At 34.6% G+C, this 142484-nt stretch overlaps 11 protein-coding genes and 1 non-coding gene across 34 annotated transcripts; 8 read left to right on the forward strand and 4 right to left on the reverse strand.

Annotated features, from left to right (window-relative positions):
• The first annotated feature begins 22872 nt into the window (after positions 1-22872).
• On the forward strand, positions 22873-45176 carry LOC100261752 (NAD-dependent protein deacetylase SRT1). Of its 2 annotated transcripts, none has more exons than XM_010646272.3 (14): positions 22873-23076; positions 29060-29089; positions 29224-29316; positions 30380-30499; positions 31078-31178; positions 31362-31470; positions 33423-33502; positions 34339-34417; positions 42217-42270; positions 42542-42638; positions 43383-43465; positions 44053-44120; positions 44369-44471; positions 44558-45176. In XM_010646272.3, the coding sequence occupies exons 1-14, from the start codon at positions 22978-22980 to the stop codon at positions 44573-44575; spliced, it is 1134 nt and encodes a 377-aa protein (XP_010644574.1). In that variant the 5' UTR covers positions 22873-22977; the 3' UTR covers positions 44576-45176. The 2 variants fall into 2 exon arrangements, with proteins under 2 accessions (XP_010644574.1, XP_002265837.1); XM_002265801.4 differs by having other exon boundaries at positions 44671-45176.
• A 6874-nt stretch (positions 45177-52050) lies between these two features.
• On the forward strand, positions 52051-53619 carry LOC100256650 (nuclear transcription factor Y subunit B-1). The gene is made up of 2 exons (XM_002265846.4): positions 52051-52135; positions 52874-53619. The coding sequence occupies exons 1-2, from the start codon at positions 52069-52071 to the stop codon at positions 53434-53436; spliced, it is 630 nt and encodes a 209-aa protein (XP_002265882.1). The 5' UTR covers positions 52051-52068; the 3' UTR covers positions 53437-53619.
• A 3723-nt stretch (positions 53620-57342) lies between these two features.
• LOC100251442 (uncharacterized) lies at positions 57343-58958 on the forward strand. The gene is made up of 2 exons (XM_002268446.4): positions 57343-57483; positions 58181-58958. The coding sequence occupies exons 1-2, from the start codon at positions 57417-57419 to the stop codon at positions 58759-58761; spliced, it is 648 nt and encodes a 215-aa protein (XP_002268482.1). The 5' UTR covers positions 57343-57416; the 3' UTR covers positions 58762-58958.
• A 5728-nt stretch (positions 58959-64686) lies between these two features.
• On the reverse strand, positions 64687-71796 carry LOC100251521 (nicotinamide/nicotinic acid mononucleotide adenylyltransferase). 15 transcript variants are annotated; one of them, XM_059735290.1, is made up of 12 exons: positions 71671-71793; positions 70734-71087; positions 69969-70073; positions 69182-69260; positions 68639-68715; positions 68286-68371; positions 67812-67895; positions 67167-67251; positions 66150-66229; positions 65402-65503; positions 65099-65157; positions 64687-64999 (listed from the first exon to the last, which is right to left on the reverse strand). In XM_059735290.1, the coding sequence occupies exons 3-12, from the start codon at positions 69982-69984 to the stop codon at positions 64897-64899; spliced, it is 771 nt and encodes a 256-aa protein (XP_059591273.1). In that variant the 5' UTR covers positions 69985-70073; positions 70734-71087; positions 71671-71793; the 3' UTR covers positions 64687-64896. The 15 variants fall into 15 exon arrangements, with proteins under 15 accessions (XP_059591273.1, XP_059591276.1, XP_059591274.1 ...); XM_059735293.1 differs by having other exon boundaries at positions 68639-68712; positions 70734-71062; positions 71671-71790; XM_059735291.1 differs by having other exon boundaries at positions 70734-71062; positions 71671-71789.
• A 5072-nt stretch (positions 71797-76868) lies between these two features.
• Positions 76869-89365, forward strand: LOC100241254 (uncharacterized). The gene is made up of 9 exons (XM_002265957.4): positions 76869-77190; positions 79149-82030; positions 84154-85558; positions 86663-87006; positions 87099-87290; positions 88030-88187; positions 88426-88517; positions 88601-88705; positions 89168-89365. The coding sequence occupies exons 1-8, from the start codon at positions 77007-77009 to the stop codon at positions 88633-88635; spliced, it is 5292 nt and encodes a 1763-aa protein (XP_002265993.1). The 5' UTR covers positions 76869-77006; the 3' UTR covers positions 88636-88705; positions 89168-89365.
• A 159-nt stretch (positions 89366-89524) lies between these two features.
• Positions 89525-92360, forward strand: LOC100241177 (probable L-type lectin-domain containing receptor kinase S.7). Its single transcript, XM_002268789.4, has one exon. The coding sequence runs from the start codon at positions 90058-90060 to the stop codon at positions 92095-92097; it is 2040 nt and encodes a 679-aa protein (XP_002268825.1). The 5' UTR covers positions 89525-90057; the 3' UTR covers positions 92098-92360.
• Positions 92361-93984: 1624 nt separating this feature from the next.
• On the reverse strand, positions 93985-94088 carry MIR156A (microRNA MIR156a). The gene has a single exon (NR_127732.1). It is a non-coding gene; the product is annotated as a microRNA MIR156a (primary transcript).
• Positions 94089-96547: 2459 nt separating this feature from the next.
• LOC100258377 (poly(A)-specific ribonuclease PARN) lies at positions 96548-103986 on the reverse strand. 3 transcript variants are annotated; one of them, XM_059735384.1, is made up of 8 exons: positions 103534-103986; positions 102905-103035; positions 101974-102302; positions 100205-100315; positions 99713-99839; positions 99360-99630; positions 98001-98881; positions 96548-97737 (listed from the first exon to the last, which is right to left on the reverse strand). In XM_059735384.1, the coding sequence occupies exons 1-7, from the start codon at positions 103905-103907 to the stop codon at positions 98020-98022; spliced, it is 2205 nt and encodes a 734-aa protein (XP_059591367.1). In that variant the 5' UTR covers positions 103908-103986; the 3' UTR covers positions 96548-97737; positions 98001-98019. The 3 variants fall into 3 exon arrangements, with proteins under 3 accessions (XP_059591367.1, XP_019073011.1, XP_010644585.1); XM_010646283.3 differs by lacking the exon at positions 96548-97737 and adding an exon at positions 97856-97914; XM_019217466.2 differs by lacking the exon at positions 96548-97737 and having other exon boundaries at positions 97821-98881.
• LOC100263521 (early nodulin-like protein 6) lies at positions 96821-97777 on the forward strand. The gene is made up of 2 exons (XM_002268990.3): positions 96821-97019; positions 97193-97777. Exons 1-2 carry the CDS (start codon positions 96821-96823, stop codon positions 97624-97626), a joined length of 633 nt encoding a protein of 210 aa, XP_002269026.1. The 3' UTR covers positions 97627-97777.
• Positions 103987-106382: 2396 nt separating the features above from the next.
• On the reverse strand, positions 106383-113192 carry LOC100253242 (uncharacterized). The gene is made up of 18 exons (XM_002266076.4): positions 112993-113192; positions 112422-112484; positions 112164-112318; positions 111822-111935; positions 111280-111345; positions 110435-110518; positions 110270-110356; positions 109886-109977; positions 109747-109807; positions 109425-109484; positions 108884-108944; positions 108350-108457; positions 108059-108177; positions 107886-107957; positions 107676-107761; positions 107267-107363; positions 107002-107140; positions 106383-106911 (listed from the first exon to the last, which is right to left on the reverse strand). The coding sequence occupies exons 1-17, from the start codon at positions 113111-113113 to the stop codon at positions 107009-107011; spliced, it is 1578 nt and encodes a 525-aa protein (XP_002266112.1). The 5' UTR covers positions 113114-113192; the 3' UTR covers positions 106383-106911; positions 107002-107008.
• Positions 113193-113266: 74 nt separating this feature from the next.
• LOC104877623 (uncharacterized) lies at positions 113267-116660 on the forward strand. 4 transcript variants are annotated; one of them, XM_019217074.2, is made up of 4 exons: positions 113298-113496; positions 114751-114818; positions 114958-115959; positions 116099-116660. In XM_019217074.2, exons 1-3 carry the CDS (start codon positions 113349-113351, stop codon positions 115927-115929), a joined length of 1188 nt encoding a protein of 395 aa, XP_019072619.1. In that variant the 5' UTR covers positions 113298-113348; the 3' UTR covers positions 115930-115959; positions 116099-116660. The 4 variants fall into 4 exon arrangements, with proteins under 4 accessions (XP_010644590.1, XP_019072619.1, XP_019072620.1 ...); XM_019217075.2 differs by adding an exon at positions 114465-114512 and having other exon boundaries at positions 113298-113448; positions 114958-116660; XM_010646288.3 differs by having other exon boundaries at positions 113267-113448; positions 114958-116660.
• A 2829-nt stretch (positions 116661-119489) lies between these two features.
• On the forward strand, positions 119490-138245 carry LOC100246297 (E3 ubiquitin-protein ligase UPL1). Of its 3 annotated transcripts, none has more exons than XR_009465242.1 (16): positions 119490-119894; positions 122764-122859; positions 122942-123148; positions 123255-131246; positions 131317-131634; positions 132379-132580; positions 132668-132957; positions 133057-133334; positions 133603-134734; positions 134830-134976; positions 135091-135171; positions 135292-135517; positions 135604-135743; positions 136751-136857; positions 136966-137133; positions 137794-138245. XR_009465242.1 is itself a non-coding variant. In XM_059735295.1 (15 exons), exons 1-15 carry the CDS (start codon positions 119862-119864, stop codon positions 137066-137068), a joined length of 11352 nt encoding a protein of 3783 aa, XP_059591278.1. In that variant the 5' UTR covers positions 119490-119861; the 3' UTR covers positions 137069-138245. The 3 variants fall into 3 exon arrangements, 1 of the variants encoding a protein (XP_059591278.1); XR_009465243.1 differs by having other exon boundaries at positions 119497-119894; positions 123258-131246; XM_059735295.1 differs by having other exon boundaries at positions 136966-138245.
• Positions 138246-142484: the final 4239 nt, after the last annotated feature.

Here is a 142484-nt window from a genome sequence, read left to right on the forward strand (position 1 = left end):
AATAGGAATGTCATCAATTGTGTAGAGACAATGAATAAGAGTTATGTGACAAGAATACCTAGATGTAAAGGTGTACCTACTACTAGACATACCCTTAGCATGTGTTATATGAGAAAATGAATGATAATTGAGGAAAGAAAAACCAACTTAAAAAAGTATACAATTAGAAGTGTCATGGACTTTATATTAAAATGTAACATAGAGTAAGATTTGATGAAATAGGTGATACTAGAATAGAATGGCCCTACGAGTGAAGACATGGGTACTTGAAAAATATTGGAAATTGAGAAAATAAAGGGCTAATTTAAATAGATAGCAATACCCAAGAGAGGGAGGGGGGGAGGGTCTGAATTGGAGTTAAAAAATTTCTTTTTAAACATAATAAATTAAGCACAAAAAACACAAATATAAAGAGATAAGGTAAGCAAACTCAGATTTATAGTGGTTCGACACTTCCTTGCCTACATCCACTCTCCTTAAGCTCCTAACCGAGTGAGGGTTCCACTTATATTTGAAGCTTCAACCAAGCTTTTAATCACTTTTTATACTTGGATTCTGACTCCAATGGGCTCTTACACAATCTCTTCAAGTTTCTACTCACTTGAAGGTTTTAACACACAATTAACAAGTTTGAATCTCTCAACCTAGCTCAACAATGGCTCAAATACAACTCAAGGCTAGGATGAATCACAAAGGTGCACTAAAGAATATCCAAATGAAGATTTAATGCACCAAGAAAAGAATGAGAGCTTTTATGGCAATAACAAGTAGGTAAACAAATAAATGCAAGTGTTCTCTTACTTATAAATAAAGTGGAGCTTTTAATTTATAGGTTTCTAACCTCAGGAGCCAAAAAACCAAAAAACAGCCTTGACCGATTGAGTTGGGGGTCGACCGTTTCACTAGTTGTTGGAGCATTAAATGCTTGGTAGGTGACCGTTACCTTAGATCAGGCCTTGATCGAACCTCGATCGGGAAGACAAGTCTCTCGACCGGGAAAGAAATACTACTGGAAGAAAGAGAATGTTTTTTGTAATGTTTTCAGAACCGAATCGATCATTGAACTGGAAAAGTTAACGATTTACAGTTCACTGGTCGGACCGGCGGTCGAACCGGTGACGTTATAAATATATAATTTATAAATTATTAAAATTTAAAATAATTATAAAAATAAAAATAATTAATAATTGCTATCTGAAAATATTTCATAAAAACAAAGTAAGATAGAAAATAATTTAAAAAAAATAAATACAAGTTTTTTTTTTAGTTTTTCACAAAATTTTAAAAATAAAAAATAATTATATATTTTTTTTGAAATTCTTTTAACATAAAAATAATTTTAAAAGCAAGTATATAAAAAAAATGGTAAAATCTGGGAGTTTTTGTGAATGCAAAGTGGAATTAAAACATTAATAAGGTAGAAGAAAATAAAAACCCTAAACTGCACCTCGAAATGGACTAAAAACTCCCAACTTCCAAAGTTGGGGTTTGACTAGCCTTAAAGTTTGCTGCTTCTTAAGGTAGCTGCAGTTGTCAGGGAAGGAGTTTGGATGCCTAAAAGATAGTATAAATTTCTACCTGAATCTTTCTCTTCCCTTTGCCGCTCCACCACCACTCATCTACCATCGTCAGTGTCGTCCATGGGAAACGTACTTGATCCAAAATCGAAGCCCTCCCACTCTCACCCTAAGGATGACAAATATCTTAGTTGCATCATTCCCAAACGCATAGCCGTCTTCGAATCCATCAAAGCTCAACAAATTGCTCATCGCCAATCCATTTCCAATGACTCCATCAAGTAATCTAGCTATTTCTATGTTTTATAAATACATATGTTTTTTATTTTCCAGTGGGAGAAGGGGAGCGCGGGGGGTGGAGGGTTCCAGCGGGGTCGCAGGGGTCTTGCTGACGGGGACGATGACAGTGGGAGGAAAAAAAAAGTTGAATTGGACCACCGATTTAGCCGATCCAATTCCGGTCCGACCACTTTTTGGTCCAATTGACCGGATCAGACCGGAACCGTGACCGACCGGCTGGTCTGGTTTTTAAAACCATGATTTTTTGTATCTCTTGACCAGACCTCGACCGGGAAGAAGTAACCTGTCGACTGGTACTCTAGTTGGTTGAGCAAATTGGCCAGTGCCTTGACCAGTTCACCATTTTTGGCCCTAAAACCTATCTTTTTCAAGTCTTTTTGCTTGTAACACTTAGGCAAGGTATTTAGGTAAAATTATATGTCAATTTTGAAATGTTTTGCCTAAGGTTCATTTGATAGAACTCGGATTTTGATGGAAATGTGACTTTAATGCATAAATCGAGTTTTCAAATATGTATGAAATGATATGAAAATCCTAAGTACACCCATGCATTCATCTTACATATGTTTTTTATGATTAAAATGTCTTTCAAGAGTCTTGATTTTGCATCCGTTAGATCTTTTTATGAATTTCCAAATTAACACCTAAAATTCTTGATAATTCAAACCATTTAGTAACTTAACCATGGTTTGTTATTATTAAAACATTATTAAGAGAACCATTGGGCTAACAATCTCCCTTTTTTTTATGATGACAAACCTTGGTTATTTAGGAGAATGAGAATCTTTCCCTCGAACCAATCATGGATCAACAATCAAAATTTAAGAACTTTAAACCAAGATTATCAAAACATATTAGAGAGAAATTGCAACAAGAAACAATGTAAGTCATCAAATATATAGGCATATCATATATCATAAGTCAAATGTATCAATGTCTAATGTGTACAATTCAAAAAAAAAAAAAATGCATGTGTGAGTCTCCTATATCTAGCCTTCTAGATCCTAAAATATCTCCTCATTTTGGCAACATAAAAAATGAAGAAAGAGGGTCCCCAATGAATCAAGGCTGAAGAGATGAAGATGGAAACACAAAACACAGATAGGTCATCATCTCCTCATGCTAACATTCCAAGTGATCCTCAATACGCTCAATCTCTACTAGAGATACTCAAACTACGAAATGAAGCCAACCTGATACTGATCCATACGATTTTCCATAGAGTAGAAACGTGTATCGCTAACCACAACAAACTTCTTCATGTGAGTGCCAAGAGAGCTTATTTGAGCAGATAAATCTATCCATGGAGCATAGTCAGAAGCGAGAAATGCCTGAGGAGGTGGTATCTCAGTATGGGTAGGCTCAGTGAATGCAGGTCCAGAGCAGGAAGGCTCAATGTATGACGGCTGAGTAGATAGACCCTTTATAAAAGTCGGCTCAATCATCGTCAACTCAGAGAATGTAGTCTCAAACTGAACACCCTTTGTATGGAGTGGAGGAATTTCAAGCTCGGGCCCTCTCTACTGATAGCCACTTTGAGGGTTTACTCTACCCTCTATCTCTCGAATCTCTGTCTCCTCCTCAACTCCAGGATGTGCCCGTCCCTGTCCTCGAGCCTGTGTTGGTGCTCTCTCTGCTTTTCTCATCCAAGAACCATTTGGGGCATTCTCAAATTTCATCCTCCCCATGGACTCATCATCATATGTATTATATGTACTGAGGGCCTCAAAATTCATCTCTCTACTAAGGTTAATGCCGACATCCTTGAATACTCTGGTAAGGAAGCGACTGTAGAGAAGTACACGAGTCATGCTCTCACAACATGCAATCATGTGCATCATCATCAAATATCCTAAATGGAATCTATAAGGAATGCCTCATAATAAGAGACCTTATCTCGATGTCCACCCCATGGTAAAAAAATAAAGCATAGCATATGGTGTAGTATTCTACTAATGACCATCAAGCTGTGTGTTGAGGGTTTGCCCATCCTGTAGGCGTTTGGAAGTCCACAAATCCTCTTAATAGCCTTTCTAGGCTCAAATCCCGGCATAGTGGGCACATCTTGGACTTGTGTACTTTGAGTCCAACTGGAGCAATATCAAAGATACGACAAATGATCTTTGGGTCCAAATGAATCTCAACTCTTCTTATAGTAGAAGTGATCATGCCACTCATGCCATAATTTGCCCTCGAGTAGTCGCACCAATGTCGAAAAAACAGGCTAAAAAATAGTAACCGTAGACAACCAACCCATTATCGTGAATAATCCTTCAAATCCAAAGTGCTAAAGTTAGGGGAACTTGATGTTTCTTCTGTGAACTACTCGTTTCTAAGCAAAATACTACTTGTACCCCTAGTAGTCCTCCACGGTACTAAACAAGGCGGAGTCAAACCGAGCCTTTTGGCGTGCCTCTAGATGAGATGGCTCAGCTAGGCGCTTGCCCTGTACCTTGGGGGTTGCAGGCTCTCACCTAGGGGCCATAGAAGATGGAGACAGAGCAAGATGAAAAGAAAGAACTGGTAGAGGCTCACACCTGAATGCCTGATGAACGGAAATGAAGAGGAATCTATGCTAGAGCTGACTATGACGTACCTAAGGAAGAGAAGACGACTCAAAACGGAAACCATAGCTTTCAAAGTCTTCAAAACTTTCCCAAAATCAGGTCAATCAGTCCAAAATGTGTCGGGTCTACTAGTGGTCAAATATAGCAAAGAACTATCATGCATCTATACATAGTTGAGTCAATGGATTTACCTTTCTCATCCTTATCAAGCTTGATGGATGAGCTCATTGGAGTCTTCATTGTTTTGGCTTCTTTTGTGTTGAACCTTTTGAGAAGATCTTTTATATATTTTACTTGACTGATGAAGGTTCCTTCCTTTAGTTGCTTGATTTGACGTCCAAGGAAGAAGTTGAGTTCCTATCATGTTCATTAATTCATTAAGCATGCACTTAGAAAATTCTTCACAAAGAGAGACATTAGTAGCTCAAAAAATAATATCATCAACATATATTTGAACTAAGAGCATGTCATTTTCTTTGGTCTTTATGAAAAGAGTTGTGTTAATTTTTCTCACTTTAAAACCCTTTTTCAAAATAAATTTACTCAATCTTTCATACCATGCTCTAGGTGTTTGTTTCAAACCATAAAATGACTTTTTAAGTTTAAAAACATGGTTAGGAAAGTTAAAGCTTTGAAAACCAGGTGGTTGTTCAACATGTACTTCTTCATTTATAAAGCCATTTAATAAAGCACTTTTCACATCCATTTGATATAAAATAAAGTCGTTAAAACATGCAAAGGCAAGTAGCATCCTAATGGCTTCCAACCTAGCTACGAGGGCAAAGGTTTCTTCATAATCTATTCCTTCTTCTTGATTAAAACCTTGGGCTATTAATCTTGCTTTATTTCTAACAATTATGTCATTTTCATCCATTTTATTTCTAAAGACCCATCTAGTTTTAATAACACTTTGATTTGAAGGTCTTGGCACTAATTCCCATACTTCACTTCTTTTAAATTGATTTAACTCTTCTTGCATAGCAATCATCCAATTTTCATCAACTAAAGCATCATTTATATTTTTAGGCTCAATTTGAGAGATAAAAGCAAGATTAATGCAAATATTTCTAAGAGATGATTTAGTTCATACCCCACTAGATGGATTACCTATAATTTGATCTTGTGGCTGGTTGATAACAAGCTTCCAATCTTTAGGAAGGTTTTGGCTTGATTCACCTTGCACTTGTTGAGGAGGAAGTAGTGCCAATGGTGATTCTTCTTTCTTAGGATCCTCTCTAATTTCTTCTTGTTGCCTTCTATATTCAATTTGCAATTTTCCTATGGATGTCTCCAAACCTAAAGCATCATCAAAACTCTCTCTTTCTTGGAGAGAATTGTTAGATTCATAAAAAATAAAATGGATGGACTCTTCTACAACCATGGTTGTTTTGTTGAAAACTCTAAAGGCTTTACTTGAAGTTGAGTAACCAAGGAAAATTCCAACATCCGATTTTGCATCAAAATTTTCAAGATTGTCTTTGGTGTTTAATATAAAACATTTCCGCCAAAAGACTTGAAATAGCTAATGTTGAGTTTCTTGTTTTTCCAAAGCTCATAGGGAGTTTTCTTAAGAATGAGCCTCAATAATATTCTTTTTAAAACATAACAAGAAGTATTGACCGCTTCGGTTTAAAAATATTTTGGTAAATTGTTTTCATTTAGCATGGTTCTAGCCATTTTTTGAAGATTTCTATTTTTCCTTTCAACTGCCCCATTTTGTTGAGGAGTGTTAGCCCAAGGGTTCTCCTAATCAGGTTTTGATGATAACAAACCATGGTTAAGTGACTAATTGTTTTAAATTGTTAAGAATCTCAGGCATAATCTCAAAAATTCATCAAGGACCAAACGAATATGGGATCGAGACCATTTGGAAGACTTGTGATCATAGAAAATGAATGTAAGATGATAGCATGAGTGCACTTAGGATGTTCATGCCTTTTCATGCATCTTAGAAAACTCGGTTTATTCTTTAAAACTTGATTTTCTTTAAAACCCAAGTTTTATCAAATATACCTTAGGCAAATTGATTCAAAATTAACATATTAACTCACCTAAAGACCTTGCCTAAGTATTGGAAAAGAAAGAAATAAAAAAGTATAGGTTTTCAGGGCCAAAAGGCTCATTCGGTCGAGGCTATGGCCAACCGGCTCAACCGGTTGGGGAACCGGTCGACCGGTTTCCCTTGTCCGATCGAGGTCCGATCGAGGGAGGCACAAAAACCTTCTCTCTCTCCCAGTAGCTTTGTCTCCCCGGTCGAGCCCCACCCTTGTCCGGTCGAGTTCCGGTCGAGGCAACGGTAACCTGCCATGCATTAAATGCTCTAACGGCTAGTGATCCGGTCGACCCTTTGCCCGTCCGATCGAGGCTACTTTTTGCTGTTTTTGTCTCCCGAGCTTAGAAACCTATAAATTGAGAGCTTTTCTTCATTTATGACTAAGAGAACAATTGCATTCAAAGCCTAACTACCTGTTCTTGATCTAAAAAGCTCTCATTTTCTTTCTTAGTACATTAAACCATCTCTTGCATATTCTTAGTGCACTTTTGCAATTCATCCTAGCTTTCTCTTATACTTGAGCCTTCCTTAAGCTAGGTTGAGAGTTTCATCCTTGTATAAACTGAGTGTAAAAGCCTTTAAGTGGTTCAAATCTTGAAGAGATTGTGTAAGAGCCCATTGGAGCCGGAATCCAAGTGTAAGACGATTGAAAGCTTAATTGAAGCTTCAAGTTAGTGGAACCCTCACTCGGTTAGGAGATTAAGGAGAGTGGACGTAGGCAAGGAGTGCCAAACCACTATAAACCTGAGTTTGAATTCTCTAACTTTATCTCTTTCCTTTATTTATTTTGTGCATATATTATTGTGTGAAATTTTTTTTTTTGAAAAACCCAATTCACCCTCCCTTTTGGGTATTTTCCTTAATTATTCATAACCTTTGTTTTATCAAGGAGTTCTAGGAGCCGAAAAATAGTGGCTAATACCATGCTCGTTGCAATAGTCTTCAAAATCAATATTTTCAAATTCTCTCCCATGATCACTTCTTATACAAGTAATCGTAAAACCCTTTTCATTTTGAACTTTATTGCAAAACTTTGAAAACTCATAAAAGACTTCATTCTTTTGACTTAAAAATAAAACCCAAGTGTATCTAGAGAAGTCATTCACAATAACATATGCATAAGATTTTCCTCCAAGGCTTGGTGTCCTAGAGGGACCAAATAAATCCATATGCAACAATTCAAGAGGCCTAGTTGTTGAAATGAAATTTTTGTTTTTGAAAGAGTTTTTTATTTGCTTTCCCATTTGACAAGCTTCACAAACTTTGTCTTTTTGAAAATTTATTTTGGGAAGGCTTCTAACAAGTTCATCTTTGTTGAGTTGGGAAATGAGGTCCATGTTAGCATGTCTCAACCTCCTATGCCACAACCAACTTTGATCATGCATGCTTGAAAATCATCTATCATGACCATCATATTTTGAAATATTTATAGTGTAAACATTATCACATCTATGACCCATGAAGATGGCTTTATCATTTTAAATATCCTTGATGATGCAATGAGATGCTTCAAAAATCACTTTAAAACCTTTGTCACAAAGTTGACTAATGCTTAAAAGGTTATGTTTTAAACCATCCACTAATAAAACACTTTCAATAAGAGAGGATGTGTCATTACCAATGTTGCCTTGGCCAATGATTCTTCCTTTTGCATTGTCTCCAAATGTGACATATCCTCTATTTCTCTTTGTAAGGAAAGCAAACTTGGATTCATCCCTAGTCATGTGTCTTGAGCATCCACTATCCAAGAACCACTTATCCTTCTTTGAACCCTACAAAATAAAATTCAAGTTGATTTAGGTACCAATATTTTTTTGGGTCCTTGAGGGTTAGTGACCTTGGAATTTTCAATTCAAACATTTTTACCTTTTGCATTTGAATTCTTTTGAGAACCATTTCTTAAGGGACATGTACTACTAATGTGTCATCCCATTTCCACAAAAGTTGCAAGTGGTAGAAGGACTTGTACTTGAGGGTTCTTTTACAAAGTAACTTTTGAGAACTATTTCTTAAGGGACATGTAGACCCCCTTTCAAGAGCCGGGGACTTTTAAGTTTTTTTTTTTAAAGGATTTTATAACATTGGGAGGGTGCCTTCTCATCACCAGCAGCTGGCAGCACCCTAGGCAAATGGGGGGACCCCTTCCCAACACAGGAGACAAGCTGGTGGAGGCAGCAAGTCAAGATGGCAGGCCATGTTGGTGGTCAGAGGTGCCATACTTGCTGAGTGGAGCAATAGTGGAGTCGGTAGTGGCTTGCTGTGGAAAATAGAAATAGGAGAGAAAAAGGATATACGAGGGGGGAGTCTGATATCTAGAGGGGGAGCCATAAGGGGAGCTTCTGGAGGACGGGTCTTCGGGAGAAAAGTTTGCCCGAGGAAGAAAGAGCGCAGGTATGGCTTCTATTCAGCTGGACTTTGTTGTTTTCACACCATTTTGTTATGATTCCTGGGATTGCTAGATTTTCTTTTATTTATGCTGCTGGCTGGATGGGAATACGTTGGATTTTGTTATGTTCTTGTGGGATTGGAGCTTGTTTGTGCTTGGTTTTTTAGCTTGTTCTTCAACCTATTTTTGGAGTCCTATTTTGGTATTCATGCCTTGATTCCCCTTTGAAATTTGATTGAGATCCATTTTCAATATATCCCTGCACCTAAGCGCGTTGATTCAAGGATGAAATGTGGCTTATGCGGATTTGTTTCCACTCATACACTCTATGCTCTGTTTTGGGCTATCCTCCCCTATTCCTATGCCTACTCCTGGAACACATCATTTTGCTCATCTCTGCCCATAGGCAGCATGTTTAGTAAGGTGGGACATCAAGGCAAAAATGAACGGTGGGTTGAGGAGAGTTCTCAGGGGGATGGTGACAATTATGGTTCTGGTGTTGGTGGGGAATCTGATGATAATTTCACATATATTCATTTTCTTACCATTCATTCTTCTCTCTACACCACCATGCACCTATCTCATTCATCTCATTCACTCATCAAACCCACACTTCCATAACTGCATCATCTCATCACTTAAACCTCCATACCTATTTCTCTCTCTATGCCTCCATATTCTTTCCCACCACCTTTTCTCTCACTAACCCATCCATCATACCCATTCTTTGCCCATACATGTCATCTTACCCATTTTCCCTACCACCTTTCTTTCTCTGAGCCACACCGGGTACCCATTTTCTTTAATGCCACCACTCAATGCATATCACCACCCCCCTTATGCCCACTTACCCATTTTCGTTCTTTGCTTGATTCCTACGTGCCTAAGGTTCCATGTATGTACACATTTTCAAGCCCTCATCCTCTCATCTTTCATGCTCATGCCCACTATACTTCATTCATCCCATGCATACCCACTTCATGCCACCGCATTTTCTCTCTCTACACCACATACCCGTTTTTCATTACCCACCCCACTCATTCATCCCTCTATACCATATGTTCTTCATACCCATCTTTCTCTTCAAGTCTATCAAACATACTCACCCCATGCACATCTTCTTCATACATATATCCCCATGCATGTTCATTCATCACCTCTCCTCATCACCTTTCCACCATACCCGTGTCTATACCCTTCATGCTCACCCAAAACCACTCATATCCATCTCATTCCATCTCTCCACGCTTATATGTCCTACCCAATATGTATAGCCATCCCTCACTTACCCATTTTCCCCTTCACCACATTTTCTCTCTCTACACCACATACCCTTCATGCACTGTTTTCTCTCTCTACACCATCACCATGCCACCAATCCCATGCATAGCCATCACCCACTCACTCGTTTCTCTCACTACCACTATCCTTCATTGCTCATCCCCACCAATAGCAACCCATACTCTCTCTAAATCCACCATTGAATCCTCTCATCTCACCACCCTCTATCATCCATTCCATCAATAACCCCCCCCCCCCCACACCCGCAAGACTCAAGAAGAAGGGTTGGGATTGATTCATGTTCATAAGGCGCATGGAAACAAGTGGGCGGAGTCGACAAAACTCTAGCCGGGAAGGACAAATAATGCAATAAAGAATCGTTGGGACAACCATACAAGGAATAAGTTGGGCTCCCATATAGCATCACATTCATTTACACAAGCCCAAGGCCCATGGATGTCCTTTGAAGGCCTTCTTCCCCTTAGGCCCATTCCTAAAGGCCCATTGTTTTGTTATCTCATTTTAAGTTGGCCCATGCCCATTCCAAACCCATGCTCACTTCAAGTTGATTTGTTCACCCACCTTAAGTTGGCCCATGCCCATTCCAAGCCCATGCTCACTTCAAGTTGATTTGTTCACCCACCTTAAGTTAGCCTATGCCCATTCCAAGTCCATACCCACCTCAAGTTAGCCCTTTTGTTTTCAATTTGCATGATTTATCTTCTTAAAAACATTAATTCCTCAATAAATTTTAATTCCAATTTTTGAAATTTTAATTCTCACACCAATTTAGTTAATCATTATTAATTAATTTATTTATTTATTCGTTCATTTTTTAAAAAGATTCAATCTTTAAATAATTTTTCAAAATTCCAATTCCTGAACTTAATTTTCGATTCCCAAAATTCTAATTTCCTTCAAATTTAATATCAAAAATTCCCATTCTTAAATTCAATTCCCAAGGCTCCAATTATCAGATAATCTTCGGGACTTCAATTTTTAAATAAATTTCAAAAATCCAGTTTTCACTCGAACAGTGTTAATTCCGCTTTGGTTTTCAAATAATCTTTTTTTTTTCTCTTAATTTTATATAAGCGTGAATGTCATTTTCATAATTTCAGAATAATGGAATTTGTGAGATTAATTCATGCAAGATTGATCGGGCTTTGGTGGGGGCCCCACATACATGATTTTATGATTGATCGCTTGATTGATTTATTTGCCATGCGTGATTGATTTGCTATGTTCCATGATATGCACATAATCATTTTGTGTTTATTCACTAACCTCATTCCATGATAGCGCGTTGTTGTTTGTTGCCCAGGTACGCATTCACTCATTCTGATCATTCACTATACATATTCTAATTATCATATGTGCATGATAGTTCCGGATATTCATTGATTTCCTAATTAATTGTCAGGATTGCTTCATTTTATTAATAGAGACCCATTTTAGGGGCTTAGAGGGGTGCTACGGTCTTTTCTGTACCTTCCTGATAAGTAACTTGACCCCCGAACCCAATCCGATTTTTCGCAAATCACATTTTCCAAATGAAGGAGTCACACTTAGGGTTTTTTTTTCTTATTTTGTTTACCCTTTAAAAATAAAACAAAAATAAGTGGCGACTCCAAGTCATTTTTCAAATAATCAATTTTTTGAATAAAAAATCGAGCTCGCCATCGAGTGGGAAACGCATGAGCCGAAATGCGGGGTCCACAATCCCATTTCCACAAAAGTTGCAAGTGGTAAAAGGACTTGTACTTGAGGGTTCTTTTACAAAGTAACTTTTAAAATACTTTTGATTTTTTGAAGATTTGAATCCTAGCCCTTGTTTGTCAAAAACACATTTTTGGCTAACTAAAATCATTTCAAAAGATTTTTGTCTACAAGAGAAAATTGAAAGAGAAAAGGTCAACCATTCATTTTTCTTTCTCAAAATCTCATTTTCTTTTTCAATATGGGTTTTAGAAATTTCAACAATTGAAAATTTTTCTTTCACTTTTTCAAGTTCTTGAATTTTCTTTTTGAGAGAATTATTTTTCAAACTAAGTTTTTCATATAATTCTTCAAAAACATCATGTATATCTTCATCACTAAAATTAGAGTTTACCTCATCAAGTTCATCTATTACCATGAAGCACATGTTTGCTATTTCTTTCTCATTTTCTTCTTCGGAGGATTCTTCACTTTCACTCCAAGTGGACATCCTTGCCTTCTTCATTCTTCTCTTGGCTTCACTTTTGTAGAGAGGATGATCATATTTAATGTGTTCCGGTTTTTTGCATTTGAAGCACACTAAATCTTTTTTTTCTTCCCATTTGTCTTTGTCACCATGAGATGAAGATTGCTTTTTAGAAAGGTCTCTTCTAGAGGTGAACTTTCTTCCTCTAAACTTTTCACCCCTCATGTATTTGTTGAGTTTTCTTGTGATGAGGGCTAAATCATCATCTTTTTCACTTGGTTTTTCTTCTTCAACATCTTCTTCTTTCTTAGTTGTAGCTTTGAGAGTTATGCTCTTCTTCTTTTTGTCTCCATCCTCTTATAGCTTTTTTGTCAAATTGATCTCATATGTCATTAATGACCCTAAGAGCTCCTCCATAGGTAACTTGGTCAAGTCTTTTGCTTCTTGAATTGCGGTGACCTTTGTATGCCACTTTGATGGGAATGACCTCAATATCTTCATCACCTTTTCGGATTCCTTGTAGGCCTTTCCCAATGCTTCAAGACCATTAACAATGTCAATGAACCTAGTAATCATCTCAACAATAGTCTCATTTTCTTTCATAACAAACAATTCATAGTTATGAACAAGTATATTTATTTTTTACTCTTTCACGTGATTTGTTCCTTCATGAGTTATTTCAAGCAATCTCCAAATTTCTTTAGCCAATTTACATTGACATGTGCTATTATATTCATTTCTATCCATAGCATATTGCAAAGTAAAAACAACCTTAGCATTTAATTGAAAATTTCTTCTATCAAGCTCATTCCATTCTTACTTGGTTTTTGGAACCAAGACTCCATCAAGTAGTTTTGTAGGAAAAGTTGGGTCATCTTCAATGACGTCCCATACGTCTAAATCGGTTGATTGTAAATACCAAGTCATTCTAGTTTTCCAATAGGAATAGTCGATTCCCGTAAAAAATGGAGCTCTATGTTTTGTAAAATTTTCAGTTTGAGATGAGCTTGATGGAATAGTCATTTCCTCTTAGACGATTAAGTCTTAAACAAGAGGCTTAACTCTGATACCAATTGAGAAAATAAAAGCTATGCTTAAATGAGAAAAACACCCAAGAGGGGGGTGAATTGGGTTTTTCAAATATTTTTTCAACACAACAAATTCAATCACAATATAATAAAAAAAAATAAAAAAATAGAGTTAGAGAATTCAGATTCGAATTTTATAGTGTTTCGACACTTTCTTGCCTACATCCACTCTCCTCAATCTCCTAACCGAGTGAAGGTTCCACTAGCTTGAAGTTTCAATTAAGCTTCCAATCTTTTACACTTGGATTTCGGCTCCAATGGGCTCTTACACAATCTCTTCAAGATTCAAACCTCTTAAAGGCTTTAACACTCAAGTTTTACAAGAAAGAATCCCTCAACCTAGGTCAAAGATAGCTCAAATACAAAACAAAGCTAGGATGACTCACAAGGGTGCACTAAAAGATATGCAAATGATGATTTAATGCACTAAGAAAGAAATGAGAGTTTTTGAGCCAAGAACAGGTAGGTAGACAATTGATTGCAAGTGTTCTCTATGTCATAAATGAAGTGGAGCTCTCAATTTATAGGTTTCTAAGCTCGAGAGCCAAGAAAAGCAAAAGGCAGCCTCGATCGGTCGAGCTGGGGGTCGACTGGTTCACTAGCCTTTGGAGCATTTAATGCTTTGGCAGGTTACCATTGCCTCGATTGAACCTCGACCAGAGGTTGACGTGAAAGAAGGAAACCTCAACCGGGAAGAGAAAGCTACTGGATGAGAGAGAGTGTTTTTGGTACTCCTCGATCAAACCTCGATCGAACAAGGGCAACCTTTCGATCGGTTCCCCAACTAGTTGAGTCGGTTGGCTAGAGCCTCGACCAGTTCAGCATTTTTGCCCCAAAAACCTATCTTTTTCAATTCCTTTCTTTTCTAACACTTAGGCAAGGTCTTTAGGTAAATTAATATGCCAATTTTGAAACATTTTGCCTAAGGTACATTTGATAAAACTCGGGTTTTAATGAAATTGAAATTTTAAAGAATAAACCGAGTTTTCAAATATGCATGAAAAGGTATGAAAAAACTAAGTGCACCCATGCATTCATCTTACATTCGTTTCCTATGATCAAAAGTCTCGATCTTGTATCCATTTGGTCATTTGATGAATTTCCAAATTTATACCTGAGATTCTTTACCATTCAAACCAATTAGTCACTTAACCATGGTTTGTTATCATCAAAACCTATTTAAGAGAACCCTTGGGCTAACATTACTTTTAGCTACTCCTTTTTATTGGAAGTTCCAAGAGCAAAGAATTCATGTTTGATATCAAAATTTTCATTAAAAGCATCAAAGTCAACATTAATTATCAATTCTTCGTATCATTACAATTTGACATTCTCTTCTATTATGAATTCTATGGCATATGGTTTTGAAGTGCTCAAAGGCACTAAAATTTTCTCTAAATAATGGAACAAAAGTAAACCTAGAGAAATCATGTACCATGACTAGGACATATCTTTTTCCTCTAATGTTTTGTGTTTTCATAAAGCCCATAAGGTCCATGTGCAACAACTCAAGTGGCTTGGGGGTTTGGATTTTAATTAAACTCTTATGAGACCCCATAACTTATTTTCCCTTCATACACTTTCCACAAATAGGATTATTAGGCTCGCTTAATTTGGAAACACCTCTAATTAGGTTTTTATATGCTACCCTGGTCAAATCCCTATAGTTAATATGTTATAACCTTCTATTCCACAACTTTATTGAATCTAAGTTCATATTTTTGCATATAAATGAACTAGAACTTGGATTAATCATATAATAATTATTTGAAGTCCTAAACCTAGTAAAAATGAATTTCCCATTTGCATTTATCATTTAACACATATTCTAGGAAAGTTTGACACCAAATTTGTTATCATAAATTTGATTAATACTAATTAGGTTTGTTATCACCAAATTTTAGACCTTTAACATAATGGAATTCATTAAGCCTAAGTGGGTAAACAAATAGATGATCTATTGACCAATCTTCCCTATTGTCCAAAATACTAAGCCTTTTTACGTAGGAACCCTAGTCAAGAAAAACCAGAGAAAGAGTCACTACAGCTTTTGTAGTACTTCGGGTATTGTCTTTAGGGATTGACTTATGGAATTTGTCAATACTAGGATAAATGAATCATTTTTATTTGAATCATAAAGTGAAAAATAATATGTGAATGTAGTGCAACTTATTAAAATAACTAAATTAATAACAAAAAAAAATTGATTTTTAATTCAATTGATTCAAGTTTGAGGCTTTCCACAATCTAACTTAAGGTATAGAAATAAAGAGAACAAAGGTTTCTCAAGTAAATTGATCTTAGGGTTTTGGGATCCTTGGTCGTTCACGATCAACTTGAGTTCTATAACTCAAAATTGCATCCGAAACCTAATTTTTTTCTTTTTTTAAAACAGATTCCTAAAACCATTAAATGAATAAGATTGATTATTGGATTAAGGTTTGACTTTTCAACTCTTCCTATTCCTTATAGCTTTGTTTTCGAGCAAATAACGATAGAGAAGACGAGGATAATTAATGATCAAGAGTTACCAAGAATCACTAGTATCAGATAATAACCTATCGTATCATTCCTTAAACTAACTCACAATGATAGGATAAAAAAAATGATAAATTATTACCTAACCAATAATTAATTTCATTGTTATAATAATTTACTTATTGTTCCTATAAGTTTCTTTTGAATAAAAAAAAAAACTAAAACAATATATTTAATAAAGAAGAAAAGAAAACAAACCAAAGTTCTCGTCTTCTTTCACCTCCAACTTGCACAATTTTCTTCTCTTGAACCTGATATAAATCTTCAAAATACAAGTTAAACTCATGGCTAGGGCCTTAGCATCGATTTAGGTCAAGTTGGGAGATTTGAGTATCCTTTGATGCACAAATCATATCGAATATGTGCCATTAGAACACATATTTTGGCTCCAATCATCTACCCTTAACATGTGCAACACTTCTATCTCCAAAATTCACATCACCCCCATTTGAAGTTCTCAAAGGTAGTGAAAAATAATTTATCGCTTGTCATATGTTTAGAATCATCACTATAAAAGTGCTAATCACTAGGTGTTTTATCCTTAAGTACTAGAATGTCACACTTTCTAACCCAGACTTGTTTAATTAAGTAAAATTTGAGTTCTAAGATGGTTGGATTCATTGACTAGCATATTCTCTTTCTTCTTCATCACTATATTTAACTAAAGTTTTTTTATTTAGTTTTTGGGGATTTGAGAAATGAGGTTGTGAAGGCAATGAAATTATTATTCTTGCTCTGTATTGGATTTGTGGATTCATTATCATTAGAGTCGAAGTCACTCCAAGTCACTTGCATTGTCTTTTTATTCTTTTTAGGAGTAAGGTAATTTGCAACAATGTGTTATTTTCCCTCACAATTATAACATTCAACTTGAGAGGTTTTTTTGAAATTTTTTTGGTGAGTTTTTATCTTTATTTTTCTTTCAAGAAGTTTTCTTCCCTTGACTCTTCTTTTGGATTTACTTTTTTTTTTTCAATTTATATATGTCTAAATTTTGTAACAAACACTAAAAATTTTAGGTTGAGTGAAATCAAACTCAATATTTTCTTTTGTGGCGTTTAGGGCTATCTCTTTAGTTTTCCTTGAGGATGAAAGAGTAATCTTGTAGGCTTGTAGGAAATTTACAAGCTCATCAACTCTCATTAAATCAATGTTCTTATATTCATCATTGGTAGTTAGTTTAGGCCTGAATCTCTTAGGAAGATATCTATTTTTCTACCTACCTTTGACTAAAGAATCTTTTCTCCTAAGTAAAAGCAAGAAGTTATAATGCCACTAAGTTCAATATAAAAATCAAAGGTCTCTTTTCATTCATTTTTATGTTTTCAAATTAGCAATTAACATTTGCAATTTTGATAACTTCAAAGAGGAAGTGCCTTCATGATTAACTACTAATGTGTCTCATGCTTTTTTAGCATATTTACACGTTGTAGTCTTGTGAAACTCATAAGGACTTACGTTATTAAAAATATAGTAAAAGGCTTTAGCATTGGCTTTACCACCCTCGTTATCTAATTTATTTTATTTTTGCTTAGGGTTCAATTCACAAGTTGGTCTACCATTCTTATCAGCAAATATGGGGGTAACCACCTGCATTCCATCGTGTTTCAAATTATTTTGCCTCACATTTTTGGGGAAAAATCCATCTAGACTTTTGAGTTAGAATAGTTATTTTCGTTAAAAAAAATGGTGGATAATTTATTGAAGTTTCCATTCTTTATTGTTCCATTGATCGAGACCTAAAAGCAAGAATTGGAAAATTTTAATTTTAAAATTTCACCTATTACGATACCACTTAAAAGTTTTTGTTTTAATTCATGAAACTGTTTATAGATGGATGAATAAATAGTTGAAGTGGGATATCCCCAATTAATAAATGGTATCTAATTTTAATTGATTCAATAAATACATCCCTAATGAGTAAAAAATGATCAATTTCACACATAAAATAATCAATCACATGGTGAATATAGGATTTAAACTAGAAAAACCACCTAATGAGTTTCTCATAACATTTGTAGTTGTAAAAAATCATGGATGGTCGATCAATTGCAAATAGTTCACTAAATCTAAAAGAAAACTTCACATTTAATTGATTTGAATGTGCCTACTCCTTAAGGTCTTATATTGATCAACACATATACTCTTTCTTCATGTTCTCGACATAGCACCTCACACTCTTTAGTGGAAATCTTAATCCCTTATTAAGGCTAGCGAATTGAACACCTTTTTTCATTGAAGATGTCTTTCAGGGTTGCTCTTGAAAGGTTGAGACTTGGAATATCAATGTTATAGGGATGACTAATCTCTTATGCGTCATATATACCAAAATAAACTTATATATCTATTGGGTGTATTGATATTCGTTAAGGCTTTAGGGTGTGCATTGAAGATCCTAAACATATTGGAACCAATTAAAAATCAAAACTATGGTCTCATAGCGTGTTAGAAACTATACATAGGATTTGAATGTTCTTAAATCCAAATCTTTTTCCGCAAATGATGTTTTTAAACTTCATAATCTTCCACCAAATGGTTCCTTATTCGATTCATGGTACTTGTGCACAATGATTACACACTTCTTGAGTGAGGGATATAGAAGCTAGTCTCTAAAAGACCAATTCTTGGAAAGATTAGAGTATAATCCTAAAATCCATGAGATTTATATAAACTCTTCCATGAGCTTAAGCAACTTTAGTCTAATTTAGGCAGGGGTAACTTAATGCAGTTCATTGGGTCCTAATTAATTAATTAGCCATATTGAGTTCTAATTAATTAACTAGCCCAATCTAGAAAAAAAAAACTCATAACAGTTAATCATTAAATCCTATGTCACTTTACAATTTTACCAAAATGTCCTTTACACATGAATGATTAGTTCTCCACAAAACCTCAAAATACATAATCATAAGTTCTATACAACCTTGCACTTTTATCAAAATGCTCTTATGTACACATGATTAAATCTCCAATTCCCTCAAACCTTTGTGCCAACAAAGACTACGAGCTTAAACAGGGACATTGAGACTCAAAAGAAATTATTGATCATAATCTATTTTTTTAAGTTGACTCAATATTTAGCTAAAGAGAGTTAATTGTACTTCAATATTCTATGTCGTTATATTGAAATAAAAATTGATCAAATATAACTTAATTAATTCTTCTAGTATGTGACTTACTATTGATGGTGAAAATATCGGTTTTTATGGATATATCGATAAATAGATTTTATTGATATATCAAGATATATAAGAAAATATCAATAGATATTTTAATAAAAAAAATCGATGAACAAAATTAATTAAAACTTCAAAAAATGATAGAAAAACAATAATATATACATTGTTTTAAGGAAGAAATATATATATAGGTGTGTGTGTTAAATTTATAACATTAGAAAATAATATATTAAATTTGAAAACAAATTAATATTAAAATAAAATGTATTTAATCTTTTTTATTTAAAACTATTAAAAAAATTTATTTATAAATTTATATTTAATTTATTATATAAAATACATAATAATAATATAAATAAGCTAGATTTCACGATAAATTTTTTTTCTGATAATAAGAAATGAAATAAAATTGCTATCGTAAAACTAATATGTCAATTGTTGTCACTTTCTTTGATCGAACTATTGGGCATTTTTTAATAGGAAAGAAGGTTGGGTATATAAAAAGAGAAATAAAAGCAATGGAGAGGGTCTTCGAATAGAGAAAAAAAAGTAAAAGTAGTGTAGTTTAGAAGCAGAATAGATTATTCATTGGGCTGAATTAGTTTATTTATTGGGTTGGGCTGGGCTGGGCTGTCCAAGAAGCAATCCATGCAGATACATATAATTTCAGTCCCCTAATGAACACAAGATATGATGTGAAAAAACCACCTAACGACCTATTAATTATAAAATAAAAGTTGATTTAAATAATCCATTAATTATAAGAAGATGGTAACCCATATCGGATTTTTCACTACGGTGGTGTTTGTTTTTTTACTTAATTCTAAATAGAACCTTAATACTTAATAATATTAAATATTAGGTTGTTTGTTTTTGTAGTATTTTATTTCTATTAAGTATTAAAAAGTAAAAAAAAAACCATTATGTTATTTTTTCTATTTAGAAAAAGCCATATATTCTGGCTTTTTCTATTTAGTAAAAAGTTTATAATAAGTCATGAAAAAGTAAAAAAACAAACAACCTAAATTCTAAAACTAAATGGTTTTTACCAAAAAGCCAAAAAAACAAACACCACCTACGAGAATCTTTGACTTTTATTAAAGTTGAGAGGTTTGAGAGATGGAGGCATAAACTCTAAAATGACTATATTCTTTCAGATTTTGTAGACTATCAATTTTTAATAAAATATATCTATTTATACTTGAAAATAGTAATTAATTATGGAGAGTTCAAATGGATTTTGAAAGCTAAAGGTAGCATTTGAATGCCCACAATTATTTGGATATTTGATTTTATGTTTTTCTAACATTTTCTCTAAAATTTTCAACGTAATCTCATGTGATAACCATTCTATTAGCTTTACCATTCTTAAATGCATAAATCTCAATTGGTCAAAAGTCAATTTTGAAGTAATCCAAAGTTCAACAAACAAAATATATGATTTAAAAGTACGTTATCTCTAATAATTCATAGTTTAATAAATAGACAAAATATTTTTTTAAAGATAATATTTGATTTTAAATATATATGAGATAATGTTTTATTCATATTAATATATATATATATATTTCCATGTTCATAATATTAATATCCAATTTATATCATAGGTCCCACAATTTCTTATATAATTTTATTTTCTTTTTCATTTTCATTTTTTGTCATATTTGTAATATTGACATTCAATTTATCTCATGGGTCCTATAATATTTTTCAATTTTTTTTTTCATAAAACTGTTTTTAGTTTCACTAATAAACTTTTTAAAAATATCAAATTGGTGTTTAACATTTTTTTAGCTTATTTAAAAAAAAAATTAGGGTTAGAGAACTATTTTTTAAAATAGTTTTTTGTTCTCAAAATAATAATAATAACAATAAAACATATTTAATAACAAGGACTCTTTCCTTTGTCAATTTAATGTTTTTAAAAAACATATTTTAATTATTTTATATTATTTTCACTTATTTTTTAAAAATTATTTAAAAAAAATAATTATACAAACATATAGAATGATTAAAATTAAAACATTAAACATAAAAATAATTTTTAAAACATATTTAATAATATTAAAAATAGGTTAAAAACATTTTAGGTTTTCAAACAAACTTTTGTTCAGTAGAACATCAAATAACAATTTTCAAAAATTATTTTTAAAAACTAGTTTTCGAAATAACTACTAAATTAACTCTTATCATCAAGCATGTGTTTGACTTTGATTTCTATTTTTTTTTTTTTTAAATAGAAAACAATCAAATGAAAATGTGTCTTTTGGGTATACTTGTTTTCTATTTAAAAATTAATAAATAATAATAACGAACTTAATATTAAAACCGTAAGAATTTTTAAAACAATTTAAAAAAATTGAAGTATTAAAAAAAATTAATCTCTCAAATTTTAAAATTAATTTTTTTAATAACATTAGGAAGTCTACACTTATATATATATAATTTTTATTTTTTATATAAAAATTATTACCATTTTTTCTATTTTTCAATAATAGTTGGTAAAATTTTGTTCACTTGATATGAGTCCAATCCAAGTAACACCAATGTTTGGAATAGTACATAGTTATATGGATGGGATAAAGGTGGTTGATGGGTCATATGGAGACCAATGTGATTGAGCTCATTCCATGTTTCTCAATTGGAGGCAAGAAAGAAATCAGTGGACCACTAGCCCGTTAGCCCTACCATCTCAAACCATTGTCACCGTGGCAATCATTTTAAAGCCCTATTAGTTTGAATTCTTTTCATGTTCAAACTTCAATCTACCCCATCATTATATCAGACCTTCCTAAACTTGTCAAAATAAGCAAAAATAAAATTAAATAAATAATAAATAATTATTTTTATAAATCATGAAGAAGATCCGTAAAATGATTCATATTGAGTGATTTTATAATTAATTAATGATTTTTTTATGTTAATTTCATTCACCTCTCTCGAGGTTTTAATTAAATAAATTTAGTTTTCATAAGTTTGAAATTTCATCGTATACCTCCCTTATTTTGAGGAAGTTGATAAAATTTCAAATCTATGAAATTAAATTTATTTAGTTGAATCCTTAGAAGAGGTAAATGAAATTAGCCATTTTTTTGGGTTTCTGAATTTGACGAAAAGTTAGAGAAAATTGAAAAATTCAAACTGAAGCCAAAATTTTAAATTTTAAAGAACATTATTAATATTATTATAAAAAATAGGACATAAATTCAAAATCTCATAAGTGTCTCAATTGTTATGAAAGAGACCAAAACAATGTGTAAAATATTTTATAATTTAATTGGAAAATTTTAATCATGCTAAGAAAATAAAATGATAAAAAAAAACAACAATCGGCCACGTGGCGCTTATGATTTAACATCAAATCTGAATAATCACATGCATTCTTGACGTGTGTAAATAGAGGCCATCAAAAAATTATTTTATTTGAAAATAGCATTTTCTTGGAAGTAATATTAATATATTTATTTATTTTTATAATATTAAGGGCATTTTTTAAACATTATATTTGATTGTAGAGGTGATTGAAAGAGTATGGTGTTATGCAAAATCAATTTATTTCAACTAAATCATTTATTAAAGTGTCCAAATCTCAAATATGTTGGATAATTAGATAGGTAATTTACATCATTACCCTCGGAGATTGGCAATATATGAGAGGAAAGGAAGGGAAAAGATGTCCACCCCAGTGGCCAAAAATGTAATTGCAGGTGAACTGGGAAAATTCTTTTCTAATATGCAGGGGAATAAAAGGTAGGCATTTTTTGGCTTTTGGGTTCACCCTCAAAAGAACAAAATACAAAAACTGGCTGTTCACCTTCTTTTGATCAACTTTTTAGAGAGAGAAAGAGAGAGTTTTTAGAGAGAGAAACAGCGTAATCACACCATGTCTCTGGGCTACGCAGAGAAGCTTTCATACATAGAAGATGTGGGCAAAGTTGGAATGTCAGAAATTTGTGACCCACTCCATGTTCTGCAGGAAAAAGTAAAAATTTTCTCTCCCATTCCCTCGTTTTCTCTCATATTTTCTTGCCTATCCCTCTACTTTGTCTTGTAAGTTGGTGTATTAGTTGAAAACCTTGATGATTGCTTTGAAACTGCAATACCCATTCGAGTTACTTAGGTTTTGTGCTTGAGAGTTGGAGAAAGTGTGGTGCAATTGTTCGCGGTGAGACCTAGTTTGTTTTGCTGTACTGTATTGTCATGTGGGATCTGATGTTTGGGTGCTGACATTCATACCTATTGTGGCTGAATTTCATTTGGCCTAAACAGGTGCAATGTATTAATTTTGTTGGTATTGAAGTTGAAAGGTTTGATCTTGATTGCTTGCAATGTATTCTTGTATTTTAGCTTGGCCATGACTCTGTTTTCCTCATAACTTGTTATTAGTTGATTGGTTTGATGTTGGCTCTGAAACTGCCACACACATTAAAGTTACTTAGATTTTGTGCTTGAGAATGGGATGATAACTGGTGCTATGGTTCACAGTGAGACCTAGGATGGTGTGTTGTACCATGTTGACATATTGGATCTGATCTTTGGGTTTGGAATTCATAGGCACTTTACTGAATTTCATTTGTTTAAAATTGGTGAATGTGTCAATTTTGTTAGTGCTAAAATGGAAAGTTTTGATTTTGATTCTTTAAATCTATCATATTTTCTTGCCTATGTCTCTGTTCTTTTAATTTTAAATTGATGATTTTTCTCACACATACCCATTAGAGTTTCTTAGGGTTTGTGTTTGAAAGTTGGAGAAAGTGTGGTACAGTTGTTCACTGGTTTGTTGTACCATTTTGTTTGTGGTATTTGATCTTTGGGTATTGGATTTTTACCCATTGTGTTTAATTTTATTGTTGTTGAAGTTGAATGTTGTGATCCAGGTTAATTGCTTAACTAGCTATTGTAGTTGAATTGTTTGCACCAGTCTTGATTGCCCACAGGCATAGTTCATGGGAATAATCAATGCCAATTTTCCTTTCTGGTTAATGAAATATATTGTAGGTGAAAGACTATTATGGAGTAAATATAATTTAGAAAATTGAATGTTGAACAACGGTTTGCCTTGGGTCTAGCTTGAATGGAATATCACACGAAAGCTTGGGGTTCATGAAGAACCCCTTAAAGTTTTTTTATATAGAAAAATCATTTTTTTTAATACAACTATCTTTTTTCTCTGGTTCATATCAATTTACGACAAATATGATGTACTGGATTTCTCCTATTATTTATGAATTTCTTTAATTTATCTTGATTTTTTCATCAAATGTTGTAAATCAAAATACATCCCCTCAAATTTCAGTTATACTCAAGTAAATCTCATATATTCTGTGTGCTGTGAATATTTCTTGATGTTCATAAATTATTAGGATTAATTTGCTACAAAAATAGACATTTTAATGTTTTCATCAGATGCATTTCATTGCTTAATGTCAAAATTCTTCTTGGATTCAATGGGTGATTCCTGATATTCTCTTGACTGATTCTAAACTTTTGAATTGTTCCAATGCTGGATAATTCTTATATTTTTTTCTATTGTCATAGATTCTCAGAAATATATTTTTTGATTAGCAAGCAAAAAATATGTACTTACAACAACTAGCAAAAGGGCACACCAAGTTACATAGTGCGTATACAAAAGGCATCAAATGGTAAAAAGCAAGAAAGAAATAAAAAACAACTCCCTCCCCTTACTTAGCAGCCAATCAATCAATAGTCTGTGATAGACATTGGCACCTCATGTGTGCATGTTCTAACCTAATCCAAAAAAGTGCACATAAAAGAGGTTTTGAGCACATAATTTGTTATTCCATATCTTCAAATGACTCTAATTTGCCTCATTCCAAATTGTCTAAAATAAGCACAATAGAGCAGCCCTCCCTGCTTTGTTTTGTCTCTTACCGATAAAGGACCTATGCCAACTTAAAGGAGTGACTCTTATTGAAGAATGCGTCATTTAAACTAATCCCAAACAAAGGAGAAAATCAGCTGTCATGTGATTCTTGCTTTACTGGAATGAAGAAGCATGTGATTAACTGGTTCTTCTTCATCTTTAAACATGTAACATCTATTCTTAATGTCTGTGCTCTCCTTTTTTGACAATCTAGAAAGAGAAAATATTAAAAGCGCCACAAGAACCAGCACATTGGAGTACACAGGACATATGCAATGGGTGCCAAGAGGCAAAGCAAAAAAGGGGGAAAACAAAAAAACTACTCCCTTCCTTGACAGAAACCCAACCATTCTACAAAATCAATTAAAGATAGAAAAAATCAATGGAAACCTATATTGAAGCTGATCGAGCCAATTTTGTCACTGACCGGAGATCCACTAGTGGGTATTGCACGTTTATTGGAGGCAATCTTGTCACATGGAGAAGGAAGAAACAATTAGTGGTGACCAGATCATCAATGGCTCAAGGTATCTATGAACTACTTTGAATAAGGATGATGCTCTTTGATTTGGGAATGAATTTGGAAGGTCGGATGAAGTTATATTGCAACAACATGTCAAACATAAGCATTACCCATAATCTTGTCCACTATGACTGACCTAAACATGTGGAAAAAGATTGACATTTCATCAAGGAAAAATTGGAGAACAGAGAGATTTTGATTCCCTATGTTGCTTCAAAGGGTCAACTTGCTGATTTTCTCATAGAAAGGTTGCTGAGTTCTACAATTAAGAATGTTCTAGGCAAGATGAGAATGAAAAATATTTTTGAGCAAGTTTGAGAAGTGTTGAAAATATGCAGGCTGATGTGTAGGCTGTAAATTCTCCTTGGTGGGTAGGCTAATTTGATAGTTTCCTTGAATAATTTCATAGAGCTGTAGGTATATCCCTATTGTAATCTCAATATCTATATGAATGAAATTCAAATTTCTCCATACTAACTTATCTATACTAGATCAATTCTTTTCTCATACATATGCAAATTATCTTTAGTTATTCAACCACAATAATATTACATTTGGTGCTTTATTTAATAAACACCCAACTAGACCTCTTAAACCACTCCACATATAGGCAGTAGTCTCATTTTAAATGATATTATTTTACTAATTAATAATAATAAATTACACTAAAGGTTTTCGATGCTTCAGTTAGTGTATACCACTTCGATTTGTTGTTCTCTCTCTCTCTCTCATTGTCTGTCTGTCTCTTTCTTTTTCTTTTAATTTTTACACAAATGGTTTTGTTGGTTTGCTAGATTAATGGGAAGATGCTTTAAAATCTAATGGCTATAAGGTAAGTAGAAGTAAGACGGGAATATGAGGTCTCAGGTTTGAGTCCTTAGATTATGCCATATAAATTTTTTGGGGAGAGGAATTATGTATATGTATTTGCCCTAGTCCTTGTGCGTTTTCATGTTATGTAAAAATAAAATATGGATTACGTGAAATTTAGCTTTAGTAGAGCTAGGAACATAATTGAGGGATCAATAAAGTCATTCCTAATGAGATACACAAATGAGGGGTCAATAAAAAATGGATGCACATGAGATACCCAAGATGGGAGAGCAAAAGAAGAGCAGTTTATTTATTCTCTCTTTTTTTGATCATCCATAAAGAGATGTAGATTGAGGTGGATCTTGCTCATAGAATAAGATGAGATATATTATGCTATGAGCCTATGTAGAACCTGACAGTACTGTTGGTCAATTGCATCTCGAGGTTCTTAGACTAGACTGACCTCCAATGGCAAGCTTACAATACTCATCCAACCTTAAGGGATGTGATGGTTTTCTTTTCCTCTTATTACTTGAAGGATATATATTGGTAGCTGCTAGAAGGATACAATAATTATATTCTATATTTGTTCTATCTCAAAGTAGAGTGGAATCCATACGAGCTATGCACATGACTTGAAGTTTGAGGAAACAACGTAAAACTTCTTGTTGTCTATTTTCAACAATAGTTGTTTTTCATAACAGGATGGACAGACTGGAGAAATGCATTAATGGTGACTAGGGAGCTGGGAGCATAGCCTTAACCCCTTTTTTAGGGCTTAAGATCAACTTAGAGAAGGGCAGTCTTTTCAGTATTAATATAAGCCAAGATCCGATATTTAGGTTGGCTTTGATGCTTGACTGTAAAGTTTCAAAAGGACACTGCACAAGTTTTACAAGACTTTTCCTCACAAACTCGCTTTGTGATGGGTAATGGGGAGAGAATTCATTTTTGGAAAGATTTGTGGTGGGGTGATCTACCATTGTATTCATAATTTTCAGGTCGCCATAGAGTTATCACAATGAAAATCTCATCATTTTAGTTGTCCTTGGGAACTCCTCTCCACTTTCTTGGAACCTTAACATCTGCTGAAATCTCACTAATAAAGAAATTGAAACCTTTGAAAGATTCATGTCCTCACTCACTTTTGTGTACTTGTCTCTTTCTGCCGCAGATTTAAGAGTTTGGTCTTTATCCTCTTCAGGTTTATTCTTAGTAATTTTTTTTTTCCCTCGCCTTATCCAATTTATTAAATCCATTCTTGTCCTTTCCGGCCAAATTTTTATGGAAATCAAAAGCCCCTTCAAAGGTTAAGGCCTTTGCCTGGTTAATGATGCACAAGAAGGTAAGTACCAATGATATGCTAATAAGTCTCTTAGTCTTTATTGGTGCATCTTATGCATGGGAAGTGGAGAATTGATCAACCATTTTTTTCTACATTGTTCGTTAACATTGGGGTTTTGGCACAAACTTTTTAGTTTGGTCAAGATGGATTGGATTCTACCCATGAGTATTTGTGATATGATGACTATCTCATTTAGTGGTTTGGGAAGTTCTATCAAAGCAAAGGCTTTTTGGCAAATTGCTTATCTCATTATACTTTGGATTGTGTGGCAAGAAAGAAATGCTAGCTTTGAGGAAAACTAGAAAATGGAAGAGATGTTGTGGAATCTACTTCACTTCTATTTCTCCTTATGGGCCTCTTGTACCGTCGCATTTAGAGACGTTCCACTCAATGTTATTCAACTCTGTTGGCTTTTGGTTTCTAGTTCAAAAGGGGTGGATAACATTGAGAGGAGTTGAGTCTGGTCTTGAGGAGATTTGTGTATGCCTTTGTGTATATTTCTCCTTCTATATTGGAGGTGTTTAGTCTTATTGTGATCAGTAATTTGTATTTTGTGAGGAGGACTTCTCATCCTTCTCTTGTACTTTTTATCATAATTGACATATCTTTTGTTTCTGATTAAAAAAAAAAAAAAGCATTAACAGTGTTGTGTGATCGTTGACAATTGAGTTGAAGGAAAAATTTTGAAATGTTTGTATGGCATGCCTTAGTTATGGCACAGAATACTACGTTGTTACAAAACAAACATCCAGTAAGATGAATGTCACTGAAATGAGGATGTGAAAATGGATGAATGTTAAGAAAAAAGATAGAATGGGAGATGAATGCATGGTTTTGAAGCTTGAGGTAGCGTTGGCTAAGGGTGGGATGGGAAAATGTTGTCTGAGATAGTTTAGTTATATTCATTCAAGATCATTGTTTGTATTACTATGGAAGAATGATTTGATTCAGGTTGAAGGCTCTAAAAGAGGTAAAAGCAAAAGTGGGTTATGGAATTGATGGAAACACACAATAGGTTATGATTTGATAGAAGGCATGGGATCTAAAAGGTGAAGAAAAGGATTTGCATACCAGTACAAAATTAGTTAGGATATTAAACTTCTACAATCATGTTCATCCATATTATTTAAAAGTTATATTGAGTATTAGTAAGTTCAATATGGTTAGCTTAAAAAAACAATTGAAGATCTATTCTCATAACTAGGGACATTGCTTTTTAGTAGGGAACGCTGCTAACTAGTATCTACTTTCATAATAGCTTTGCATTTTTGTTGACTAATTTACCTTTTTGGTTCTTCTTAAGGTTTCTTATGTTTGATAAATTGAGATTATGAGATTTCCCTTCTATTTGCTTGTTATGCTAACCTAATCTTGTTTTTCATTTTTTGCATTGATAGATTGAACGACTTGCTGTGATGCTACGGAAGGTTTGGGCTTAAATAACTAGCTGATGTGTCAGAGGGTGTATACATATATTTTTTTCTAAGATCTTTGATTCATTTTTTACTAATGTTCTCAAGTTTTTTTCCCCTTCTTTTTCTTCTGTATGTTTGTCATGCAGAGTAAGCACCTAGTGGTGTTCACAGGTGCTGGAATATCAACTTCTTGTGGTATACCTGATTTTCGAGGTCCAAAGGGTATTTGGACACTTCAGGTAAAAATTGTGAATTTTATTGGTTTTGGGGAATTTATTGAGTGCTTTTGTCTTTTCTATCCCATGTGTTTGATAATGATTGCTGCAATCCTCCCATATTTTCTATTTAATATGTCTAAGCTAGACCAGATAATGAGTGTCTAATAGTGCTTTCATTGTCTTTAAGATCTATAGTGGAATTTGGTACTCTCAATCATCCAATGACTCATTTTTTCTTGGACTAACGTCCATAATTATTGACTATCCAAATTAATTATGGGTGTTTGTAAACAACTTCAGAGAATTCTTTTGTGCAATGTGCCTCTTTTAAGCGTGTTGTCGACTTTTTACCTTGTCTAGACCGAGGTGACTAAGGTTAACCCTAATGAAATTGAGACAATTTTCCTGGAAATTACTGCGATAAAAAAGTAATAACACCTGCTTTCTTGGAGAATTTATTCAGATAATTCTTAAAAGGAAAGGAAAGGGCTCGCAGAAAAGGTGAAAAGTATATGTCAACTAGCAAAAACTTATGTCCTCTGGCTGTATATTATAACCTTCAATTTTTTAATTCATCCAAAATGCAATTGAAAATCGTTCTTTTCTGAAATGGCTTCAATCTGAAGCAACAAGGATGTAAACAGTTATGCTATTGCTCAGCATGAATCAGAGGTCTCTAAAATGATGATAAAAAATAAGTGTGATATAATTATGGACACTGACATGATATTTAGTGTCAGACAGAGTTTAAAATTTCCAATTTTTCTTTTGGAATGGTGGTCCTTGAAGTTGCTTCATTATATAATGAGGACAATATCAGTAGGCTTTGGTATCCAACAGACACAAGAGGGCTGGTCATCATGACCTCAAAGCAACTGTAATGTTAAGAAACTGCAAAAACACTGGCTGTTTAGTTGCTTGTCTACCCCTTTATGCAGTTAATTGAATGCAGCCTGATATTTTTATCAATTTTAAAGGTGTTAATGCAGAAGTTTGGCATCTTTGCATGGCTTCTATTGGAAACAAGAAAATTAAACACACCTGCATTAGATGGTTCTTTTGATTCAAATTTATTGAGTTGCAGCGTGAAGGCAAAGCCTTGCCACAAGCATCACTGCCATTTCATCGTGCAATGCCAAGCATGACTCATATGGCTTTGGTTGAACTAGAGAAAGCTGGTATCCTAAAGTTTGTCATTAGTCAGGTATATCTGCTTTATCTCATTCTATAGCAATATGCAATATGTTTTCTCCTTTTGAAAAACTTACACTTCAAGATGGTCAATGATTCTTTTTGAAGTTTCCTGTTTCTATATTGCTTGAAAGCCTGTCCTTTAGAAGGGATATTTTTGTTTTGATAATTCTACTAGTGTGATCAGTTGGGGATAGGGTATTTATGCTGGCGTGGTAGCTAAAATAAACCTGTGATAATGGGCTATCAGCAGCTTCATAATAATATTGCTTTTTGCTCAAATCAATTTATATAGTCAAAGTTCCAGTATCTTGCCACTGTTTGCTCAAGGTCCAGTTGGAAAATTTCAATAGTGCTGCAGATTTTAGTTTCTATCTAAACTAATTGAATTGAGTTTTAGCTGGGTTGGAAGCTGTTCACATTTCCTTTTGCAATCATTCTATCCCCTAAAAGTTGCAAAATGTCATTAGAAATTGCATTATGGGAATAAAAATATGTTTTTTTTTGCTTGCATTCCTTTAATTACGTCATCTTATAGATGCTTGAATTTCTGATTTGATTTCTTATTGGCCATTGCTTTTTAAATGCTAGAATATTGATGGCCTCCATCTTCGTTCTGGAATACCAAGGGATAAGCTTGCTGAATTGCATGGGAACTCCTTCATGGAAATTTGTTCTTCCTGTGGAATTGAGTATGATTTTAATCTTTATCTGCATCTGGTATTCTTGTATAGTGTCCTACCAATATTGTGCTTAAGTGGATATCTTGCTTTTATAGTGTGGTCACTTGTTAATATACATATTATTCTTCATTGAGTCAAGCTTTTGTCTTCCAGATTTCAAAGTTTAATATTTTATGCACTGAACTTGTGAAGGTACTTGCGGGATTTTGAGGTGGAAACTATTGGATTGAAGGAGACATCACGACGTTGTTCCAATGTAGACTGTGGAGCGAAACTCAGGGATACAGTTCTTGACTGGGAGGTACTAGTTTCTTGTTTTTCGTGGTTGCACTATAGTTGTGGTTCAGGAAGTAGCAGCTGAGGTTGGAAATCATTTTTTTTTTAATTATTGTATTTTATCTTATTTTATTTTTATCCCAAGTGGGCAAACCAATTAATGCTTTAACTCAAAGCAATTAATCAGAAGACCTTGTTATTTGACCGTAATCACTTGATAAGTACAAGACAAAAGTCAGAGAGAATTCTTGTGGAAAATGCCTAGAGAGATCAGTAACTTCCCTTCTTGCTTGATGGGACATGGGTGCCTTGAAATGAATGACCGGATGAGCTTGGTCTCTCCTTTGTGATTCTTTGTTGTTGTGTCTCATATATAAGCTGAGAAGTGGTTAAATTGTGTCCATCCCTGGTAAAGAGATTCATCACATGTGAATTTTTTAAGTTGAAGAAGACAACTTATTATTAAATGGTATGTGCAGTAAATATTTAGCAGTTTTAGTTCATAGAGTAGATTCCAGGTGCAATCTTTATCCGGCCAACCTTTAATAAATAGGAATGGCATTGGGGTGGGCATTTTGGGCAGCCAGCCCCAGCATACCCCTAATGGGATGGATTTGGGAGACAGAACAAGTGGGGAATGGGTTGGGTTTGGGTAATTTTTTAAAACCCAAAGCGGGTATGGTGCCTTATTTCCCCATCCTAGCCCATTCTGTATAAAGGTGTAATCTACTTTTATATCCTTTGTCATTCATACATATTTGTCATTACACAAATTCCCCAATTTTCCAAACCCTAAGTCTCCAACCTTTCCTACCTTCTCTTTTTCTCTCCTCACCATCTTCTTCTTCTTGTTGCTTTGCTCCTTCTGCCTCACTCCTGCTGCCAACATTGCCTACTGGGGGAAACCTGGTACTCCCCTTGGTCAGGGAGTCTCTGCAACTCATCTTCACCTATAAAAACCAAGGACCCAAAACCCTTCATCAACGAAACAGTCACTTGCTCAAGCCTCTTCTTCACCACTCAAAACTCTGAATCTGTGATATGTCTTCTTTGTTGGTTGATTTGGAAAATAAGAAAGAAAAGTTTTAATTTTTTTGTACAGATCTGTTCTTTTAAAGATCAATTCCAACTTTAACTTAGGTTTACAAATAGAAATTTTCTTTTTTGCATACTCATCAACCAAACAAACTGTTTGGGTATTGGCTGTTTTTTTTATTTTATTTTATTTTTCAATTCAAATAAAGGGTAATGCATCAAATCCTAAAATATTTTTTAATCTTGATACCATATCCATTTTTTCATTGCCCTCCTTTTTTTCTTGTTCACTGAAATAGAAATAGGTCAGGACAACGTGGGGAATGGGGATCTACTCTTCTCATGCAGGTGGGGATGGGGTTCATGAAGGTATCTTGATATGGGTTTGAGGTGGAACTGCATTTCTGCTCCTCTCCACTGGAGCAGGGAAAAGGGGATGTGGGGATAGGATCAGTCCCATACCCACCCTGTTGCTCCCTAGTAGTAATGATCTGAACACAGAAATGTCTTACTGAAGAATGTCTTTGATAAACTCTGGGTAGCTTTGAAACTTTTCTGGATTTTGTCAACTGTTTAGATGGGGATCAAATTGTTGCTAGTTGCTTAGGCACTGATTGTATACCTCCTGTTATACCTCCTCAGGTGCTTCTAGATAATATCATTATTGCCTAAAAGAAATACACTCTGGGTACTTCATTAACAGTACAATAATTGTTTTGTACTCATACAGGGTGCTGAGTCACAGTATTTGATCTATCTACAAAACCATTGTGGAACCCCTTAAAATAATTAACTTTGTGATCTGATCCACAGCATTCAATTATTAATCTGAAAAAACTAAGTGAAAAATTGGATGTTGGCTAATGGCTGGGCTGGAATGTTAATTTTATTGGAGCACATATTCCTGATACTCTCTCTCTCTCTCTCTCTCTCTCTGGACAGGATGCGTTGCCTCCAAAGGAGATGAATCCAGCAGAGAAGCACTGCAGAATGGCTGATGTTGTATTATGCCTTGGGACAAGGTAGTTGCATGGGCTATTTATTTAACACCATAGCATGTCTGTTGTTCCTTTAATGCAGTTTTCTTTTTTTTTTAAGACCTTATTTATCTGTCACTCTTTAAGTCGAGCCATGGAATTTTTAGCAATTACTTATTAATATAACCACCCATTATATTGATAATGATGCATGATTCATCCAATGGCATGGATAAAATCCTTTTCCTTGTGCTCATTTTCTGTTAAAAAACGAACTGGAGCTCATAGTTTGAAACTTAAAATATATTTTAGTCCAGTTCACTATTATCTGAATCATATTTTGGGAACCAGTTTTGCCCTTTAAGCTTGGCTCAAGTGACAAGGGGTTGGAGTGGGGATATGGGAGGTTCTAGGTATGAGTCATGTAAAGGACAAAAAAAAGTGATCAATGAATACACACACACACCGAGTAGGCTTGTTAATTAGTCTCAACATATAATAAATACATATTTTTCTTATTGGCATCCCTATATAGTTCTCCTTGGATGAAATGGTCCCAGAAAGCATGCACTTACCTCTCTAGTCAAGGCTTGAGAAAAAGTCTCAAGTCATAGCTTTCCAAGGGCAAGTTCTCTCTAGTTCTTATCTTAGAGGATAAAACCGCTTGTGAGGCTTAAGTGGTAAGTTGGAATTGACTAAAATAACCTGGCACAGCCAACTTGTTATTAGATATTATATGCTGTCTAGTCTTCTGTAAATAATTTATAGCACTTGGTTGCATGCCAAATTCATTTCTTTTGTTCTTTAGTCCTTTGATGCCACAAATATGAACCTTCTATGTTGTATTTCTCTCATTCAATGATGCTTATTACTTTATGCAGTTTGCAGATCACTCCTGCATGCAACCTCCCTCTAAAATCCCTCCGTGGTGGGGGGAAGATTGTAATTGTGAATCTTCAGGTATTTCTTCTGGTTCCAAGTGCATTAACAGCTTCTCTAGAGGAAAAAGGAAAAAATGAAAAAGAAGATGTATTTTCATCTACTTGTTTCCTTCAAAATGGAAGCTAGAACATGAATGTGTGGTTGGCAATGATTAACTTAAACCATGTTGTCTAATTACAGATGAATATTTCTGGTCAAGCCCCAATGGGGAAACAAAGCAAAGAAGAAAAAGGTTTTTCTATTAGAAGAAAAAAATATCTTATCCGTTCTTTTAAAAAATGATTAGGTATTGTTCAAGTAGTGTTAAAGTGAGCATTCTAGTTTTAGCTCATCTCCAAATTGCAATTATGCCAAGAATTGAAACTAGAATTTTTTTTCATGCTTCCTAGTTTTTCTAAAGCCACATCAATCCCTACTTAATATGTGATAAGAGCTATTAGAACTTGATAAGCTTGGCCAGTAAATTGGTGAACTGGTCACTTGAGCATTGGTCCACTTAATTAATTACATTGCCTAAGATCGGAACTTAGTTTGCATGATTTGTGCAACTAATTGCATTTTAGAGAATTGGACTAGCGTATATTGAATTGATGTGTTTGGGTCTTGATGGAGAGTCCACTGTAGTGAGTGAATGTCACTATTACCAATGTTTTAAAAATTGGACTAGATTGACCTGTTCAAATGGTTGAACTGTCGATTGGTCCATGGTTTAGTTTAGTTCATCATTTGGAAAGGACAATGTGTTAAACCAACATCCAGTTGTGTGACTTGGTGATCCAATCATTGAATTGGACCACCTGTCCGATTTTGTAAGAATGAGTATGTTTTTTAACCTAAAAAAATTATGATGCGGGAAATGAGGTAAGGGAGAGGTGGAAGATGGCAGCAAGGAAGTTTTTTTGGTGAGGAGGTTGGCAATGAAAAAGTAGAGGTGAGGCTATTGGATATGATGTGGATGAATGATGGCGGAACGACTATGTTGTGAAGGGATCTACTACCATGGTTCAATCGAAAGAGAGGGGAAAATTGAGAAGAAAAGAGAGAGTTGGTGGCGGCAACATGGAGATGACGGTGGCCATGGAGAAGAAAGAGAGAGGAAGAGTGGGGAAAGAAAGGTAATGATACTGGATGTGGGATTCCTACTATTTTTTTTTTTTTTCTCTTTTAGGTTTTTTAGGGTGTTTTGAAAAGGAAGGAGATGGACAACAGGGATTAAGTCTCTTAAACAGTATGACAAATTTATGGGAAAAAGTAAAATTGAAATTATCAAAATTCAAAAGTAAATATTTATATTTATATTTATACTTAATTTTAAGATAATAAATATAAAAATAATGTACATATAAAATTAATGGTTTTTAAGATAATAAATAATAAAATCCATAATTATTGAAGTGCAAATATATTTAAATAATAAAATTTTATTTCATGGTAACTATTAAAAGTTATATTTGTACTATTTAATAGAATTAGAAATGCAGAAAAGGAAAAAAAATGTCCTATATTAAATTGAATAAGGAAGGGAAACATGCTTCCTTTTATAGAAAAGTTACAACAAATCAAACTAAATCTACAAATGTACACCCAAATTTCTAGGAACAAAATAAATTTAAAATATACAACTTATACCTAAAAAGCAGCAACAAATTATCCCTAAAAAATAGGTAACAATCAGATAAGAAAAATTCTGATATGATTGAAATTCTCAACACTCCCCCTCAAGTTGGCTTGAAGATGTCATTCATGGCCAACTTGCTTACTAAATCATCAAATTGCTTCTTTGGCAATCCCTTAGTGAGTATATTTGCAACTTGTTCAACCGTAGGTATATAGGGCATGACAATCAGTCCATTTTCCAGTTTCTCTTGGATAAAATGTTTATCAACGTCGACATGTTTAGTTCTATCATGAAGTGTTGGATTATGTGCAATGGTAATGACAACTTTATTATCACAAAAGACCTTCATAGGTAAAGGGCTAGCAACCTTAAGTTCTTCAAGTAATTGTTTAATCCACAAAGCTTCACAAATGCCATGGGTTACGACTTTAAACTTAGCTTCAGCACTACTTCTAGCCACAACACTCTGCTTTTTACTCTACCAAGTCACAATTACACTTCCTGCCCAATCCGCATCAGTAAACACATCCACTTGGAGATGTCCTCGGTTCTCATATAGAAGTCCTTTTCCTGGAGTCCTCCTTAAGTACCTTAAAATTTTGTACACTGCATCAAAGTGTCCCTGATTCGACGAGTGCATGAATTGACTCACCATGCTTACCGCAAAAGCAATATCGGGACGGGTATGAGAGAGATAAATAAGTCTCCCAACTAGGCGTTGATATTTCTCTTTGTCAATCATCTCTACTGGACTTGCTGGTTGGAGTTTCAAATTCGGTTTTATAGGAGTTTCTGTAGCCTTACATCCAAGTAAACCCGTTTCATTTAATAAGTCAAGTATATATTTTCTTTGAGAAATGAAAATACCTTTCTTGGATCTAGCAAACTCCATACCAAGAAAGTATTTCAGGGGACCCAAATCTTTTATCTCAAATTTACGAGTTAAAACTTTCTTCAATCTCTCAAGTTCTAGACTGTCATCACCAGTTAGATAATGTCATCCACATAAACTATCAACACAACAATTTTTCCTTCTCTCGAGTGTTTATAAAACATTGTATGGTCAGCTTGACTTTGAATATATCCTTGAAGCTTGATTACTTTTCCAAATCTCTCAAACCAAGCCTTAGGAGATTGCTTAAGACTATACAAGGACTTCTTTAATCTACAAACTTTTTTTTTTCTAGCTTTTCTTCAAAACTTGGTGGTAAATCCATAAACACTTGTTTTTCCAAATTGTCATTTAAGAAAGCGTTTTTCACATCTAATTGGTGTAAAGGCCAAGTAAAATGTACTACAAGAGAAAGTAAAATCTGAATGGAATTGATCTTTGCAACAGGAGGTGCAAAGGTCTCTTGGTAGTCAATTCCATAGGTTTGTGTGAAACCTTTGGCTACTAACCTTGCTTTATATCTTTCAATGCTACCATTGGGCTTACACTTGATTGTGAAAACCCACTTGCATCCCACTATCTTCTTCTCCTCAGGTAAATCAACAATTTCCCATGTTCTATTTTTCAAAAGAGCATTCATTTCTTCTTGAATTGTTGATCTTCACTCCGAGTGTCCTAGTGCTTCCTGTATAGTTCTAGCAATGAATAAGTAAGAGATATTAAGTGAAAGATCTATATTTTTCTGAGAGTCCTTGATAAGACAGATATTTGGCAATGGGATATTTGGTACAATTCCTAACTCCTTTTCGGATTGCAATAGGGATATCAAGATAAAAAATAAGTAAAGAAGTGGAGTCCATAGGAAGATTACCTGGATTTTGAGAACTAGGAGATGATGATTGACCATGCTCAAGATTGACTTGATTATTCTCAGTATTAGAATTAAACTTGCGCCTAGTATAAACACGGAGCTTAGTGGACATAGGTTGTAGAATTTCTCCCCCTATTTGTGATGCAATTTTATTTGGCATGTCAAAATATTGTGTGAATGACCGAATACCTTGGCCTTGAGTTTTGTATATTATATATAGACTTTACAAGGATGTTATACATGGAAAGAAAATAAAAGCAAATAAATTCCCTCATGATTCTAGTCCTATACATGTAAACTATAATCTGTCAAATAATATATGCTAACTGTACAGAATAATAAATGGAGAAATAAGGAAACAATTGTAGGCTAAAATAAGGAAAGAAGTGTGGGTTAAAATAAGGAAAGAAGTGTGGACAGCAAAGCTGTCCTTTGACAGCCCCCCTCAAATTGATGCAGGTTGATCAACCTGCATCAATTTGCTACTTAGCAAGCAATGTCGATGACGAGGGAGAGCCTTGGTGAAGATATCAGCAATTTGTAAGTCAGTGGAAATATGTGGAAGAGTGATAACATGAGCTTCAAAGGCTTCACGGATAGAGTGACAGTCCACTGCAATATGCTTTGTACGCTCATGATAGATAGGATTGGCCGTGATCTGAATAGCACTTGTATTATCGGCATGTAAAGGTGTAGGATTGGTCTCAGAAAAATCTAACTCCGCAAGCAAACCTCGAAGCCAAATGATTTCAGAACAAGCAAGAGACATCGCCCGGTACTCAGATTCCGTAGATGACTTAGAGACTCTGTCTTGCTTCTTACTTTTCACAAACATCTTAAACTAAAACTCCCAACTAAGATAGTTTTTGCCATTGAAACGAACAATAGAATATTCTCCAGACATTATGAAGACAGAAATAGCCTAGGAAACAAAAAAAAAAAAAAAAAAAAAAATCGTCAAAGAGCCTAAATCTGATAACAAACCTCCAAATAATCGAAGATCTCCAAGAGCCTAGAAGCGAAGAAACCTAAAGAAAACTCCAAGATCACACCACAGATGTGTTGTCACAACCACCAGAAAAACAAAAAAAGGAACCAAAAGCTGGGTTAGAGTCCGAGAGCCCCTAGGGCTAAATCCGAGAGCCCCTAGGGCTAAATCTGAGAGCCCCTAGGACTAAATCCGAGCCCCTAGGGCTAAATCCGAGAGCCCTTAGGGCTAAATCCGAGAAAACCCAAAAAAAAACCTAGAAAGCGTGTAAACTCTAGGTTCAAAACACAAGCTCTGATACCATGTCAAAATATTGTGTGAATGACTGAATACCTTGGCCTTGAGTTTTGTATATTATATATAGACTTTACAAGGATGTTATACATGGAAAGAAAATAAAAGCAAATAAATTCCCTCATGATTCTAGTCCTATACATGTAAACTATAATCTGTCAAATAATATATGCTAACTGTACAGAATAATAAATGGAGAAATAAGGAAACAATTGTAGGCTAAAATAAGGAAAGAAGTGTGGGTTAAAATAAGGAAAGAAGTGTGGACAGCAAAGCTGTCCTTTGACATGGCATACATAAATCAATATTTCCCCTTTTTTCACTAATTAAAACATCTGTTTTTTGATTTATTTCAGGAAGAAAAATACCAGGTTTTGGTTGTTCTTGTTGCCAAAACTGATCTTCATTAGAGCTCTCCTCCTGAAGAGTGGTTTCATTATAAAAGGGAATATTTTCAATAAAGTTGACATCCATACTAACATGAATTTTCCCAGTGGTAGGATTAAAACACTTGTACCCTTTTTTATTAGGAGCATAACCTAGAAAAATACATTTTTCGATTCTTGGATCAAGTTTGGATCGAAGATGAGTTGGCACATGGACGAACACTATACAACCAAAAGTTTTTAAGGGTAAATATGAGGTGAGGCGTGTGTTTGGAAAAGTATTCTTAAGAGTTTGTAAAGGTGTTGCATAGTTTAAAACCCTTGTAGGCATTCTATTAATCAAATAACAACTTGTTAAAATTGCATCCTCCCAAAAGTGTGTAAGAACATTCATATGAAACATAAGAGCTCTACCTACTTCAAGTAAATGTTTGTTTTTATGTTCTGCAATTCCATTTTGTTGAGGAGTGTCCCTACAAGTTGATTGATGTAAAATACCTTTCTCTAGCAAAAAATCTCCTAAATAATCATTATAAAATTCTGTTCCATTGTCACTTTGAAGAATACTTATTTTGGTTTGAAATTGGTTTTCAACAACCATAGAATAAAAATCCTAAAAGAGTTTTGCAACCTCAGATTTAGAGTTCATTAGATAAAGCTTGCATAGGTGTGTGTAATCATCAATAAACGTCACAAACCATTTTTTCCCAGTTAAAGTAGTAATCCTAGAAGGACCCCAAACATCACTATGTATCAAATAAAAAGGCTTTGAGGCACAATATGGTTTCATTTTATAAGAATCGTGATGGCTTTTGGCCAAAAAATAAGTTTCACAATCAAAAGAAGTACAATCCAATCCTTTAAATAAACCTGGAAACAAATATTTTAAATAGAAAAAAACTAGGATGTCCTAATTTGTTATGCCATAGCATTATTTGATCAAGCACAGGGATTGAACGAACATTACCAATAAAACCCTAAGCTTGTTTATTCTCAAATTGGTTGTCATCAAAATAGTAAAGACTGTCGATCAATCTAGCACTGTCAATCATCATCCTCGAGTTCAAATCCTGGAATTCACAATGTCTATTATTATTTCTTATATCATTTTTTTATAATTTTTCTTAACATTTTCATTAGTTTTGATCAATTTTCGCCCCACCAATATTTTGTGTCAAAATATCCACTGATGTTTTCTAATACATCTTAATATATTTGTAAAATTGAGTTACCGATATATCTGTTAAAATCGATATTTTTATCCTTGCTTAGGAGTAGGTTAAGCCAATTTAGGGGTTTATGTTTTTTATCATTGATAGCTCTGACATTTTTTCTTTTTGAAATTTAAAATCTTGTGATTATAGTCTATGTTTCTTTATTTGAATCACAAATAGATTTAGTAACATCCACATGTCATTTGGACTTGATTTTGTTTATGATGAAGATATGATTCATAGGTCATTAAAAATTGGATTAGTAAGAATAATTTAATATTCCTAGCCAAAGAGATATGGGGATCCCGTGCTTCTCTTAGAACACATTTTTTTGCTTAGGAAGTTGTTTGGGGAAAGATCTTAACTGTCCATAGGTTGATGAAGAGGGGATAGTTTATGGTCAACAAATGTAGCCTTTGTAAAGATAGTGAAGAATCAATTGATCACATTCTAATTCATTGTGATAAGATAAGGGAGCTTTGGACCTTGTTGTTAGCAGTCTTCGATTTGATTTTGGGTGTTTGTGGCCTCAATGAGAAATCTTCTCCTAGAATGGAAACTTAAGGGGCTAGAGAAGAAGAAAAGAGCAGTGTGACACTTGGCTCCAGTTTGATTATTTTGGTGTATTTGGAAAGAGCACAACAAAAGGACTTTCAAAGATGAATAATTGTTAGATCAAAGATTGAAGGATTTTTTCATTTGGTTTCTTTTAGAGTGGTCCCATGATTCTTTGGAATTGGAGAACCCACTATTTTTTAGGATATCCCTGTCTTAAGTGGTGCTTGCTTTGGTTTATTCTATATATATTGCCTATATATGTAGGGTACGTCCCCTCCTTTTGGCGTTTCTTAATACATGCTTTTGTTGTCTATCAAAAAATAAAAAAATAGAAAAATCAGACCAGCAATCACGTTCTATCAAATATTAGGCTCTTATGTAGAAGACTAAAAATAAAAAATAAAAAATAAAAATAAAAAGAAGAAGAAAAAGAAAAGCAATCTTTACTATGATATGATGGGTATCTCTAGGATGGAAGGATTGGAGCCTCTGAAAATATTGGGGCCAAAAACTTCTTGCCTTACAACTCAGGCCATGGCAATTAGGATTTATACTCAATACTATTAAACACTCATATCGTTATTGGCTGTTCATCAATTCCATTCTAAATATCTATCTTCCTTTTCCTTTAGCATTCTCGTGCACTTTGTACTTGGGTTATGGCTCCTTTTTTCTGGGCACTTACTAATATATATATCTCCAATTTTCCTGTAAAAATATATGCGTGCATATACTATAATTTTGCTTTCTTGTATTTTTTAATAGGCATATGGTCTGTGCACTTAAGTTGTGCCTTTTCCAGCAGGGTGATTATTTATATAAGATTTTGTTCGCTTATCAATAAATGGTATTATATGGAACTAGGTGCAACTTTGCTTTGTCACTGGCTCTAATATTTCCCTCATTGATGTTGTAATACTTGTAATTCAGACATTTCACACTATTGTTACCTAGCATTCTGCAGTTGTGAATAACATTTTGTTGTTCAATGTACAGGAAACTCCAAAGGACAAGAAAGCAAGTTTGGTGATTCATGGGTTTGTAGATAAGGTATTTTACTTTATTACTGCAGCTGTTCCTGTAGTTTGTTGGTTGAAATAGTAAAATTAGAATTACTTTAGCACTTGCGGGAGAAGGTCTGAGGAAATCCCTTATCATGCTCTATGGTTATTTATATGTACTGTAGTTTATGAGTTAAAGAATTCTTTCATCAGCCAATATATCCATGATTTATACTGACATCTTTGCTGCTAGTCATCAAATGTATTCTAAAGTTTCTTGTCCTTTTGCTGCATGCATTTTTTAATTTGAACTGGAACAGGTAATTGCAGGTGTCATGGACCGACTTAATATGCGGATTCCTCCATTTGTTCGAATTGATCTTTTCCAAGTCATTCTAACTCATACCCTGAGTTCAGGTAACAGTTTTGTGGTCTTTTGCTAATCATCCTGATCTGGATAAGCACATATAAAGAGATGTATATAAATGCATAATATGCATGTGAAGTGGATGCTATCATCTTATCGATGGGCCCATGTTTTGGATTACTGAGTCCCTGACTCATTGTGACAGACATAAGCACTATGGAATTAATTTGTTGGACTGTACTTTTTGGGACTGCCCCAAATCTTGTATCTGCTGTTCAGCAAAGCTTATTCTTTGAGCTGTCTGGATTGATTAGCTTGTGCTCAATGTCTTTTTTAACAAGCACAAACTAGGTTTTATTTTATTTCATTATTTTATTTTTATGGCCAGAAAACTTCAATTGGTTTCTTGCATAAGGCATGAGAGTTTGATACTACATTACAAAAAAATTTATCTGATTCCCAGACCAACAGAGAATGACTTCCTGTATAGTTTTGAAATGTTGTTTTCTGAAAAATGTATGCTTGCTATGCATGCCTCACTAGTCTTGATAATAGCATACCACCACTCACATCATAGTTCACGCCTCTTCCAAAACCATGCTTATTTTCTGATTTTGTTTTCTGTTCAAGAAAATAGATGTTTTTTAATAACTAGGTCCTCTTTCTTATGTTTTGTGGTAGTCTAGTTCCACAATGCAATGTGACCACAAACTCAAGGGTTGATAGATTGCCTGCTGACAATGTGAAGCTTTTGTTTCTAGCTTTCTTACACCATCCATTCACTTGCTTTACAGATAAAAGATTTGTGAATTGGATCCTCAGAGTAGCAAGTGTACATGGACAGAAAGCTCCATTACCATTTATCAAATATGTTGAGGTGAATTTATTTTTAGAAATTCCTTATGCTTATTTCCCTTCAACATCCAAAGACCTTGGTATCTGTGAAAACCATGTTCTGTTTCATAAGTATGGCCTGGGGTCAACTCCGGTGACCAATTTTTGTAGTTCATTTGGATCCCATTCTGCAGGGTGGCATGCTTGTCACTACATGAAAAGGCAAGGTATTTTAGTAATTCCCTTGTTTTCATTTTTCACAGGTGTGCACTCCCTTATTGTGCAGTGCTGCACAGTAACTGGAACCGAATAAACTAAATATTAGAGGATGTGCCCCTTGCCCTTATTTATTACTGCTTACAGTGCAAAACATTTACAATTTGCAAGAGTGGAGTACTGTATGAAGGCATTCTCATAGATTTGGTTAATCCCATTAATTAAAACAATTAAAATGTTACTCGATTATTACCAGGCCTATTAATTGACCCTGCTGAGTCCATTTGGGGTGGCTCTGATATATGGTGTAAACAAGAGATTTTTAATACAGAATAATTGCATTGCTATGTAACCTTTTTCCTTCCCTCTCATTGGGGTCAATTTCTGGCTAACCCTTCTGCATTTGCTCCCCAGGTTTCCTTTTTAGATGGGCAAAATTATAAAGAAGCTGTCCTGCATAAGCAACCATTTCAGCTAAAGAGGTAGTTCCATTTCTATACCATGCTACAAACATGTAATGTTATCTTGCACCAAGATATGCAAAATTATTATTGTGGATCTCTATTTGGGTGGGAGGCAATCCATTTGGAGTAATAGTGTGAATTTGGACATTTTCCACCCACTTGTAAATTCTAAGCCGGGGAATCCGAATTTGAGTATGGATTTTGTTCAAAACCATTAGAAGTCTTGAATAGTGCTTCTCATCTCACATATTTTTGTTATATACCAGGAGAACAGTGAAAACCAAAATATTTGAAGTGCTTTTGAAACTCAACTTCAGTGATGGTTGTGGGTGTCTGTCCTCTCAAATTAAAGTCCCAATTGATTTCAAGGTGAGAAGCTAGAATGCCTTTTTGTCACGTCTTTGTCCATTCTTATTTTTTGGTCTATTCATCGGTTTTTTTCCTTTTGTACCAAGATGTTCAAGTGGGAATAGTGAAATAGCAGCTGTTTGTTCAAGAAAAATGCACCACAATAATGATGTTATGTTAGGGGAAAAGCCTGACAAAATTGTACCTCGACCCTGTCCAGGTTTCGACAGACTGTTTTAACTATGATAAAGATGCCATCCTCCAAAAGCTGAGAGATACAGCAACCGGGGATCCATGCTGTGGACGGCATGAAGTCATAGAGAAAAAGCCCATCCCAGATCCTAGAAGTGAAGCGACCGTTTATGCGATTGTAACCAATGTCTTGCAGTACAACAAGACTGCACCTGAAAGCAATGGTAGTGTGATGAAAGGTCGACTTGGGGGTTTGAATGGTATTGAAACATCTTGGAAGCGATCAAGAAGTGGTAAGAGGAAGCCTAGATCATAGAGATGGAACAACTTCTTTTGGTTGTGTATATATATGTTATTAGAATTTTCGGTTAGCTTATATATGTGTAGGGACTGGGTGAATTTTGTTAGATTGTACACCCAGTCTCCCTAGCTATGGATAGGAAAGATGGGAAGATTGTATTGCCATGAGTCTGTCTAAGACACGAGCTTATTTTTTGAACTTGTTCAATCTAAAATCTTGTGTTCTATCTCCCAGCATCTCTCTCTCTCAGGAGCTTCATGTTAGGTTGTTTAAATAAAAAATAAGATAATTTTTTTTATTTTAAATTTATATTACACTTTTATTTTATATTATTTTCTATATTTATCACATTAATCCTATTTTAAAAAATTACAAAAATTATATATATATCCTTTTAATTTTGTTTAATTTTTAATGTTTTTATTTTAAAACATTAAAAATATAATTTTATTTAAAAATAACTAAAATATCAAAACATTTAATATTTAATAAAACATAATTTTAAGTTCAAATTACTTTGATAAAATAAATTGTTAATATAAAATTTTTAATAATTTTAGTTATTTAAATAAGCTAATATATCAATAGAAATCTTTTAACTAACACCAAAAAAAATTGTCAGCATAATTTTTTTTAACGAAATTTAAGAAATTATATTTAAAATGAAATATTTTATATAAAATCATAGACTTTCAAATGAAATTTCAAAATGATTTAATATTTTATTTAAAATATAATAAAACATGTTTTTAAGAGAAGTGGTTTTTAATTTTGAATATAAAAATTTGATAAGTATTATTATAATTTTAAATTAGATTTTTTAACATAGATTTTTTTATTTTTTATTTGCTAAAATAAAAATTTGTTGAAATTAGTTATGCGACTTAATGGGGTGGGAGTTCGAGGGATTGACTGGCATCATCTAATAAGACAAGGTTAGAATATGTATAAATGCATTAGGAGTGGATTTGAGATTTATTTTATTTTTATTTTTATTTTTTAAAATAACTTGGATCAAATTCGAGGTGACGATACTTGAACATTCTCTTATTCTACTTAAAATAAAATAAAAATATTTTGATTTTTAAAAATTTTTCTTTTTTTTCAATAGATATAAAATAAATTTAATTTTCTTTTCTAAAATTTATTTATAAATTATTTTTATTTTAATATAATTGAAATATTTTTAAAAATAAAAGCAAAATTAAACGATGACTATAAATAATTTCTCATTATTAATGGGGTGAGAATAAGGGTGACCTGTCCATTAACATCCCTATTCTCATTACACCCTAATTTCTTTTATTTAAAAAAAAATTAAAATGGGTATACTCTCACCTACCTCTTCCCTTCTAAACTCAAACTTTAACGGTTTGTTTGGTTGTTATTTTTTAAAATTGTTTTTAGTATTTTTAAAAATAAAATTGCGTTTGAAAACTGAATTGTAAAAAACAAATTTTATCAATATTTGAACAAAAAAAATTAAAATTACCAATTCAAGGTTCATTGATCAAACTAACGATCGAATGACAGTTGAACTAGTGATGTAATAAATATATAATTTATATATTATATAAAACTAAAAATAATTATAAAAATTAAAAATATATAAAATTACAAATTTTAATAATATTTGATTTTTATATTTGGTATATTAAATTAAATGATAAAATTTAATATTTTATATTTTATTAAATAGAAATATGTAATATTTAAGAATGAAGATATATTTAAGATGAAAAAATTTATAATATTTAATTTTATCTTTTTGTATTTGTATTTTATTGTTTTAAAATTATTCTATTAATTAATTTATATTATTTTTTATAATTATTATTATAAAAATAAACAGGAATTTAAATATTTACATTTCTTTAAAGATTTTATATGATAAAAATTTGAAATAAAAACATTAATCTTAGATTCTTATTATATATATATATATATTTTAACAACGTTGTAATGCTCAATGGTTCAAAGAGTCCAGCCCTTATGCGTCCAACCCTAAAAAAGGCAATGTTTTACCTCTAATAAGTTCTATTCCCAGTCCCACATCAGAAGCACATGAATTCTATGTGCTCTATTAAGGGTCTCCAAAAAGCCCGCGGCCCGCTTTAGGTCCGGCCCAGCCCGACGGGCTAAAGCCTGGCCCAAGCCCGGCCCAAGCCTGTTTATGGGCGGGCCGGGCCACGGGCCTAAATTTAGGCCCGGCCCGTAGGCCCGCCCCTTTAAAAAAAACTACAAAAATAATATACTTTATTTATATATATATATATAACTAACTCAATTAATAAATATAAAAAAAATGTAGTTCAGTTGGTTATAACCTTGACGTTTAAACATGAGAGTCCCCTCTCCCTTTCCTTGGCTTTTTTGAAAGCCATTTTGGCTTATTTCAAAAAGCCCGTCGGCCCGTTAGCCCGCGGGCTCATAGGCCGGGCCGCGAGCCTAGCATTTTAGCATGGCTCGGCCTGGCCTGGCCCGTTGACTAGTCAACGGGCCCATAGGCCCGACCCGAGCTAGGCCGCGGGCCTCCTATTTACGGCCCAGCCCGACCCGCCCGTTGGAGACCCCTATGCTCTATAAATACCTTGTAACATGCCTTGCAAGCTAAACATGCCAACAAATTGGGCCTAGAGACATGACCTAAGTGAAAGTTTTATAAGCTTTTTTTTTATTTTATTGGACTGGGCTTAGTGGCTTGAACCAAATATGAGGTTATAATTAGTTTAAGTTTTAAAAGTATTGGGCATGGAATGGGCTTGATGGATAATGGGCCTCTTAATAACAAGTATTTGTAGAATAGAAAAAAAAAAGTTTGGTCGGTTTGTTAAAAATCGGATGATTTGTTAAAAATCAAATGGTTTGAACGGTTTAATGTTGGTTTGACCACGAAACGGTTCATTGAGATGGACCGAACTAGAAAGTTCACCGGTCAACGATTTGACCGATCGAACCGGTTGGTCTAATCCGATTTTTAAAACAATGGTTTTTATTCTTAAAAACAAAAAATATATATATGTGTGTGTGTGTGTGTGTTTGGTTGAGTTAATAAAAAATATTTTTTTAAAACAAACAAAACAAAAAACATGTTTGAAAGTTAGGTTTTTTTGTTTTGTTTTTATTTTAAATTTAATGTTTTCTTCATAACTCTTCTCTATTTATAGAAAAAGATATAAATAAAGAAAAATTCAACAAAAAATAATAATAAGAGGGTGATGGATTTGAATGGGAAATCAAATTACATTTTTAGTTTTTATTTTATTTTAAATTTTGATTATATATTTTTTATTTTAATTATAATAAATAAGAAGTTGAAATATTTTAATAATAAAGGGCTAAATATAATACTAAATGAGGATTAATGATAAGATAATCCATTTCAATAAATGGTTAAATTTTTTAATAATAAAAAAAAGAAATAAAAGGTTATAAGGATATATTTATTTGAAATTTTATTAACTATTTGCCTTTTTTTATCTCCTATTTTCTACTAAATTTTATCCCTCTAACATTGTTTCCAATTATTCTAATTTTTAAAATAAAAATAATAAATTTGTTTTAAACAAAAAATAATTTGATAATTAAATTAATCTATATATATAAAGCCTTTTCAACATGTTTATTTCTTTATTTTTTTTTAAATTATATCTTATTTGATTAACTTAATATTTTAAAGATAAAAAAATTATATCCATTTTTCAATTAATTTTTATAATTTTAAAAATTTTAAAATTGTATCCATTTTTAATATAAAAATTATTTTTTAATCATTTTTAATTTTCCTTTTTTCAAAAAACAATTAAAAAAAAAAACATTTTCAAACCCACCCTTTACCCTAATTTTCCATCTCACCTTCTTCTTCTTCTTAAGATGTTCCGTCTCTTTTTTCACGATATCTCTCTCTCGTTCCACATAATCCACACTTCTCTCTTCCTCTTTCATCTCAACACCTCCATTAAATTGTTAATTTATAAATAATAGAAAGTGAGGCGTGGTTATGTAATTTGATTAAAAACAAACTTAAAACCTAACCTCAAGTTTGAAATTTCAACCCAAGCTTAATTTGGTCATATTTTCGAGTAAGTTTTACAAGTTACTTGAGTTCACTATGTTAGAACATTAAGTCTTGTTTGTATATTGACAATTTTGTTCCTTTTAATCTTTGATTATAAAAGTCTTTTCAAATAGTGACTTGCCCTTGTGAAGATCAAGAGTTGTTGTTCGTCCAACCAGGAAGTCATAGGTATGTCTTAAAAGGTTTGGTTTGTGACAAGTTAGACTCTTATGAGGTATAAAGAGGATTGATAATTGTTTTGAACTTAAAATTTTTTTTATCAAGTTTTTTGGAAAAATAGGGGATGCTTAAGCGAGAAGCAACGCTCAAGCACTAGACCACTCAAGCGTTCCACACCACTTGAGTGCCTGAAGCACTTGAGCCACCTAAGTGAGCTCGAGATTTTTTCACACAAATCTGATTTATAAGTCTTCTAAAACCAAACATCTTTGAGATTTATTCTTATAAAACTCTTATTATAACCCCTCGAGGGTTAGAGATGATTAGAAAGAGATCATATAAATATTAGAGAGATTTCAAAAGAGTCTCCTAAAGAGAAAACCTAATGTGTTACACCATTTTCGATCTCTCGTTCAAGGATTCGATCTTTGAATCTTGGGTTAAAGACCTTCATCCCTTCAATGAGATTGAAGTGTATTCACTCAAGAAATTAGAGGTTGCTATGTCGTGGGCATGGATCAAGTTATAGGTATTGGGGAGTAAGTCTTTAGGGTAAAATGACCAAACAAATTTATGTAACTTGATCTCATATAGTGGATTTAGATAAGCATTATTATACCTCACAGTTTTTTATCTCCATAGTTAATGTGAAAGTTTGCCACATAAAAATCCTTGTGCCTAATTGTTCATATCTTTTGATTATTTTATTTGAATTTCCTACAATATAAAGCATTGATATACCTTGACTACTCAAGATAAATATTGGGTATCATGTTTAATCCTAATTTTTTAAAATACACTCATTCACACCCCACCCCCCCCCCCCCCCCCCCTCCTCTCGGTGTTACTCTACTAGACTTAGAGGCTTTTTCAAACTAAATAATTATCTTTTTATACTCATATACTTCATATTCATCACAACATCACTTACATGGTGAATTAATCAAATATATAGAACTAAGTGAGTTAAATATGTTACTAAACAATATAAAACTTTCAATTTTTTTTTAATTAATGTATCATATCTAAAATTATAGTCATACTACCTCAATATATGTATAAAAATATAATATTCTATGTGTAAGATTGAACATGAATTGAGCTCAAATTAGTTAAGCCTTAATTAAGCTCAACCCAATATTAAATTGGGTTATACTATGTCCATCATGAAACCCTAATTCAAGGTTTGGTAAATAATAGATTATAAACCATAATCTTGGTTTGGTAACTAGTCTATTGTCATTTACAATCAATTACAAGTTTGAATTTGTATCTATTATTTGAATTAGGCATACACATTCCAAAAGACCGACCCATGAAAAAATTTATTCAATGCTAGAATTCAAGTCTCTCTCTCTTAATTTTGTGATGCAAACATGGCTTTGAAAATTTGATAGATTTTTATTTGAAGATTTATTTTCCTTTTTGAATATTTCATCACTTACATTCATGATCCATTGAGTCTAAAAGTCACCAAAATTGAAAACAAAAAATTCATCAATAATTAAAATTGAATCATAAAAATTACTAAAAAATCATTATAACCTATTAGTGATTTTACAATCTAAATTAGGTAACCCTAACAATTTTTACATAAAATTTTCAAAAAATAAAAAATAAAAGTGAAAGAATCATTACATCCCATCCCCTATTAAACATGACAGCTAATAGTATCAGTCAAAACAAGTTTTCTGACTATAATGTTATAAATTGAGATTCGAATTGATAGGTCTCAATAATCTAAGTTTTAACATAGGCTTATGTTCTTTGAAGTTTGATCGAATTGATCAATTATGTACTTTTCGAAAATGTACAACAATAATTATTTGACATTTGTTTGTTAGCGATTATAATAAATTTAAGAACCTCCGATCCATGTGTATCCAAAAGTACCACAAAAATACTATAAAAGACTAGAAAATATATCATTTTGGATTTTGTAACCAGTTAAAAAAATTGTAACTCAATTTTAAAAGGTTTCATAACCATCATAATTTAAATTTTTCTAAATATTTTAACTTAATAAGAGTAGAACTTCAAAATGTTCAAAATTACTAGATAACTTACTTCCAAACTATTTTATTGTTTTTAATTTTTATAACTCAAACAAATCCTTAAAAAAGAAAAAGAAGAAATAAAATTGAAGAAATGACATCCCAAATTAAAACACTAAAAAATGATAAAATTTGATAAATGTTTCCTTTCAACTATTTCCTTTAATCTCCTTTTGCATTTCTCATTTACTTTTAGGATACCCTCTTCATTGAGAAAGTCACCAAAAATCACCACCACCAAGAAATTCATCAAATGGCCCAAAATCACACCAAGTCAAAAATGGTAAATAGGCCCTAACCCATTGGTGATTTTGTGATCGAAGTTGGGGATGGCACCCACAAATTTTATTTCAAAATTCAAATTTTTTTTAAAATTTAAAAATAGTGAGAAAAAAGTTATTTAATTAAAAGAGTTGTTAAGAATCCAAAATTTGAAATTCCTCCCTTTATACTTTTTTTTATCAAATATACCCTTATATTTTTTTTTATAAAAAATTATATGTAAATATTTAAAATGGAAAAAGACATTTTATGTCCAAAATAGATTATTTTTATTAAGTAAAAATACGGGAAGGATTACATCCACAAATTTAAGATTATCCTTTTAATTACTTGATTAAAAAAAAACAACACGGCTCACCGACTACGAAGCCTGCCACCTGCTAACACCTGTAGAAGTGAGCCCCACTCACCCAATAACCGGCCCCTTCTTTTACTGGCAATAGCCGGTTTCTGTGTTCAACACGTGTATCTCTCGTCTTTTATCATAAATTCACTGCATAGCAGTAGCTTCCAAAGGCAGAAAGTGAGGTGGGTTGTGCAGAGAAAGAAACAATGGAGCGTGATGATGATCAGTTTCATGGATATCGCAGAAAGATCCCAGAAAACTCATCCACCTCTGGTAAAATGTGTAGAAATGCTTCTCTTTTTCTCGGGGTTTCTGCGAGTTTTTTCTGTGTTGAAAATGGTGGATTAATTTTTTACATGCAATTCCTGATCTTTCTTCCGATCTCTGGTTTCAGTTTTCTGGACTATGATTTCATGTGTAGACTGTTATCTTTCATTTTTCCGTTGGTGATTCAAGTCTGTTTCCTCTCTGGCATGCAAGCCTGTCTTTTTCAGTACTGCTCTCTAATGGGAAAATGATCTTCACTCAAGCGGTTTTCGAAATCAATGCTTGTCCGATTTATACACTGAGCTTGTTTCTCAGATCTTTTTCACTGTTTTCCAATGTTTTAATCATCGGACGTGTCGAAGACAAACATATATGTTTTAGTTGTGCAGTTCATCTCTGTAATAGTTTCGGCGGGAGGAGTTTTTTCATTTCCAAGTATAAAAGAAGAATTTTGAGATTTTTTGTTTTTTTTTCAATTTTCTTTTGTGCCTTTTTCACATTTTCTCAGCGGTTCTTCTAAAAAAATTTTGAATTGAGAAAAAGCTAGGGAAGAGATTCGTCACGGGACAATTGAGGACAACCAGGACATGACCATAACACGTGGCCATGAATGACGTCTGCCCTCAACATTATGCCCTTTATTTTTGTTCTCCATTTTCGCATGGGGAGGGGTTCGTATAGTCTAGTCACGTAAGTGTAAGATGTGTACAAAACGTATCTTGAACCATATGCTTCTGGTTTCAGCTCTGAATCCTGGCGCCACCTCTTCTAATCCCATCGAAACCACCGCCGGCGTGGGTCAGAAGCAGCTGCCCATGGAGCAGTACATGCCCATAGCAAACCTGACGCGCGTCATGCGCCGTGTCCTACCTGCTCATGCTAAGATCTCCGACGATGCCAAGGAGACCGTCCAGGAATGTGTCTCCGAGTTCATCAGCTTCATAACTAGCGAGGCTAATGACAGGTGCCACCATGAGCTGCGGAAAACCATCACCGCTGAGGATGTCATCGCCGCCATGAGCAAACTGGGATTTGACGACTACATTGACCCTCTCACTCTCTACCTTCACCGCTATCGCGAGTCGGAAAACGAACGTGACCGTATGCCTCTGAGGCGTGGTAGGGAGTATGGTTCGCTGGGGGCCGCAGCAAATTATGGGCCACCGCCACCGCCATGGACGACATTGCACATTGGGAGCCAACAGGGGCTGTATGACGCTGCACCCATAGTTACACGCGACTACTTCAAGGAAGGGTCGAGTGCTGGCGGCAGCACCTCTTCTCGCCTTCCTCCTGAGTACAAGTAAACAGATCCGGCCATCTCCAGCATTTCTCAAGAGTTTCATGCCAAGTCCTTAGTAATGAAGAAGCGTACAGTGTTCTATCAACTACAATACTGTCTTTTACTTTCCAAATATTATACATGCATAATTTAAAATTTAAGTTTATCGTATTTATTTTGTTGCCCATATTTTTATATATGATTTTTTACCCACATTCATTTTATTATTTTTATGAGAAATTGTTTGCTACAATGTTAGGAATTTTATTCTGTCAGAGTCTATACTTGACCTCATGAATTTTCTTACCATAAACTAGTTGTAAATACCCAATCTCTGGATTCCAATTTTAATTTTTCTCTGCATAAGAAATTTTTATCTTTAAGGAAGAGATTTTATTCCAAAATATTTCTTCATTTCTTTTAGGTTATGTTTGGTTCTAAAAAAGTTTGGAAAAATATGCAAGGAAAAGTAGAAGAAAATAAAAAATATATTTAAAGTCCATAAATTATTTCGATATATTACTTCAAACATTTTTCATTTATTTAACTCTTCTATATAAGGATTAAATAATTTTAAAATATAATAAAAAATTAATAATTTTAATTATATTTGATTTTATTTCATATTTTTCATAGTAAAACCAAACATTAGAAAATAATTTTCCTTAACATTTTTTTCTTTTCCTAATACTTTTCGGAAACCAAACATAACCTTAATCTCTTTTATTCATGTATCAGAATAGAAAAACGTCCTCAATAAAATCATAGCAAGGATTATCTTGTTTTGGAAGTCTAGAACTTGGACTTTTGTTTGTCAGACAACTAGTATCTTAGTTTGCAATCTTGATCAAGAGTTTGAATCAAATTTGTGCATCATTTTGGGAAAGTGGTATACTTGTGTAAAGTCTCATGTTTAAAAAGTTGGAGAAATTAGAAATCTTGTCTATTAGATTAAAGAGGAAAATATTTGTTTCTTGGGATGTTTGTGAAAGGAAAAGGCCTATGGGGACACTTGGATGGTTCCATTCAAAGGCCTCAAGATGATATTGATAGAGTGAAAGTAGCACAATGGGATTCAAATGATGCAAAAATGATTTCTTCGAACATGAGTTCAATAGATGCTTTTATTATTCTTAATTTTCTATCTTTTCATTATTCTAAGGATATGTGGGATTATTTAAACAAAACTTTATCACCAAGAAAACTCTACTAGCCATTTTCAACTTGAATTAGAGTTATTTGGATAATGTCAAGGCAACTTAATTGTCTATACAAAATTATTGTTCTAGATTTATGAATCCATGAGTTGAACACAAAGAATTGATTTATGCTATTATTCCTCATGAGGGTTTATCAACTTTGCAAAAAGTGTATGAAGTTTCTCAAAGAAATTAGTTTCTAATGAAATTGAGATGTGAATTTGAACCTATTCATGCTCATATGATATTTAGAATTCCCCTTCCATCTTGGATGTATGTTTTGCTAAGCTTCTTCATGAAGAATAATGATATGTCACTTAAAGTGTCATTGAGCAAAATCATAATCAGGTGTCTAATCCTTTGGAGATAGCTTATGCAACTCAGGTTAAGTTAAAGGATATGAATAGAGTTCAATGTTATAGCTATGAAGAGTTCGGCATACCACTAAGCAATGTAAGAGCAAATTTTGTAACTACTATAAGAAGTTTGGACATGTACTTGCTTACTTCTAACATTGACCTCAAAATTGAACATCTTAAGCATTATATCTTGTCAACCCAACTCTAATATCATAACTTAGTTCCACTAGTCTCACTGTTGAGGTTGTGCAACAAATGGTACATTCAACACTCTCTACTCTCGGTATTTTAGGTAAACATGCTTCTTCATCTCTTTGTCACATTGACTCTGGTGCTTCCAACCATATGAGCTCTTGATTAACACCTCTTGTTAATGTGAAACCCTACTTGGGAAATCTAAGAATTCAAATTGCTAATGTCTTTCATGTACCACATTTGACTTCTAGCCTTAAATTTGTTGATCAATTAGTTGATGATATATATATTATAGTTTTTTTGGGTAAAGCCTCAAGTATTTAGCACCATCAATATTCCTACCTCTACTATTAAGGCTCTTCAACAACCATCTTGGCATGCTGCTATGAAAGATGATTTTCAAGCCTTACAGAGAAATATTACTTGGTCCTTGGTCACATTACCACATGGTAGAAAGTCCATAGGTTGCCAATGGGTCTTCAAAATAAAGGATAAACATGATGGAATAGTTAAACATTACAAGGCTAGGTTAGTGGCCAAAGGATATCACCAAATGGTTGGTTTCCATTTTATAGAAACCTTTAGCTCAATAGTTAAACCAACTATTATTCGAACAGTTCTAACTATTACTTTGTCTCCTACATTGTCTCCTACATGGTCCATATATCAATTGGACATTAATAATAATTTTCTCAATGGGGTACTTTATGAAAAGGTCTTTATGGATCAGCCTCCTGAATTCAAAGATCCAAAGTGTCCTCATGTTGTTCGTAAGTTACACAAGGTGTTTTATGGTCTTAAACAAGCACCATGTGTTTGGTTTGAGAAATTAACTATTGTCTTACATTCTTTTGGATTCATTTAAGCAAATTCTAACCAATTTTTATTCATTCGAGCTACATTTCATCATCTTACCTATGTTCTTGTTTATGTTGATGACATGTTGGTCACTAGAAGTGATCACTTGGTTCTGGATCAACATATTACCAACTTGAATTTTGAATTTGCTTTGAAGGACCTTGAACCCATCAACTATTTTTTGGGCATTCAGACAAAAGAAACCAGTGAAGGGCTACATCTATCTCAAACCAAGTATATCATCGATCTCCTATGCTGAGCTAAAATGCAATATGCTAAACCATTGACTACTCTTATGACAAGAAGCCCAAAACTTTCAGCATATGGTAATGATCCTGTTCAAGATCCACGACTTTATTGAAGTGTAGTTGGTGCACTACAATATGCAACCATAACTAGGTCGGAGATTGCCTATAGTGTTGTCAATTGATGCAAAACCCTATGGAAGTTCAGTGGACGGTAGTTAAGAGGATATCAAAGTGATACCTTGGGTTTTGGCCTGCACTTAAAGAAATCCAATAACTTGAATGTGATAGGCTTTTGTGATGCTGATTGTGCATCAAACTCTAATGATAGGAGATCAACTTCGACATATTGTGTCTACCTAGGTCCTAACTTGATTTCTTGGCACTCTAAGAAACAACAAACGATATCAAGATCTAGTATAGAGGTAGAGGTAGAGTATAGGAGTACTTTAGCCAATATAGTAGCAGAAGTCACATGGATTCTAACTTAAGGTGACTAGTGACTAAGTTGCAAACTCCAATAATTTGGAGTGATAATCTGAGTATAGTCCAACTTGCAACAAATCCAATCAAACATTCACGCACTAAACACATGGAGACAGACTTATACTTTGTGAGAGATGTTATTATTCTCTTAGTATATAAACTCCTATTCTTCCTAAAATTTCTTTCTTGTGATTCTTAAACACTATCCAACTTTTTTTTTTTTTTGTTTTTCATTTTACATTTCTGATAATTTATCTTCACTTTTCATGTCCACTCCAAAAGGTGAATGGAAATAGCAAAAACAAACAAATTCATCGTGACATAATCACACCAAATCACGTACGAAGAGCAAAAATAGTCATAAAACAACGCTCATATTGCAATCTACACTGAGGTGACACGCAAAAGTTTGATTTCAAAATTTCAAAATTACATCGCATAGCCTTTCCATCATCAAATCAGCCACCTGCTAACACCGGTAGAACTGAGTTCTACCACCCGAGAACGGACCCTTATATTACTGGCAATAGCCGGTTTCTAGGTTCAATACGTGGAGCCCCTCGCCTTTCCCATAAATTCACTGCAATGCAGTAGCTTCCAAAGGCAGTAGAGGAGTCAGTTTTAGAGCGAGAAAGTGAGGCGTGGTTTTCAGAGAAAGAAACAATGGAGACTGATGGTGATCAGTTTCATGTCTACCGCAGAAAGTTCCCACCAAACTCATCCAACTCTGGTAAAATGTGTAGAAATGCTTCTCTTTTTTCTTGGAATACTTTTGATGAGTTCTTTCTGTGTTGAAAATGGTCGATTTTTGATCTTTCTTCCGATCTCTGGTTTCATTTTTTTGGAGTTTGATTTCATGGGGGTTTTTCTGAATATGTTTGGCTGGTCATTTCATTTTTCTCTGGGTGATTCAAGTCCGTTTTCATTTGCATGCAACCCTTTTTTTTGCCCACTGTTTTCTCAAGAGAAAACGACAAATTCTCCCGGTTTTCAAAATTGCTTCTCCCCTAATTGTTTATCGATGTGTGGTTCAAGAGGCGTACAAAATTTTTCAGGGTTTATTATTCGTGGGAGAGAGGTTGAATATTTTCCAGTATTTTCTTTTCTTTTCTTTTCTTTTCTTTTCTTTCCTTCCCACGTTTCCTCAGCTACTTCTGAAATTTTTTGAAACGGAGGAAAATACTAATCATGAAGAGATTCATCACACGACTGGTGAAAAAACAATATGCGCGTGAGCATCAGCTTGAGCCTCTACATCTATCTGCTTGTATTTTTTTCTTTTTTTATTTTTGTTCTTATCTCCCATTTTTGCATGCGTAGATGTTCTGATTCTCACCTACGTGTAAGGCTCAAATATTCTACGTGGCACCCAATCACTAAAACACCCTCATGACGAAGTATGTTTAATCATATGCTTCTGGTTTCAGCTCTCACTTTGGGTTCCCGCTCCTCCAACCCCATCAACACCATGGCCGGCGAGGGCCAACAGCAGGGTCGGCGAGAGCAGGAGCATTATATGCCCATGGCACATTTGACACGCGTCATGCGTCGTGTCCTCCCTGCCCATGCTCAGATCTCCGACCAGGCAAAGGAAAGCATCCAGGAATGCGTTTGCGAGTTCATTAGCTTCATAACTAGTGAGGCTAATGACAGGAGCCACCATGAGCTGCGGAAAACCATCACCGGTGAGGACATCATAGCTGCCATGGGGAAGCTTGGGTTTGACGACTACATTGAGCCCCTCACTCTGTACCTACATCGCTACCGCCAGGCAGAGAATGAGCGTGACGGCCGTCTGCCTCTTGGGGGTGCCATGGACTATGGTTCCCTTGGTGCCACACTGAGTTATGGGCCACCACTCCCGCCGCCGCCGCCCCAGACTTTGAACATGGGGAACCAAGAGGGGTTGCAAGATGCTGCTGCTATAGTTACTCATAACTACTTCGAGGAAGAGGCGGGTGGTGCCGGCGGTAGCACCTCTTCTAGGTACCCTCGCGAAGACAAGTAATGTTGGGTTTGATTGTTCCAAGTGTGTGGCTTTTCAGGCTTTGAGAGACGAAAAATGAAGGAGGGTTTTTTTTTTTCTTTTTCTTTTTCTTTTTTCTGGGTTGGGCTCTGTACTTCTTCTTCATCTCAGTTTGTTTCTCATTTGCATTTCATAATAATGACTGGTTTCAGATAAGCATGAAGACTTCTATTCTCTAATTCTATCTGTAACTTTCTCAACACTAGGAACCAATTTGGCAGATTGTGATTCAAAAGCAGATTTTACTTGTAGGAGGAAAAAACTTTTTAAAAAAGAAAAGAAAAAAAGAAAAAGAAAAAAAAAGTTTATAACATTGTTCATTAATTATTTTCTGAAAATAATTTTTAATAACAAAATGGAATAGAGCACAGAGAATAAGAAAAAGTTCGTTATACCATTTTTATAAAAATAAATAAAAATGAAAATACCAAGAAATAAAAAAATAATTTTAAAAAACATAAAAAATTTAATCACCATCTTTTTTTTTTTTCATTTTCTCTCCACCAATTAACACTGAAAATTTTGAATATAATTTTTTTCTAAATTTCACATTTTTTTAAATTTTCTTTAAATAATTATTTAAGATTTTTTATTTGCTAAATATCTTTCAAAGCGGATTTACTAATTTTTAAAAATAATTTCAAACTCATAAGTCCATCCAATTAAAATTAAAAGCTCAAAACTCAAAACTAGTCTAATTCATATTAAAAAATCATAAACTAATTAATAGTAATTACTTTATTACTTAAGTTAACTTTAAGTTAAATTATATTTACATTTTCGATTTAAAACTTATTACTTAATTATTACTTTAAGTATTAATGTTATTTAATAAAATTAACTTAGAATTTATTTTAAAAATTATCAAATTGACATATTTATCCTCATAAATTATAATTAGGGCAAATGAAATCAAATAACAATAAATGTCGTAGAGCAGCAAAAGAGATCATATGTAGCAAAAGAGATCATGAAGGTAACTAAAACAAATTGTAATAAAAATGTAAAATGATGATATGAACTTAAGAATAAATTAATTATTTTTACTTATTACTTAAAATTGTTTTTTTATTTTAAGTTATATTATTAAGTTATTAATTCACTTTAAACTATTAAAGAGGTTTACCTAACACCCACTAAAACTCATCCTAAATGACTTAAATTGCTAATTTCCTTTTTACACATAATTATATATTTTTAATATTTTTTACTAGGTAAATAAACTTCATATAGTAGAGAACTGAACCAATTTGATTCATTAATGAGTATAATAATTTTAAAATAATTTACAATTAAATACTAATCCTATTAATATTATAAATTTATGGACAAAGGTTGGTTTAGAATGATTCTTTGTTTTTCTTCTAAGTAGACTCTAATTTTATGAATTTTTTTATTATACAAATAGACTATAAATAAAAAAAAAAGATTTAATACGTTGGATTCATTAAGCTTATTAATTTTAAAAAATAATTTAAAACTAAAAAAATATCTCAATCACTATTAGAAATTCACAAACTAAAACTGTAATAAAATGACCTAATTGTTTCTCTTACACATAATTACATTTTTTTTATAATTTTTCTTACTAGAGAAATGGACTTCAAATTAAGTGAAATTTATGTGTTAGATTTATTAATAAGTTTAATAATTTAAAAAAAAAATTAAATCAATACTAGAAAATAATAGGTCAAAACTAGTATTAAATGAGTCATAAGTGTATTATTTCCTTGCATACGTTTTTCTTAATTTTCTCACGACTGGGAGTTAATACTTTAAATTCTTTAATAAATCTAATAATTTTTAAGAATAATTTGGGATTTAAAAAATTGACCTAATTAATTATAAATTTATTTCAAACTAATCCAAAATACTTTATCTATAATTGAATATGAAATATTTACATATAATGAAAACTTGGTTTACTTACATGTTAAAAAAAATTAAACTTTGCTTATTTCTAAAGTTATTTTCAATAAATTATTATTAATCATTATTATTTTTAAATTATTATTATTCATTTTTAGTTAAAAATTTAAATATGTCTTTATGGAATATGCTAATATCTATATTTTATAATATATACCAAATATTAGTATATATTATTATAATATTATAATTTAATTATAAAAATATAATTTTTATAATATTACTACTCATATTTTACTAAAAATTGTTTATTATTTCATTTTTCTCTAATTAGAAATACTATTTTTTATTTTCAATAAAATTTGAATTAAATTTAATTAAAATAATATAAATTGATTTTACATATTTTTTTACAAAATCAAAATAGAAAAATTATTTTTACAAATAACTAAAAAAATTTGTTTTAAACAAGTTTTTTGTTTTGTGTTCCTTGAAAAGTGATTTTAAAGATATTTTTTTAATACCTTTACTTTTAAAAAAATATAGCAAAACATATTTTTCTTTAATTTAAAAACAATTAAAAAAAAATCAAATGTCCCATTATGATTCGAAATGCATGATACTCATTTAGAACTCATAAAATTTTGAGCCTTTTAAGTTGTTTATGACTTTATTTTCAAAATAGTGACCAATGGCAATGTGTCATATATTAGGCTACTGAATTTGCCATAAACTCTCTTGTAGATCTTGGGAGTTTTTTTTTTTTTTTTAACGGTTTTGGTTTTGTTTCTTTTCCACTATAAAACTCTCTTAGTTGTAGGCCTTGGAAGGTTTTTTTTTAGTTTTGACAATTTTTTTGGAAGAGAACAACGGTTTTGGTTTGTTTCCTTTCCTTTATACTTAATACATTATTTTTAGTTTCTTTTGATTCAATATATGATTTCTTACTTTATTATGGATTATAAATGTGACATCCCTATGAGAAACTAAAAAGTCAACCTAAGATTTGAAACATGAAAACCTCAGGGTTAGAAACTTAGATGAACAATGGATAGATAATTATAAATGTGACATCACCCCATGAGAAACTAAAAAGTCAACCTAAGGTTTGAAACATGAAAGCCAAAGGGTTAGACACTTAGCAAAACAATGGGTAATTAATTGTAACATTGAAATTAATGAATGGTTAAGTTGCAATTTATGAATCTTTGGTCTTATTCATGTTGTATTAGGGAATGATACAATAGATTATTTACCTAACCTAGTAATTCATGGTAACTCTTGATCACTAATTATACCCAAGACAAGGCTACAAAGAGTGAAAAGGGTTAAAAAGTCAAAACTTGAACCAACAATTAATCTCATTAACTGGATGGGTTTTAGGAATCTATTTTAAAAAAGAAAAATCAAGTGTTGGTTTCAATTCTAAATTATAGATCTCAAAGCCCTAAAATCACCCTCTTAAAAAACCTTTATCCTCTTTGATTTCTATACCTAAAGTTAGATTGTGGAAAACCCTAGACTTTGAATCATTTGAATTAAAAATCAATATTTGCACCATTATTAATTTAGTTTTCTTTTATGTAATTCTATTCCATAAAAATCAAATTCACATATTGTTTTTACCTTTGGATTTAAGTAAAAGCAATTCATTTGACCTAGTATTAACAATTTCCATAAGTCAATCCAATAATACCTAGAATACTACAAAATCTAAAGTAACTCTTCTCCAATTGTTTTTTGAGCCAAAGTTACTATGTAATTAGGCTTAAGTTTGGAGCAATAGAGAAAGTTGGTCAAGTTGGTGATTACTTTGAGTTACAAAAGAGTGAGACCCTCAAGCAGTAATATATATTTTATTTAAACTCTTAAACAAAAGACAAGCATCACCTTTCTATGCATATAGAATGGCTTGGGTTGGTTATCAGAGTGGGACCTTGAGGTACATATGCCAATGTGCATGGGTTGCATAATGAACAAGACCTATGGAGATGCATATGATATATGTTACCAGTTGTACATGCAATATATTCTAGCTACTATATTGTAAATACTCTTAATTTTGAGAGGTCATCAAGCTAATGTTTGGATTAGTAATCACTTTGTCCTAAAAGAGTGAGACCGGCCTTTAAGCAGTCACAAATCCTGATCATTGACTTGGGTGATTATTTGATTCAATATGTACAAGATGGTTGTTCAATACAAACACCATGATATCCCCTACCAAGGATAATTATATCCTTTTGAGTAATCCTAATTAAGGAGATCTAGAATGATCAAATTGAATCTGTAGTCATGATAATTCTATTAAATTGGAAATTGACATTTTGTCCTATAGATAAAGAAATATCAAATGATTATAAAGAAGGTACATTTGTAACTTAATGGAATAAAGACATAATTTAATTGGTAGATAACAATTTTCAATTAAATCATGGATATCGGTTTTTGGGGAGCCAACGCAAGCAATAGTAGGTCATAGGCCAAGCAAATTAATCTATTAATTACTTTAAATAATTTACATACAATATTGGAATGTTATTAATCTTTTATAATAGAGTGAAGATCAATCATGGGATTATGTTTGACTAATTCCCTAGGAGTCAATCATTTTATGGGTTCTAGATCCCCACTCGAGCTACGAACTATATATGCACATATGATTACTTGAAAATTGGAAGACTAGGGTACATCAAGTAGTCTTAGTATACTATGAGGAGGGTTAGGTGAGACAAGGGTCATTAAAGACAGGATGGTCTTTTCATGCCTTTCTCTTAGGATGTCCAATAGGGTCATTAAAGGCACATGTCACATGCCTTTCTCTTAAGCTGCACTAATCCAATAGGATCAAGGTGGAAGGAAACAAGATTTTAAAGCTCTCTACATCATTTTTTTAAAGTTCAAAGACACAATTTTTACCATTGCTTGTTATGGGATGACTATATGAATGCTTTGGTTGCATGGATGCCCTTTAGCTTTGCCTTGAAGGTAAAATATCAAATTAGATGGTTTCTCCCGCAATATCATTTCTATTCCAACTGATAATACTTCATCGACCAAGCCACGCATACCAATTAATTAATTTCGTTTGTTACAAATTGTTGATATAAATACATATTATTATTAATTTCAAGTTTCATGTTATCACTCCTATAAATTTTATTTCATTCATGAAATTATTTTTTTTAAGAGATTTTAAGTAAAAAGATTTTAGAAACGTGTCTTTAACAATTCTCTAAAAAATGAATTTTATATATAAAATCCATATTTAGGAATACTACTAAACAAAATTTGAAACCAATGATGATTTATTGTATTTATATTAAATCACGAATAATGTGAATGAAATTAATCTTTATTATATACACAATATAGTTGAAAATGTTTTATTTAAATACTAAAATAGTATTTGTTTTTTAACTTAATACTCAATCAATTCATTTTTTAAATTAAGAAAAAAATCATATTGATAAATAAATTAAAAATTAGGAAAAACAATTAAAAAAATCGATTAAAATGAAAAAACAAATTACATTTTGTATTAAGTAAAAAATAAAAAATAAACACCATCTAAGTTTTATTAAACTTATCAAATTAACTGGATTCAAAAGGAATAATACTAATAATAATGTACATATGCTCTTTGGTTTTCTTTTTCTTCTTTTTTTTTTTAATAATATATATATATATATATATATATATATATAAATACACGCTTTTGTTGTATTTTTCTTTTAAAATTTTGTTCACCATTTTAATTTGCAGGTAGAAGTATTACCTGCAAGGTTCAAATTTTCTACTTGGGCACCAAATTACTATACACTCTTTTACATTTATGTCTAAACAGTAAACTAGGAGTGAACCTAGGCCATTTCAGTCATGGATTTGAAAAAACATCATGAAAAAAATTCCATCTAATTATGTGACATGAAATGCTTCTCCACAAAACCCTATGGGAGCCAGCAGCAAGAGAATCATATGCTCATAGCAAACGTGTAACTCGTCATGCGTCTAGAACACCATCCAAGAATGGTAAAATTGAAGAAAACCATTTTTCGCATTAATTGGAATGTTTGGTTATCGTAAAACACGGTTTATTACATGATGAGCCTCGAAAGGTAGAAAAAATGAAAATCTAAAACTACCTTGCTAAATAGAAATGCTTCGTATTGTGATAATTTATTGTTTGGTTTTAGAAATACAAATGTGGAACTAGCTTTGTAATTTCCAAATTGAAGTTCAAGGCCATTACCTTTCTGATGAGTTGGAGTAAAGATGATGTCGTTTGATATAATCAATCACTCTATCTTCCATCAGATATTTCACTGACAACTGCCTTGAAATGCATTCCCTGAAGCACAACAAATAACAGAAGAAAACCCCATTCAAATCGTTGAATCCTCAGATAAAATAGTATCTGTCCATTTGTAGATAAACAAGAATTGTTTACCTTACTCTCGTCGAGCTGATCTGGTTTGGCACAAGATCATCCACAACTATGATGTTTCCCTGCAAGAGGATAGGTAGAAAATCGAATCTTCATCAAGCTCCTCTCAGTTGGCCCCTGAGTTTAAAATCTCAAAACCATTTTGAAATTACAAAATATTGAAAGTTAGACCATCCTGGCCCCCTTTGAGATATGTATTTGTTGGCCAATCAAGAATACTATGGTGCCACCCATATTCTAAAGCTTGGCAAATTTTCAAACCAACACACCAGAAAAATAAATAACAAGTCAACAAATTCTAGTTACCTTATTTTCATTCAAGATATTGTTATCAGATATAATTTTCTCAACATCTTGCCCTTCTCGGCGAATGCACACCACACCATAGTCTCTACAGATAGCCATTACCTGGAAAAAGAATTATATGCATTTAGGTCAAATACATATCCTTACATACAAGATCTTTCTTAGAGAAAACATGGGAAAGGAAGACTTAGAGCCCGTTTGGTAGTGATTTTAGGAAACACTTCCAATATTTTTAACACTTGAAAAATTCTATCATTCAAGTATTAGAAAGATTATAAACGTTTTCTAGAATTACTACCAAACGCACTCTTAAAATGGTAAAATCATTTCAAGTGTTTTCCTTTTCTTCACTTATTCCAAGAACTCAACACAGGCAAGTTGAAAGGTTCTTGATATAGTCACACTGAGTGCATAATCAGCTCATATATATGTATATATAACAATAAATGGACTTCTCAGAAAATTTTCTTCACAACATGAATATTGGTGAATATAAGTAACTGAAATATAAACTTTAAATCAATCTTGTCCAATATATTTTGAGATACTATCTATCCTATATTACATCAAAAAACTGAAATTTATCCAGTACTAATGATGTGATAATAGGCAAGATGGTTTAGAATTTTGGAAACTGACTACAGTATTACCATACCATGCTAAGGTGGCAAATTACTTGGCAATAGGAGAGTGACACTGAAATATTCCAATGCATTACATTAAATTGACTCATGACACAAAAATATACCTGCTCAGTAATCCAAAATCCAGGAATGCCAAAAGACTCGAGCAGATCAGAACCACAGACAAGCATGACCTTGAGAGATTCTTCAATAAGCAAGAGAAGATTAAGTGCACTTCCACTAAATGAAAAATAAATGAATAATGATAAAACACATCAAGATATGGAATTGAGGGCTCTAATAGAAACATGTTATGATGATGAGACAAAAATCTTGGAAAAAGAAAAAATTTTAGTATTGGTAATGACAAAATATTACTTTGAAGCTGGGATCAGATTTCCATATGTTAGCAATAATAGTTTGGTATTCAAGGTAGAAAATAGAAAGGTTGGAGGGCCTCAACCATAAATTAGAAAAAAGAGCTTAATGAGTTATGAGTACAATAACATACAAACACACACAAAGGAAGGCCAGAAAACTAAGGGTCTGTTTGCAAACTATTTTCAAAAACAATATATGTTCTCCAGAACAAAAAACAAGGAAACACGTTTGCAACTAAAAAACAAAAAACAGTTTTTTATTTTTAAAATCAAAAATCGGTTTTCTATTCTTAAAAACAAAAAACAGAGTATTTTCAAATAACATCTTTCAATTGTTTTTCACTTGTTTTCTAATGATTGTTTTAAAAAATAATCATACAACTATGGAGAATAATTAAAAATAAAACATTACACAAAAGTTATTTTTAAAACATATTTAAAATATATCAAGTTCCTAATTAGAGATTTGTTCAACAAAACATTAGAGAACAATTTTCAAAAACTGTTTTTCAAAATTGTTTTCAAAAAAAGTTACTGAATAAACCCTAAGTATTCACAGAAAACCCAAAAAAAAAATTTAATTTTTAACAACAGAATCCCTTCATCCAAACCCCCTCTTAGTATCCACATCCAAATTTTGATCAGCCAGTGATAAATCATTCCTAACTAACTCCAAAACAATCAACTAATAATATGAATGCATGAGAGTTACATAGCTCATTTTTCTCAAAATGCAAAGAAAAAAAAAAGTCTCATTCTTACCTCTGGGTATAAGTCCATTCTCACACAAAGAACACTTAATTCTAGATAAGACCGTCAATGTACGTTGGAAGGTACTCTGATTTGCCTGAAAAAAAGGGTCAGAACTTCCACATCTATTCAGAATCAGCATGAAGAAATGAGATATTAAAAGATATTATCTAGCACAATAGAGTCTAGATGCCCACAATGGACAGTGGACATAACATAAAAAAATCAATTTTTCAGTGACCACAGTTAAAATCTCCACGGTGAGGGTGGATATTGTGGCTTTCTTCAAAGCATTGTGAAAGTTGGTACTTGTTAGCTAAGGGCCTTGTGTGTTGATAACAAGAAGTCTTGATAATGTTGGAAACAAATACATACAACTCCTTAATTTCAAGTTCACTAAAAACAAGCTGAGTGGAGTGAATTAATGCATTAAAGAGCCACCAATAAAGGCATACCAAGTGCTAAACTATATAACTGCAAAAAACCTGGGCTACCTTCAATGATCCCAGTAACCAAAGCTAAAAATAGTATAAGAGGCAAAGCCAACCCTCATCTATAAGAGAATTTCTTAGAATTGAAATTGGGATGAGAACATGGCATTGTAGGAATTCCTCAACATGAAGATAGAGAGGGAAAAAGAGAGAGAGAGAGAGAGACCTCCCAAGGATCCACCATTATGAATTCAGAACTTTTGCAGGCAAGATCACACATCTGAATACGATGTTCAGCAGATATCAGGCCCTGTAGAAAGACAACAACTTCACCTAACAATTTGATGCATGAAACAAAGACATAAAGTGATATCTCATGAAATTACATAGCTACAACTACTTCATTCAGACAGAATGATGTTCCATTAGCACCGAATTAGCAACTAAAACCTTAGCCCCCAAACAATCCCTTCTCAACCCTACCCACCACAGCAGCACAAGCAAGTATAAGTGAATTCAACTGAGAGTACTGTTTTATTTGATAAGATCAAAGGAGTTAGGACCATGATAACTATTCTATAATGCAATGTAAACTGAGAATTACAATCATGATGTTGTTTAGACCATCCCGTGATATATTAGAAAGAAATTTACCCATAGTTTCCCAATATGAACTATATATTTAAAAAAGAATACATACCCTTTTCTTGTATGCATCATTCACTGGTGACATATAACCCCCAATAACACAATAACCTTCTGACCTCAATGCATCTCTTGCTAGCTCTGAGCATTAAAATAAAATTGATCAAATACACATTAGGTGTTCTTGTCCATGACTTTCAAGGAAAACTTTATAAACAATTTTAGATAGATATGAATAACACCCAAACCCTTAACAAAGAGGGAACAATTCGCATAGAAGTATCAGTAAGACAAATAACAGAAGACACATCTTGTTTCTAGAATTCACAAGATTTCAATGACATTCTAACATAAACTTGGAAATTAACAATTAAAATGAGGAAATAATGAGCCCATGTGACAGCTTACCAAACATGCGTAAATGCATATTAGTAGGAGGATTGAAACTTCCAGTTGCTACTAGAGCTACATACATCTTCTCCCTACTTTAAATAGGGAATGAGAGAGACAGTTAGAATTTCAAGAAATAAAGTACATTTCCAGGAATGAAAACAGTTAAATGTCAAATAAAAGTATCTATGCTTTCAAAATCTTATGGAGTCCGTGTATACTGCATAGCAATTCCTTTAAGACATGTGAGATGGCTAATTTATCAGAAAGGCCAAAACCTAGGTGCCTATATAATTGAAGATTAGTGAGTTTTTCAGCTCAAAAACAATCATGTTTAATATTTATTAATTATATAAGTGTGTTTACTTTTGGAGATAATTCTAAAATGATTTTCAGAAAGACCAAACAAGTGCAATAGAATAATTAAACCATTTGGTGTTCTAGTGACATCTAACATCGTATACCAAGGCACCCATCTTCAGACCACCATAGAATCACCTTGGAGCAATTAGCTTAAAAGCAAAAGCAGCAAAAGAAAATTAAGCAATGAAGGAGATTTACTTGGTAGTCTCCAGAGATCTGTCTTCATCTATGGATTCCAAAGATAATTTTTCCAATGGCAGCGGAATATCCATGGTATCTGAGGTCATAAAAAGTTTATCGATACTGCATATATTATGGGTTAACAAACATAAAATTAGCACCAAAAAAGAGGAGGCGCGCCCTCCCTATACAGGCAGTATACTCTTTCATTTTCTTTAATATTTTCCAATCACCAAACAGAGTAAAAAAATTTTAAAAATAATAAAAAAGTTTTTTTTTTCTAAAACCATTTTATCTCCCTTTCTTTCATTTATTCCCGAGAACCAAACAGATTGTGTGAACAAAGCTCAAACTTTATCCAATAAATGGCCAATTTTGAAGCATGTGCTCAACAACTACAAACAAAAATGAATACACAGATAAGAGAATCCAAAACTTCGGTTTGGATCCTAAGAAAAAACAAGGGAATGACAGTGCTCATAGAACATCTTCTTTTCTCTCCTTTTCATTTCCATCCGAGCACCAGATGGAATAAGAATTTCCGTCAAAACGGTAGTTCCGAAAAAATCGCTTCTTTCTTTAAACCATTTTCTTTTTCTCTCTCCTTCATTCCCGATTACCAAATAGAGTGAAAAACTTCCTTCTTCGGAAATTTCTCCAAAAGGCACTGAGAAACTCGAGATTAGAGTTGATTCGAAAAAATTTTAAATTAAAAAAAATGAATATGAATAAGTTTCAATTAGAAAGAAAAAAATATGAAATCAAATTAAAATAGAATTGCTATAAATTAGGAAAATGATCGTACCAGAGAGAGAAACCATACTCTTTCTTCAATTCGTCAAAGAACCATATGTCGAAACGCGACCTTTTTTAAAATGTGCCGTTCGCTTTACTCTAGGAGTAGAGAACACTGCAATTTGAACAAAAATAAATGAGTAAACGCTAATAAAAAAAAAACTACTATAATTAACTATGTTTTTATTATTTAATAAATAAATATACATTATTATTTTTGGAGCTTATATGGCTTCAAATTTCCTAAAAGTTTAAAATATTTATTTGAAAATATTTTTAAAAAATTCAAGAAATAAATAAAAAAAAATTATTAATTTTATTTAACTAAAATTTATTAGAAACAATATTTTTAAACTTTTTTAAAAAAACTAAAATAATGATCATTCAAACTATATTTATAAGTCTTATCAAATTAAAAATAAAAATTACACTTCAATCACAATTTTCTAAAAAAAATATATTAAAGTTATATATAAAAGTAAAGATATTCATACAAAGGGGTAGACCCCAATTTGATGATACATGCATAGTTAGAAAATATCTAAATTTTAAATTTAAAAATAAAAACTTAAAATTTAAATTTAAATAATTATTTGTATTTTGAAATAAATCTATCTTTATCTATAATTCTATATAAATAAATAAAATTATTAAAAAATAATTTTTAAAAAAAGATTACATGGAATTTTATTAATGTTGCCCTATTTGTATAGGAAAAAAAACGGAAATAAAAAGATTAGCCAACTAAGAAAATGTTCGTTTTGATGATACCAACCTCAATTCGTCGTTTGGTTGTGGAGAAAGTGCAGGAAAATAAAAAGAAACGAAATAAAAGAGAAACAATACACCCACCCCACTCAACTGACCAATTGACTTTACTGAACATTTTTCCCAACCTTTCCCCGAAATCAAGAAACAAAACACACACAATTCTCCCCCTAAAGCTTCTCATCGTGCTCTTGCTCGGTCCAGCTCTCTCTGGACGGTGATGGTGTAAGGCTTCCGGATCTTCTTATTTGGATCCTTCGACGAAGAAGACACAGCAGCAGAAGCAGTAGTAGACGGCAGAGACCCGGTGATTCTCAAACCAGTCGAGACGAGGCTCTGAATCCATGTGCATTTATAACTTCTATACATGTAGAAATAAGCAAGGATAGAAATGTCGAAAAAATTCGGCGATATTTCGGAGAACTATCGCTTATCGACCGGCTCCTAACAATATTCGTCACCAATTATCGGTCGACGAAATTTCGGTGATTTTTCGAAAATATCGCCGATATTTAGGTATTTATCGGTATTTTTACCGATTTTTCGAGAAATTCCCAATATTTCCTACCAGTCCAGCCCGCGCACAGGATACAAAATCTGTCCAATTTTTTTTTAAAAAAAAAAACATACGATGCTGTTTGGTAATCTGATCATGATTTGCAGGCAAAGGTTGTGTTTTTCAGCCTGGCTCAAAAATCGTGGATTTAGGGTTCGTGAAATTTAAATCGAATGGCTCAAAGGCAAAGAGACCCCTAGAACAGATCCAGAAAACACAGGGAGCAAAAATAAAGCAAGGTTTTTGGTTTTGCTTGGGGGTTTTGCATGGATTTTCTCGGAAATCAAACGAGGATGAATTTTCCCGGAAATCGAATGGGGTATGGATTTTCTAGGGAATCAAACGGGGGTTGCAAAAAAAAAAAAAAATAACATGATTAGATTAGTACCTGCGAGGATTGAGAGTAGAAGAGGAAAATAGGGCCTTTTTAGGGATTCTCTCCAGCCTGGAGAGCAACTTCAGAAAAGGGCTTCTTGATGCCCAAGTGAGTGAAGTGGGTGGCACTTTTGATTTTTAGATACGGTAGAGATAAAAAAAATAAATAAATAAATAAGGAAAGAAATAATGAGAACAATTTTCCTCTCTCAGTATAAATAATTATTAATTATCAATTTTTATTTTGATTAAATCACAACATGGATTGAAATTTCGGTTTAAAATTAAATCTGAAATAAGATATTTTATATAATTTAATTTAATTTTTCACTTAAAATATAACAAAATATGTTTTAATAAAAGTATTTTAAAATTTTTAAAATAAATATTGTCTTCAACAAGATGAGTTCCTTTTATCTAAAAATATGACAGAACTACATCGATCTTTATTTTGATATCAAAGACTATTGCAATGTCATATGTATTATATTTATATATAATTATTTTTATTCAATAAATCAAATATTTCTTAATTCAATTCTAATTTTATACACTTCCAAAATTTATATTTACTATTCTTAAAATTCAAATATCGAATCTATCGATATATCTCTATCTAGCAATGTTTTTCTTCTTAATCATATCTATATCAATTACACTTACAAAATAACTTTAAAATGTGTATTCTTACTTATTTTATCATTTTTTGGAATTTTTTCAAGCATTCATATGAATTTTAAATAATTTTCGCACCATCGATATTTATGAAAAAATATTCATCATATTTCTCTGATATTTTCGATATATTTGTAAAATCGAAATACCGATATAACCGTTATTACCGATATTGACTCTAATCCAATGAATAAAGAGATGGAAAATGTAGAGTCTGAAAGCTTCGCTTTAAAAGCAATAAAATGAGATACTAGCACTATTAGGGCCATAGTCGAGAGGATAATTTGATGCAAGCAAAGCTCTATGCTAATCTAACGACGCATATGAGGATTTATGAATGAAACATTCATGGATTTAAATGTTAAACCCACATCATAGAATAGAGAGTAAAACTGGAAAATCAATAAAAAGATGTTGCGTAATAATAGAGTGAGCATAATGGATGTATATTTATGGAGCGATCTTTCCCGATTAGGTTTTGTGTATAGTGTCTGTCTATGGGAGGAGTCCGAGTCCCCACGATAAGTACAAAAATTGTTATTTAAGGTGATGTTTGCTTTTTAGCTGAATAGAAAAAGTCAAAATATTTGGTTTTTTATATTCAACTAAAAATAACTTGTTGACATCATTCAATATAACTAAAATAAACTTGTTATTAATAGGTTTAGTTTAATTATGTTGAATAATATCAATAAATTACTTTTAGCTGAATAAAAAAAACCAAGTATTTTACCTTTTTCTATTTAGTCAAAAAACCAACACCACCACCTAAATACTTAAATTTTAACTAGATTTCGGCTTTGTTTTGGCTTGAGTTTTAGTTTGACTTGAATTGAGTCTGTTTGGATTTGGACATGAATTGAACTTGGATTTGACTTAGACCTAATGCGACTTGGACTTTGACTTGAACATTGGCTTGAACAACATTAAAGGAGGGCTTCAACAAATTAATCTTTGATCACAAGATCTTTTGCATATCTCAATATTGAAACTTTGAAGATCTCGAGTCCCTGGAGACACTATGAAGATATCGAAGATTCTTCCAAAACTAGTTTAAGTGTCATATGAAGATTTGAAGAAGGTTAGATCTCAATTGAAGAGCTCCCTTTGAACTCTAGACTTTTTGACCTATCTTCTAAATTTTCTTCTCAATTATGTTTTAAGAACATTGAAATAAATCCTATTTTTAAGGATTGAAAACAATATATTTGGATTATTTTTTAATTTCTTCAAAATATTACTTTTTAATTAAAAATATTTAAAGAGATTTAAAAAAACCATATTTAAAAGATGAATTTTTATTGTCTATCACAAAGACTAATTATTTATTTTTTAACAAAACTTGATAATTACTTTTTCAATTATCAAATTAATTGTTTTATTCTAAGGATTATATTTAAATTATAATAATTTGTGTTTTGTTATTTAAATGAAATACAACTTATCTTGTCTTTCTATGAAGCTCATGCTACATAAGACATTGATTTATTTGTGGAAAATTTATGGCATGCAATAAAATGGTTGCAACTAATCATGAATATTTGATTTTTTTTTTATTACTTCATAATGAACTTAATTGGAGTATATGGTAAATTGAAAATAGAAGACAACTTATCTTGTCTTTGAGGCTCATGCCATATAAGAAATTAATAATTTTAAATTGGTCATTATTAATTATTAACATTTTATTTTATTTTTTAAATTATAATGAATTTAATTTGAATATTTGATAAATTATAAAATATTAAAGACCTTTTTGCGTACTTTTTCAAAATAGTTATTGAAAAACAGTTCTTTAAGAACAATTTTTAAAACATGTTCTTGATTGTTTTTAGGGGTTAAATTTTGTTTGAGAAGTTGAATTTAGAAGAAAGTTTTATCGACTTATTCTCCATAAAAATATTATATCCGTGTTTACATATTTTCAATTATTGCTTAAAATACTACAATACAAATTTCTAAAAACAGCTAATTTTGTTCTGAAAACACTATATTTTAAGAATAAATTCTCAAAAATTTTGATTTATGCCAAAGTTTGTGAAACGTGTTTTTTGAGTTAGAAAACTATTTTTGTTCTAAAAAACTAAATAATATTTTCAAGTAGAATTTCCAAATATTCCCTAAATTTTGTCTTTCTAAAGCTCTACATAGAATACATTATCAACTATATCCATTTGCACGAAGCTATTATTAGGCTTGCATGAAGCTATTAGACTCTATCACCAAATCAAAACTGAAAGGGTTAAAACAAAGTAAATGGTAAGGAACTATGGCGATCCCCACAGAACAAGAAATCTACATCGTTAAATATGTATAGTGAGATTTAGGTTATTGAATGAGAATACAAACGCAATAAGATTAAGGTACTATAATACAAGCAAATAAGACTTTAAAATGTATACATAATACCACCTGGTGATACGTTTTCAATATGTATCCAAAAAATAATTTATATTGTAGTCGGACCTAAAACAAATTACAAAATTTTATAAGAACAAAATTATAGGAGTAAGATAATCTAGTAAAACATGAAAAAATCAAAGGCGATGTATCAGTATGAGACGCCCACCTGCCATATCATTGCAATAGATGCCTCCTCCCATCATGGTGTGTTAAATATGAGTTAACCTCCCTCATCATTACATTGGTGAGGCATTCCCCACCATAACCACAATACAAATCCACCTAGACAATAACAAAGGTCATCCATGCTATGGAAGATAACCCCTTATCAAACCTATATTTGGGTGATGGGATAAAATATGATATTCTTGAATATTATATATATCCAATAAAATAACGTTAAGTCATGCTAATATATCATTTATAAAAAGAATAAAAAAGGAAAAAATAAATAAATTGCATTTCAATGTTTGATATTTGTTTAAGTAAAAGTTATATTACATTTTGCTATTGAAAAAATTATGAAATCTCTTACATATTTAATATTATTTGAAAGTCATTCCATAATTTATAATTTAGTAGGTACTTTTTTATTTTTTTATTAATAATATTTATTATTAAAATATTTAATTTTATAAATAAAAATATTGTATTAAATATATATATCCCATGGATAAGGTGTTAAAATATGGATGCGCATATATTTAACATAGTTCATGATTATGCTATTCGCCTTTTCCGTATTTGTTTTGTATCGGTTTTCTAGAGTATGAACCACCTTATGTGTAGAGCCCAATGCCATCACGACTCTTAAATGATGAGCCTAAGACACGTGAAGGCCCAATAGTCCAAAGGGTATGGTCCCTAAGTTATAGAGGGTATAAAAGGTTGAAGGTCTGTTCATTTTTTGTGATATCCTTTTGAATAGACAGAAAAATTAAAATGCTCTCTCCTGCTTCCCATCGCCAGAGAGAATCAGAAAAAGGTGGTGTCCTCTACAACCTTAGAAGATTCGTACCTCTTCAACAAAAACAAAATGGACTCAGGTTTGTTCGTTCCCTGTCTGGAGATGAAGGTATGATTTGAATGCTTGATACATATATATTCAGTCTCAGTTTTCGGTGATCATGGAGAATAAAAACTATAACATAAGGAATATAAAAAAGAGTTAAGACAATATATCCTTTCATTTATTTAATCTCATGTTTGATTGAAGATGAAAAATGATAATTAATGAGATAACTTTAATATTATTAACCTAAAAGGTGTTTGACAAAATTTAGGAAATATTTTTAAAATTTTGAAAAATCACTCGTAATGTTTTTTTGGAAAAACACTTAAAGTCCATTTAATAATGATTTTAGGAAGCGTTTATAATATTTCGAATACTTGAAAATTTTTATCATTAAAGTATTAGAAAAAAATACTTTTAAAAATACTTTTAAAGAAAATATTTCACTAAAAACACTTCAAATATAGCCACTATTAAACATATTCCAACACGAGACGAAAAAACATAAGAGAACTAGTAGGTTTGTAGTTTTTGAAAGATAAATTTTAAACTCTATATTTAGAATTTTTGACATTGAATACATTTAGATGCAAAAGAATCAATGCATGAAGTGATGTTGGTATTGCAATCAATATTTGTCAAGACATCCAATCTCTACATATAATAATTTTGTAGCTTGTATACTTATAGGTAATACAACCCCAAATAAATATTTTACAAAAAAGAAATTACTTTCAAATAAAATAATATTTTTTTTAATAGAATAATTCTAATTCCTTATTTAGGGAAATATTAAACTATAAAATCATTATTTATTGAATGTCTGTGATGAAATTTAGACCATTAGATGAAGGTATAAACAAATAAAATCAAAATATGAAATTATCAAAAATGAAATTGGAGTAAATCGGGACTCGAAGTTATTTGTATGATTTCATTTTAATGATATTGTATTTTTATACCCATCGGAAAAGTATTTAATGTTATATTAAAGTATAAAACTTTTTTCGTTGTTACAAGGCGAAATTATTTTCCAACGGGCAAATGGCCTGTTTGGTAACGCCGAAAGTTAAAAACTTCTGTGGATCCAAGTTATAAACGTACCCAAACACAAACAATCCACTTCCCCAAATTTTGAAAAGCAAATCCGCGCTAAACTGCGATGGCCAGAGAGTAGTGTGGAACCCTCCATCTACCATCTCTGATTCATTAATGGATTAGCTGTGAAGAAGAAGAAGAGGAAGAAGAAGAAGAGGAAGATGTCGACGGTTGAGAAGCTGTTCGTTCAGATCTTCGAGCGCAAGAACCGGATCATCGAGCAGGTGAAGCACCAGACCGATGCCTTCGACCACCACCTCGCTTCCAACCTCATTATCGAGGGATTCAACCCTCCACCATGGCTGCTCGCTCCCTCTTTTGAAATCTCGTCTTCGGATCCCAAAGGTACTCTGCTTATTTCTCTTGCTTTTTCGTGGATTTGTTACGAATTTGTTCAAGGACATGTTTGGTTGCCTAGAAAAATGAAGGATAAAAAAGTAATTAGAGGTTTTTTGTATTTTTAATTTTTTTTTAAAGGTGCATTTCGTTGGTGAGGAAATGAAGGGAAAAAGCGTAATAGATTTTTCTTTATAGTATTTTAGTTTTTTTATAGTTAGACTAGGTTTCAAGAGAAAATTCATATTAGCAGTCGAATTGGTACTGTTGAGTTTGGTTTTCCTTATTTTAATTTGATAGGATGACTTCAGGTCAGAACATACTGTTACAAACTGTTCCAAATTCTCGTATTCTGTCTGTAATTTTGGGTGACTTCTTTCAGGAATTTGTGTTTATAATTTCTGCGGAACGAAGCAAAATAGTAGGAAGTGCATTTTTATTTTTTATTTTTTTGAGTTTGAGATATTGAAGGAGTCTTCCTTGCATGGAAAAACTGTTGGAATCAGCATAGTTGAATTTAGTTTTCTTCTTAAAAAAGAAAAAAATAAATAAATATGAAATCGCGGTTTCAGGTGTGGAAGGTACTCTCACACAGTCTTTGAAGTTACCATTCTATTTATCATTTGTGGTTGTTTTCATGAATTTGTGTTTGTATTTTCCAAGAAGATGAAGGGAAATAGAGTGGAAAAGGGAATTTTGTGTTTGTTTTGATTAAAAGAAAAAAAAGTCTTACTAGCCAAGAAGAACAGCTGGACTGGTTGTGTCATGTGTAGTTTTCCCTTTTAGGAAGAACTTTTAAATTGGAAAATGATCTTAAGGTTAGCAGGTAATCTACATGCTGATCCAAATTTATCCTTTTTTATGTTTCCAGGAATTTGTGTTCATAGTACAGAGAAAATGAAGGAAAAAGTAGAAAGGGGAAATTTTAGGATTTCTTTCTTTCAGGTTTGAGACATTGAAGGACTCCCTCTAGAAAAGCAGAATAATTAGATTAGGCATACTTGGTTTTCTTTCTTCTCTCTCTCTCTCTCTCTCTCTCTCTCTTTCTCCCTTCAAATATCTGATGATTGAAATCTTGAAGGTACTCACATAATGTTTTCAAACTCTTCACATTTTTATTTGGTTTAGTTCAATTTTCAGAGGATAATTGCATGTTTAGGCCTTGTAAGAATCAGTTTGTCTAATGAGAAACTAAAGGAAAACGTTAGGAAATGAAATTTGGATTCTTCTGTTTTTATATTGTTTTGGGTTTGAGAAGTTGAAGAACTTGCTTTAGCCAAGCAATGCAGTTGTATTTGGCATAGTTAAAAGTGGTCACTCTCTTTCTCTCTCTCTCTCTCCCTTTTTCTTTTTTCTTTTTGCAATTTAAGTTGTGAGTTCAGATTCCAGTGTTCACGCATTAGAAAAGAATGCTATTTCATATTTTAAATGTGCATCTGCAAAAAAACCAGTTCTGAAGCCCAAAATTTTGCACATTTTTAATTTTTTTTGTCAGTTTGCAATGTACACATAACCTAGTATCACAATATCTTGAAAATTTTTAGCTCTACTTAGAGGACAACTTATCTTCTGGCCATGTGGTTCTATCTATCTATCTATCTATCTATCTATCTATCCATCTAGCTATCAATATAGATGTATATATACATATACACATATATTAATGGGTATCAATATACATATATATTGATACACAAAGATTCAATATATTAACGGGTAACAACACCTAACAAAAGGGCACATAAAAGTATTTTTCCATTTCCTCTATGATGATGAAACTTTGACTTTCAAGTTTTATTTCTCTGTAGATGGGACCAAAATGAGAAGTGACAACAAGTCAAATTCATTCTAGCTATAAGTCCTGCACTAATTTGAATCTCCATGGAACTGCATACCTCTCCCTCATATAAATAGTAAGAAACCTGCAGGAATGGCTTCCTCTGATGATTTCCTTTGTTATTTTGCAGAGTTAAAGAAAGAAGAGCTGATTTCAGGACTCTTGCTCCCACATCCACAACCTACAATGGTTCCTTATTACAATGGTCACTATTCTCTGTATAACAAGTCAGCTGTTACAGTAAATACTGGCGAGTTTTCTGATGGCTTACCCATGGAAACGCATGCTTCCAATAAAGGTTTTGATGCAGGAGAAAGGCAGACAGCTGTGCCCCAGTGCAACAATAATGAGACTGAAATTCCTGTAAGTGGTGTTCTTGAACCAGGTCCTAGTGCTACCTCTTCTCCAAATCAGATAGATGCAAGAATATCAAACATTTATTCAGAGCCAGATCAATCTCTTGCCAGAATCCAACGGTCCAAGTCACGGCAAAAGGCTTTAGAGTTTCGTAATAGTTCAAAAGTAAAATGTAAAAACCGTTTAGTTGATGACAACAACAATGGTACATATTCTAGTGGAGTTGCAGTCTCCAGAATGGCTTTCCAGCAGTCCAACTTTGTTAATGAGTTATTGGAGTCAGTCAAACCCTCTAATATCAACAATAAAAATACTGGTGAGAGAGAAGCAGGAAAAGGAGATCATTATAGCTTGGAAAAGGGTGGCAACATTTATTCTGGTAGAGTTACAAGATCTAGAAGTTCTTCTCAACAAACCAAGTGTGTGAATATGGATGGCTCTTCTCATGTTACCAAGGGAGATAGTGTCAGACTTGCACCATCTATTGGCAAACCTATGCAAGAGTCTGCCTATGCCAGTGCTTTGTTGGATCCTTCTAATATTGATGATAAAAGTCATGCATTAATAGAAGATAAAATGGGAGATCCCCACAGCAAGGGGAAGGGTAGCTATGTCTATTCTGGTAGAATCACAAGATCTAGAAGTTCTTCTGAAAAAGTTAACTCTGTAGATGAGTCTTCCAAACTGGATAGCTCTTCTAACATTGCTAGGGTTGATAGAGGTACACAGGCAGAGTCTATTCCTAATTCACTACAGTGGCCTAATCATGCTAATGAGTTTTTGGAATTGGTCAAACCTTTTGACATCAAAGGTCGAAGTTGTGAAGTCAAAGAAGTAACAAAAGTAGATATTCGGAGCAAGGAAAAGGGCAGTGGTGTTTATTGTGGAAGAATTACAAGATCTAGGAGTTCTTACCAACATCCCAACTGTCTGGGTGGGTTTTCTGAACTGGTTAGCTCTTCTAATATTGTCAATGAAGATGGTTGTAAACTTACTCAACCAATCAGTAAATTAATGGAACCATCTGAACCATTAAGATCAATTGGAGGAGATGCTGCTTCTCAGAATGCAGAAGGTACACAAATATCTCTTAGACGGTCCTCACCAAGACAGAAGGATTCAGAGTTACCTGCAGAAGATGCAAGAGAACATCCAGGCAAGGGAAATATTGCAGATGAGTGTGTTGGTAGAAGAACAAGGTCTACATCTTTTGCTTCTGGCAGGTCTGCCCTAGGAAATACATTAAACAGGTCAGAAGGATTAGAGCCTCTGAAAAGCTCAGGATCTGGCGCAAATATCCTGCCTTGTGCTGAAACCAATAACATTGCCAAGCAGGAAAGATGTGCTGCAACTGCTCCAGAGACTGAACTAGTTTCAGATGAGCCAGTAGACTCTCATCTTGTTTGTTCTGGATCTAATTTGGATGGTGCCAGCCTTAGAGTGGGGTTGGAAGTTTTAGTCTTGAGGCCACCCTCTGATCTTGATATGTTTGTGAAGCCCAAACAACTTGATTTTGATGATGTGGAAGATTGCAGTTTGAATGAAGCCTCTGTTCCTGCACCAATGAAGAAAAGACAGGACACTTCATCATCAGGAAAGAGATGTTCTACCCCTCTGGCGCCTGCAGAATCACTGGAAAGAGTGATATCTAATAACCATCATGGAAACAGTGTTCCACCTTTGAAGAAGTTGTTGTTGGAGGAGCTGGAAGTTTTGAGCAAGGAAGAGGAAGCTCGAACAGGTTCGTCTGAGTCTGATGCAGAGGAAAAAGTAGAAGTTGAAAAACAGAAACTTGGGTATGGTTTTTGCCATGCATTTTCTACGAGCAGAACTTCAAATAGATCAGCTGGGTCATCAATAAATAAAGCAGTGGAGGTGTACGAAACAGCAATCTCCCATACATTGCCAGAAGGCATTAAAATCTCAAAACTAGGCCATTCAGTTGTCTCAAAAGCTTTTAGAAAAAGTTCATGTGAAAGCCCGTTAAAAAATGCAGTGGATTCTGATTTGACCAATGTAGATGCAGATATAAGGATGAATTTATCTTTTGAGAAGGGGGTTGGGGAGTTTCATGTTGTTGGAGATGCTGAAATGGTATCAGAAGACAGAACCTTAGCCGTGTCTTTGCAAGACTCTGCTGTTAAGTTCCCTGCTGTTTCTGTGAATGAATCTAAGGGTTGCGCTGTGAGTCAGAACATGAAATCGGGCAACGTTCAATTTCAAAATGCAGAGAAAGTAACTCCTTCCTTGGGAAGCTGTAGTGGCAATGACAAGATTGTTGGTGACTCTAAACCAATTGAACTGCAAATTACAGAGAAGTCCATACAGTCAGGAAGAAGTTTCAACTTTACCATGGAGGGATTGCCTCAGGCTAAGAGGAGAAAGATTGAGGGTCAACTACTTGATGCCTCATCTGCTTCTCCAAATTCAAAAAGAGAGCCATTTCAGAGTATTCAAGACACAATGAGTACACACTTGAATGGTGTAGAAGGCAACTCAGAGACTGTTTTAATATCTCCATACCTCCATATTTCTTGTGAGGAAGGTGTGGATCAATCTAATGCCAGTAAAAGTCCTCATGAAGAAATGGATCAGAATATGAAGTGCTGCATGGAAGAAGGAATTAAATCTTCATCTAAACTACAAGTGATGGAGGTATTTGTTTTTCATTTTCTAACTTGAATCTCTCCAAGTTGATTTATATTAATTTGGCAGATTTGGATTAAACGAATTTTAATCAGGACCATTTTATATTGATGTCCATAAGATGTTAAAGAAGGCTACTTGGTTAGGTAGATACTTAATACAACAATCAAGAATTGGCAATAAAATGTCCATGTTGGGTCTTGGAATATCCAGTAATAATCAAGCCTACCTAGAAGGCCTATGAGTAAGAGTGGCTGATGTATGTTGATCATACCTCAGTTTTCTGATAATACCACTGGCATCTTATTTGTTATCACATCAAATATTCAACTTCCATTAAAAAGTTTGACATATCAAATCAAGACTAGACCTCTTGGTGTTTTGGAATATAACATCATTCTAGCTAAGTTTTTTTAGCCAAAAAATTATATAGGTCTTTTAGAGTTCAAATCATACTCAAATCTGTTCTTAACTTTGTTCAGTTGGTAACAGTCATAAGTGTGGCCAGTAATACTCCAGAAACCTCTTGGGAGTTTTCTAATTTTAGCTTTCCTCTCTTATTTGTTTTGTTAAAGAGCATGATACACATTATGAACCTAAATCTTTCAAGCTTAAGCTTTTAGGAAAATTGGTAGTTCAATGTGGTATCAAAGTCTCATTTATAGGGAAGTCATGTGTTCGAGCCTCAACACATAATATGTATTTCCCCAATTTATTAAGTCCATGTGTGAGCCCAAAAGAGGCTAATTGTGGTTATTTGCCTATGGGCTTGTGTGTCTATTCATGAGTGGATATGATACTCCATGTAAGGAATGATGTTAGAAAGCATGATATACACTTTTAGGAAAATCGGTTTTCTAATGTGTTTGATGACAAGAAGAACAATTGACCTTGTATATTTTAGCTTTTTCTTTTAGAGAATTTCTTGGTGAATCCTAAATTCCCTTTTCTGTTGCTCATTCGCTAGTATGGTTTTATAGAAGCTGTGGTAAGTTTGGTCATGCATGTTTAGATCCAGCTTGTCCCTAATTAAATAGGAAAAATGAAATCATAGAATACATTAAAGTTATGGACTAATGTGTGATCGACATTTTAAAAGGCTATTGAGGTTTACAACTTGAGGTTCGTCTCATGTCGTGCCACTCTAAATTAGCCTTGAGGTTACAGCCTCGAGGTCGTTGAGAAGTCTCAAATATACAATAGGTTTAATGTGTTTAGGTCATATATGGGCTTTTTCTATATATTTTATGAGAGGTTTAAACCTTAATATTCAATGGATTTTAATGGGTTTTCTGCTTTTGGGGGGCTTTCATATAGATGTTATAAGTTTTGGAGATTTGAGTTAAATCCTTTATAAAATAAGAACTTAGTTGACCTCCATTTAACCCTTTAAAAGGATAAAAGAAAAAGGAAAAAGATCAAGAAGAAGAAATGGAGAAGTTGTTAACTAAAGCAGTGGTTGATCATATATAATCATTGTTTTATTATTCTAGTGGTTGTTTTCCTTTATTTATCAATGATAAGATTGAGAAGAGGAAGATTGGGTGGATATTAACATTGATACTGATGGATAGGATGATAGAGCAATTAGACATGGTGATGATTTCTTGGAGGATCTTACTAGTGATAATGATGGTGATGCTGAAGACTATTTGATAGAACTATGAGAGAGATAGGTTTTGGAAGAGTGACCGAGGAACTAAATCAGAAACTGCTGAAAATAACAATTTTTTTTTATTTTTTTTATTTTTTTATTATTATTACGAGGTTTGTGATTTTTTTTTTTGGTGATTTTATTAAAAATTTTCGTATTTCATGAGAATTTAGTTTTCTTTTCTGTACATTATTATTAGTTTTTGTGTTTAAGTTGAGGCTTAAGCCTTAATCCACCTCAAGGTACACCTTGCCTCATTTGGTCAAAATACCTCAAGATAACCTATGGCCTTTTTAAATCATTGCTTGTGATGAAGGATATATGCCATTGTTAGTTCTAAATTGCTCTTAGATAATTGATTTTTGTATTTAGCGTTCCTGATCTAGAGCAAGGACTTGCACCTTTAAAGCAGATTCTCTTCATTGTATATTTTGTCTTTTCAGTTTATGTATTTATGCTTTGTCATTGTCTTTGGCAGGCAGAACATAGCTTGGAAGGGAGAGATAAAAATGTTAAACCCTCCTTCACATTTGAAAGTGAACAATTAGGGCCACCCCTTGTCTCAAGTTTGACTAAGCGAGCATCAGGAGATTTCCAAGGTTTTTTGGTGGAGGAAGCAGAAGGGGAGGGTGGAACAAACATTATACATGATATGCGAAGCCAGTGTGCTACTGAAGAACACCAAGGTTCCTTGTTCCTTGATGATAAACTTGGTCCAGAGATTGCAGAAAATTTGACTTGTATGGATGAAAGAACTATGTGGAAAACTAATTTTCAACTGGAGGATGGTGGATTATTTTCACATTGTTCAATTGGTTCTCCACATAACCAATATCTGGATTTGTTTGGTGCTGATCAAGCTAAGCCCGTGTTTGAGGGCTTTGTTATGCAAGAAGAGAATGAAAAACCACATATTGCTAGAGATGGAATCGGTTTTGACAAATTGGACCTTCCAACCACTACAATCGAACGTGCCAGTGTTTTGGAGCAGCTTTGCCTATCTGCTAGCATTCATACCCCATTGCCACATTTCTCAATTACAGACAAGTTGCCCAGAGCACCAAACTTTTGCCAATCTGTACCTAATGGGCTTCTAGAGGGCATGGATCTGCAGAGCACCCTGTCTTTAAATGACGATGCTGGTAAGCTACTTAGGGCTAGTTACAGTTGCTTGAATGAGGAAGCCAATCATGCTTTTCAAGGGAGTTCCACTTCTGATCACCGACCATTTTCTAGCACTCAATTTGCTTGGAACATTAGCAAACCATGTATATCTCCAGTTGGGAAGCTTTGGAGGGTTAGCACATCAAGTTCTGGCAGTTCAGGGAAGCGACTGAGCTTGAATCCTGAGCTCACTTGCTACCCAATTGAGGAGGATCCCTGCATAAGTGAAGAAACTGAGCAAAAAGATGATGTCAGTGATGCCTTCCATGAAGGTATTAGTTCAATGACTATAACTGGTTCCGCCAGAAGAGAACTGCTTGGTGACATTACAGAAGAATATCTAAATCCACTGGCATCAGTTTCTACAGCTGAGAAATTTTCTGATAGGGGCAGTTTGGATTCAGTGAACATAGACATCAATGTCCCCAGGACTCAGAATAAAGGTAAAGAGAAGCTTCAGAACCTTTATGAAAGTAAGACAAGAGGTACAAACGAGATGAGGGAGAACCAGAGTTTATCAGTGGCTGAAAATGGTGTTAGGAGGGTCACTGAATCACTTCATAACAGGTTCAGTAAGCCAAAACTATCAGGAAAGACCAGTTTGAGAAAAGGAGGCCCAAGTATTTCAGAAAGGGAGTCCAAGCATAAGAATATTGTGTCCAACATCACTTCCTTTGTTCCACTTGTTCAACGAGCTCAAGGAGCTGCAGTTGTTACAGGTAATACATTTCACTTTTCTTTTTCTTTTTTGACTTGTCTGAAGAAATGGATTTCTTTTCCCAATGGTCATATGAAAGTAATCTAAATATTCTCTTGCTCTTATATGGGACATAGAGTCATTAATAGTGCTAATTGCTTAAATTAATGCATTGGGTTTCAAACTTTGGTTCCAGGTATTGTAATTTATCCTTTGTTTCCTGGGATTATGCACTGTTCCATGTTCACATGTCTGTATATCTACTATTTAGTTCAATTTGAAGTCTGAGCTTTACTTCTCAATTGCTTTGTTGAGCCAACTTTATATGGTCATGTTGGTTGCTTTTGTTTTATTCTGTTCAATCATTATACATCAAATAACTTATGTCTTCTCTTATCTCCTTGGGGATTAAATGCCAGTTCTATCTCATAACTAATTTGACAATTACATTTCTTTTAATGAGAAACCTGAACCAAAAGAACAAATTGTTACAAACTGCCAATAGAATCAGCAATGGTTGATTGATCAAAACCTTCAAGAAATGATGCATCCTCAAAGTAAGATTAACTGAGAAGTGGATGCTGATACATATTTGAGCCAAAGAGTGCAGAACAGACTAGAAGTTGGTTATAGAATATAGTGGCCACCATAAATGGTAAAAGTGTGCTGCATTTTCATTGATTTGAAGTTTGAACTATTTCAAAGAACTCAATTGTGACGATATGTGTGAGTTTTGAATATACTAAACTGGACAGGAGCATTCAAATGGACATGGTTTAAATCGGCAAAAAGTAGGAATGGAAAATAATTCATGGTTCCATCCCCAAATAATAAGACAAGGCATGATGGATTACAAGAATTCATGTAAATCTGGAATCAACTCTTTATATTTGCTTTGTAATGTTTTGTTTTTGTTGAACTGTGTTGTGCAAATCTGTTTGTTTATCTGCAAACTGCATTTTTTATTCAAGCATGCTAAGGAAGATGGAAGTTTTACTTGCACTAACAATAAGTGTCAGGCTATGACAAGACTGTACATTTAAGCAGTTGTATGTGGCTGCAGGATATCTGAAATTATATTCTCTAGTTGATATTTTATTTTGGAACTTCTTGTGGTGTCTTACAGGGAAGAGAGATGTCAAGGTGAAAGCTCTGGAGGTTGCTGAGGCTGCAAAGCGCCTAGAGGAAAAAAGAGAAAATGAACGTAAAATGAAAAAGGAAGCCTTGAAACTTGAGCGTGCAAGACTAGAGCAAGAAAATTTGAGGCAGTTGGAGCTGAAGAAAAAAAAGAAAGAAGAGGAAAGGAGGAAAAAAGAAGCTGAGATGGCAGCAAGGAAAAGACTGAGGGAAGAAGAAGAAAAGGAGAAGGAAGCAAAAAGAAAGCGTACTGAAGAAGCACGGAGACAGCAAAGAGAGCATGAGCAGAAATTACGTGCTGAGAAAGAGAAGGAAAAGAGACATCGAGCCACAGTAAGATACTTCTGCATGATACAGTTCTGTTTTTTTTTTTTTTTTCTTATTTGTTTTTGGAGTAGAGCCAATTGGTGTTATATCTACTATAGGTTGAAAAAGTGCATGAGAGGAAGGAAGCAAGAGATGAAGTGAAAATTGATAAGAAAGTGGAAGAAGACACTCTTGTGCAAAAACCAGAGACTGAGTTGAGAACTTCCAGGGTTTCAACAAGTGATATTTCTAAAGCAAGTATTGTTCTTAAAGATTCTGAGGCTCTTAGTGATTGTGGTGAGATTCAGAAGGTAAGAGCGGCATTTATTTATTTATGCAAAGTCCTTCACTATCATGACTGTCTTATACTTATTGCAACTAGTTTTTGGAGTGCAACAATACAGCAGGAAACAATTCCTTCTCTGAGTTATAAAATTCTTGTTAATCCTAAGTGATTTCCCACTCATGCTTTAGCCACTCATTTTTGTCATCTGAGTCCTATGATTGAAGAATATAATAATGATATTATTCTCTCAATTTTTGCATTAATGTCACATAAGTTTTCCCTTTCATGTGGATTGGCAACCTATGTGAAGGAAATCACTATCAACATTTGATAGCTTTAACTTCAGGAGATCCAGGTCATATGGAAATTCCAAGCTTTAGGTGCAATAGGCTTTTAGAGCAATCATCCAAATCTAAGCATGGTTATTGTTAAACCGGTAGATATCTTAGTACTCACTGGAAAGTAGTTGGGCACCTTTTTGGCTTTCTCTTGTTTCCTTTGTGCCAAAATTAGAAAGAGCACATGCTCTTTTTGGTTCAATGCTCTCTTTTTGTAGAGAAAAGAGGCTGATTTCTTTAACATTTTTTATTTAAAGTAATTTCTGATCCAGTCAAACCACCTTTTAAGTTCTCTTCGTAATCCAACAATTTTAAGATGTTTTATCCTTCTTCATTCTTTTTATTTTTTTATTTTTTTATTTTATTTTTCTTTTAATTTCCTCAACTTCTATGTAGAACCTTGTACTGATAAATTCAATTTTACAGGTAACAGGTAATTTGGATAAAGCATCTGAAAATGATAATCTGGTTGCAAATACAACTAAAGAAGAGTCATATGAGATGTCTCCCTACCAATCCTCAGACGATGAAGAGGAAGAAGAGGATGACATACCAACCAAAAAGTTCATCCCATCATGGGCCAGGTTCATATCTCCATTTTGCCATCTCAAATAATTATTGTTTTCTGGGAATTTGATACACCAGTGTCATGTTATGAGGCACTCCAAGCTACCATTGATATTTCTTTGGTTCTTTCCGCACTTACAATGCTCGCCAGTTGTTTAGATTAGTTTACTAATATGTTTTGACAATTTCTTCCTTGGTTAAAGCTGTGAACAGCATCTTGACCACACTCAAAAGAGATTCTGCTTGCTTTTGCAGTAAAAATTATCTGGTTATTGCCGTATCCTCCCAGCAAAAAGTAGACCCGAATATGATATTCCCACCAGAAAGCTTTTGTAGTATCAATGAAGGTAATCCTCATAAATAATCTAAATCACTGGAACTTCATTAGCTATTTCTGGACTAAAATTCATAATGTCTACTCCCTTTGTAGTTCTTGTATCTCGAAAGCAGCAGCAGCAGAAATAGGTGGTGATGCTGCATTCTATGTGGCAAAATCATCTATTTCTTGGGATGGCAATAATCATACCAAGAGAAGGTACTTCTTTCCTTTCTTTTCTTTTCTGATTTTCTCCCCCTGGGAATCTTGGCTACATCCGTATGCTTGGTCAAATTATCCATTTTTAGGTCATTATCCACTGTGGCAGTTGGGGTTATCATCTAATCAATCATCCTTTTTCACGGATGATTTGGTGGCCGTCATTGCAAACGGCTAGAAAAAACTTGTCCGTTCCTTTGACAACCAGAAAGCCCCACTTTCTTTTCTTCCACTTCCCACACGCACAAAGAGCTTGACAAAGAAATATACTAATTTATGTTTTGATGATCCTTCGCCCATGATAGGACAGATGAACTTTAAATAAAAAGGGGTTAATATATTGCAAACCATGGAAGTCATCAGTGAACAACTGTTTCTATTTATCACTCTTATGAAAACTTGCTAAGTAACTGGTAGCTTTTTCTAGAGCTACAAGTAATGGATTTTTGTTTCCTCTGGCAGGTCCTTCCGTTCCAACAACATTTCCCCCTTTTTTTTTTGGAAGACACTATGAGGGAGATCAGAGTTGGATGGCAAACCCAATTATTTCCCAGCAAATTTGTAGCTGAAAAAAATTCAGAACTGAACAATGTACATACTTCTTTGAACATTGTAGCATTTTTTTTTCTCTTTAAAATGAGGCCAAGTTCACTACTCTAATCTCAGTTTATTTGAGAATTGTCAATACCCACTCGGTTGCCCTTTTATGGTACTTAAAATAAATAGATACTGACGTCTGAGCACAAATGATCCTTTTGCTTATTCAAAAAGCCATGAGAATAAAATAATCATATGAAAATTGAGATGATTGCCTTTTTTCTTTGCTTTTATATCATAACGGCTCTATGACCAAATGTTGGACTTTAGGGACCCATGAACACATGGGCTGCCTCTTGTCATTATTGAAATGAACCCATTTTCCAAAGGCTGTCATGCTGATACATTTTCTGTGTCCCCAGTCAAAAGATTCCCACTTGGAATTTGAATTCCTACGCTCTGTTCCAGTACGGCTCCACCCTACCTGTTTCTTTTTTCCAAAATAATCTCCACCGTCCAGTGGTTGGACTAAGTCGCGTGGCATTGATGGAGACGCCTGTCATCATCAGTCTCGGGGTCTCTTGTTGTTCTAGTGTGTCCTCTATTCTTCATAACCGTTGTATATATAAATATACCCCACGCGCCCAATTTCTAACCGTTTAAACCCCATTTTCCCACTACAGCTCCCTTCTCCCTTTCGTTCTGAAAACGACACCGTTTTGACAAGTCGCCGTCTTCCTCCTCCGACCTCTTGTTCTTTTCTTGCAAAACTCTGATTTTCCACTCAACTGTAAGTCTGTAACCACATTGTCTCCATGAAAATGGATTCAAGAAAGCTTCTTGTTTTCTTGCTTTTCACGTTCTTCAATTTCTCCGACCCACCTCTAGTGGTATCAGCCCAGAATGTGGATTTTGATTTCTCCTCGTTCACTCTCCGAAACTTCACTCTCCTCGGGGACTCCTACCTCCGAAACGGCGTAATTGGCCTCACCCGAAACCTCGGGGTCCCCTCCTCCAGCTCCGGAACCGTTATCTGCAACGCCCCGATCGCATTTTTCGATTCTGAATCGAATACCACTGCCTCTTTCTCCACAAGATTCTCCTTCTCTATCACCAATGTCAATCCGAGCTCCTACGGCGACGGATTGGCCTTTTTTCTTTCGCCTGAAAATGAGACTCTGGGCAGCCCTGGAGGCTATCTGGGTCTTGTGAATTCCTCCCAATTAACCAAGAACAGGTTTGTTGCAGTGGAATTCGATACCCGGCTCGATCCGCATTTCAATGATCCCAATGACAACCATGTGGGGTTGGATATTGACAGCTTGAATTCAATGAAGACTGCCGATCCAGTCTTGGATGAGAATATTGACCTGAAAAGTGGAAAGTCGATCACGGCTTGGATTGAGTACAAGAATGATCAGATGAAGCTCAAGGTGTTCTTGAGTTCTTCGAGGTCTAAGCCTGAAAGGCCAGTCCTGATTGTGGATATTGACCTTTCTGAGTATCTGAAGGAGTTGAAGTATGTGGGGTTTTCAGCCTCTACAGAGGGGAGCACCGAGCTGCATCTGATTGAGAATTGGAGCTTCAAGACTTTCGGGTTGGTCCCTGCACCGCCACGGCTGCATTTTCCGCCTCACAACGTCTCAGATAATACAGTGATGATACCCCCACCAAGTGCGGTATCTGATTCAGGGAATAAAGGCCATAAGAGGCTTGGTTTGGGGTTCGGGATTGCTGGGCCAGTGTTCTTTTGCATAGTTCTTTCGGTATTTGGTTATGTTTCCATGAAGAAATGGAGGGGGATGAGATGGGAGAAGAGCTTCAAAGCAGATATTCTTGCTGGGCCAAGAGAGTTTAGTTACAAAGAGCTGAAGGGGGCGACAAAAGGATTTCATTCTAGCAGGATCATTGGCAATGGTGCATTCGGTACTGTTTACAAGGCATTTTTTATCACAACAGGGACCATTTCTGCAGTGAAAAGATCAAAGCATTCTCATGAAGGTAAAAGCGAGTTCCTTGCTGAGTTATCAATTATAGCTTGTTTAAGGCATAAGAATTTAGTTCAGCTTCAAGGTTGGTGTGTTGAGAAGGGTGATCTATTGCTTGTTTATGAATTTATGCCTAATGGCAGCCTTGATAAGATGCTGTATCAAGAGTCCGAGGAAGGAACCTTACTGAAATGGTCTCATAGATACAACATTATTGTTGGGATGGCATCTGTTCTCACATACCTGCATCAGGAATGTGAGCAGCAAGTCATCCACAGAGACATAAAAACCAGTAACATAATGCTTGATGGAAACTTCAATGCTAGGCTTGGAGATTTCGGGTTGGCAAGGCTCATGGATCATGATAAAAGTCCAGTTTCAACTCTGACTGCTGGAACTATGGGATACCTTGCCCCGGAGTATCTGCAGTATGGGAAAGCTACTGAGAAAACAGATGTTTTCAGCTATGGTGTGGTTATACTTGAAGTGGCTTGTGGAAGGAGGCCAATTGAGAAAGACACAGATAGTCAGAAAATGATGAATTTGGTTGATTGGGTTTGGGGATTGTATTCTCAAGGCAACATCCTTGAAGCTGCTGACAAACGGTTGAATAGGGAGTTCAAGGAGGAAGAAATGAGAAAGCTTTTACTTGTGGGCTTGAGCTGTGCAAACCCAGATTGTAATGTGAGGCCTTCTATGAGGAGAGTCCTTCAGATCCTTAATGATGAGGCAGAGCCTTTACTTGTCCCCAGGATGAAACCAAGTCTCACTTTCTCATTAAGCTTGCCTCTCAGTATCGATGACATTGTTTCAGATGGTGAAGATCATCGTAAGTCACTTGACTCCATGTGTGAGATCAAGATCTAGTGAAGTCAAATTCAACTTCTCACGTTATCCTAGTTTGATGCTTTAGATTCTTTCATTTTTTTTTATCACACTTCTATATTTGTCTTGTTACTCAACCAGATTTAACTGGGCCGAGTTCAAAGCTTCTCTATTGAACTATGTGATCTTCTGCTGTACCCTAGACATAAGAAGCTTCCTTGAACGTATAAAAATGTAGGTCCATGCCATAACTGACATGTATGTAATTCTTTTCCACTATTTTAATGGTGTTACATTTTTTCTTATATCATACTACTTTCCTGAGTGATTTGTTGCTTGTTTATTTCATGTTACATGTTATTGAGATATCATGAAAAGCTAGAGTGCCTTAGGATAAGGATGATCAGCTGATGAAACCTTTGTCTCCAGTCTCATCCCAAGATTGAGTTGAAAACTTAACGGTATAAGGTGTTATTACCTGTCTTACAATATTTCTCCTATCCCTTTATTGATTGGTTACAGATGATTGTTTCAGTTTCTGTATGACTTAATGGCAAACAATTTCCTTTTCTACATATGCTCCTCTATTGTCTCATGGCTTTTGAGTAGTTTCACTGAAAGTTCTGAAATCTCAAAAGCAGAGGATTCCTGCATTTTGCAACCTCACAACTCGGATTGGTGAAAATAAGTTAGATGCAGTGAGTGATGGAAAAAAATCTCAGAAGCTTCAATTAATCAACTAGTTGCGACATTAGGAATCCATAGAGAGAAAAATAAATAAATAAATAAAAAACTAGCAAGCAAGGGGAATGAAAATAATAGGAAAGCCGTATTCTCCTAACTGTGAAAAAGTTAGGGAGTTGCATATGTTTTGATTTTTTCTTGTTACAGAATGATGAAAACCGATGGATGAGGCAAGACCACTTTCAAATTCTACAAAATGAAGATGTATAGGGCTCATGGACTGATCATCAAAGATATAGCACAACTAGCGTCCTAGTCAAATCTCATTTCAGCTGAAGATTCTACACTCTTTTTCTTCTCTAAAGTTGTACTATATCCTCCATTGCCAAGACTGAAAGAGAAGGTTATGACAAATACTCGCTCAGAGTTCTTTAGCTTGATCTATGTCGTTTTTCTCAAGGAGGTTGCTTCCAGCTAACAAGTCCATCTTATAGCAAGCTTTGAGCTAAGACACGAGGCTGCTGGTGCTTCCCATATTGTCCTTCTTTAACCCTTCAGCTCTGTTGCATCTGGGCTCTGTCTAACAACTCCATTTGTATCTAGGTTATGCCATTCAGCCTTATGCTTCCAAAAATACATGAACTGGCATTTTGGTTCAAATCCAAATACGTTCACCTTCTGACTTTGTTGATAAAAGCATTGTATGCAAAAATATGAAAGCATAAGGCTGAACTTGGAGAAAACCCAGTTGATGTAAGTGGGATTATGGAATGCAGTAACACATCAAGGTCTATGCAATAATGCATGATCCTCTTTGTAATGTAAAATCCAAAGAATGTAAAGAGTTATGTTTTACAAGTACTTCTATGCTTTTTAGACTACAGTTGAATGGTTCTTTTCCAAACAAAGTTTGAGGAAAAGAAAAAGGGAAAGGGAAAGGAAATGGGAAAAACAAAGTACATCTATGAAGCTCAATAAAAATTTCTTCTCTTTTTTCCCCAACTTTCCTCACTCTTTTTCATCACATTCTCGTTCTTCTCATTTTTCAATGTTTCCCCTTTTTCTTTCCCTGTTCTTGAGAACCAAGCAAGCCTAAGAAGTTCCATTCAATAGAAATTCTATGCAATATAATAGTGAAGGCATGTAGAGTGCAGAATCAAAATGCAAGAATTTAACTGCCAGACAAATAAATTTTAGATCCAGGGTTGGAGATTCTTTACATTGCAGTTTGATGAGGATCCAAGTGGAGTGTGATGATGACAGAAGAAGAGAGAGCACACTCCCAAGAAAAGCAAAGAGTCTTTAGCTGATGCTGGGTTGTGCTCCCTCTCTTCTGTCAACATATTTCTCATCCTCCAACCAATCATTCACCAGTCATGTTGCTGCATGGCATGCATTCACTTCATCATGTCATTACTGCAATATAAACAATAAGAATATATGGATTAGATTCTTAGGATGACACTACAGTTGAATCCCTGTGTATAAGAACATACATGCATGGATTTCATGTATAAGATGGTTTTTGCTAGGAATTACGAATTTCTTATATAAATAGAAATTGAAACAAGCTGAAACTTACATTTGAAGTACATAGCTGTACCCATGTTGTGTGTGTGTGAGAGAGAGAGGGAGGGAGGGGGGGAGAGAGAGAGGAGCAATGAAACAGTAGCATGAAGGAGAAGTCATGACTTTGTGAGAGGCAGTGGAAGAAGAGAGGGAGAGGGAGAGGAGCAATGGAACAGTAGCATGAAGGTAAAGTCTTGACTTTGTGAGGGGCAATGGATAAAGAAGGGGAGAGGGAGAGGGGCAATGGAACAGTGGCATGTGAAGCCTTCTTATAGAGACTTTGATCACTCACAAAAGCCAGTAACATAAAAAAGATAATGGGCAGTTTCTAGGTGGTTCCCTCAATAAAAGCTACATTTTTGTTAATATTAGCAGTTTCAACACATTAAAAAGATTCTTCTAAACTTGGCTATAACCCTTCACTCTCATATTTATTACCTTTTCTATTTACATAACCCTTCATTAACTACTCCTTCAGCACTTGACAATGAACCATTGTAAGCACACTCATAAATGGTCTTTAACCAGATCTACTGAGGATGGTCATTGCCTATTGCAGGTGTTCTATTATGAGTCTCCCTCTTTCAAAGTGACCTTATCTCAAGATGTACTAGGGCTTGGGGCCCTTCATTTCTCTCCAGACAACCCTTTTTTGTGTCCTTGATGGGGCTCCTCTCATAGTGACCCTATCTGGGGATGCATTAGACCTTCTGGGAACCCTTCTTTTTCACTGCCTGAGGGCCCTTTTCTCGAGATATGTGGAGTTCTTTTGGCCTTTGTTAGGATAACCACTGGAAAAATATATCCATAGGCCATTTGATTTTGGTGCAAGTAGGACTCATAAAATTGGGGTCTGACAGATTTCAAAGTTCTCTTTTCACTTTGTCATGAATTGTTTACTTGGGCTCTGCCTTACCTGTGTATTGAATTATTAGCCTACCATACTGCTAATGCTTTTTGTGTAGAGTCTGTAGACTATATATATATTATCTCTCCATCTTTTGGTAAAAGTAAATCAATTCGACTAATCCATAAGCTGATATCGATTTCTTTGTACAAAGTCTTGACTCTTCTAAGCTACAAATCGAGTATTGTAATCATCTTTTCTTAAGTCATAGTAAAGATCCTATGAAACTAATAAAGTGGTCACTGACGGGGCTAGCTTGGGCCAGGAGGGGCTGCCTCCCTTCAAATTAAAATCAAATGGTGGGATAGATTCTTTCACCTCAAGTACAAAGGAAAGACAAGCTTTTCGTGGGACTAAATACCACAATCTTCCCACTTCTTGACCCTCCAAAATATTTCTTTCTATTTGTGCCCCTCTTAGACTCGATTTTTGGCTCGCCCGTTGAAAGTGGTGTTTGTTTTTTTAACTTAATATTAAATTTAATTTGTTTTTAGACTTTAAATGATTTGTTACTAACTTTTTACTTCTTTTTAAATTTTTTTTATTCAATAAAAAAAGTTGAAATATTTGACTTTTTGTTTAATGCTAAAAATAACATTTTAAAACAATCATAGCACAATCTCAAAATGACCCTTACCTTACTAACACTTAATACTTAATAGAAATAAAATAATAAAATACGAATAACTTAATGCTATTAAGTTGTATTTAGGCGGTTTTTGTTTTTTACTTAAATAAAAATAAAACTTAATTTAATTTAATTCTAAATAAAATAATAATAATAAAAAAAACACCTTAATACTTGATATTCTTAAGTATTAAGTATAAATAGGGTGAAAGTTGTGTTGAGTTTGTATTTTGATTGTTTCAAAAAGTTATTTTTAGCATTTAACAAAAAATCAAATATTTAATTTTTTTATCCAGTTGAATAATTTTAAAAATAAGTATTAAGTTCTAAAAAAAAATCAAAACACGAATGATTTGAAGTCTAAAAGCAAATTGTATCTGCATTAACTTCAAAAAACATATACTAAGAGTTAAATTAAGTTCTATTCCTAAGGTTTTTTTTTGGCAACAATGTTACCCTATTTCATTTGCTTTTTACTCCAAAAAAACATTGCAAGAAGTTGTTAAAAGTTCATCATCTTAAACTTTTGCCTGCTAAACATTCTTAACCTCGATATTATTTGAATTTTTTTGGTGAAAAAAATGACCTTCAGGCTTTAATTGTTGTGGTGAAGCAGTCAGCTTTTCCCTTTGGGTCACTAATAATGCAAGGTGGTGTGAGTGGCCCCAACAAAGCCAATTCTAGCTGCTTGAAGATTGCCTTGCACCATATTATATGCTTGGCTCCAAGAAGTTCTTCAAACTTTTTTCTTCTTCTTTCCATAGATGATGATGATATGCTAGGTAAACCAATGTCTAGTTCAGGCTTTAACCACCCAACCCCACTACCCACCTCTCTCTCTCTCTCTCTCTCTATTCTCAATCCATGAGAGAAATAACTGACTTAACCGCTATCCCACTACTTTGTATATAACCAAAAAATCCCTAATTTGCAGAGAGTAACCTCAGTTGCATTGCTTTTCTGCAGAAGAGTTGGTCATGGCTTTCCTTTTAGCAACAAAAATCTGCAACTCTGCTTTCTTTACGTCTCTTTTAGTCTCCACTGCTGTTGTCTCTGTGTCGTCGTACACCTTCCAGGTGGGGGGTGAGGGAGGTTGGACCAAACCTACAGGAAATGAGACAGAAACTTACAATGGCTGGGCTGAAAAGAACAGGTTCCATGTCGGTGATTCTGTGTGTAAGTCAAGGAGCATTGTAAGCTTGTGTGGTTTTAAAAAAGTTCAATTCTTTTATTTCAAGGTTTTGAGTCCTCTCTTTTCCTGCATTTTCTCTGCAACCAAATGGAGCCTTAGTGTTGTGATACTACAGATGAATTTGCTTGCTTTGTTTTCCTGTTTGTGAATGTTTCAGATTTCAAGTACCAGCAGGACTCAGTGCTGGTAGTGAACTACACAGATTACACAAACTGCAACACCTCAAACCCCATCTCCAAATTCGAAGATGGAAACACACTCTTCCGATTTGATGGCCATGGGGTTTTCTATTTCATCAGTGGCCAGCCTGATCACTGCCAGTCAGGTCAGAAACTGATCATTCGAGTAATGGCCCAATCCGAAGTCAAGCCTCCAGAACCAGCACCTTCACCTAAGACTGATGGATCTGCATTTTCACCTGAAGCCGCTTATGTATCTGCACTTCCGCCTAAAGCCGGTGGTGGGAATGACCGGAGCTCTTTCAACTGGGTGCCACCGCCGTCGCTAAATTCCACCACCAAGTTGTCTATAGCATCATATTTTGTGACCGCCCTTGGCGGAGTCTGGGTCATTCTCTATTTGTTCATTTAAGAGCAATAGGCAAGGTGGATGATTTTCATTTTTAGCTGTAGTTTTAGTTGATTGATGATTGCCTTGTCTGAGACCTTCATATCATGATCCATGTTGTTTCAGTTCTCTTAGCTGCAGATGATTAATTTGAAAGAAACAATCATTTCATTTATATCCAAAATTGTAAATTGCCATTGATGCATATATGTTTCATGTACAGAAAAATGCTTACTCAGATTGAGAAGACTGGTTCAAATAAAGACATGTAGTTCTCTCGACTTTTGTATACATAAATGAATTACAAGGATCCTGTTAAAATACAGGGTAAAAGATTTTATTCTATTTTGTTAAAATTTGAAAAGACATGAATCAGGGAATTGCATTTGGAAAATTACCTACAATGAGGCCAGAGGCTCATAAATTTGTAGTTCTAATATGCTTGCTAAGCTTGGTTTGGGCAGCATACAAAGAATCTATGATTTCACTACCTGAGATACGGTCATCTGAAAGATTATCTATCACATCTTCGATCTTCCTGGTCTTGCTTTTATCAGCAGGATCAGAAGCAGCATCAGTGGCTCCATTTTCTTTGCTGAAACTTTCGTCTTCTTGAGTCTTCACCTTTTCTTTTGATTCAATTAATTTGGTTTTCCATTTAATGCCAACAGCCTTGGCCTGATCTGCAAACATGACTTTGGAGATGGGTGAGCTACAAATCTCTTTATAAGTTTCATAGCTGGCAGCACAAGTGTTTCCACCTTCCAACAGTACTGAGAGGGGATGCAAAACTGAGATTGGATCTTGAATTGTCTCTAAGGTTTCTTTTAAAACCAGAAAGTCAGCCACCAACTCTGGCTTGCTGAATTGAACAAAAACTGCAGTTTCATCCAAGTGATAGATGGTAGTAACAGAAATTGGACCAAAAGCTTTAGAGATACACTCTCTTATCTTCTTTGATGAGAGTTGGGAAGGAAATCCCCATACTATGACAATATTAGAGAACAAAATCTTTGGGTACCGCCTTTTCAGGTTATAACAAACTGTAGTTGCCGCAATTCTGTTTCCAGTACCGAGATCAATAATGTCTCCATTAACCCAGCTGAAGTAGAGGTGATTGACATGCTTCTGGAGATTTTTATTGTGGGCCAAGTTTGCTGAGGAAGAATGTTTCTTGAAATCAATTCCTAAATTACTGCATGCCTGAGCAAAGACACACCCAGTCATAAAAGCATCATAGCCAGCTTCATGCTTGGCTCCGGAGTTCCAGTTGGAGGACCTGCAAACACATTTTCAGTTTAGAGTCAGAAAAAGAAATGACAAACAACTGGCTCATCTCAGCTTAGAGAACAGGCAGGGATAAGTAGCAATGTATTGTTCTGAGGTCATTGTTATGTTCTTGAAAGGAAGGCTATCCATTTTTGTTTTCTTATTCCATCCTTTCCTCAATCAACTTTCATATATGTTTTGCAGAAAAGAACACATGTCACACTTCACTACAAGAAAGGTTGTCAAACTTATTATTTAACTCTAAACAGAGGTGCATGCTGCTGTGTTCAGATTTATAAGTAGCAACATCTAGCACCTGCATCATGTAGGGCTTTGACACTTGTCTCTATGTCAACAAATTAGATGTAATAATCATTAAAGCACTTGATTTCTTACTTTAAATTTAAAGTTCTAAGATTCAAATAATGTCATATTGTAACAAAATAGTAGAATTCCATATCCTAGAAGGAAAACTAGGGAAGCCAAACCTCATATCATCCACTTGCACCTCAACTTCAACCCATGGCTGGAAAGCCAAACCCGAGTTTTTGGAACTGGAAGCAATTTGCGGACACAATGAGGCAAATGCCTTCGATAGTGATGTGCTGCCATTCTTCATCAGATGCTTAAGTACATTATTTGTATTCAAGAGTATTTTTGTATCAATCATGTATGGGAAGTACTTGTGAATAGAGGAGACAAAATCTTCAGCAGTCAATGGAAGAGGTCCAAAGAATTTGTTGTATATGTGTGCAATATCTGTGTCACATAAATAGAGCTTTTGGTTAAATCTTATTCAATATAAAGATAGCCACCAAATAAAAATGATATCTGTTTGCACCTAAAAGGCAATTGTGGCCAACAATCAACTTCTGTTCAGAGGAAAGAAGGTCAATGACATGCCGGAACCCAACCGCAGTTTTAATTTTCATCTCTGCTTCTCTGCGAAGCCCATCCTTCACCTCTTTCTGTAGATAAAAATTTGTCTTCAATCAGGTGCAGGTAATGTAATGAACAATACAGATGTTCTTTTTTTCATCTCATTCTTCAGCTCAATCATGCTCATATATTAAATGTAGAAGTATCTATCTATCTATCTATCTATATATATATATATATATAAATAATTAACTCCTCCCTCCGTCCAAAGAAATTAATTATTTTGTTGAAATTTCAGAAAGCATAGCCAATCTAATCTTCCATTAATTAATACCTCTTGAAAAGACAAAATACAATATAAACTATAGCTTTAGTGACCTCCATATATTTGTTATATTGCGTGTACAAACTCAATAACAGTTACTTCCCAAAAGTCTTAAGACTCATATCTTACCATAAGTAGGTTCTTGTCATTGTCAGAGTCTATATATACTATTAGTTCTGAGTAGGAACCATCGCCACTTGAACGGATGTAAACAAGATCTTTAAAATGCTTCTTTATGACCTGTATGTTTTAAGTTTCATAAATTAGTAATGCTAAAATATCAGCAGGTGTAAACTAAACCACTGTGAAAAAACACAAGCATAGTATTTGGTACTGATAACTGTACAAGAAATTAACAAAATGATTAACTTGAACATGCTAGAGAAAAAATAGTAGCCAAAACAAATAAATACAAGTTAACAACCGGGCTATACATGTGTAGTGTAGAAGACAGACATAGCATAAACGAATAATTGCATTGGTTGAAGGGATAAGCAACAATCTTAAAGAGAGCCATAGATATTCCAATCCTCAAAAATTTACAAACAATGAAGACACAGAATATGAATTTTATGGTCTCATCCACACCAACTTTCAGACAAATCAACTGCGCAAGCATAAAAGAAGAGGAAATCCATCAGAAGCAGAGGAAAAGATGCAAGAAGCTAGGAAAATGGAAAGGTTTAATTAACAAATGAATGTAAGAGGTTCACTAATTAAACCACAAACCAAGAGACAATATCAGACATTCAAAATACTAGGCTCTGAAATTGAGAGAGCAGTTTTAATGTCATATACACAAAGTTTAACATTTTTCTGCTCATGAGTATTGAGTGTTAAACATTTCAAAGTGGCTTACACAATGCAGACAACAATCTTATAGAGATTTTCTTCTACTTCTTTTTTATTCTTTTTTACTTTTTTTTTTTTTAAAAAAATTGTTTTCTCCATATAAATCAAGCCCCCAAATAAGATGCAAGAGGACTTCTTCCAAATGGTCCACTCTGATTCAGAAAAATACCAAATGTAGAGCCCTGTATAGACAATTGAGGCCCTCTATGAGAACCAAGGACTGCCAAAGTACTGCAAACATGATAGCTAATTGGTGGTATAAATTCATCTTCTGCTCTTAGGTGTATTTTCCATTTATTTGGGTTCTTTCTTCTGACAAATTGATGGTGCTTCCAGTAGGTACTATGTACTGTTGTTACCGACATTTTTATTTCTGCTTTTCCGAAAAGAAAAAGAAAATAAAGAAGAGAGAATTGACTAGAAGTGACTTTAACCATAAATATGACCATGAACTTTAGATCATCCATCTATATTGATAATCCTGCATAGTTGAAGAGCACATCTGGAGGAAACAGTAGGACTGGGGCTTGATTCTCAGAGTCGAGAAGTTGTTGCTGATGTTTTTATTTCTGCTTTTCCCAAAAGAAAAAGAAAAAGAAAAAAAAGAAGAAGAGAGAATTGACTAGAAGTGGCTTTAACCATAAATATGATCGCAAACATTGGATTATCCATCTGTATTGATAATCCTGTATGGTTGAAGAGCACATCTGGAGGAAAGAGTCGGACTGGGGCTGGATTCTTAGAGTTGACAAAGAAAATGGCTGCATTTTTTAAATTGCCTTTGGTTAACAATTGAAGAAGTGTATGAAGTTATAAAGAATATGCACAGCCCAATTATATAACACTCAGGAACACAGTTAGAATGCCAAGAGGGTTTCTATTTTACCTGTACTCTTTCACATACAAAACATGCCAACATTTTTTAAATTTAACTTGTATTCAAAACTTGAACAATCATAGAGAAATTTTCCTTGAGTGTTTCTAGGACAATTTTCTCGCAAGTCACAAACTAGATAATAAAAGATAAACCTAAAATGAAACATTACCAATTGAATCAATCTCAGCTGATGAGCAGTGAACCCATTCAATATAAGAGCTGGTCGCATCTTAAAGAAAATAGTTTGAAATTGTTGCTTCATGTCATTTGAGGTCTCCAGAAATTGAGACCCTCCCTTTCTATCCTGTAATAACTCCTTGCGCCATTCATTGAACCTGTTCTTCATTCTTTCGCTGAAGAGAACATCTGCCACACTAACCAGTGGCGTGTCTCTAACTTCTTTCATGTTACGCCACAATAGTGACATCTCATCATCACATTCGGAATTTAGGCATCTCAGCATTTCATTCTCTTGTTCTCTGGATAAATAAGATACTCCTGAGATCATCCAAGAGTGAAGTCCTCAAAATAAAACCATGACAGATGACACAACAGAATAATATGATATAAATACATTTATGATCAGTGATAATAATCCTAAGCCACGGGTCTGTACTTGCTGTGGACAGTGGATCACATGGAAGGAAATCAAGATTTTTTGAAGGGAAAGCGCTGCCTCCCATTAAGACAAAAATCATATTCATTAGTCCTGGTCATTCTGGTCCTGATTATGCAGTGGGCTATGGAGAGGTTCACTTTTTGAGTTCTTCTATGATGTGTAGTGATTTACATCTTCTTTTACAGGCCCCTTTCCCTCTCTTCTTTTCCTAATAGCTTTTCTCTTATAATCCTTTATGCTCTGCATTGAAATGGGTTGTGGCCCATTGGCACTTTCAATAAATCCTCACTTTTTGTCTTAACCATCTAAAGAGGGAAATGGAATAGGGGCCATTTAATATGCAAAGGACATATTAAACTTTATAAACATTACAAACCCTTCTATCGCCAAATTTGCCCAAAAACTTAGATTTCAAAAAATATTTACAAATTAAGGCACAAGAAAGAAAAAGAAAGCTGCATATAGATTGAAAATGAACTACCTTCATATATACAGGCATTGAAATCAAACTGGTATTTAGCTAGGAAGTCAATTGACGTTGTCTGGCAGAGGAACTCATATGAAGGGCCATCAACTGGAAGCTCTTGCCGAGGAAAAACATAAAAATTGTGCCTGTCAAAGAAGGTCACCATGTAAGATTCATTCATGGGCCCATTTTATATGCAGATGAAATGCATTTAGGAAGATCTACATTATTCTTAAGAAGGTGACAATCCCTTATCTTATACACTTCTTTTCAAGTTCCAAAAGCTATCTCCTTCATTTGCTAATTTGATTTCTTTAAATTGAATACCATGTTCACTGGTAGCACGTCATGCTATAAAGAAGAGTGTGTAGAACAGAAGAAGTTTCTTACTTTGAGAAAACATGACAGTTCTAAGGCCTTTATTTCTACGTTTAACGTTTCTAAGGATACCACACCAAGTCCTCCTTTTGGTTGCCGAGAAAATGCGGCAAACACAATAAATCAAACTAAAAGTTTTCTCAAAAAAACAGAATCCGTCCACCGAACTGACACTGCTACAGCCACCAGAAATAAAAATATTTTAAAATTTAGTTTTCTTTTTCGTTCCTACAACTTTTCCCAGCCAAACAGATCGAAGAACTCACGGATGAGCCACGAAGCAATGCCTAGAACTGTCCCACCGGAAGGGACAAACACCGAACTGGACAACAGCGAACTTCTCCGCCGAGTCCTTAACCTTGAGATACTGAACATCAAACCGATCAAACTCGAAGGATTCTCTCCAAGGAGCGCTGGTGACGCCGGTCATCTCGAGGTCAATGGCCACGAAATCGGCGTCGCGAACATGGCGCCGGAGGTCGGCGAGGGAGGACTCGAAGTTGGACTTGGTAACGTTCTTGAGAGCAAAGGTTGGTGAGGCTGTGGCGGAGGAGAGGAAGCGAAGAGTGTAAGCAGAATGGGCAGCTAGGGTTCGGGTTAGGCTTTCGGAGAGAGAACGAAGCAGAGGCCATTGCTTCATTCTCTGCGCATCGTTGTTGGGACTTGGGAGGGAGATGACTAGGGCATATACAGAAGATGGGTTAATGTTCTTAGGGAGGTGTTAGCGAACGACGTCGTTTTAAAATGGGCTGGACTGAGCTTGTGGGCGTGATTCTTTTGGGCCTTGTGATATAGAACTTTCAGTGTAAGGCCCCATTATTTTATTTTCTTCCTCTTTTCTACTTCTTTTTCCCCTTTTGTTTTTATTATTTATTTATTTTTATTTTTAAATTGAATAATAATTCTAATTTTGGGCTATAAAAAAATTAAAAATAATTTTGAGTTTGGATCATAAATGAAATTGGTAAGGAGCAGGACAATGAAAAAATCAATAATATTCTTGATAAGCTCATTGAAATATCGGTAAGGGATGGGTATTTGGTAAAACTTAATGCTTATTACTCAATAACTTAACTTTAAATATTAAATTTTTTTAATAAATTAACTTAAAACTTATTATAAATCGTTAATTTGACATATTTATTATTATAAATTATAATTAGGATAAAGGAGGTTGAGTAACAATGACGATCGTGAAGTAGTAAAAAAGATCATGAAGTAAAAAAGGTAAATAAAAATGTTAACTTAAAAATAAGTGTTAGTCCAAGGGTTCTTCTAATCGGGTTTTGATGATAACAAACCATGGTTAAGTGACTAATTGGTTTAATGATTAAGAATTTCAGGTATAAACTCGAAAATTCATCAAATGACCAATTGGATACAAGATCGAAATGCTTGGAAGACTTGTGATCATAGGAAACTAATGTAAGATGAGTGCATGAGTGCACTTAGGATTTTCACACGTTTCATGCATTTTAAAAAACTCGGTTTATTTTTTAAAACTTCGATTTCATTAAAACCTGAGTTTTTAACTAATGTACCTTAGGCAAAATGTTTTATAATTGGCTTAATAATTTACCTAAAGACCTTGCCTAAGTGTTAGAAAAGAAAGGAATTAAAAAAATAGGTTTTCGGGGCAAAAAATGCCCAACCGGCTCAACCGGTTGAGGAACCGATCGATCAATTGTGCTCGTCCGATCGAGGACCGGTCGAGGGAGGCCTAAAAGTTTCTCTCTCTCCCAGTAGCCTTCTCTTCCAGGTTGAGGGGATTCTCTTCCCGGTAGATGTTCGGTCGAGGCAACGGTAACCTGTCATGCATTAAATGCTCCAACGACTAGTGAACCGGTCGACCCCTAACTCGACCAGACGAGGTTACCTTTTGTTGTTTTTGACTCTCGAGCTTAGAAACCTATAAATTGATAGCTTCACTTCATTTATTAACAAGAGAACACTTGCATTCAATAGCCTACCTACCTGTTCTTAATCAAAAAGCTCTCATTTCTTTCATAGTGCATTAAATCACCACTTGCATATCCTTTAGTGCACTTTTGTGTGTCATCCTAGCTTTGTCTTGTATTTGAGCTATCCTTAAGTTAGGTTGAGGGATTATTTCTTGTAAAAATCTGAGTGTTAAAGCCTTCAAGAAGTTTGAATCTTGAAAAGATTGTGTAAGAGCCCATTGGAGCCGGAATCCAAGTGTAAGAAGATTAGAAACTTGGTTGAAGCTTCAAGTTAGTGGAACCCTTACTTGGTTAGGAGATTGAGGAGAGTGGACGTAGGCAAGGAAGTGCTGAACCACTATAAACCCGAGTTTGAATTCTCTAAACTCTATCTCTTTATTTTGCTTCTATTGTGTTTGAATTTGTTGTGATTGAAAAAAATTTAAAAACTCAATTCATCCCCCCCTTTTGGGTGTTCTTCTTAACTAAGCATAACCTTTGTTTTCTCAATAAGTTAATTGGTTTTACTTACTACTTCAAGTTGTTTTGATTTTAAGTAATACTAATAAGTCACTTTTTCAAACATACTTAATTTACTTAATGACTTAAATTAAGTTATTAAGTCGCTTTAAGCTATTAAGTTGATTTACCAAGCATCCGAGTAGTATTTATGTTATTAAGTCAAAATAGAACTTATCAAGTTATCATTACTACTTTATCATGCATGATACCATGTTTTTAAATATTAAGGTTATGTTTGGGAAACATTTTCACAAATAGTTTTGAAAAACGGTTTTTGAAAACCATTATTTGACATTTTGTAGAATAAAAAATCTATTTGAGAATTTAAAATGTACCTAACTTGTTTTCAATGTTTTTAAATATGTTTTAGAAATAACTTTAAATGTGATGTTTTATTTTTAATCATTTTATACATTATTCTAATTATTTTTTAAAACAATCATTAGAAAATAAGTGAAAACAAATGAAAAAAAAATCATGTTTTTTGTTTTGAAAAATAAAATCAGTTTTTTATTTTTTAGTTGTCAAATGTGTTTTCTTATTTTTTAAAATATAAAATTATTATTTTTTTAAAAAAATGATCAAACATGACCTAAAATTTAATAAAATAAAAATTTTATCTTCATATTAGTATTTATTATTATTTTTTAAAATTCCATAAAAAAAAATTATTTTATTTTCAGTGATATTGAATATTTATATAAACCCCAACCAGCAGTATTTGGTGGAGTGACAACACTCGAGAGATTCACATGCATAGCATCCATGGGGGTTGCTTAATAAAAATCCAGACAGTTTCCAAAGCATAATGCATGCTTGTAGTAATATTACATTCATGGATAATCAGTTGGATATAGGCATTGAGTTAGAGGGGGTTATGCCACTGCTGCAAGGATGCTGCCTTAGGCCATATCTCTCTGATTCTTCATTCTTGTTGCAGAGCCCCTCCTCTTTAAGAACTTGTCCAGTGTCTGTCTCCCAACAACATTCGGTTTCAATTTCACCCAACTCAAGCCAACACATGATGTATCATCCCATACATCAGGTCTTGATTTTTGAGTTAATCCCACAGCTCCTGTAGGGTGTACTTCTCAAGCATTTGATGAAGAGGGTTGGTCCAGGCATGGATCTCTCTTCTTGCTCTGGTTCAGTAATAGAATATATCTGGAGAACCATGGAGTACTGTCATGCAACAAAAACAGGGTCACAAACCTTTATCCATTGAATCACATCGAGAAAATTCTCAGAGAACTCAGGGGTGGCTTTACTTACATTTGTTTTATGAGGATCGAACCAAACGGGCAGCAAAAGCACCATCTAGTGCATGCTTGACTGGGTTGGAGAAATAAAAACCACCCTCTGTTACAAAATCGGATGGAACATATCTGCCAACAGGATCGATGCTGAATTCCTGGCATTATAAATCATCAATTGCAAAACTAGTTAGAATGTCATTGACAGAACAAGGAAAAACGAACAAAATATTTTTTATCTTCTGCATTTTAAGGCATTTCAAAGTTTGAGTAATCACTCCTACCGGGTGCCTCTGAAGAAATGCAGCCACTCTCTCTTCATTCTCTTCGGGATCAATGGAACATGTGCTGTATACTAATACTCCACCAGGCTTAACCAATCTTTGAAAACAAGACACAAAATAAATAAAATAGAAGACATGTTATCAAAGGCATGCCATTTAGATAAACAATAGCTGAGGCCTGGAGTTATGCTAAAACTATTCATAGTTATAAATTTCATGTAAATTCTATGAATGATTTAAATTTCCAGATTCGGCAAAGTTTGTTGAAGTTTTAATAACCGAGTCATTATGTTGCATCCAATGAAAAACATGATTGTGTTGAATTTCTGTGCAACAATACCTATTTTCTTTAGACAGAGGAAACAAAGAAAAGAAAAAAACATCAGAAGAGCGGAGTTCTGGATCTCACATGGCAGCAGCATCTAACAGCTCATCCTGTAAATTCTTGAGTTGTTCCATATCCTCTAAACTCCTATTCCAACGCAAGTCCGCTCTCTTTAACAAGTTCAAGAATTAAATAACATCATTAAAATAGTAACCAGTAAAAGACAAGCCCAGAAGAAAAGATCAAGAAAAAAGAGTTTGTTGAACTTGCTGAAAAATAACATCATGCAAATACCTTTGAGAGAACACCCAGTCCAGAACATGGAGCATCCAGCAAAACCTTATCAGACTTCACCGGATTATTTTTCTAAAAAGAAAAAAAGAAGAAGAAAGAATCAACAAAAAAAGAAATTAGATGTTCCAAAAGGTTCGTCGATCTTTCTGCATTTTCTAGGGTGTGCAACTTACGGCAAAGGTACAAAGATCAGCATGAACGGTAGTGATAACATCATCAACTAGGAGCAACTTGGCTGTCTCTTTAACGATTCTCAACCGACCTTTGTTAATGTCAATTGCATGCACCATACCTAAAATCCAGTAAGGAACATTCCATATCATTCAGAACTAAACTGAGTTTCTCAAGAAATTTCACTGGTATTTTCCCTTTTTAAAAGGAAAAGAATAATACTTTTACATGATGCTTCAAAAGTAGCAAACACTTCAAGTGCAAGATATGACCTTTCTCAGAGGAAAGATTACCTTGGCCACTTAAACAGGATGCCATAAAAATGGTCTTTCCTCCAGGAGCAGCACAGCAATCAATAATGCTCTCACCAGGTTGTGGATCCACGACAGAAACTACCAGACCTGCAGCAAGGTTGTGTTCTATTAGTAAAGATTGTGCGATTAAATGAGGTTCAAAATAATTGAAATGAAAGATCAGAGCAGAGGAGAACTGAAGCAGAAATAGATTATATTTCAATCTGGAAAACACACGCACACATGACAGTGCCATTTGTGCTCCGTTTTTCACTTTCATGCTGGCATGGTGCACATACATTTGTGAAAACAAGGCAATGGTGAAGCAAACTTATAAAGAAAAATGACCAAGTAGTGCTATATACAAAAACACATATGCCTTAAGCTTCCAACTGGTTGAGCAAGAATTTACCAGAACCCATGCATATAAAGTTATGTTCCAAGAGAAACAAAAGTTTGAACCAGAAATTCATATCTTATTTTACTCAAACTCTATGCTTTAAGCCATATCTGGTGGAAGTTAGGGTGAATGACCTGCACTTTCATCCTGGACTGAGCATAAACCTTCTTTCAGTAATTGAGCTTGTATGACAATCTGAAGTAAGGAAATCCAGGAAATTAGAACTGGAGAACAGTGAAAAAAAAGGTCAGAATAAAGAACCGGATAATAATGAAAATCAATATTCTAAGTCGCATGAGTGTGATTCCCCCCACCCCCACTCCCCTTCTCCCCTTTTTTTTGTAGGAAGCCTTGCAATTAGCTCCACAACACAATAGATGATATAATAAGTCCAAAGACAAATTTGGATTTGGTTGCAGCTGATCAAGCAATGACCTTAAAGCAACATCAAAATTAATGTGTGATCTAGGAACTCAATCCTGCAAAGAGAATCTTCACAGACTAACAGGTTGAGCTACCTTCAATATTTGCACTGTATTGCAGAGACTAAAGACGTCTGCTAGCAACTAAATAGAACAAAACATAATGCCGGCCACAGTGCCAACATAGCAGGTAGATGGACCTTTACTTTTTCACAAAAGATCAACTTCTAAAGCAATCATATTCAACACTAACCTGCATCCCAGTTCTGATGCGGACAAAATTATCCAAATGTGGAGAAAGCTCATGTGGAACCTGAAGATCAGCACAAGAAAACCGGGATTCCCAGCAGTAAGGCATGACCAGAAAAAGTGAACTTGTGAAAATAACAATTTCAGCAATTTAGCAGCAAAGACCATGGATACAACAAAATATTTCAACAGGCAAGCGCATAAGGGATAATTTAGAACTTTGGAAAATCTTTCACAAGTATATGTTAACAGAGCAAAACAACCCACAGTGGGTCCCTATAAAAGCAACTTCAAATTTTAAGGTCATTATAACATCTGTCCAGCACCTTCAACATTTTAAGCCGCATCACAAGATCAGCTCTTGTAAACCCCTTTCCGCTGTTTGCTCTGACATTATCATTATAAGAGGTAGCTATGAGATCCACTTAGTAATTAATGGAAAAAAGGTAAAATGTATCGGAATACCTCAGACTAAAACTGGGCTCACTGTTGTTCCACATCATCAATTTAATAGCTTCTTCTTGCCCAAGATACTTTGTCCATCTTCGTACCATCCACTAGAAAGTACAAAAACAGAAAAGCAACAACCATGAGCAGTAACATCATGAACAGCTTAATTTATCCACCTAGATTGTAAGAGAGACTAACAAAGGACCCTTACTCGTCAACGAAGATAAATTAGAATAGGGTATGACAATAAAATATCTCTCCTTGAATATTGGTTTGTACAGAACCATGGATTAATTAAATAGTTTACTTCATCTCAACTAGCTCTTTGTTCACTCCCAGATTATTCGATACAATAAATATATGTTGACATAATAATTCAGGTTGCAGTTACAAACTTACAACTGGATGGGAATAAAGGGTTGCAAGAGCACGTGCTTGTGCACGATCATCGCCTTCAAGTTTAGGTAAAGGAAGGGAGTTTTTTTCCTGCATACCTAAAAGATTAAGCCATACACCAAAATCATGGCGGTTACCATTTGATTATATAAATATAATAGCACAAACCTTAAGCAAAACTAGTTTCCGGAGAATTGCATTGACCATGTTACCAGCACCTGGTCTAAGGGCAACCTTTGCAAGCCTCACATTCTGCAGTTGAAAAAAAAAAAAAAAAACCATAGAGAAGACCACTTGAAATTTGACCAAAGGGAATATTTAAAGGAGATTACGGGCCAAAGCTGTGGAAATATACTGGGGCAAAAAATGCTCTAAGCCCAAAATACTTGGCACATTCCTGAGACAGCATTTAAAGAAGAGATTACATGCCAGGGCTGCAATGAGATTGGGATCAGATCTGGTCTCCACCAATATACAAATTGAAAAAGAAATTGGCATCCATAATTTGGTAAGCATAAGCTACCTCCATTCAAAACACTAAATGACTGAACCATGCTGACAATCAAGTCTGGGAGAAATATTCTACATTCATCTAAGTTATGGTCCTTTGGGTAGGTACAGCGGAAATCAGCTGAGTGGTGATACAACCTTTGAACGTATGTTCCAGTCCAAATTTCCCAAGTTAGCAAATTTTGAAATCAATCTATGTCAAACTTTCATTTTTGACTAATGAAAATTACATAAAATAACATATCTCCAACCATCACCCAGTAAATTATCATTGAAATATATCTCTAAATGGCAGATACAGAATGGTAGGTTCCAAATCAAAAGCTCATTATCCATGAATATTCTACTGATTCCTTGAACCGTAAGGGCTACTTCAATTTCCACTGTCATTTATGGTTATGTATCTTAGGAAGAACTTCCTATTGAGAATAAAGCACTTATAATTAAAATTAAGAATAATGATAAGAACTAACTTAGGGGGGAACCAAAGTGTAAAGATTTACCTCATCTACAACAGCATATGGTGGCATATCTAGATTGACAATCTCGTAGAAACCAATTCGGAGAATCTAGAACAAAGATGCAAAGAACATGTTAAGATAGAAGGATGAGATACTTCCATTAGATGGAAGTCGTAATGTACAAATAATTGTTTAAGGCAGTTATGCAAACAACAAGGAATTCAGACATTTGAGGATAACTGCATAGTCGACCTCTGAACTGTTTCACCAACATGACAGCCCTACCATTGCAAAAAGAGGTAAAACTTTGACATATGGGAAGGAGGAAATATTGGCATACGGTAGGATTAAATAAGTTCCACAGATCATCATTCGGTTAGCATGCCCCCACATGAACTAGAGCTCATTTGGATGTAAGAATTTCTTTCTTTTACATGAATGGACATCATGAAAAATCCACAACAAAATATAATGCATGGCTTCTTAAGAATTATTCAACTAGTATACTTTCCACACTCTAGCTACTATTCAAACAATATTTTCACCATGCACCACCCATTAGGAAATTTGTAAAACATATATACCTGTAAGAGAAGAGGTTCCATGCTTCTAAATGTTTTTGAATCATGGCATAGCGAAACAATCAGATGGTCAAGGTACCTTCGCCAACGAATAGAACCTCCAACAATATCCGTAACCTAAATTATAAGGAAAAATATATATGGGTTAAACACTAGTATTAAAGCACAGCATGTCATTCCCATAATAAACTATTCCAACAACCAGCACAGATCAATCCACTATTTAGTCCTCAAAATATTAAAGGAGATACAACAAAGCATCATTATCTCAATTTCATCAAAACAAACACAATATGATACAAAAGAAAAGATTACAAAACAAGAGGGCAAAAGAGGAAGACACACCAATCTAAGGTCCCGATCATCCAAATCTCGGGTTCGAAAACCAAGAGTTCTTTCAACATAACCCATCTCATTATCACCAGAACCCTTTCCTCTCTCGTTCAAGAGGTCAGCAAAAGCGCCGCCCAGCTCTATTCTCATCAATCTCACTGCAGAGACTGCATAGGCCAAAGATTGTATCATACACCACTAAAAGGCACGCTATGCATGCACAGAGATTAGAGAGACATAAAAAATGTGTAAAAGATAAAAAAAATTTACCAGCTCTATGAGGGGAAATCTCCAAATTGACACCGTATGTTCTGTTGGCATTCCGACGAGTACCTGCTAACCACATTCTGTGGGTGAGTCACAAAAAGAAGCTGCTAAACCAGCCTCAAACAAACACAATTCATGGGCATTCACTACATGGCAATGTTTAAGCCAATCTTCTGTTTGGCCGCTGAGAAAACTGAAGCAAAGGCAAGAAAAAATAAAATTATTTTCTCATGCTGCTCATGCTATGTTTGGTTTCGGAGAAAATCTGCAAAAGCAAAAGCCTTCCTTCAACAGAGCCACCGCTTTACTCAGTTGTTTGGAAACCAACACAACGTAAAACATAATATTCAAATTTTGCAGTCTCTAAGCAACCCAATCGTTTTCCTTCATTCTAGGCACCCAACAAAATTAAGTTCCCAATCTTCATACACCGCGGAGAAAATGCGGGCCGTCACTCAACTGAGCGTAATAAAAAAAGCCTCAATTCAACCGAACCTAAGATAAATTTTTTTCACCAAACCATTTCCTTTTTCCCGCATTTTCTCGGAACCCAAACAAAGTAAACCGAGTTTACCTGTTGACCGAGTTGGAATTGCCGTGTTGGGCCTCGTCTTCGCAACCTTCAAAGGCTTAGAAGAAGTTCTGCGGGCGTCCGAACACCGAATCCTCAATCCAAAGGAGAGCACTTGCGCCATTGGACCTTCGTCCCAGAGGGGGCGAGAGTGAGGTGGGAGATAAAAGCACAATAAAACGACGGCGTTCGAAGAAAAGCTCCTCAAAACGGCGCGTTTTGATTTGGGTAGTAGATAAAACGGTGCGTTTTGGAGAAAGCAAATGGTATGTATAGCACATAGTATATATATATATATATATATATATATATAGGACTCCAATATAGCCAAAAGTTGGTTTGTCTTCACCCCGCCAGTGATGGGTTGTAGTGTTGAAGTCCCAGTGTTCACTGACACCAACATGGGCACCCACGTAGCCCTCTCTGTCTCTCCAAATATTACGTCTGGAGATTTCATGAGTATGCCTCTCCTCTACTTGATCCTTTATTTTTCCACTTCATTTTCTGGTAATGTATTTCTTCTTAATGATTATCAAATTCTGTTTTTTATGTGTTTTTCACAAAATAAATAAATAAATAAAGGAAAAAATTGCTTCTTTTGGGGCAATGGCGCTCTGGTTTGAAATTTTGTGCCATGAATTTTCTGGGTATTGCTGTTTTCTGTAGCTAATTGTGTGTGATTCACGAAATTGGTTGTTTTGGGGGGAAATGGAGCTTTGTTTTGTAATCGTGCCATGAATCCTTGTGGGTCATTGCTGTTTTATATTGCTATGTGCTGTGAATAGAGATTTAGGAATATGAAGTGATCGTTGGGAAGAGTTCTGGAATGGTGGTTTTGATTTCTTTCTTTACTTTCTTTTTTCTTGCTGATTATTTAGGTTTACTTGGGTTCTGTTTGGATTCACTTTTTAAGAAACATGTTTGCTAGAAGAAGCAGAGGTACTGGAGAAATTGCATTTGGGGCAAATGTTTATTGGTAGAAAGGAATATATAGGCCAATGACCCATAAATCAAAGAACATCTGAACATGAAGATAAGAACCTTGCAGAAACTAGAAACAGGGGAAAGAAAATGAAGGTCCAACCCATACAAAATATAAGAATTCTTATACAAAATTAAGGAATTTACTTTGTGTTCTTACAAACCCTTTCCAAAATTTAAAATTTGAGAAAGTAAAAATTTTTTACTTAAATTTTGAAAATTTTAAAAAGTATTTTTAAGTATGCAATGCATGTATGATGTACTTATTTGTTATATAAGAATTCTTATATTTTGTATAAGACTTTCTATTTTCAAGAACAAAAACTAGGAAATGTATACAAACACGCACTTAGTTTTTATTTGTTTATTTGATTGGGTCATCGAGTTTCAAGTTTCTACAGTATTAGTATAGTCACAACATGCTTTGTAGATATTTTTCCTATTTGACTTCAGTGTTTTCAATTTAGGTTCATTCTTGTGTATTGAATTAATAGGTTTTCTATCATATGTGTAACTTCTTTGATGATTGCACTCGACCTAAGGTACTTGACCGAGGATTTAATTGATCATTAAAATTCCATCGAAATGGGCATGTAAGTGTCTATTGGAGCAAGTTGGTTTTGGGCATTGATATCTCCTAAAAGATACTTAAGAATGTCTCAGTCAGTTACATCTGATTCAAGAGTCAAATATTTCTCGGTTTGTTGTATATCTTGGAGCATGATATTGCATATTTTTATCTTTTATGGGAAATTTAGTCAATCTGAATCTGTTCTGCAGGAGAACTTGAGAAAACACACTTCAATTGTTTCCCAGAACTGGGAGAGATCAGGGTTTATGGATTAATGGTACATCCTTAAAGTGTGCCTTTCCTTTTAGATTCTTTTGAAGTTCTGGTTTTCTACCAGGTTGTCTTTTTAATGCTCTGCTTCATCTTCATTGCATGGTTGTAAATGTGTTTATTCATCTTCCTTTTGGTTCTGGTAGGTGAGGCGGAAATCGTGCTTTTACCACCTGCCTGAATCAGTGCCTATAAAGCATGCTTTCCAGGGTTTGAAAGGAACATGGTTTTTACACACAGAAGCGAGTTCCCTTGGTGGCTCTGATTTGTCCAGTTTATCCAACCATGTAACTGTAGAAACGAGGAATCATACTTATGATGGTAGCAATGTAACTGATCCTATGGAACCCAAAAGCTATACTGCAATTGCTGTTAGGGATAAAAACAAAAGTAAAGGTAGGAGGAGGAGAATAAAAAGATATCATTGCCTCAAAGCTGTTCTGTGGGGGCTTCTAAGAACTGTGTATTTTTCAAGGAAAAGTAGAAGGAAGAGAGTGAAGAAAAATCGCTCCCTGGCATGCACAGTGAGTGGCATTGAGAATGGATGTCCTGGTAGAAGTAAAAAAATTTCAGGTCCTTCTGCCAAGGAGAGGTCTGGCTTCTGTACATCGGGGAATGAAGAAGAGCATCGAAAAGAATGGATCAGCAAAGTGGTTGAGTGTCCTAGTGAAAGGTCATCTGAAGTAGTATCAGTTTCAGGTATCATCGAGAGATACTTCTCAAATTTTGATGGCATGAATCACTTTGGAAGTCCTTCAAGCTCTGAGGTTAATTCTAGAGTGATTTCTAGTTGGTCAAACGAACAATTGAGGGTGACAACAGATGGCAATCACTCAGACATACAAATTGGTACCACGCCACTGCTCACAACCAAAACACCAGCAAGAGAGACACCTTTCTCACTGTCAACTAACTCAAGACCTGGAACTTCCAGAGATAAGCTTGAAATAACTGAGGTTGGGAAACGCCTTGTCATGGCCTCAAATACTCTTGGTATTTCTTCAAGTAAGCAAAGACCGGCAATTTCTATTAGCAGATTCAAAGATGGAAAACTGTTAGGACTTGACTCTTCTCTTGTTAGAAGTATGGTCTTTGAAATGAGTGATGATGACGACTGAAGAAACCCGAGTTGCCCATGTCATAGACTGGTATGTCCATGCATTAATTTGTTATGCTCATACAGTGCTATGCTGCAAAAACTAGAGGTTACAACCTCGAGCAATCCTAAATGCATATTATATCGATTCTCTCCTCTTTTTCCTTCTTAATCATTAGGTGATTTCCCAGGGTCTTGTTGTGTGAGAACATATATTTGGTGAATCAAGATTTTCTATACTTCACCTGGTGAGCCCACCTGAGACAAAAGAACATGAACAAGATACCCTATTTCTCTTAAGAGCATGACTCTAATGGAGCCTTGTTCTAGCCATTGGACACTGTACAACTGCTGAAATTGCTATGTCCTAATATGTCTACAAGTAAAGAATCAAATTAGAGCTTTTATCATTTGTAAAGCCACTGCTCTACCATGTCAGTTGCTGTACATCATTGTTTTCATTAATCTAGCCTACAAAACCAGTGGGGATTCATTTTCCAGATTAGAAAAGGCCGTAAACCCCCATGCAGTTTGCTGTAAAATCTACTTATTAAGGGCTGTCTTGTGCATGTGTATCGTCTTTTTTCCCCTTCCATTTGGAGGTTATGAAAAGTGTTGTGTTTGTATAGCAGTGACGAAGCCATGTCTTGATCTCAATTGCTGTAAATAAAAGATCAAAAGCTGTGTTTATCATTACTGCTGCATTTCACATGTATATTTTTGTGTTGAAAAATGAAGCCTACAACCCTGTAATGTGCTTTTGTTGGGTTTGGGATACTTGGGACTTGCTATGAATTGTGGCCAAAGTAAGGAATCAATTGCTTCTGCAGCCACCCTCTCTCTCTGGTCCTTTCTGATATAAAGAGAAAAAGAATGACTTTAAGAATCCATTTTTCCCAATCTAAAAGAAACCCACGAATGGAAGGAGAAAGTTTCAGATAACTTTTCTAGGGAATTTTCTCTCTTCTGGGTGGTCATATCCGACTGACAACTAGCAAAGAATAGTTGGATTGAACAAGTATATATTTTTAAACTAAAGAAAGGAAAATGTTAGCTCTCCCAAGAAAATGATGGGCCAAAAACTTGCATTGGTAGGTTTACCATTGTCCTAAACGAGGAGTCTAGTTCAAATTTAGATCCCAAAGCTCATCTTGCAATATATTTGGCAACCTTTCCCCAGTTACAAATACCCTTTTCATTAAAGTAATTATAGATATTTTACATTGACAATTCAACAACCATACCAAAGGTGTGCGGGTTTATAATAGGGACAATTGTGTTTTGGACCTAGTTGAGTCCAAAAATTAGGTTTTGGTTCAAGTTCACTATTTAAGTTAAAGACCTAGAGGAAGTGTGAAAATTGAGAAGAAGGATATGAATTTTTTATCTTTCCAAAAATGATTTTTATTGACTATGAAAAAAAATAGTAAAAAAACATTAATTTAAATTTTATTCCTTTTGTAAACCTCAATAAAATTTAATTTAATTTAGTGATTTGGAAAAAAATACACTATTTTCCAAAAAAATAAAAATAAATTATTGTTATTATTATTTAAAAATTAAACATCTTGGAAAATATATATTTTTAAAATTAGGTATGTAAAAAATAACTAAAAATATGTCAAAATTATTTTTTAAATGATATATATATATATATTTTTAAAAATTAGTTTTCTAAAAACAATAAATTTTCAGAATAATTATTAAAAAAAATTAAGATAAAAAAGTTTGTCAAATATTGTGATAAAAAATATTCAAAATAGTTTTAAAGGGTATATTAATCTCTTCATGTTTTATATTCTTCCCATCAATTATGCAAATTTTATAGGTCAAATCTTAATTTTTGGCCCAATTGTTCCAACATACCATTATCCCTTTATAATATTGATGTTACAAATATAATATGATTTCCTATCATTCTAGAATGTTCAACAGACAAGACACATACAAGGCATTTACAAGACTCGGTGAGAATTTTTTTGGACTAGTCAGTAGTCATACGACTCATACCATTCTAGGGACTCTCTCATTTATGGACGTGTAGATGTCTTCAGGTTCCTGTGGAACATTTATGTCTCCCCAAGGCCCAAGGCCCATAATGCTAAAAAGATTTGGTCTTCTATGGGCCGGGTCTGTCCTTCATGATACCCAACTTTTATTACTTCCTCATTAAGAAACCCCAACCTCCAATTGCAATGCACCTTTAGGAATGAGGTCACTCTTTGGTAATTCTTAATTTTACCACGGTTCTTTTCCACAAATTTTTACCTTACTAAACGACCTTTCTCCTGTTGCTGACGATTTTGTATCTTACTAAACTACCCTCCCGTTACTTGTCACCCAGGTTTTCTTTCTGATGGGTGGTTTTATAATTTCAAATTAATTAATGGGAAATAAAAGTTATCACGTTTTATATACTTAATTTGCTGTCCCACAATTTTATATAATAAATAGAAATAAATAGAATAAATGCCATTAAAAACGTCCTTTGATGAATATAAGAGCCAGTTTGATCATGTAATGTTATATTTAATTTTTTTTAATATTATTTGACTGTTGTTATCTTAAAACAATTTTAAAAAACAAAATAAAATATAGAACAATTTTTCAAGAATAAGTAAGAATTGTTTTTATTAATTTTTTAAAAAAAAAGGAAAAATGAGGCCATTTAGCTGTGTTTTCTAAAACTTGTTTCCAAAAACTGTTTTTAAGTTAAAAAATAAAAAATAGTTTTTAAAAACAAGTTTTAAAATAGAAAATTATTTTCAAAAATTTCTAATATTGTTTGGCCATTATTTTTTGTAAATACTTTTTAAAAATAAAGTAAAATAATTTTTTTTTTTTTGCAGAATAAGTAAGAGTTATTTTTAGGGATAACCAATTAAAAAGTATGAAATCTTTTCCATTTTGAAAAACTAACCCTTTATTTTTTTTCAACCTAAAAAATATCAATTTTTGACAAAAAATGCCCTCAATTTTTTTGACAAAAAATGCCCTCAATTTTTTTGACAAAAAATGCCCTCATTTTTTTCTTGCAAAAGTAAACATTTCTTTAAAAAATGAAAATGTTAAAGGGTATTTATATTAAAAATGGGTTACTCTTCAAGTTAAAAAATGGGGAAAGTTAGTTTTACAAATTTGGAATGTTTGCATCATTTTTAATCAATTAATCCTTATTTTTATCAATTTTTAAAAATAAAAAGAGAAAATAGGTCAATTTGATCATATTTTTTGAAACTTTTTTTTTAAATTAAAGAATAAAATACAAAAATTTTAGCCGATTAATAAGATAAACATAATAAAATTTGACTTTTTATTAAACAATGATAAAAAAATTAAGTGTAATAAATAGTTTGTTGAATATATGAATGGTGTTACATAGAATGGCATCACAATGATTTCATCCTCAAACATGCAGAATCAAAATAACATTTAAAATTATTCTATTGTAAAGGGGCTTCTCTGCAAAACCACCGAGTCAGATAGACTCGTACAGACTCAGAAACTTCGAGGGCAGTTTCGGTAGTTCAAAATTCAGAAGGAAAAAAACATGAAATTCCTACACACTCTCTCTCCTGCCAATCACTTGTTTTCCTGTGCCATTTCTCTCATTTTCTCGCCTTTTCCTTTCTCTATAAAAATACCACTCCTCAGTTCTCCCAGTCAGAATCTCTCTCTCTCTCTCTCTTGGTATGCGATCGCATCCAAAACCCTGAAATTCGATAGCAAAACCTTAAGAAAAAGTTACCGATACATCTCGGAACTCAATTGCTACGATCCGATCTTTGTGAGAACAACAGATAAGAAAAAAGCCCTACTATTTTTCCTTAATTTATCATTTTCTCCAATTCCGTCGAATCTCCGTCATTCGATCGTTGTCGATCAGTTCTCGTCACGGAGGATTGATCGATTCCCTATTGCGGTTTCGATTCGTGCAATGCTTTCAATTTCAAGATGAAGTTGAAGCGGAGGAGGGCACTAGAAGTGGTCAGTGCGATATAGTTACGAATTAGTTTGATTAAATTTGGTGATATGTTTGTTTCTGTGTTGATTGGAACTGTAGATTGTTGAGACTTAGGTTGTTTAGGTTTTCATGTTGGTTTTGTTGATCGATGTTGCGATTTGTTGGTGGTGGTTTCAAAGTAATGTGTTTTCTTCATGATCGCCTTTTGTTGTTCATAGCACTAAATTGAATTATATGGCAAAATTTTTTGATGAAGTACGCTGGTTTGTTGATGGATAATGTTCCTTCTTTGCATGACTTAGTTAAATGTTTGGTTTATGAAAAAACTGAGAAAAGAAAAGAAAAAAAAAGAAAAGAAAAATTCCAATTTTATGTTTTATCCTGACTTTTGTTTCAGAAAATTGAGGAATTTAATTCAATTACATTGAATGGGTGATGCTAGCATTGTTAATAGCATCGTAATACCAGCTGTTGATATGACATATTGGGAAGCAACTAAATTGGGGTAAAAATTGATTCTTTTATGCCATCCATTTTTTCACCGAGCAAACTGAGAAGGAAAACAGAAGAAGAAATTAAAAAAAAAAAGGTTGAATGATTGGTCACATAATTGAATACGATAGAAGATGATGTTGTCAGTTTTCTGGTTTTACTCCCGTGTTATATAGGTGAGAGCTTGGCAAGTGATTTTGTGGACTTAAGAGTTGATACTTTATGGTTGTAATTCTTGTTTCTGCTTGTTATTATTATTTCTTTTCTTTACCCTTTGCTGAGGCTAGGAGACGAAATAATAATAGTTTGAATTTTATGTCTTATGTTGTTTGGTTTATGGGAAATATAAATAGCATCTCAATTAAGCCAGTAGTTGTATTAGGTTCAACTGAGTGGAGATTTTTTTTTTCTCTGATACTGCATGAATAAAGATCCAAGATTAACAATTTTAATTGCCTTTTTTTCTTCATTTTCTTAGCTGCCAAAGCGAGCATTCATTTTTACTGTCTTGAATCATTGGTTGTTTGGTTGTTAACTTCCACTAAAAAGTGGTTGCAATAGAAATGGTATTTCGAAGTGGAGTAATTTAAAGCCTGGACAGCAATGAGTACTGCAATAGCAAGAGCGAACCATCCAATCAGATATCTCACTTTTCAACTTATGGTATTTCTAGGCAGACAAGAGAAATATGTGTACAAGGAGACCTCAATACCATCCTCCAAAAATCTATCAATGAGGTCCAGAGAGAACCCATGTTCCCATCCATTGAAGAATACAATGATTAGTAGTTCAGTATTGGGATTTTGCAAAAATTTGTTTCAATTTATACGCACAGGGGCCTCAATCTTCTTCCTAAAAGCGTATCAATGAAGTCCATAAATGTTCCTCTCCCTTAAAGAATCCACTTACAAAATGTATTAAGATCTTAGAACAATTTGTTTCAAATTGTACCCTCCAAAAATCCAATTCCTTTGAAAATTTTACAATTTATTGGCAACAAAAGGCCAAAGCTAGGCACAAGAGTGTTGATTTCCATGCCTTTGGGTGATTCTTTTCACAATTGCACCATGCCTGGCTACAATTTCCTTAGAAACCTTGGCAAACACCTAAGCCACCCAAAGAAGATGAGTACCAAGGACCAAAGGCTCTGGGCCCTAGAATGGTGGATCAAGAGTTGGTTGGAGAACTCCTTTTCGTTCTAGCACTTGCAGCACCGATTCATGAGGGTCCTGGTTCATTTCATGAGCTAGTTCCCTATCCTCAGTTGAACCTAAAGGGGTTATTCGCTTAGTTGAGATTCTATTTTCATTTCCCATAAACCAAACGATATAAGACATAAGATTCAACAAGTTATTATTCTTGATACACTTGATTTTACTTGTCCAAAAAAAAGAAAGATTCAACATGCTATTATTTCTTTCCCTATACTCAGTTAAGATATTCTCCTGCACTGCATCCAAACAAAGAATACAACTGAAAAAAGTGGTTACCTCCATAATGAGGAAATACGTGTGATTTAACCAAGAGGCAACCAAGCTGCAATAGACTCCAAAAAATATTCTTCCTGAATTAAGTAAACTGCTGACTCATTATCTCAAGATTCTCAGCCAATGTTGAGTCGATCAACCCTATTTATATCTTGTTTTCTTCTATTCTGATCTCTTCCATGTAACTTGTGTGTGTTTCAGTCAAACCCATTGGTGTGATCGGCCAATGTTGACTTGATCAAAACCATAGGTGTGGACATTGGATTTTGTGCACCCATTTATGTCATTTTTTTTGTATGCTGATATGTTCATGTATGTGTTTATGTAACTTATGTTTATCCAGCACATATGATGTGTGTGCATGTTGAGCAACCCCATTGGCATGCTTAGCAAAGATAGAGTTGATCAACCCCATAGGCGTGAGGACCCTTGACCTTGTGAAACTGTTTATTTTGTGTTTTTATTTATTATTTATTTATTTATCTCATTTTTTTATATGTCAATCTCTTCATTTACGTGTGTATGTAACTTTTCTCCATCCATGTGCGTATGAACTGTTTACTAATTGAATGCACCCGAGGAAATGTAAGTGACAACTTTTTTCTTTTCTGTTTTTCTTTTATGTGTACATACTAACATACATACATGTATGTACACAAGCACATACACATATATATACATACATACATACATACATACATACATAGGTATATAAGAAAGCAATTGCATGGGTTTTAGTTGTTCTAAAATTGTTAGTATAAGTGCATTTGTTTATGCAGTTGGTCTTTCTTTTCCAATTAAGTTTTAAGTATAGTTTCTATTTTGCTATATGCTTGTGTTGGTGAGACACCATGGTGATATTCAGGAATGTACTATGCCTGGAAAATATGACATTTTTTCTTTGTTGTCTCAGCCTCCAAAAATTAGATCCTTCATCAATGGTGTTACATCTACTCCGCTTGAGAATATAGAAGAACCCCTAAAATGTTTTATTTGGGAGTTTGATAAGGTGCCTTTATAATCTTTAACTAGAATGATTTTATTTTTTGCTGTATTTGAAGTTTGATTGATGCTTATTATTGTTTGTGCAGGGAGATTTCCATCATTGGGTTGATCTTTTTAATCATTTTGATTCGTTTTTTGAGAAGCACATAAAGCCGAGGAAGGATTTGCAGGTTGAGGATAACTTTTTAGAATCTGATCCTCCCTTCCCAAGAGAAGCTGTTCTTCAAATTCTCCGTGTCATAAGAATAATTTTGGAGAACTGCACAAATAAGCATTTCTATAGTTCATATGAAGTATCTCTCTCTCTTTCTCTCTCTAAAAAAATCTCTCCCTCCATTTGGCCTTTTCCTTCCAACTTTCAATTAACTTTTTTTTTTTTGGGTTCTTACATCAATGCAGCAGCATCTTTCAGCTCTGCTTGCTTCTACGGACGCAGATGTGGTTGAGGCTTGTCTTCAAACTTTAGCAGCTTTCTTGAAGAAATCAATTGGAAAATACCCCATAAGGGATGCTTCTTTAAATTCAAAGTTATTTGCTTTTGCACAAGGTTGGGGGGGAAAGGAAGAAGGCCTTGGATTAATTGCATGCAGTGTACAAGATGGGTGTGATCAAATTGCTTATGACTTAGGTTGTACTCTCCATTTTGAGTTCTATGCAGTGAATGAGCCATCAAATGGACAACCAGGTTCTGAGAAATCTGCCCAAGGTTTACAAATAATTCATTTGCCTAATATTAATACTTGTCAAGAGACTGATCTTGAGCTTTTGAATAAGTTAGTTATAGAGTATGAAGTACCCACTAGTTTAAGATTTTCTCTTCTGACAAGATTGCGGTTTGCAAGGGCATTTGGCTCTTTAGCTGCTCGCCAGCAGTACACATGCATTCGCCTCTATGCCTTTATGGTTCTTGTTCAATCAGGCAGTGATGCTGATGACTTGGCTTCCTTTTTTACTGCTGTGCCAGAGGTGACCAATGAATTGGTATCATTATTGAGCTATGAAGATGCCATTCCTATAAAAATTCGAATTCTGAGTCTGTCATCATTGGCTGCTCTTTGTCAAGATCGGTCTCGCCAGCCATCTGTATTGAATGCTGTAACATCTGGTGGGCATCGAGGCATCTTACCCAGTCTTATGCAGAAAGCCATTGATTCTGTTATAAGTAATAATTCAAAGTGGTCTGTTGTGTTCGCTGAGGCTCTATTATCTGTTGTTACTGCTTTGGTCTCATCATCATCAGGTTGCTCAGCCATGCGTGAGGCAGGATTCATACCAACTCTTCTCCCTCTTCTTAAAGACACAGAGCCCCAACACTTGCATTTGGTCAGCACAGCTGTACATATTCTAGAAGCTTTTATGGATTACAGTAATCCAGCTGCTGCATTGTTCAGAGATTTGGGGGGTTTGGATGATACCATTTCTCGCTTGAAAGTAGAAGTATCTCATGTGGAAAATTGTTCAAAGCAGCCAGGTGATGATTCCGATGGTAGCAGGAAGCAAACTCAACTAGTTTCTGGTACTTCTACTGAGTTGGATGACATACAGCCTCTTTATTCTGAGGCATTGGTCGCCTATCACTGTCGTTTACTAATGAAAGCTTTACTAAGGGCCATATCTCTTGGAACCTATGCCCCTGGAAGTACCACTCGTATTTATGGTTCTGAGGAGAGTTTGTTGCCTCATTGCTTATGCATTATTTTTAGAAGAGCCAAAGATTTTGGTGGGGGGGTGTTTTCGCTTGCCGCAACCGTCATGAGTGATCTCATTCACAAAGACCCTACCTGTTTTCCTGTCTTAGATGCGGCTGGTCTCCCTTCTGCCTTCATGGATGCTATAATGGATGGCATTCTCTGCTCTGCTGAAGCCATAGCATGCATACCTCAGTGCTTGGATGCCTTATGCCTGAATAACAATGGCCTTCAGGCTGTGAAAGATCGCAATGCTTTGAGGTGCTTTGTGAAAATATTTACTTCCAGGACATATTTGCGTGCCCTGACTGGTGATACTCCAGGATCCTTGTCCAGTGGACTGGATGAACTAATGCGCCATGCTTCCTCATTGCGTGGACCTGGAGTGGACATGCTGATTGAGATCTTGAATGCCATTTCAAAGATAGGATCTGGGACTGAATCTCCTCCATCATCCAGTGATTCTATGTGTCCTTCTACTCCGATTCCCATGGAAACCGATGCTGAAGACAGGAATTTGGTTGCATCAGATGATAAGGAATCATCCAAGATGGAAAGCTCTGAGCAGGCCATGGAGCCCTCTTCTGATGCTTCATTGGCTAATATTGAATCTTTCCTTCCAGAATGCATAAGCAATGCTGCTCGTCTTCTTGAAACAATTCTTCAAAATGCTGATACATGCCGCATTTTTGTTGAGAAGAAGGGAATTGAAGCTGTTCTGCAGTTATTTACTTTGCCTTTAATGCCTCTTTCAGTGTCAGTAGGTCAGAGTATCTCTGTTGCCTTCAGGAACTTCTCACCACAGCATTCTGCTTCCCTGGCTAGGGCTGTGTGTTTATTCCTGAGAGAACATTTGAAGTTAACAAATGAACTCTTACTTTCAGTTGGGGGAGCCCAGCTTGCTGAAGTAGAAAATGCAAAGCAAACAAAAGTTTTGAAATGTCTTGCTTCTCTTGAAGGTATTCTATCTCTTTCCAATTTTCTATTGAAGGGAACTACCACTGTGGTCTCTGAATTGGGTACTGCAGATGCTGATGTATTGAAAGACCTTGGCAAAGTATACAGAGAAATACTGTGGCAAATATCTTTATGCTGTGATTCCAAGGTGGATGAAAAGAAGAATGTTGATCTAGAACCTGAAGGCACAGATTCAGCAACATCTAATGCTGCTGGAAGAGAGAGTGATGATGATGGCACTCCTGTGGTCAGATACATGAACCCTGTTTCTGTTAGGAGTACTTCTCATCCTCAGTGGGGTGGAGAACGTCAGTTTCTTTCGATGGTTCGTTCTGGTGAAGGATTAAACCGTCGGAGTCGACATGGATTGACACGCATACGGGGTGGAAGAACTGGCCGTCATCTGGAGGCATTAAACTTTGATTCAGAAGCTTCTGCCAATATGCCAGAAACATCTTCCCAGGATTTAAAAAAGAAGAGCCCTGATGTCCTTGTCTCAGAAAATCTTAATAAACTAGCTTCCACTTTGCGTTCTTTCTTCACAGCTCTTGTAAAGGGTTTCACATCTCCAAACCGTCGTAGAGCTGACTCAGGGACTTTGAGTTCAGCTTCAAAGAGCCTGGGGACGGCACTGGCTAAGGTATTCCTTGAGGCACTTAGTTTCTCAGGGTATTCTAGCTCAAATGGGCTTGATTTGTCACTCTCTGTGAAGTGTCGATATCTTGGAAAGGTTGTGGATGACATAGCAGTTCTCACGTTTGATGGCAGGCGGCGTACCTGTTACACAGCAATGGTTAATAACTTTTATGTCCATGGAACCTTCAAGGAGCTACTCACAACATTTGAAGCTACAAGTCAGTTGTTATGGACCCTTCCTTACTCTGTTCCAACTCAAGGCATTGATAATGAAAAAGTGGGTGAAGGAAGCAAATTATCTCACAGTTCATGGCTGCTTGATACTTTACAAAGTTATTGTCGTGCCCTTGAGTATTTTATCAATTCTGCATTGCTTTTATCTCCAAACTCTGCATCCCAGGCACAGCTACTTGTTCAGCCTGTTGCTGTTGGGTTGTCCATTGGGTTGTTCCCTGTTCCGAGGGACCCAGAAGCTTTTGTTCGTATGCTTCAGTCTCAGGTTCTGGATGTAATGCTTCCTGTCTGGAACCACCCCATGTTCCCAAGTTGTAGTTCAACTTTCATCACTTCCATTATTTCACTTGTTACTCATATATACTCTGGTGTTGGGGATGTTAAGCGAAATCGCAATGGTGGAAGCACAAATCAACTTTTCATGCCCCCTCCTCCTGATGAAAATACTATTGCTACCATAGTCGAGATGGGTTTTACAAGGGCAAGAGCTGAGGAAGCGCTGAGAAGGGTGGAAACAAATAGTGTTGAACTGGCCATGGAATGGCTGTTTAGTCGTCCTGAAGATCCTGTGCAGGAGGATGATGAACTGGCTCGGGCACTTGCTTTGTCACTAGGAAGTTCTTCAGAAACATCTAAAGTGGATAGCATTGATAAGTCAATGGACATTCTGACTGAAGAGGGACAAACAAAGGCACCGCCTGTTGATGATATCCTTGTTGCATCGATGAAGTTGTTTCAGAGTAGTGATACAATGGCATTCCCATTGACAGATTTGCTTGTGACTCTTTGCAATCGGAGCAAAGGAGAAGATCGATCAAAGGTGGTCACTTATCTTATTCAGCAGCTAAAGCTTTGTCCACTGGAATTTTCAAAGGATGCTAGTGCACTGTATATGATATCACATATTTTAGCATTGCTTCTGTTTGAAGATGGAAGTACACGAGAAATTGCTGCACGTAATGGTATTGTTTCTGCTGCAATTGATATTTTGATGAGCTTCAAGGCTAGAAATGAATTAGGGAATGAGGTTCTAGTCCCAAAATGCATAAGTGCTCTACTGCTTATCTTGGATAACTTGTTGCAGTCCCGTTCTAGATTTTCTTCTGAAACTACAGAAGGAAATGCAGTAGGATCTGTACCTGACTCGACTGGAGAGCATGCTCCTTTGTCCATTCCACCAGATGCAGAAAACAAGTTGGCTTCTGATGCCCATGAGAAGGAACCTGATTCCACCCTTGAGAAAATATTAGGCAAATCTACTGGTTATTTGACAATTGAAGAGAGTCGTAGGGTATTGTTAGTTGCTTGTGAATTGTTAAAACAGCAAGTTCCTGCTGTGGTCATGCAGGCTGTTCTACAGCTGTGTGCTCGCCTAACAAAAACACATTCTCTAGCCTTGGAGTTCCTTGAAAATGGAGGTATGGCTGCTCTTTTCAGTCTTCCAAGAAGCTGCTTCTTTCCTGGATATGACACGGTAGCATCTGCTATCATTCGGCATCTCCTTGAAGATCCGCAGACACTTCAAACAGCTATGGAGTTGGAGATACGACAAACTCTAAGTGGAAGCCGGCATGCTGGCCGTGTGCTCCCTCGAGCCTTTTTAACATCAATGGCACCGGTTATCTCTAGAGATCCTGTGGTTTTCATGAAAGCTGCAGCTGCAGTTTGTCAGTTGGAATCATCAGGAGGGAGGACTGTCATCGTGTTATCAAAGGAAAAAGAAAAGGACAAACCAAAATCCTCCAGTGTTGAACTTGGTTTATCTTCTAATGAATGTGTGCGGATTCACGAAAATAAGATACATGATGGACCAGGAAAGTGTCCTAAAGGCCACAAAAAGATCCCTGCGAATCTCACTCAAGTTATTGATCTTCTTCTTGAAATTGTACTGAAATACCCTGCTCCAAAAAGCCCAGAAGATGGTACAGGTTACTCAACTGCTATGGAGGTGGATGAACCTACTACCAAGGTAAAGGGTAAATCAAAGGTTGATGAGACTAAGAAGATTGAGTCGGACAATCTTTCTGAACGATCTGCAGGACTTGCTAAGGTAACTTTTGTTCTGAAGTTATTAAGTGATATTCTTCTGATGTATGTACATTCAGTTGGGGTTATATTAAGAAGGGATCTGGAAATGTCTCAACTTCGAGGATCTAGTCAATTAGATATTCCTGGAAATGGTGGGATTCTTCATCATATTCTGCATCGGCTTCTTCCACTATCTGTAGATAAAACTGCAGGGCCTGATGAATGGAGGGACAAATTGTCCGAAAAAGCTTCATGGTTTCTGGTTGTTCTATGCAGCCGTTCTACTGAAGGGCGCAGGCGAGTAATCGGTGAACTTGTTAAAGCATTATCTTCATTTTCAAACCTGGAGTGCAATTCTTCGAAGAGCATTTTATTGCCAGATAAAAAGGTTTTTGCTTTTTCTGACTTGGTATACTCTATTTTGTCAAAAAATTCATCCTCAAGCAACTTACCTGGATCTGGCTGTTCACCCGACATAGCAAAAAGCATGATAGATGGAGGAATGGTTCAGTGCCTAACTAGCATTCTTGAGGTGATTGATTTGGACCATCCTGATGCTCCCAAAATTTCAAATCTTATAGTCAAGTCTTTGGAAAGCCTGACAAGAGCTGCTAATAACAGTGATCAAGTTTTCAAGTCTGATGGTCTGAACAAGAAAAAATCTACAGCTTCAAATGGAAGATCTGATGATCAGTTGATTGCACCATTGGCTGCAGAGACTGGTGGGGATAATCAGAATAGAAGCAGCCAACAGGAACTCATGGATGCAGCAGGAACAGAGCAGCGACAGCCTCAAGGAATTTCACAAAGCGAAGGAAATCATGATGCAAATCAGGATCAGTCAGTGGAGCAAGAAATGAGAATAGAAGTGGAAGAGGCTATGACTGCCAACCCACCTATGGAGCTTGGGATGGATTTCATGCGTGAAGAAATGGATGAAGGTGGAGTTTTGCACAACACAGACCAAATTGAGATGACTTATCATGTAGAGAATAGGGCAGATGATGATATGGGTGATGAAGATGATGACATGGGGGATGATGGAGAGGATGATGAGGATGATGATGATGGGGAGGACGAGGATGAGGATATAGCAGAAGATGGTGCTGGTCTTATGTCTCTGGCGGACACTGATGTTGAGGATCATGATGATGGTGGTCTGGGAGATGATTATAATGATGAGATGGTTGATGAAGAGGATGATGATTTCCATGAAAATCGTGTCATAGAGGTGAGGTGGAGGGAAGCGCTTCATGGATTAGATCATTTACAAGTACTTGGGCAGCCAGGGGCTGCAAGTGGACTAATTGAAGTTGCTGCTGAACCCTTTGAGGGGGTGAATGTGGATGATCTTTTAAGCTTTCGCAGGCCTTTAGGGTTTGAACGCCGCCGTCAGACAGGTAGAACATCCTTTGAGCGATCTGTTACAGAAATAAATGGTTTTCAGCATCCTCTCCTCTTGAGACCATCCCAGTCTGGAGATCTGGTTTCAATGTGGTCATCAGGTACAAACTCGTCTAGGGATTTAGAAGCATTGTCTGCCGGAAACTTTGATGTTGCTCATTTCTACATGTTTGATGCTCCGGTTCTTCCTTATGATCATATGCCAACTAGTCTCTTTGGTGACCGTTTGGGTGGGGCTGCTCCCCCACCTTTGACTGATTATTCTATAGGTATGGACTCGTTTCAGATGGTGGGAAGAAGGGGGCCAGGTGATGGTCGGTGGACTGATGATGGGCAGCCACAAGGGAGTAGTCAGGCTACCATTATCGCACAAGCAGTAGAGGAGCATTTCATATCTCAATTACGCAGTATTGCTCCAGCAAACACTCATGCTGAAAGGCAAACCCAGAGTTCAGGACTTCAGCATAATCAACAATTGGATGCTCCCCTGTCTAATGATAGTCAACCGGCAGAAGGGGGTGATAATACTGGAAGTCAAAGAAGTGAAGGGCAGCATGAAGAAAACAGTAATGAAACTGCAAATCATCAAATTAGTCAAACAGTTGAAACTGTTTCCTGTCAAGAACATGTCGCCTTGGAGGCTGTTGAAGAAGCAGGCGAGTGCTTAGAGGCACATGAACCTATGTCAATTCAGTCACTTGTGCCAAATGAGACACCAAATGTGCATGATGGCATGGAAATTAGTGACGGAAATGGCACTTCCAGTGAGCCGGTGGAGAGAATGCCAGAGTTGGTTACTTTATCTGCAGACTTGCATGGTGATCAGCAATGCCCAGGAGGTCCTGAAATGCTTGCAAATCTGCACGGTTCACCAATTGAGCCTGGGAATTCTGATAGATCTTCAGGAATGGATGACGAGTCCAATAATCGTGAGATGGTGAATTCTGGTTTAGAAATCCCTAATGCAGGTGATGGTCATGCTAATACTCTTCATGCTAGCGCTGATGTTGATATGAATGGTGCCAGCACTGAAGATCAAACTGAGCAAATTGGGCCTCCTTCTGAATATGGTACGGATGAGCCACAATCAAGGCAAAACACTCTGGTTTCTGTAAATGCTGATCAGACGGATCAAAATAGTATGAATAGTGAAGCTCCTAGTGCAAATGCTATCGATCCAACCTTCTTGGAGGCATTACCTGAAGATTTACGGGCAGAAGTTCTGGCTTCCCAGCAAGCTCAGCCTGTTCAAGCTCCAACTTATGCACCGCCTTCTGGAGAAGATATTGATCCTGAATTTTTAGCTGCTCTCCCCCCAGATATCCAGGCAGAAGTTTTGGCTCAGCAAAGAGCACAGAGGGTGGCACAGCAGGCTGAAGGACAACCAGTGGACATGGACAATGCTTCAATCATAGCTACTTTTCCTGCTGAATTGCGTGAAGAGGTTTACATTCTTAACATTGCTTTTTCTTACTAAATGAAGTTTAATAATCTTTTGTCTTCCTCTATGTTAGGTACTTTTGACGTCTTCTGAAGCTGTCTTGTCTGCTTTACCGTCTCCATTAATCGCTGAAGCTCAAATGCTCAGGGACAGAGCAATGAGTCATTACCAGGCTCGCAGCCTTTTTGGGACTAGCCACAGGCTTAATAATAGGAGGAATGGTTTGGGGTTTGATAGACAGACAGTGATAGACAGAGGTGTTGGAGTTTCATTTCATCGAAAAGCTGCTTCTGCTATTTCAGACAGCTTAAAGGTGAAGGAAATTGATGGCGAACCACTTTTGGGTGCAAATGCGTTGAAAGCACTGATCCGGCTCCTTCGACTGGCACAGGTATGCTATATTTTATTTTATGGTTACTGGGTAAACAACTTGCAAGCTAAGCTCAGGTATCCAACTAAAAATGCTCATATGTATATAAAAAATGCATTTTGATAGTTGAAAAGTTAATTTAACATGTTAATTTCCTCTGTTATTTAACTTTATGTTTCATTTTCAAAACAATGGAAGGTTCCTGGGTTCCTCCTTTGTTGTGCTTGGTTTTTCAAGTATAATGTTACTCTTGACATAAGCATCAAACAAGTGGTATGACCTCCACCCCACCCCACCCCACCCCAAAGAAAATAAAAAGCACAAATTATACTTTATTTAAGTGCATCTATGCCTTAGGGCTGTTCAAGGTATAAATTTTCATTGGTCAGAATGCAATTCTTATAGATATACAAACACACATACGAATTATCTAGACCTTGAATCAAGTATCTAATATCTGCTCTCCATTTTAACTTGCTGTGGATGCTTTATTAATTATTGGATAAATATCATAAACTAATTCAAAACAAAATCTTAAAGTTCTCTTCAAAATTGAAAAAGCATTGTAGGAAAAGGTAGTTGTTTACTAGTTCTGAATGCCAAAATTTTCGGAGTTTCCTTTACTTGAGAGTACATTTCCAAATTTCATCTGATTTTTAAAAATTTATTTATTTATTTATTTATTTTAACCTTGGGAGTGACATTTAAATTTTCATTGCATATGCCACATTAACATGGTTGGTTTGTTTCTTTCCACACTGCTAGCCTCTTGGTAAAGGCCTTCTGCAGAGACTCTTGTTGAACCTATGTGTGCATAGTGGTACAAGGGCCATTCTTGTTCGTCTTTTGCTCGATATGATCAAACCTGAGGCTGAGGGATCAATCAGGGAATTGGCAACAGTTAATTCTCAAAGGCTTTATGGTTGTCAGTCCAATGTTGTGTATGGACGATCACAGTTGTTGGATGGTACTACTTCCAACTCATGTGACATATTCATCTCTTTTCCCTTATGCTTTACGGTTTTTCTTTATCTATTAGGTCATTCTTTTACAGGTCTTCCTCCTGTGGTGTTGCGTCGAGTTATTGAGATTTTGACCTATTTAGCTACAAATCATCCTGTGGTTGCAAACCTTTTGTTCTACTTTGATCCATCATCTGTTGTTGAGTCTTCAAGTCCAAAATACACAGAAACCAAGAAGGATAAATGCAAGGAGAAAATTGTTGAAGGAGGAGTTTCACCGAATCCTTCAGGTAGTTCTCAGCAAGGGGATGTTCCCCTGATACTATTCCTGAAGCTCTTGGATCGACCAATATCTTTACAAAGCATTGCTCATCTTGATCAGGTACAAGTGGGTTCCTGCTGAAACTGATCTATATTCTGTCTTATAAATAGCTCTGCTCTACCCTTTTTCTTATTTATTGTTTATGAATTCATGGTGCAGGTCATGAACCTGCTTCAAGTGGTTGTTAATAGTGCAGCTTCAAAGTTAGAGTGTCAGACTCAGTCCGAACAGGCAACAGATGATTCCCAAAATTTGCCTGCCAATGAAGCATCGGGTGATCCCACTCTGTTAGAACAAAATTCTAATCAGGAAGATAAAGGTCACTCTGCTGAGTTGTCCACTTCAGATGGAAAGAAATGCATCAATACATATGATATCTTCTTGCAGCTCCCACAGTCCGATTTGCACAACCTCTGTAGTCTTCTTGGCTATGAAGGGTACTTACATTATGTGCTCTCATTTTCTTATCTTTTACTGTTGCCAAAAATTTTCTGCACTTACTGGTACCTTGTAAAGCAGTTTCTTTTGTGGTGGTTAGTTTATTTAGCAGTCTGCATTCACCTCATTGCGATATCCTTTTTCCATCCTCTAGAGTTTCTAGTAGTTTATCATTTTGGCATTAACCTAATTGAGATATCCGTATTCCATCCTTAGTACTCTCTCTCTCTCTCTCTTATTGCCTAATCTGAACCATTAACCTAACAGGCTTCCGGATAAAGTTTACAAATTTGCTGGCGAGGTGCTGAAGAAGTTGGCCTCAGTTGCTGTTCCCCATCGGAAGTTCTTTACTTCTGAGCTCTCAGATTTAGCTCATCATTTGAGTAGTTCAGCTGTCAGTGAGCTTGTTACCCTGAGGAATACACACATGCTTGGTCTGAGTGCTGCCTCCATGGCTGGGGCTGCCATCTTACGCGTGTTACAAGTGCTTAGTTCACTCAATTCGCCAAACATTGATGGGAATAAGGGTATGGAGAGTGATGGGGAACCGGAGGAGCAAACCATTATGTGGAAATTGAATGTTGCACTTGAACCCTTGTGGCAAGAACTGAGTGACTGTATAAGCACGACTGAGACACAGCTTGGGAACAGCTCTTTCTCTCCAACTATGTCAAATGTTAATATTGGTGAGCATGTACAGGGTACCTCATCTTTATCACCTCCTCTTCCTCCCGGAACCCAAAGGCTCCTGCCCTTCATTGAGGCCTTCTTTGTTTTGTGTGAAAAACTACAAGCAAACCATTCTGTCATGCATCAAGATCATGCCAATATAACTGCAAGAGAAGTGAAAGAGTTCGCTGGAAGTTCAGCTCCATTATCCACAAAATATGGAGGGGATTCTCAGAGAAGGCTTGATGGTTCTGTCACTTTTGTAAGGTTTGCTGAGAAGCACCGCCGGCTGTTAAATGCTTTTATCAGACAGAATCCAGGCTTGTTGGAGAAATCACTTTCGTTGGTGCTGAAAGCACCAAGGCTGATTGATTTTGACAATAAAAGAGCATATTTCCGCTCAAGAATCAGGCAACAGCATGAGCAACACCTCTCTGGTCCACTGCGGATTAGTGTCCGGCGAGCATATGTGTTAGAGGACTCATACAATCAGTTGCGCTTGCGACCAACTCAGGAATTAAAGGGGCGTTTGAATGTGCAGTTTCAAGGTGAAGAGGGTATTGATGCTGGTGGTCTGACGAGAGAATGGTATCAATTGCTGTCAAGAGTCATATTTGACAAAGGAGCTTTACTTTTCACCACTGTGGGAAACAACTCAACATTCCAGCCAAACCCCAATTCAGTCTACCAGACTGAACACCTTTCCTACTTTAAATTTGTGGGTCGAGTGGTAATTTTCTGAACCTTATGCTTTCTGATAATGGGAATTTATTATGTTTTTGTTGGTTAAAGCCATCTTTTCTTTTGGTACTATCTATTCTGCAGGTTGCAAAGGCGCTATTTGATGGTCAGCTTTTGGATGTTTATTTCACTCGGTCGTTTTACAAGCATATTCTTGGTGTGAAGGTGACTTACCATGATATAGAGGCTGTTGATCCTGATTACTACAAGAATTTGAAGTGGATGCTGGAGGTGTGTGGCTTTAATTATACAGAATTTGTTTTGCTTCTAACAGACATTTTGTCATGGAGGTAGTGTTTTGCGTGGAGTGACAGTTTTTGCTCTTTGCATTTTTTACTGTAACAGAATGATGTGAGTTGCATACCTGAAATGACATTTAGCATGGATCCAGATGAGGAAAAACACATTCTTTATGAGAAAACTGAGGTATGGGTCTTCTTGAATTCCATCTTGCTTTTTATGTAAATGCTTGGTTTTCTTGTGGGTTGGAGTTTCTGTCCAAGTTTCTTTTATCAACTTATTCATTGTATGTTATTGCTCAAAAAGGTTACTGATTATGAGCTTAAACCTGGAGGAAGGAATATAAGGGTCACAGAAGAAACAAAGCATGAGTATATAGACCTTGTTGCTGAGCATATCTTGACAAATGCTATTCGTCCTCAAATCAATTCCTTCCTTGAAGGCTTCAATGAATTGGTTCCACGAGAACTTATTTCTATTTTCAATGATAAAGAACTTGAGCTGCTTATTAGTGGACTCCCAGAAATTGATTGTAAGTTGTGTTGCCTAAGCACATATCTTGTGTATGCACAATCCAGAAGCTTCCTTTAATATGTCTAAATGATGTTATTTTTGCAGTGGATGATCTGAAGGCCAACACTGAGTACACAGGGTACACTGCAGCATCTAGTGTTGTTCAGTGGTTTTGGGAGGTGGTTAAAGCTTTCAACAAGGAAGACATGGCAAGACTGCTGCAATTTGTTACTGGAACATCAAAGGTAATTTGATCATCCATACCGAATGGGTTCATCTAATATGACAATGCATGCTTGGTGTTCCTCAAAATTTGTACTGGACCTTTTGCTTGTGAATAAATTTTTTGATGGAATATTATCAAAATCATGGGATTTGTTTGAGAACAGTTTTCAAAAACAGTTCTGTAATGTTTTCTAGAATAATAGTCTTGTTGGGAAGTTGGGAAGTTGGGAAGTTGGGAACTTGGAATTTTCTCAATCTGTTTTCTGTGTTTCCAAATATTTTAAAAATAATGTTTATCTATAGTATTTTATTTTCAATCATTCTCCATATTTATGCAATTATTTTTTAAAACAACTTAGAAAATAAGTGAAAACATTTTAAAATAATTAAAATATGTTATCAGAAAAACACCATGTTTTTAGAATAAGTTCTCAAAATTTCTGTTAAAAAGTTACTAAACATGTTTTCGAGTTTGGAAAACAGTTTCTAAACAGCCTCGTAGATTTTATCATCGGGTATGTAGGGTTAGGTTACATTTGTGCTCTTTGTTGATTTTGAAGTGTTTTCTGACATCTGATTTATAGGTTAACGTTTTGTCTCCTGGATGATTTTGAAAGTCTTAGCTCCATAAATTTGTCATCAGGGCCATATGTTAGTTTGCTGTCTTTTTTTTGTCCATTTCTCTTCTCAATAACCTTGATTATTTTGGCATGGAGGTGGAACCTAGTTAAGTGTGGGACTGATATAGAGGAAGAATTGCATTGCCACCTGGTCACTTGATATCTTGCTAAAAGCTCTCCTTGAGATGCTGTACATGATAGATGAATGCAAAAGTGCTGTATGCAAGTTTTGATTCTTAGCTTTCTTGTTTTTGGGCTAAAGCTGAAGTTAGGATAAGGGCTTGTTGAGTTTATTTATTACAAGAATTTCATGGTTGTCCAAAAATGATCAGATTTTTTGGTAAATGCATGTCTGACTCTGAGACCATGAACTTTGTTGAATGTAGTATTTCCTTGTGTTTTTTCAGGTCCCATTGGATGGTTTTAAAGCATTGCAAGGTATATCTGGGCCTCAGAAATTTCAAATCCATAAGGCATATGGAGCTCCAGAGCGGCTGCCATCAGCTCATACCTGGTCAGTGTTAAGATCATGGGATTAGTGTACTACAATATGTTACTTCTTTCATCCAACTACAGTTGTCTGGGATTGCAATTTCGCTTCCTAATATTTATTTTTCTTCAGCTTCAATCAACTAGACCTCCCTGAGTATTCTTCCAAGGAGCAGCTTCAAGAGCGCTTGCTGCTTGCTATCCATGAAGCTAGTGAAGGGTTTGGCTTCGGTTAACTAAAGTTCTTGATGCCCTTGCCACAGCTATTCCTGCAGTCAATCTTCAACTTGTCTGTGTACATGTCAGTCTTCTTTTTCCTTTATTTGGAACTCTTGTTTAAGCGCCCTGCAGTTCTTTTAATAGGATAATAAGTTAATTTACATGTATTGATCATCAATAGGGAATTAAGAATAGGGCATGCATAGGATAGCTCCTCTATCCCTGTCCCTGAGTAGGGGACCCAAGTAGCAGCTGGATGGGTGCAGTTTTTGTGTTTGTTGTTGGGGTGGGGTGAGAAATAGCGGCCGACCTCCGAAATTTCAATCCTCGTCTAGAGAGGATACAACATTTTCCTCCTCCATCCCCATGCACTTTGCTCACACACCTGCAAACCCAAAGGAGAAGAAAAGAAAAAACCCTTAGCATGTAGTAATTGGACATTGAAATCCATAGAGAATGAATTCATCTTTTTTCAATTTCGAAGACAGAAAAATTACAGGGTGCTTTCATGTTTCTTAAATTGGACTATCTCCATATTATTTCCCATTGCTCTAGAATGAAGAACTCACCAAAATCTTTGTAAAACTAGAAATCAGGCAATATCTTGAAATTGGGGTGGTTGAGATGGTTAAACCGAATAGGCTGGGTATAAATGCCTTCAAAAAGCTCTTATTATGAATTTTTGGTGTGGGGTGTTTGTGTGAAAACTAACCCTCTTCTCTGGTGTGTTTTGTTGCTGCAGATACCGATCAAACTAATTCGGGTCAAATACAATGCAATAATTTTGAAGAAATGTCGGGAATTTCCTTAATATGACAAGTAGAGAGGGAAGAACATCCCAATTTGGGCAAAAGTTAAGCAAAGCCATTAAGCATTAAGCATTAATCCACCCTCAAAATGAGACATGAAAATGAATTGAGGTGTGGGGTCTGCAGCAACAAGTTTGGCCTGGGAACTGTATTTCTTTTTTCGGTTTCATGGCAGCCCTTGTCAAATGATCTGCAGTGCATACAGAATCTCACAAGACGCAAAGTCTTGTTCATTGTTCATACATAATATTATTATTGTTATCTTCCTTTTTGTAATATTTTTTTTTAATACCACCTGTCTTTTACCAGCCATTTTTGGCTTTTGGGTTAGCCTTACTATTTGCCAACTAAATTTGCAATCCAAAGTTGATATGAGTTTTATTTATTCATTTGTTTTTCCTTTATTTATTTATTTATTTATTTTTATGTATCCTTTTACATATATAGTTGTGGTCGGTAATGTGAGATTTTGTAAATCTTAGCCATCACTTTGATACTTTAAAAATATTTTTACTATAATTGTTATGATTGAAACATGGTTATTTTACGTTTTGCTGTAAAAGACTCTTTTGGTCATATTACGAAGCTGTTTTCAAAGTAATATTTACTCACCCGCACATGGATTTTTTTGAATTGGTTAGATCTCGAAGATTGAACCCCAATGTTTCCTTTTGCTTGCATGAGGTGTCCATAGATTAACTACAACGATATTTTTACATATCAATAAAAACATTGACTCCCTTAAGGAGCTTACAACCCATTTAAGAAAATAAAAATCTTATGCTTTTCGAAGGGAGCGTAACCCAATTTAAGAAAAATAATCAATTAACAATTCAATAATAATAATAATAATAATAACAACAAAAAAAATAAAAAATTCATGAATCATTTTGGCCATGGGATTAATATAAAGCCTGCAAAGATGGGTTAGCACCCCTTAACATGTTTTTCCCTAGCTAGGGCTTTGATAACAGTTGTTGATATCTGATTAAAAGCATGCATTTAATATCTTTATGTGCAATAGAATATGCCTATTTTATAAAATTATAAAATTATTTTCTAGAATGATTATAGTCATACCTTTTTCCAAGCTAATGATTTCTATTCTTGATTGTAAAGAAATCTAGATTCTTCTATTTCTATTTGTTGAGAGTTAGGGTGCATGTTTATTCTTGGTAGGTCTCTAGACCATAGCAATAGAAGTAATATAGATATCAAAAACTTGGGATTTAAAGAAACATTATGACTCGTGATAAGTCTTGTCCAATGTGTAACTATATACACTAATTCACTCACTATGAGAACCCCATTGATTGGAGCTAAAATATGTGTTTGGATTTTAGTATTTCTTTTTCGTTATTTTTAGGTAATTATTTGGGAAATAAGTGATCAATATGAACATGTGTGGACCCTGCATTTCAAGCTGAAATGCAGGGTCCACAACATGTCATATGTTAGTTTTTAAATTTTCCTATAAGAACTCCAAGTTTAGGTATTGGAAGGTTGAGAGAGGAGATCTTTTCACGATTCTAGAGGAAGAAAAAAGACTTTGAAGATTTTCTTGGCTTTTTTTATTGAATGAATTATTGTAATTTCTTTGAAATCAAGAATGATTCTTTCTTATTCTTTTATAGCATGTGTATGTGTGAACACACTCATAAGAGGTCAAAAAATCATCTTGGAGTGTGAAACATGAAAACCTAAGGATAGATCTAAAGGGTAACAATGAGTGAAATTGGACTAATGATGGAATGAATTAAAGGTTAGGACAACAATATTAAGATCAAAATACTCTCTAAAGTTTGTTTTATTGGGAACCATGGATCTCTTTGTTCCCATTTCCTGGATCGTATAGGTGCATGCAAAACTACCTTAGGCCTTTAGATACAATGTAATAGAAGCAAAAATCATATTTTTAACATTCTAGGATCAAGAGGAAAAACATTAGAAAACTTTACTCTTGATTTGGATGTTCCCAAATCAATTTCATTTCATGAAAATGAAGCCAAAAGAATATGGAGGTTTCGTATACCCAAGATCTTCCACTTGATGACTCAAACCACAATCTTGACACTCCAAAGTGTGAGCTTTGGAAGGGAGGAATTTAACCATGATAACAAACCATGGTTAAATTATTAATTGGTTTGAATTTCAAGTGTTAATTAAGAAATTCATCAAAGGACCTAATGGATGCAAGATCAAGACATTTGAAAGACCTTTTAATCATAGAAAACATATGTAAGATGAATGCATAAATGTACTTAGGATTTTCATTTCATTTTAGGCATCTTTGAAAACTCGGTTTATGCATTAAAGTTACATTTCCATCAAAATCCGAGTTCTATCAAATGAACCTTGGGCAGAACGTTTCAAAATTGACATATTATTTTACCTAAAGACCTTGCCTAAGTGCTACAAGAAAAAAGACAAGAAAAAACTAGGTTTTAGAGCCAAAAATGGTAAATCAGTTGAGGCATTGACCAACAGACTCAACCGACTAGGGTATTGGTCGACCGGTTACTTCTTCTTGATCAAGGTCCAATCGAGAGATGCGAAAAACCTTCTCTTTCTTCCAGTAGCCTTTCTTTCCCAGTCGAGGGATATGCTTTCCCGGTCGAGGTCCGGTTGAGGATAACAGTCACTTGCCAAGCATTTAATGCTCCAACGGCTAGTGAACCAGTCGACCCTCAGCTCGATCGATTGAGGTTGTTTTTTGGATTTTTGGATCCCGAGATTAGAAACCTATAAATAAGAGCTCCACTTCATTTATGAAGAAGATAACACATGCATTTATTTGTTTACCTACTTGTTCTTACCATAAAAGCTCTCATTCTTTTCTTGGAGCATTAAATCTCCATTTGCATATTCTTTAGTGTACTTTTGTGATTCATCCTAGCTTTGAGTTTTATTTGAGCCATTGTTGAGCTAGATTGAGAGATTCAAACTTATTAATTGAGCGTTAAAACCTTCAAGTGAGTAGAGACTTGAAGAGATTGTACAAGAGCCATTAGAGTTGGAATCCAAGTGTACAAAGTGATTACAAGCTTGGTTGAAGCTTCAAGTATAAGTGGAACCCTCACTCGGTTAGGAACTTGAGAAGAGTGGATGTAGGCAACGAAGTGCCAAACCACTATAAATCTGAGTTTGCTTTCTATAACCTTATCTCTTTATATTTGTGTTTCTTGTGCTTAATTTTATTGTGTTTAAAAAAAACTTTTTTATTTTTATTTTTATTTTTTTAACTCTAATTCACCCCCTTTCTTGGGTGTTTTATCTATTTAGATTAACCCTTTATTTTCTCACAAGCTTTCTTTCTCTAGAGGTAGAAGACGACTCTCACCAAAAGTGATGGATACCTTAACCCCTAAAAAAGTATTTATAGGGTTCTCTTACTAAGCTTAAGTGACTTGAACCCACCAAGGCTTGAGTCACTTAATTTAGCTCAAAAGGTCTTAATTGATTAATTAACCACATAGGGCCATTTAATTAATCAATTAGCTCAATTTAAAGAACTTGTTCACTATCCTTTGTACAACCTTACATAATTACCAAAACGTCCTTATGCATAAAAGTGAACCTAGAGACAATCTAATCCTTATAAACTGTGCCATCATGGTATATGAGCTTAGAGTAAGGACCACTAGGACCTATTGGAGTATTGGCTCCCTAAAAATCCAATCTTGAAGTTGATTCAAAATTTCATTAAAGAGAATTAACTACACTCTAGTACCCTATGTAAATAACAACGAGACAAAGCTCAGGTCTGTGACCTATTATCCACTACATGCAAACTCCCTATGAACTAATGTTTGTAATCTAATAAGATAGTGCTATCACTTATCAAGATTACCTCTCCAATCCTTGAGTTATAACTCCCACTTATTATGTGATTAATTGAGATTCTTTAGCTCCAAGGAGCATATGTCAAAATTTTCACTTAAAGAAATGCCATGACTATAGTTTTTTAGATCATATGTTCCTTGGATCATCGAAGGAGACACACTTTCTCAATCCATGAGATATTATGTTGCCTCTATTGAAAATACTTGTTATCACCAGCCTCAATTAATAGTGACCCAATCCATAGGGATATATAACCACTTTAGGGTCTCATTCATAGGTTAAAGCCTCTTGTTGACTTTGACACAAACTCAATATCTTCTCCAAGTTAAGGGTCCATACAGTATATTGGTGAATCATGACAATTAATAGCCTCACGTCATGATGCATCGTAGGTCCAATCTAGTGCACATCAAATGTACTAGTGTATTTACCATGGGAAAACCATCTTGATGGTCAAGACAAACTATCCATTTAATTAGGAAGTGGTGCATTGTAATTTTAGATGGATTGCCCAAATCCATGAACTAATTGTAAACAACTCATCACTTTGCAAAAAAATTATGGCTTGGATCTTTTGTGTAACTATTAATGTACTCAAGTCATGTATAATGCAAGTGATGTGGGGCGTGTATGTTCAGATAAGTAATTAATGTAGAAGAGTTAATAAAGGGAAACACAAAAATATAAATAAATATCTATTTGTTACATCATGTCACACTTTCTAGGGTTCAATCCCAACAAGTTTGACTTAGAAGATAGTACAATCACATATTCCCTATTA

Source organism: Vitis vinifera, chromosome 19 (assembly GCF_030704535.1).
Source record: "Vitis vinifera cultivar Pinot Noir 40024 chromosome 19, ASM3070453v1".
In the NCBI taxonomy this organism is placed as follows: Eukaryota; Viridiplantae; Streptophyta; class Magnoliopsida; order Vitales; family Vitaceae; genus Vitis; species Vitis vinifera.

Excerpts from the sequence above, each read along its gene's own strand:
- LOC100258377 (XM_059735384.1), bottom strand. The coding sequence starts at position 103,907 with ATGAAGCAATGGCCTCTGCTTCGTTCTCTCTCCGAAAGCCTAACCCGA. Across the intron at positions 100,316-101,973 it reads AGCTGAGATTGATTCAATTG|GTCATAAAGAAGCATTTTAA; the intron begins GTAATGTTTCAT and ends TAAAACATACAG. Across the intron at positions 99,631-99,712 it reads TGGCCACAATTGCCTTTTAG|ATATTGCACACATATACAAC; the intron begins GTGCAAACAGAT and ends TATGTGACACAG.
- LOC100261752 (XM_002265801.4), top strand. The coding sequence starts at position 22,978 with ATGTCTCTGGGCTACGCAGAGAAGCTTTCATACATAGAAGATGTGGGC. Across the intron at positions 29,090-29,223 it reads TTGCTGTGATGCTACGGAAG|AGTAAGCACCTAGTGGTGTT; the intron begins GTTTGGGCTTAA and ends TTTGTCATGCAG. Across the intron at positions 30,500-31,077 it reads TAAAGTTTGTCATTAGTCAG|AATATTGATGGCCTCCATCT; the intron begins GTATATCTGCTT and ends TTTAAATGCTAG.
- LOC100251442 (XM_002268446.4), top strand. The coding sequence starts at position 57,417 with ATGGAGACTGATGGTGATCAGTTTCATGTCTACCGCAGAAAGTTCCCA. Across the intron at positions 57,484-58,180 it reads ACCAAACTCATCCAACTCTG|CTCTCACTTTGGGTTCCCGC; the intron begins GTAAAATGTGTA and ends TTCTGGTTTCAG.
- LOC100253242 (XM_002266076.4), bottom strand. The coding sequence starts at position 113,113 with ATGGCGCAAGTGCTCTCCTTTGGATTGAGGATTCGGTGTTCGGACGCC. Across the intron at positions 109,978-110,269 it reads CCCTTTATTCCCATCCAGTT|TGGATGGTACGAAGATGGAC; the intron begins GTAAGTTTGTAA and ends TGTACTTTCTAG. Across the intron at positions 107,762-107,885 it reads GACTGGGTGTTCTCTCAAAG|AGAGCGGACTTGCGTTGGAA; the intron begins GTATTTGCATGA and ends AACTTGTTAAAG.
- LOC100241177 (XM_002268789.4), top strand. The coding sequence starts at position 90,058 with ATGAAAATGGATTCAAGAAAGCTTCTTGTTTTCTTGCTTTTCACGTTC.
- LOC100263521 (XM_002268990.3), top strand. The coding sequence starts at position 96,821 with ATGGCTTTCCTTTTAGCAACAAAAATCTGCAACTCTGCTTTCTTTACG. Across the intron at positions 97,020-97,192 it reads CCATGTCGGTGATTCTGTGT|ATTTCAAGTACCAGCAGGAC; the intron begins GTAAGTCAAGGA and ends TGAATGTTTCAG.
- LOC104877623 (XM_010646287.3), top strand. The coding sequence starts at position 113,349 with ATGGGTTGTAGTGTTGAAGTCCCAGTGTTCACTGACACCAACATGGGC. Across the intron at positions 113,497-114,750 it reads TTTTTCCACTTCATTTTCTG|GAGAACTTGAGAAAACACAC; the intron begins GTAATGTATTTC and ends TCTGTTCTGCAG. Across the intron at positions 114,819-114,957 it reads TCAGGGTTTATGGATTAATG|GTGAGGCGGAAATCGTGCTT; the intron begins GTACATCCTTAA and ends TGGTTCTGGTAG.
- LOC100251521 (XM_059735289.1), bottom strand. Across the intron at positions 68,716-69,181 it reads AGATCTCTGGAGACTACCAA|TAGGGAGAAGATGTATGTAG; the intron begins GTAAATCTCCTT and ends CCCTATTTAAAG. Across the intron at positions 65,000-65,098 it reads ATCAGCTCGACGAGAGTAAG|GGAATGCATTTCAAGGCAGT; the intron begins GTAAACAATTCT and ends GTTGTGCTTCAG.
- LOC100246297 (XM_059735295.1), top strand. The coding sequence starts at position 119,862 with ATGAAGTTGAAGCGGAGGAGGGCACTAGAAGTG. Across the intron at positions 131,247-131,316 it reads CTGCTGAATTGCGTGAAGAG|GTACTTTTGACGTCTTCTGA; the intron begins GTTTACATTCTT and ends CCTCTATGTTAG. Across the intron at positions 132,581-132,667 it reads ACGATCACAGTTGTTGGATG|GTCTTCCTCCTGTGGTGTTG; the intron begins GTACTACTTCCA and ends ATTCTTTTACAG.
- LOC100241254 (XM_002265957.4), top strand. The coding sequence starts at position 77,007 with ATGTCGACGGTTGAGAAGCTGTTCGTTCAGATCTTCGAGCGCAAGAAC. Across the intron at positions 82,031-84,153 it reads CTAAACTACAAGTGATGGAG|GCAGAACATAGCTTGGAAGG; the intron begins GTATTTGTTTTT and ends TGTCTTTGGCAG. Across the intron at positions 88,518-88,600 it reads CTTTTGTAGTATCAATGAAG|TTCTTGTATCTCGAAAGCAG; the intron begins GTAATCCTCATA and ends CTCCCTTTGTAG.
- LOC100256650 (XM_002265846.4), top strand. The coding sequence starts at position 52,069 with ATGGAGCGTGATGATGATCAGTTTCATGGATATCGCAGAAAGATCCCA. Across the intron at positions 52,136-52,873 it reads AGAAAACTCATCCACCTCTG|CTCTGAATCCTGGCGCCACC; the intron begins GTAAAATGTGTA and ends TTCTGGTTTCAG.